This window comes from Penicillium samsonianum, assembly GCF_028829775.1.
Source record: "Penicillium samsonianum strain IBT 33392 chromosome Unknown utg000009l_segment0_segment0, whole genome shotgun sequence".
NCBI classification, from domain to species: domain Eukaryota; kingdom Fungi; phylum Ascomycota; class Eurotiomycetes; order Eurotiales; family Aspergillaceae; genus Penicillium; species Penicillium samsonianum.
Window position 1 is genome coordinate 1,833,280 of NW_026643267.1, and position 140,113 is coordinate 1,973,392.

General features: G+C 47.9%; 32 protein-coding genes across 32 annotated transcripts; 12 read left to right on the forward strand and 20 right to left on the reverse strand.

The window, feature by feature from the left end:
- Positions 1-1,937: 1,937 nt before the first annotated feature.
- On the reverse strand, positions 1,938-2,345 carry N7471_013605 (uncharacterized protein; the record flags this gene model as incomplete). The annotated part of the gene is made up of 1 exon (XM_057286324.1): positions 1,938-2,345. The coding sequence occupies one exon, from the start codon at positions 2,343-2,345 to the stop codon at positions 1,938-1,940; it is 408 nt and encodes a 135-aa protein (XP_057129649.1).
- Positions 2,346-3,709: 1,364 nt separating this feature from the next.
- N7471_013606 (uncharacterized protein) lies at positions 3,710-5,149 on the reverse strand (the record flags this gene model as incomplete). The annotated part of the gene is made up of 1 exon (XM_057286325.1): positions 3,710-5,149. One exon carries the CDS (start codon positions 5,147-5,149, stop codon positions 3,710-3,712), a length of 1,440 nt encoding a protein of 479 aa, XP_057129650.1.
- Positions 5,150-5,477: 328 nt separating this feature from the next.
- On the reverse strand, positions 5,478-6,032 carry N7471_013607 (uncharacterized protein; the record flags this gene model as incomplete). The annotated part of the gene is made up of 1 exon (XM_057286326.1): positions 5,478-6,032. One exon carries the CDS (start codon positions 6,030-6,032, stop codon positions 5,478-5,480), a length of 555 nt encoding a protein of 184 aa, XP_057129651.1.
- Positions 6,033-22,900: 16,868 nt separating this feature from the next.
- On the forward strand, positions 22,901-23,815 carry N7471_013608 (uncharacterized protein; the record flags this gene model as incomplete). Its single annotated transcript, XM_057286327.1, has 1 exon — positions 22,901-23,815. One exon carries the CDS (start codon positions 22,901-22,903, stop codon positions 23,813-23,815), a length of 915 nt encoding a protein of 304 aa, XP_057129652.1.
- A 1,513-nt stretch (positions 23,816-25,328) lies between these two features.
- N7471_013609 (uncharacterized protein) lies at positions 25,329-25,864 on the reverse strand (the record flags this gene model as incomplete). The annotated part of the gene is made up of 3 exons (XM_057286328.1): positions 25,329-25,382; positions 25,440-25,673; positions 25,736-25,864. The coding sequence occupies 3 exons, from the start codon at positions 25,862-25,864 to the stop codon at positions 25,329-25,331; spliced, it is 417 nt and encodes a 138-aa protein (XP_057129653.1).
- Positions 25,865-50,822: 24,958 nt separating this feature from the next.
- Positions 50,823-52,025, forward strand: N7471_013610 (aldose epimerase family protein; the record flags this gene model as incomplete). The annotated part of the gene is made up of 1 exon (XM_057286329.1): positions 50,823-52,025. The coding sequence occupies one exon, from the start codon at positions 50,823-50,825 to the stop codon at positions 52,023-52,025; it is 1,203 nt and encodes a 400-aa protein (XP_057129654.1).
- Positions 52,026-52,906: 881 nt separating this feature from the next.
- Positions 52,907-54,721, reverse strand: N7471_013611 (GMC family oxidoreductase; the record flags this gene model as incomplete). The annotated part of the gene is made up of 2 exons (XM_057286330.1): positions 52,907-53,926; positions 53,972-54,721. 2 exons carry the CDS (start codon positions 54,719-54,721, stop codon positions 52,907-52,909), a joined length of 1,770 nt encoding a protein of 589 aa, XP_057129655.1.
- Positions 54,722-56,039: 1,318 nt separating this feature from the next.
- On the forward strand, positions 56,040-57,366 carry N7471_013612 (uncharacterized protein; the record flags this gene model as incomplete). The annotated part of the gene is made up of 3 exons (XM_057286331.1): positions 56,040-56,416; positions 56,493-56,973; positions 57,046-57,366. 3 exons carry the CDS (start codon positions 56,040-56,042, stop codon positions 57,364-57,366), a joined length of 1,179 nt encoding a protein of 392 aa, XP_057129656.1.
- A 1,674-nt stretch (positions 57,367-59,040) lies between these two features.
- Positions 59,041-59,761, reverse strand: N7471_013613 (uncharacterized protein; the record flags this gene model as incomplete). The annotated part of the gene is made up of 3 exons (XM_057286332.1): positions 59,041-59,066; positions 59,240-59,443; positions 59,536-59,761. 3 exons carry the CDS (start codon positions 59,759-59,761, stop codon positions 59,041-59,043), a joined length of 456 nt encoding a protein of 151 aa, XP_057129657.1.
- Positions 59,762-59,847: 86 nt separating this feature from the next.
- N7471_013614 (uncharacterized protein) lies at positions 59,848-60,974 on the reverse strand (the record flags this gene model as incomplete). The annotated part of the gene is made up of 2 exons (XM_057286333.1): positions 59,848-60,856; positions 60,925-60,974. The coding sequence occupies 2 exons, from the start codon at positions 60,972-60,974 to the stop codon at positions 59,848-59,850; spliced, it is 1,059 nt and encodes a 352-aa protein (XP_057129658.1).
- A 1,058-nt stretch (positions 60,975-62,032) lies between these two features.
- N7471_013615 (uncharacterized protein) lies at positions 62,033-63,217 on the reverse strand (the record flags this gene model as incomplete). The annotated part of the gene is made up of 3 exons (XM_057286334.1): positions 62,033-62,780; positions 62,851-63,116; positions 63,182-63,217. Coding segments are annotated over 3 exons (1,050 nt in total), but the record flags the coding sequence as incomplete, so codon positions are not given.
- A 12,120-nt stretch (positions 63,218-75,337) lies between these two features.
- Positions 75,338-75,520, forward strand: N7471_013616 (uncharacterized protein; the record flags this gene model as incomplete). The annotated part of the gene is made up of 1 exon (XM_057286335.1): positions 75,338-75,520. The coding sequence occupies one exon, from the start codon at positions 75,338-75,340 to the stop codon at positions 75,518-75,520; it is 183 nt and encodes a 60-aa protein (XP_057129660.1).
- Positions 75,521-75,744: 224 nt separating this feature from the next.
- N7471_013617 (Zn(II)2Cys6 transcription factor) lies at positions 75,745-77,936 on the reverse strand (the record flags this gene model as incomplete). The annotated part of the gene is made up of 8 exons (XM_057286336.1): positions 75,745-75,964; positions 76,019-76,561; positions 76,614-77,229; positions 77,256-77,466; positions 77,492-77,594; positions 77,657-77,734; positions 77,799-77,833; positions 77,883-77,936. The coding sequence occupies 8 exons, from the start codon at positions 77,934-77,936 to the stop codon at positions 75,745-75,747; spliced, it is 1,860 nt and encodes a 619-aa protein (XP_057129661.1).
- A 364-nt stretch (positions 77,937-78,300) lies between these two features.
- N7471_013618 (sugar porter family MFS transporter) lies at positions 78,301-79,985 on the reverse strand (the record flags this gene model as incomplete). Its single annotated transcript, XM_057286337.1, has 2 exons — positions 78,301-79,666; positions 79,720-79,985. 2 exons carry the CDS (start codon positions 79,983-79,985, stop codon positions 78,301-78,303), a joined length of 1,632 nt encoding a protein of 543 aa, XP_057129662.1.
- Positions 79,986-81,498: 1,513 nt separating this feature from the next.
- N7471_013619 (uncharacterized protein) lies at positions 81,499-84,727 on the forward strand (the record flags this gene model as incomplete). The annotated part of the gene is made up of 3 exons (XM_057286338.1): positions 81,499-82,084; positions 82,140-83,523; positions 83,572-84,727. 3 exons carry the CDS (start codon positions 81,499-81,501, stop codon positions 84,725-84,727), a joined length of 3,126 nt encoding a protein of 1,041 aa, XP_057129663.1.
- A 1,170-nt stretch (positions 84,728-85,897) lies between these two features.
- On the reverse strand, positions 85,898-86,251 carry N7471_013620 (uncharacterized protein; the record flags this gene model as incomplete). The annotated part of the gene is made up of 1 exon (XM_057286339.1): positions 85,898-86,251. One exon carries the CDS (start codon positions 86,249-86,251, stop codon positions 85,898-85,900), a length of 354 nt encoding a protein of 117 aa, XP_057129664.1.
- Positions 86,252-87,056: 805 nt separating this feature from the next.
- N7471_013621 (uncharacterized protein) lies at positions 87,057-87,416 on the forward strand (the record flags this gene model as incomplete). Its single annotated transcript, XM_057286340.1, has 1 exon — positions 87,057-87,416. One exon carries the CDS (start codon positions 87,057-87,059, stop codon positions 87,414-87,416), a length of 360 nt encoding a protein of 119 aa, XP_057129665.1.
- A 2,106-nt stretch (positions 87,417-89,522) lies between these two features.
- On the forward strand, positions 89,523-91,246 carry N7471_013622 (uncharacterized protein; the record flags this gene model as incomplete). The annotated part of the gene is made up of 5 exons (XM_057286341.1): positions 89,523-89,624; positions 89,683-89,726; positions 89,806-90,205; positions 90,336-90,503; positions 90,584-91,246. The coding sequence occupies 5 exons, from the start codon at positions 89,523-89,525 to the stop codon at positions 91,244-91,246; spliced, it is 1,377 nt and encodes a 458-aa protein (XP_057129666.1).
- Positions 91,247-93,022: 1,776 nt separating this feature from the next.
- Positions 93,023-94,768, reverse strand: N7471_013623 (ferric reductase family protein; the record flags this gene model as incomplete). The annotated part of the gene is made up of 6 exons (XM_057286342.1): positions 93,023-93,129; positions 93,181-93,361; positions 93,432-94,137; positions 94,176-94,234; positions 94,280-94,656; positions 94,696-94,768. 6 exons carry the CDS (start codon positions 94,766-94,768, stop codon positions 93,023-93,025), a joined length of 1,503 nt encoding a protein of 500 aa, XP_057129667.1.
- Positions 94,769-94,867: 99 nt separating this feature from the next.
- Positions 94,868-95,428, forward strand: N7471_013624 (uncharacterized protein; the record flags this gene model as incomplete). Its single annotated transcript, XM_057286343.1, has 2 exons — positions 94,868-95,257; positions 95,303-95,428. Coding segments are annotated over 2 exons (516 nt in total), but the record flags the coding sequence as incomplete, so codon positions are not given.
- A 2,695-nt stretch (positions 95,429-98,123) lies between these two features.
- N7471_013625 (uncharacterized protein) lies at positions 98,124-98,471 on the reverse strand (the record flags this gene model as incomplete). Its single annotated transcript, XM_057286344.1, has 1 exon — positions 98,124-98,471. The coding sequence occupies one exon, from the start codon at positions 98,469-98,471 to the stop codon at positions 98,124-98,126; it is 348 nt and encodes a 115-aa protein (XP_057129669.1).
- A 1,228-nt stretch (positions 98,472-99,699) lies between these two features.
- N7471_013626 (uncharacterized protein) lies at positions 99,700-100,064 on the reverse strand (the record flags this gene model as incomplete). Its single annotated transcript, XM_057286345.1, has 2 exons — positions 99,700-99,956; positions 100,013-100,064. 2 exons carry the CDS (start codon positions 100,062-100,064, stop codon positions 99,700-99,702), a joined length of 309 nt encoding a protein of 102 aa, XP_057129670.1.
- A 3,176-nt stretch (positions 100,065-103,240) lies between these two features.
- On the reverse strand, positions 103,241-106,813 carry N7471_013627 (heavy metal translocating P-type ATPase; the record flags this gene model as incomplete). Its single annotated transcript, XM_057286346.1, has 1 exon — positions 103,241-106,813. The coding sequence occupies one exon, from the start codon at positions 106,811-106,813 to the stop codon at positions 103,241-103,243; it is 3,573 nt and encodes a 1,190-aa protein (XP_057129671.1).
- Positions 106,814-114,528: 7,715 nt separating this feature from the next.
- On the reverse strand, positions 114,529-114,851 carry N7471_013628 (uncharacterized protein; the record flags this gene model as incomplete). Its single annotated transcript, XM_057286347.1, has 2 exons — positions 114,529-114,680; positions 114,749-114,851. The coding sequence occupies 2 exons, from the start codon at positions 114,849-114,851 to the stop codon at positions 114,529-114,531; spliced, it is 255 nt and encodes an 84-aa protein (XP_057129672.1).
- A 549-nt stretch (positions 114,852-115,400) lies between these two features.
- N7471_013629 (DUF4396 domain-containing protein) lies at positions 115,401-115,821 on the forward strand (the record flags this gene model as incomplete). The annotated part of the gene is made up of 2 exons (XM_057286348.1): positions 115,401-115,554; positions 115,619-115,821. The coding sequence occupies 2 exons, from the start codon at positions 115,401-115,403 to the stop codon at positions 115,819-115,821; spliced, it is 357 nt and encodes a 118-aa protein (XP_057129673.1).
- Positions 115,822-116,384: 563 nt separating this feature from the next.
- N7471_013630 (cation diffusion facilitator family transporter) lies at positions 116,385-118,104 on the forward strand (the record flags this gene model as incomplete). The annotated part of the gene is made up of 9 exons (XM_057286349.1): positions 116,385-116,466; positions 116,550-116,599; positions 116,651-116,695; positions 116,751-116,898; positions 116,959-117,039; positions 117,071-117,279; positions 117,336-117,567; positions 117,648-117,727; positions 117,793-118,104. The coding sequence occupies 9 exons, from the start codon at positions 116,385-116,387 to the stop codon at positions 118,102-118,104; spliced, it is 1,239 nt and encodes a 412-aa protein (XP_057129674.1).
- A 5,266-nt stretch (positions 118,105-123,370) lies between these two features.
- Positions 123,371-125,452, reverse strand: N7471_013631 (fungal specific transcription factor domain-containing protein; the record flags this gene model as incomplete). Its single annotated transcript, XM_057286350.1, has 2 exons — positions 123,371-125,095; positions 125,153-125,452. 2 exons carry the CDS (start codon positions 125,450-125,452, stop codon positions 123,371-123,373), a joined length of 2,025 nt encoding a protein of 674 aa, XP_057129675.1.
- A 1,374-nt stretch (positions 125,453-126,826) lies between these two features.
- On the forward strand, positions 126,827-127,128 carry N7471_013632 (heavy-metal-associated domain-containing protein; the record flags this gene model as incomplete). Its single annotated transcript, XM_057286351.1, has 2 exons — positions 126,827-126,914; positions 126,977-127,128. 2 exons carry the CDS (start codon positions 126,827-126,829, stop codon positions 127,126-127,128), a joined length of 240 nt encoding a protein of 79 aa, XP_057129676.1.
- A 598-nt stretch (positions 127,129-127,726) lies between these two features.
- Positions 127,727-128,429, reverse strand: N7471_013633 (DUF4396 domain-containing protein; the record flags this gene model as incomplete). The annotated part of the gene is made up of 2 exons (XM_057286352.1): positions 127,727-128,019; positions 128,084-128,429. 2 exons carry the CDS (start codon positions 128,427-128,429, stop codon positions 127,727-127,729), a joined length of 639 nt encoding a protein of 212 aa, XP_057129677.1.
- A 448-nt stretch (positions 128,430-128,877) lies between these two features.
- On the forward strand, positions 128,878-130,449 carry N7471_013634 (MCT family MFS transporter; the record flags this gene model as incomplete). The annotated part of the gene is made up of 2 exons (XM_057286353.1): positions 128,878-129,093; positions 129,151-130,449. 2 exons carry the CDS (start codon positions 128,878-128,880, stop codon positions 130,447-130,449), a joined length of 1,515 nt encoding a protein of 504 aa, XP_057129678.1.
- A 1,557-nt stretch (positions 130,450-132,006) lies between these two features.
- Positions 132,007-132,249, reverse strand: N7471_013635 (uncharacterized protein; the record flags this gene model as incomplete). Its single annotated transcript, XM_057286354.1, has 1 exon — positions 132,007-132,249. The coding sequence occupies one exon, from the start codon at positions 132,247-132,249 to the stop codon at positions 132,007-132,009; it is 243 nt and encodes an 80-aa protein (XP_057129679.1).
- Positions 132,250-132,324: 75 nt separating this feature from the next.
- Positions 132,325-133,227, reverse strand: N7471_013636 (uncharacterized protein; the record flags this gene model as incomplete). The annotated part of the gene is made up of 1 exon (XM_057286355.1): positions 132,325-133,227. The coding sequence occupies one exon, from the start codon at positions 133,225-133,227 to the stop codon at positions 132,325-132,327; it is 903 nt and encodes a 300-aa protein (XP_057129680.1).
- Positions 133,228-140,113: the final 6,886 nt, after the last annotated feature.

Here is a 140,113-nt window from a genome sequence, read left to right on the forward strand (position 1 = left end):
CTTCATTCAAGGCTATGTTGAGGTCCGCAGGCTTTCAGGACTCTGTGCCAAGTGCGGATACTATGTCGCACCGATTATGTCTTCGGTTTGATGCTCTTGACAGTGAACTTCGAATCTTAATGTCTTCTGCATCCTCAATTGCGCTATCTTGAGATGGTTAGATAAGTCAGAATTCATTGCCAATGCTAGCAATTAATGCTCACTGGATGTCCTCCGCTTTCCAGCAATATCAAGCATGTATTAAGTTCGTTGAAATCGAAGGCAATCACTCTGGAGAGAACCTTGCTAATATCGTTGCGACGGTTCTCGAGAGGTTTCATATATCTGATAAAGTTATGACATTTACAGCTGACAACGCGTCGAATAACGATACCCTACACCGATATCTTTACCAAAAGCTGTCTCAGCGGTACGATGAGTACCTGGCCGAGACTATCATCCGAGAAGGGACGATGAAAGTTACCCATAACTCCCAAATCCGCTGCTTTGCTCACATCTTGAACTTGGTTATGAAAACTATATTGAGGTCTCTACGCGCCAGTTCGCATAAGGAAGCCTGTGATATCCTTGATGATGTTGCTAAGAGCAGCTGGAAGACGGTCAACGCTCCTACATCGCCTATTGCAAAGCTTCGACTACTTGTCCTTTGGATTGCGCGATCTCCTCAGCGGATACAGAAGTGGGATAATCGACCTGGTTGTACAAAAGCTATCAACTACGATGTTGATACTCGGTGGAACTCTACCTTTGTTATGATTGTGAGAGCTGAAGAGTGTTGCCGTCAGCTCGAAAATACAGTCAACGATGATCCAGATATCGAAGCCTTACGTCTCACAGTAAACGACTGGAGACAGCTCTCGGATATCAAGAAGATCCTGGCTCCCTTCAACGAATATACCGAGTACGTCTCTCGGGATAGCCCTTCAATTCATATGGCAGCGCGTATGTTTGGAGAGCTCCGTTCTATTCCCCTCGCTATCAAGGAACGACGAGGCGAGTGGCAGAAGGTCTCACCAGCAATAACTGTTCCTGTTTCCGTGGAATCTCACTCCTAGAGAAGTACCACGACTGCGTCAAAGACAACGACATATACTATATCGCAAGCGTTCTGGACCCTCAAATCAAGACCAAGTGGCTCAAAACGCTACTAGATGGAGAGAAGATTATTGACCGAATCCGGGAGTTCCTGAAGAAAGCATATTCCGCTCCAAAACAGCCTGTGTCGACTACTCCAAGCACCAATTGGAAGAGCTTCGAATATCGATTTCTGGAAGCCTTTCAACCTACAAAGTATAACGTCGCTGAGTCTGATATTGATAAGTATTTCGATACTCCGACAATCAGCACTGGTTTCGATATAAGCCAGAGCCAGTCCGAGTTTATACGAAACTGGTGGAAGGCCAACATGCTTGAATTTAGTTGTATGGCAAAGGTAGCACAAGATCACCTTGCTATACCGGCAGCAGAGGTAGATATCGAGAGATTGTTCAATGGTGGGAGAGATGTGCTGGGGATTCGACGTTTCTCCATGGAAGGCAAGACCCTTGGGACCTTATTAAGACTGAAAGATGCTGCACGTTGGAAGTCTTAATAGTTAGACATTAATAGCTTTTTTGGGCATGCAGGTGTTTGATATTCTAGACCTTATTTGCAGAAGTATTCTTGTAGGGACCGGGCATCACGAAACCTCGTTCCACAAACCATTTTTCCTAAAAAGGCTAGATATTAGTTCGCGAACTTCGAACAGTTCGAAAATTCGTGCGGAGCGGTACGCGTCGCGCATCGACAGAATCTTCGTGGCCATCCTAGTGGGGATGTGGTCAAGGAGGGCAATGTTGCCTTCGACATCTTTTCCGAATGCTCCATTAACATCTTCTCTGGAGACTTTTGTCGCCATGAAGGTGGGCTTCTTTGGATCTTTTGGGCCACCACCGTCGTCATCTTCGTCGTCGGTTGAGGGCCGCCTCTTTCGATAGCTTGCGTGCCCCAGTATATGCTGTACTTGGCTTTGCCTTGTGTCCCTTTCCATTCTTCTTTTGATCCTTCAGCCTGGGATTCTTGCTAAAGCATTCGGAGTCCACATGGTAAAGTTTCCGGCAAAATGAGCAATATGGAACGTTATCAATCTCGATTCGACATGTCGTTCCGTTGGATGACGGTATGAGTTTCTTATCACCTGGCCCTCGGATTAGAGCGAGAGCAGGAAGCGCTTGCGCATCCGTTGGTTGTTTGTTCCATTGCCCCTTCCTAAGTTTTTCCTCAATTGCCTTGTTCTCGATATAGTCGAACGTGGGCGCCGCTTTCGTGATGTTCCCATTTGCGTCCCTCTCATTAACAAGATCCATTTGCCGAAATATATGATCGCGAAAGCTTTCGTACTCAGGACCTAGTGCGTGCATGAAAAAGAATGTTCGCTCAATCTCAGGTCACGCAGTCAGGGTCAAGGAGGAGTTTTCCAGCATGGATTTTCCTAATCTCGGCTCCGAGGGCTTGGGCGCTTCCACATTTTTCTCTTGTGAGGGACATGTACCGTCGCTGGAGATTAACGAAAGTGCCAGTGCCATCTGGTGTGAAGCTGTCTTTTACTGCCATTAAAAGTGGCTGAACTCGAGAAAAACTGAAGGCATTGACCCTCTGCGCCGCATTGTAGGTCAATTTTGCCGTGATCATCGCAGAGTAGAACTTTTGACGATGAGTCCATTGCTGCGCCTCGACTTCTTCAATCGGTGAAGTTGTTCCATCGTCAGCGACAGGGGCTATCCGAATGAACTCATTTACCTTCTAGTTCCACAGAAACCAGTCACTAGAGTTATCAAGGATTGGAATATCATTATAGAATGCATTTAGACCAAACTGCTCAAATTTCGTGATGTCAGTAATGGTGTAGACGGATGCTCCTCTGAGATGAAGAATTCTAAGCTGGAGATGTCGTCGGATAAACTGGAGGTAACCGGGGAATCACGATCTGATGAGCAAGTAGGAAATACAATAAAGCAGTTCTTTCTCACCTCTCAAGTCAGATTGCCATCTAATTTAAGGCCCTTCAAAGCGAACCAACCCACCCAATTTCTGCCCCACACTCCCCATGCCTACGCCCGAAAACTACTACTCCCTCTTGCCCTCAAATCAACGAAGTTGTTCGCATCTCCACCGCTTACTCCACCGCTTACTCCACCGCTTACTCCACCTACCATCCACGTGATGACGCTGTCCTGCTTTTCTTGCGGGACCGAGTGGAGCGACTTGGACCCAGCGCACGCTCATCTTACAAAATAACCCATGGAAACTCACGAGATGCTAGATATGTGCCGTGATGTGCAGCAGCGGCTACCTCCATACACTGACCAAAGCCCACCAGTGCCCACGAATCCGCCGCCCGTCGAAAACGTATATCAACTTGAAGACGACGGGTTCGAGACCCGAAGTCAATGTGCAATGGCGTCATCCTACTAGGAGTGATCTTCCCGTTGGTTTCATGGCTTTGATCGCTGGTAGGTATGGCAGCTATATCAGCAGCCTAAGGCGCGTCAGACATATGGTACACCAGGACTCGCTATCTCACTAGGGTTCGACTACAACTACAGAGATGCCGCAAACGAAGGTAATGCGCAGCATTGGTTGAAATGAAAGATAACAGGGCTGCTTATGACTGCTTTACAAAAAATGAGGAAATCATTAAAGACCCACATATACCTCATTTTCAAAACTTTTACTTTTCCATAGCCTTCTCGAATAAGGAGTGGAATAGCGATTCCGTTTTCTCCATATCGACTTTGGCTGCTTGGTCCATCAGGCGTTGGGATCTGCTTATTATCTGATCATGTAGGGACTGCCAGTCGACACCGACAAGCTGCCCATCACGCTTGACAATGTTTCCGTCGACGATAACGGTGTCAATGTTCTTCGGTGATACATGGAAGACCACAGTTCCGATAGGGTTCACAACGGGCACCGTGTCAATGTCGTCACAGCGGAAGATCACCAGGTCAGCCTTTTTGCCAGGAACGATAGAACCAATCGACGACTCCATATTCATAACCTCTGCCCCTCCCAAGGTTGCCATGCGTAATACGTCTGCTGTCTTCCTGCGGACATCTCTGTGTACTGTATTATCATAGTCGCGGGCTCGTTGCGTCTGAAGTGCCAACCTCATCTGTGCCATGAAATCATTTCCTTGATTCGAAGTAATATCGAGTCCAAGGCACGTTCGACAGCCCAGATCAGCCGCATGCCATACAACGGGATATCCCATCCCCATCTGCAGCTCAGTATCGGGCGTCCCGACAATACCAGCCCCATAATTCCGTACGGCAGCCATCTCGCTATCTGTCATCCAACCTCCGTGACTGAACACAAGGTCAGACCCCATCAGTTTCGCATCGACAAAACTCTGGACGACTTCTGGCTTAGGGGCCCCGTGAGATACCACTGAAGCATGTACGGTCGTGAGCCTGGCTCTCAGATTTCTCGCGAGTTCTAGTTCCGCGATGTTTTCTTCCCGGGACTGCGTCGGTGGGTCGTTCAATGCAATACCGAATGTGAGAAGCGAACTGTGGGGATCATTGCTCGGAAAATGTTCTTGGCGCACACGGAAAGCATCATCAACTCGTGCGGCCTGGTCAAACGTGTCTGTCGCAGTACTCGCGTGATCCCCAGGTTCTTTTGGGTTCTGGTAGAACCCATAGCAGAATGTGCCTCGAATAGCTGCATCCTTCAGGCCCTTCACAGCTGCATCAGCGTGTGCGGGCGAGTTTATAACATGGCAGTGGTCCAGGACGGTTGTGATGCCGCTGTTGAGCAGACTCAATGCAGCAGCATAGTTGGCGTAGTAGACATCATCTGGTGTGTACAAACTCCCATGGACACTCCTCAGGTGACATGCATAACCAAACAGGGACCAATCAACCGTAATGCCGCGCAGGAGGTGCTGCCACATGTGATGGTGGCCGTCGACGAACCCCGGAGTAATAATGCAATTTTTTGCATCAATGGTGAACACATTGCTCTCGGTCGGCAAAGATAGGTCTTGGCCTATAGCATTTATCCGGTCATTTTCTATCAGAATGTCGCAATTGTCGAGGGGCTTCCCCTCCGATGCCTCCATAGAGATCACCGTTCCCCCTTTGATAAGAATGTATGAATTTGGCATAGTGTACCGTCTTCAATCACAGTGATAGATCAGAAAATATCGTGAAAATGCAAAGAGCAATGCAAAGACTTGTCGAGACAGCAACAGCAGTTTTATATTTATGGTTGACGTCACTGAGTCTGCCCGCGTCATTCGAAGTACTCATCGCCAGCACAATATGAAATGAGTGTGTTTTTAAATTATATCCTGGAATAGAGGTATAGGTAAAATAAGTAAATTTCGAATAGTTGTCTACAAACTAATTGTCCAAATTGTCCACCTCGTCGGATCTACCAATCTATACACAGTATACGCACTCTTGTTAATCGCCTGTTTATTCCAATTTAGACTAGGCTGATAACTGAGTAGCTAACCGCTCAAAACTAATATTCAATATCTCCACAACGTTGCACCATGGATCCGTAACGTAAACACACTCAATACCTCCCGTGTTGATCATTTGCCCAATCATTTGACCTCCAGACTCGACCACTTCCCTCGCCAAGCAAGCTGGGTCAGGATCAGTCACACAAATATGGAAAAATCCCTCTAGATTGTACTGAAAGAACTTTGCCTGAGGGACTGGGCGTGGATCAATGAATTCAATCACCTCAAGACTGGCCCCATTTCCAGTGGCCATATACGCAATTTTATACTCATTCAAACTGGCCGGATAGATCCGGAATATCGCCGCGTCTGGTGTTTCCGACCTCTTGATATGCATAATATCGCCCATCTGTTGGAAGCCCAAAATCCGACTATACCAGTCCACAAAAGGTTCAATGTGGGCCACGGACACAGCAACGTGGTTCAGCGGTCGGGGAGGGATTTTCTTGAGATGGGTTAGCTCGGACTGAAAGGACAGATAGGGAAGCTTAGCATTCACATGGGCCTGCACCTGCATGTTAAAGTAATTGGGCGTGTCTGAATAAGATTGAGAGTGAATCAAGGATAGTTACACTGCGACAGAATTACGGTGGGGTCTCCTGGCATTATATATCTGGATGCACCGAATATATAGCATATTTATGACGTCTAAATTGCTTCATTTATGTTTCGCATTTGAAATAACGATGACATATAGACCCCAGAGCAAACGTAGTAAGCCGCCGCACTCCCCGGGGCCAACCGTACGGACATGTCATTTCCGGAAGCCAATCGGCCTCTCGGCTTTTACAGTGACGTTTCATTAATGTTTTCACCCAAATACATCTACCTTTGACCGCTCTTACTATACCGCCTACCCATTCCTATACAGGCTTCTGATCCACTGACTTTTTGGATTAGCGTTGATTAAATCTGTGCCTACAGTCCTAAGAGAGTTGGGTATATATATTGGGGTAACTCACCACAATATCGGTCTACCTAAATAGAATATATTGTAAAAAACCATAACTGTATTAGGATTATTATCAATTGCCAGAGTCATGGTAAAGATGCGCAGTGCTTGAAATAGACTTTGGGGAACCGCAAATGGGTCGGCCCACAACGCTAACTCCTGCCATGTCCGAGAGCCAATCGTTTTCTTAGCTTCTAGTGTAAAAACCGGAGACATTATTTACGTAAGCTCACGTGGTCTGTCCAAAATTGGTGTAAATTTTTACAAGCTGTCTGGGAAGTGTTGGGCTCGAAGAGAGTATAATCAGGGAAAAGCTTGGTGCAGGAGAAGATATATAGCTTCTAGAACGTTCTACAGACCAAATAGAAAAACAGCAGCTTGCAACTTGACAGGAATCTTACTCAGCAACTAGGAGAACAACCACGGATCGTTTTTAGCCTACCATTCTTTCGCCAAAGTCTGCGCGATATTCCAATTACCTGACCTGCCCCAGCAGAACCTCCTAAACAACAAATACCCGCATTCCCAGGCTGACTGCCATCAAATTTGGGCTTGCGGATCGTGTCTGGACCTTTGCAAATCCTTCCAATTTCTTCTCCGGGCCACAAATAGAACCTCCTTGATCTACTATCCCGTGGGTCGTCGCTGAGCTTTCCATCGCAGAACCGTTCCAGCGTCCATCCACATTCACGCGCGTTATTTGATTGGTCCGACTAGTGCTTCTTGTGTCCAGGGTCTCATTATGGTATGATCGTAGCGTTGCAATCTCGCGAGGTGGACTGGTGATCACGATAACATAGCTCGTGAGTCTTGTTGCAACAGTGCACATGGCTGTCCTGGAAACTAGGCTCGGTTTCCCATGGAAGGCTTTCCAATAAGGTCTGGACTTTGATTATGCCCTCCCAAAGAAAGACAATCTTCATCCTGAGTTTAAGAGTATGTCAGTGTATGTGCGGCCAGGGAGTAGAGGTTCTAGTAAAGGCAACATTAGCTGGCTGTGAGTAGACAGGAAAGAAACAACATTCAGCGGCGCGGGGCCAGGGATGAACAGGATTGATTCTAGCGAGACCAAAGGGTCCTCCGGCCAACCGCAGGTACAGCTCAGCGTTTCTGTCGGCCACAAAGTCTCCAACCCATTATTTCAACGTCCGTTAAAGCACTTCAACCCTCATGAAAGAGACGGTGACCGTGGCTAGAACGGGCAGATGTAGACTGCCACCGCGTTGAGCGATTTAATTGCAAATTCAATGGTATGTAGGGATCATATTTTTGCGGCGTTACTGTCTTTTCAACAGTTGATGAAAGTGCTTCACCACACTCAACGCAGGTTTGAAAGCAATGAATTCAGGTCGAAACTTGAGTCTGTAAGCCACAAAGTCTCCAAACACCATTTCAACGTCGTTTAACTCGCTTCAACGACGCCTATCAACGAGATAGTGGTTCTTGCTACCATCTGCGCAACTGGTTCCTTGGTAGAAACGTAGCCTAAAAAATATAAAAGGAGCCGGATTTCCAGCCCAAAGAAATCAGGACTTCGGTCCTCACACTTTGATGCATCATAGTGTCCCTCTTTTGCCTGCGGGCTTGAGAGCTTCCGTAACCACGGCTGTCGCTGCCCACGAGCCCAGCGATGTAAGCAATGAGCCCTGTGTATGTAAAAATGTGCTTCGCAGGATGGGCTCTGCGTCAACAATATTCCTCGCAGGGGGGATGCTGCGAAATCAAGGACTTCAGAGCTTCCGTGACCACGGCTGTCGCTGCTCCGAGCCCAGCGATGTAAGACATGTGCTCCCTCGCTGCCCTGAGCCCCGCGAGCGTAAAAAGGTGGTTCGCAGGACGAGCTCTGCGTCAACAAATGTGCTTCGTAGGGAATTGCTGCGTTAAGAAGGCCTCTAGCAATGTGCAGGCACCTCTTCGCGGTGCTAGGGACCAGTATTCGAGTATTCAAGAGTACTCGAAGAAGCAAAGATCTGCGCAACATCTTGATGATGTATTTCGTATTTCGAAGGATCATCATTGGAGAAATAAAATGAAACCTAGATAGATGCAAACCGATCATCAGAATCGTAAATTCAAGATTCAACCTTCGTTATCGAGCGCCGTGTTCCCAACCCTCCTGTCTTCACGGTTTGCGGTCGGCTAGTCTTCCCGCCGCAATAGAATGCATCTGCCATCAGGGCGTAGAGCGAACAAAATGGTGAGTATTTTGGTGCATCGCGGATGTGTTGATGAGTGTTGATGAGCGTTGATGAGCGTTGATGAATGTTGATGGTCGTTGATGGTCGTTGATGGTCGTTGATGGTCGTTGATGGTCGTTGATGGTCGTTGATGGTCGTTGATGGTCGGTTCGAAAATTGAGTGTTGACAACGTTGGGCCAAGCTTCAACGGGTTGACGGGTCGAGCACATCCTACTGTGACCTCGCGTTCCGCAGTCTAGTCGGACAGACCCACAGCTCAACACAACCAACAGCACACTAAAGCGAGGCTAGGGAGAAAAACCCATGACTTCTCGGGATGAAATTGTAGGCCTTTTTCAGTGATTCAACGTTGAATCGCTCACAGATGAGGTATCAGCACAAGAATCATGAGCCTCTGATTGCGGATGGAATATCTCCCACAAAATCTCAATTTAAGAGGGCCGTGAAGGATTCAGCAGTGAGCCAACGTTTCTTGGCCTACTCAGCATCCCTTTTTCTCAACAACACTCGTCTCTCTCACTGAGCTAAAGGCATAAAAACTGTCGCTGCATGTCGCTGCAAATATCTGCGGTAAAAGAAGAAATGGGTTTCAACAGGCCTCAATTAAGAGAGTTGTCCCTCAACGCGTTCTACCAAAAGAGCACTTGCGCAACAGAAGGAGCCGAGAAGCCTATAAATACGTCCTCTACCCCCGGCAATTTGCTCTACAATTTATTTACCTGACTGCAAAATCGAGCAGGCTTGTGTCTGAGCCACTTGATAAGTTCTTCCCCATTGATCCAGTACTGAAATTCCCACTGTACTGACATTTATAGAATACATCGTGGATTAACAAGCCAGACAGTGCCTGTGAGACATACAGGTATGATTCTTAGCAGGTTAACTGTGCCAACCAGCCAGCCGATCAAAGAGACGAGACTTAGGCTGACTGGTCAAAGTGTCTATGCGACAAGGTCTCCGCCATAGCAGCCGACTGAGCTGATTTACTGTACAGCCTCTGTGTGTATTCCCAAGAGAAAGTGCGAATATCCGCGTCGCAGGTATGTAAACTTAGCCTGACCTGTCTGGAAATTTACTGATCTTGAAGACAATGCGATTCCAATCGAACCGATATTCGACGTAATGCACGAGCGCAAGGACCGTAGCTCTTTACCGTCTCTTCGTCCCTAGTCTTGGCCACCAGAACATGTGAGTCATGAATTATGTCGCGAATGTACAAGCTAATGAATGACAGTGAACATTGACATCGAACCAGAGGGACCCGGGGATACAGCACCCCCGTTAGTGTTCTATATAAGCCATGGCCTACACACCACTCCTGGCCCCGTCGCTCCAAACTACGCAGCATACCGTAGGTGAGGTATATGAATCAAACGAGCGGCCAAATAAAGGTGCGAATATCCGATTGCGTGCTTCGCTGCATAGAAGCTTGAGAGGTCCATTCTTCCTGATAATGTGAGTAATTTATCGCCCCCGCTGCTGCCCTATATCAGTTATTCGTGCAGATTTTTGTGCTCTAAAACACGGACTCCATTACTGATTTCATGCCACTGTAGATAGGAGCAGCTCATCGCCACTGAAATATTCCTGTTGGGAATCCTATCGCCGGATCGGAGATAAGACCGAGGCGTCACTACGACGTGTGCTCTATCGCGTCTTCCGCCCTCGTCCTCACCACCTTCACACCATGAACGGCGAGGTGTATGAACCTCTCGCCGTCCCCATCGCGAGGTCTTATCCCATTACGACTGTACAGTACAGTGTCCTGTCACAGGTGGGTTCGTCACGCGGCTTTGGGGCTCAGAAGTTGCCCGGTGCACCCAACGCGGCTTCGAATCGACAGCCGGAGAGTGCGACGAACTGGATACAACATCATGCCAAATGTCATGATGGTGACTGCATTGATGAAGACAATTGTAAGTGATCTCGTCGGTAAGATAGGACCACGAAGCTAATTGATCGTCTCGCCTCAAGCGAACATTTTGCGAACTTTATGAACAGGTAAGTGATGACAACTCGTCCAAGTGGTAAGCCTTGCTGACTCGGATCATACAACAGGAGGTCCCTCATATTCCCGTCACTCGAGTAGAATGCGAGGCGAGCAAATGTCTTGTCTGCTCGAGCTCCCCTATACCGATGCGATCGCATGCTGTCTATCACTTCCACATGACTGCTGGTGGCATTGACGATGAGTCACCGAAAGGTTCATATCGTCTACCTTGGCCCTTCTCCCAATCGACTCTGTGCATCAGTCATGTGCTGATGTGTCTACCCGATACAAAGCCCAAGCCACTATGGCCTTATACCACCGTGTGTCTCGGCATTCGAAAGAATAGCTTCTTGTGGATTAAATCCTGGCGTCCATTGGGTGATCCTCATTGTCCTCGGTTGGCTTCTCGCATCTTTCCAAGCCTGGAACTCCGAAAGACCCGGGGAATGCTGGTGGACTTTTCTGGCTTGATGGCAGGTGAGTCATACCTTCGCAGACGGCCAGATTGTTAGTCCAAGTCTGTGTGCAAGGAGAAGGTGAGGTAAAGGCCCCGTCATATCGAGCCCACAGATTAACATTACCATATCAGCTAAGAATCGAGAAAAGGAGACCATCTAGCCCCGAGTCACAGCCGAGCCGACTTAAGAGCCACGAGCTACGAATCACCGACCTTTACTGTCCTACCTAATCCTACTCCGCGTTGCTAAGCCATTCGACGTATTCGAGCGGGTGGAGACGAACGAGCGGAAACGAACCAATTGAACATACACGTCGCTGCATCAAGGGCGCTGCCAGAAATGTTGTGGTGTCTTTAGACAGATTTTGGTTTACTTGATGCCCAGACACGCTTTTCTACCCAAGCCGGAGCAACACGTGCAAAGATCATTCACCCTGAAAGTCACTACAGCTGTAGGTTAGTCAAGCTGACCACTTGTGTTTTTTGTCCATTGACGTTGTTTTCTAACGTATCCCGCGTAAGCAGCTCTTACTAGGAATGGCCGGATTCTCTACGTCCCCTACGTCGAATGTCCTATATCATCAACTATTTGTTAGACACACCGCGCTCTGGACGACATGTGGCATATCACTGTTCGGACAGATTCACTGAAGGTGGCATTGATGTCCCTAACAAAACCACCCAGAGCTATCCTGCTATACGACCTCTTTGACTATCTCCGACAACCTATGCTGAAGTTTCTACCCCTAAGCAGCCTTCATATGATTGCGTTCGGGGGGAATGGAATAGGGGCATGTATGCGGCTCCAAGCCAAGTAGATCACACCACAAAAGTCCGTCGTAAATGTTAGTGGAGTCGTCTTTACCAGATCTGGTCAAGATAGCGCTTGCTAGACCCCGATCCGGCTGCAACCATGTTCTCTGGGCAGCAAAGTATGCTTGATCGCATGGACTGGAGTACTGCGCCCAAAAAGCAGTGATCGCCAATTTGAGTGCAGTGTGGTTGCTATATGGGAGATGGGCTCGCAATAAAATCGTAGTTGCTGGCGGGGATTACTAACAAGGGTGCGACGTCTCCCATTTATAGAAGGAGCCGATCGGATATTCTTAAGCCAAAGAAGCCTAAATTGGTTATATTTGTTGCGAATCCACTTTGAGTATCGCGACCGTTCTAGGATGTAGGCATTCTACAGTGGAGTAGATTGAGTGGCTTCAACCGCCGATTAAAACAATGACTTTGATTACGCAAGGAACAGTCTATCACATCACGATGTTTAGTTGAGACAACAAATGGTATTTCGAGCGGCTCCTTCTCAAATGCTTCTACACCTGGTAGGTCTGATCTTGAGCGTATTGCCTGATTGTGACTGAACCGAGGGAAATCCGGTGTTTGCATTCGACCAGCTCAACCAAATTGGAGGCTGTATGCGGACTTAACTGAATGATCAGCTGGGGATAAGAAATGACGCGAATTGAAACAATGAAACTGATATCTCTGTCATGTGGATGAGATGGCAAGAAAGGGCTCGCGCTAAGGCCGTGAGACGTTGACCACCACTCACCTTCACCGCCCGGCCATATACCGCACCACAACACCCTCGTCAACGTTCATCAACGTTCACCAGCGACCATCAACGACCATCAACGACCATCAACGACCATCAACGACCATCAACGACCATCAACGACCATCAACGACCATCAACGCTATCAACACATCCGCGACGCACCAAAATACTCACCATTTTGTTCGCTCTACGCCCTGATGGCAGATGCATTCTATTGCAGCGGGAAGACTATCCGACCGCAAACCATGAAGACAGGAGGTTTGGGAACACGGCACTCGATAACGAAGGTTGAATCTTGAATTTACGATTCTGGTGATTGGTTTGCACCTATCTAGGGCCCGTTTTATCTCTCCAATGATGATCCTTCGAAATACGAAATACATCATCAAGATGTTGCGCAGATCTTTGCTTCTTCGAGTACTCTTTTATACTCGAATACTGGTCCCTAGCACCGCGAAGAGGTGCCTGCACATTGCTAGAGGCCTTCTTAACGCAGCAATTCCCTACGAAGCACATTTGTTGACGCAGAGCTCGTCCTGCGAACCACCTTTTTACGCTCGCGGGGCTCAAGGCAGCGAGGGAGCACATTTTTACACTCGCGGGGCTCAGGGCAACGAGGGAGCACATTTTTACACTCGCGGGGCTCAGGGCAGCGAGGGAGCACATGTCTTACATCGCTGGGCTTGGAGCAGCGACAGCCGTGGCCACGGAAACACTCAATCCCGCAGGCAAGAGAGGGACACCATGACACATCGGAGTGTGAGGACCGAAGTCCTGAATTTTTTGGGCTGGGAATCCGGCTCCTTTTATATCTTTTCGGTCACGTCTCTTCAGAGGAACCAGTTGCGTAGATGGTAGCGAGAACCACTGTCTCGTTATTGGCGTTGAAGACATTTGAACAACGTTGAAATGGTGTTTGGAGACTTTGTGGCCTACAGACTCAAGTTTCGACCTGTATTCATTCCTTTCAAAAACCTGCGTTGAGTATGGTGAACCACTTCATCAACTGTTGAAAAGACAGTGATACCGCAAGAATATGATTCTCACATATCATTGAATTTGCAATTAAATCGCTCAACGCGGTGGCAGACTGCTCTGCCCGTTTTGACCATGGTCACTAGCCACGGTCACCATTTCTTTCATGAGGGTTGAAGTGCTTCAACAGATGCCGTAATAATGGGTTGGAGACTTTGTGGCGGACAGTCACATTCGATTGTGTACCCGTGGTTGGCCATAAGACGTGCCTCCCATTGATCCCTCTACAATCCTCTTTGCCTAGCGTCGCGCTAACGGTACTTTTCTGTGTTGCTCGCAACCAACTGATCTTGCCTCTACTAATACTTCTCCTAGCTGTCGGTACAGACACTATGAACATACTCCCAAATCCAGGGTATTGGTTGTCTTCCTTTGACAGAGAATCAAAAGTCTAGACCTTGTTGGAAAGCCTAGAATAGGAACCCGAGTCCAGTTTCCAGGACAATGAAGCGAGTTATTTCAGCTACCATGGCTCACGAGCTAGGTCCTCGTGATCGCCACCCACCTCGCGAGATTGCAACGCTACTGTCACATTGATGAGACCCTGGGCACAAATAGCAACCGACGGACCAATCAAACACCAGGCGTGATTTTAGACAGACGCAGTTACGGTTCCGCGATGCAGATCCCAGCGACGACCCTCAGGACAGTAGATCAAGGAGGTTCTATTTGTGGCCCGGAGAAGAATTTGGAAGGATTTGCAAAGGTCCGGACACGATCCACAAGCCAGACTTGACGGCCCTCAGCCTGCGAATGGAACATGTCTTTGTTGCTTAGGAGGCACTGCTGGGGCAGGTGAGTATTTGGAATATCACGCACACTTTGGCGACAGAATGGTAGGCTAAAACCCGATTCGTGGCTGTGTTCTCCTGGTTGCTCTCACAGGAGAGTAAGCTCCCCTGTGAAGTGGCAAGCTGCTCTTTGTCTATCCGGTGTGTAGAACGTTCTAGAAGCTATATATTCTGTCCTGCATGAACCTTCCTCGTAGTGAGTATACTCTCTTTGAGCCCGACACTTTCTCTCTCAATCTGCTCAAATTCTACCGTCATTCCAATAATTTTAGCAGACAGCTTGTAAAAATCTGTGCCAAGTCGTATAGCATCATATGGCCCAAAAGGTGATTGGTTGAGCTTAGACGCAGAAATATATCCGTAAAGTTAAATTGAAACATTCAAGGGGATGCGGCATTTTTGAAATTGAAATAAGTGTTCATCTGGCAAGTGAGTTTTAAGTCTAAACCAAATATTTCTTATGTTGATTCGTTACTGGAGATGACGGAGTCAGACGGACTCTTAATGTAAAGTAAACAAAGAAGTTATATAATTGAATTATCCTTTCACGGTGAGGAACGGCCTCATATATTTAAAGGTTCATTCCAGGTAGCAATCGTCTCTTTTTCGAGCTCCTGGAGTCTCTGTATTTCAGTCATCAATTGAGGGTCGGGCCCGGATCGGAGCTGTTGCATATCGAGTGCCTGCAGGAAATCAAGTCCTTCGGAGGATCGAAGCCAGTATAGCTGCACATGCATTGAGCAAACTTCCGTTGGTGATCTCGTTACCGGATAGTGAGGTCGTCTTCAAGCTCGAGGATCGCACCCGCAAATGTAGATTCTTACACTTTGTGGTTGGTGAGGCAGAAGGCCGGATGTTGGCAGCAGTGGTGCTACACGCCTTAAAAGAGATTTCTGTGGCGGCAAAGTAGAAAGGCTACTTCCTCCTAGATCGTTAGCGAGTTGACAAGTTCAGAATATTCTTGGAGAATCCTTCCGGCGACAATTGTCGCAGGTCACAAACTGAGTGGAGAGCCATGGTCTGGCACAGCCAGAGTAAAGGGTACCAAGCGCAGCGGAAGACGACATAAGTAGGGGAGTTGACCCGGTGAACGATATCCATTCCTAAGCTTGCAGAAAGACAAAGGGTAATTGGGCCAGGCGAACCAGGGCAGGTAGAAGAACAAGAGGCGATCACCGTATGAAAGATGTCGGTGAGGAACCTTGCCTTGTGTTGAGGGAAAGGGAGAGCCCTCTGCCCCATGTTATCTGACTATCCGCGTGCTCGCATTGATTTAGCCCTCTCTACTGGTATAAAGAAATGTCAGGATCGGATTCGTGCAAGAGCGCACGTGCACACGGCCACGTATCTGCGGGATACGTGGCAGACAAGGATCAAGGGACAAAACGGACCCAATAAAACCACAGACGGACCAGGATATAGCGAAAAGGTTGAAGACGCAACATGACAAATGAAGCAATGCAGGAGCAAAACACGCTTCCTATGGAGGTGAAGCGGAAGCCAAAGGGCACAGAAAAAGAACCAACTGTTGTGATCTGAGGCTGGTGCAGATCAGGAACCAAGCCGAACCATCGGAATTAATCCCGAGGTGTCTATACGAAGAATCAAGTTGATTGGAAAATCAACTTGATCTTCTCGTTGTATATATAGCCTCATGTTTCCCTCTGAATAAATACAACAATTAATACCTCTGAAATACAACATATCGAAATTTGCCCCGGCTACGCACTAGCGACCGAGTATTTTTCTCAGGGTACAACCAAACGATGGACAAACCCAAAGAATTTGCTTTTACTTCCTGCCAGTACGGCGTATCGGGTAGTGCGGATAGTAGGAGCTTCTCAATGAATTGCCTTTGGCTAGTTTCCACATATCCTGAAATTGTTGTACCGAAAATGTCCCGGCTGCGGCAGGTCCCGACCGTTTCAATCACCGTCAGCGCCTAAAGATTGGACAGGCCGCTCTAATTTTGGCCCCCACGCTGGAGCCATGGATCGTCGATCATACTACGGAGATTGAAAGTAAAGGGCTCCCTGCCCAGTTCCGTTGGCCAGCTCCCTATGCTCGTGGAAAGTCTCTTGAAATGCCTCACGTTCTTGATTTCCCACCTAAATTCTTTCGGGCAGTAGGTATAGGTAGTCACGTGGGCCAAATCGGCCGCACCTTACCAGTGAGTTAAACACGGCGACTCTCTGGATCCCTACCTAGGAACCGAGCACATCCTACTTGACTGCCAAGATTGAGCGATTTACCGAGGGAGCTGCGAGTGGAAGTGGGCGACATGTCCAACAGTAGATCCAAATAGTTAGATAGTATGGGAAAGCAGAACACGGTAGCTTCTACAGCCCTTCCACGACCAAGATTGCAGAAGTGGTCTTGGACTTCGTCGAAGCCTCGTACTGATTTCGGAGCTGCGCGCCATGAGAGCAGCATAGCTGTGACCACGGATATTAGGCGGTCACGACCGGCCTTGGCGAGGCCCTACGCTCGCTTAAGAAGCGGAACGCGATACTTGTCACTACGTGGAGAGTAATATATAGCCTGCATATCACCTTCGGTTGCTACATTACACCAACGTACTCGTCCCCGCTGTGGTCGATCTGACCTCTCAATAATTGAATGGGTTGGTTGAAATATAATGAGTGATTGGCCTACCGCTACTCCTTTCTCCACCTTGGAGTAGCTAAATTATTTTGGTGAAATAAATAAAAACTCTGTATAAATGTCGTAACGCAAGTCTATATCCAATAGCAATTGGTGGGAAAGACGAATTCGACCTTGCGGACGGCTGAGAATATGGTATATGAATTATCGTAGCGCGGAGGTTCGTCAGGTTGGTGGAACTATGGTCTGAATCAAATGGCCTGTGTTTTGTGTTTGAACTAGGTCTAAAAAGTTTGTTTCAAGAGGTATACATCTGTAAGACCGGTACAATGTGACGTATAGCCACTTGTGAGGCTCGTGCTCTTCGGAGATATCTCACGTGAACGTAGTGCTCTCAAGAGGATCCTCACAAGAGGATTTCCCTCTCAAAACAGGGTCTTAATACGTTCTTTTCTAGTCAGCATCATTCCTGAGAGCAGCAACCCATGATTATATTATTGTGATCGCCTGCTTAAGGTAAACCCCTCCATACATTGCATATGTAGATTCAAGAGATGCCTGTCGGGTGGTAAATCGTCCTGAGGTGTTTCTCTTGTAAGTACGTAGCTCATGTTTGTGCAAAATCACAAGTCGGACTTTATATTTCTACACAAGATTCAGGACGAAGTACATATATGTTGTTACGACTCCTACAACAGTGACGTTTGGCTCGCCTTGTTGATCTAAGAATTCAGGGAAGTCTAAATCATTGCCAAATAATATCTCATCCCAGTGTCAGGGATATACATGAAGTATACAGGATGTTTGGAGAAATGATCTGCGGGACCCACATGGTACATATGGGTTCCCCTGAACGCGAGGAAGCCTGTTCCTTTTGCATATGGGTCCCGCAGATCATTTCTCCAAACATCCTGTATACTTCATGTATATCCCTGACACCCAGATTCCATGCTCCCAGGCACGCTATTGATTGCTCCCAGAAGTAGTAACCAACGCTCCCAGGGTAATCGTGCCAAGCCCACCAACACCTACCGGTATTGGTGGGCCTCACCGGATAACAAATTTTCACCGGATAACAAATTTTCACCGGATAACAAATTCTTCCATTAAAAATGCATTAAACCACTATTTACAAATAACCACCATGACTATCTATATACCAACTTCCACCATTACTATCTCTTGCCGCCATTAATGCTTCATGCTCACCCTCAGCTAAATCCCTTGCCTTTTGGGCCTGCTGTTCAACTTCCAATTCCTTGGCTTGCTTAGCTTGCTTCCTCTGGAGCTTCTTAGCATCGCCATCGGCCCTTTTTTTTATCATCCTATTGGCGCATATAGGTGATATTACTGAATTCCGTGCTCCAAGAATCGATTGCCCATTTGTTGGAATATCTGCTACTGATTTGTGGTATTGAGACTTCTTTAAAGATCTCTACTAAATCAAGCTGCTGAGATAGATACGCATTTGCATCCATACTTCGTTGAATATGCCGTTTTGCCTGCGCAGATGTATTTTCAGCTTTCTCCAGATATTTAATAAGCTTAGTATTAAGCTTATTAACCCGGGCGATAGTATCTGGCGGCGAATTGGTGACTGAGCTTGGGATATCTGGGGGGGGAGAAGGCGTGAAAATCCTAAGGGGGGACCCTTCATTCTCGATTTGTATTTGGCGTAAAGGACCAAGTACGACTTCCGGATTCAAGGGGTAAATACCCCTAGATTTAAATGAAGATCGGATGGTTCTGCTAGTAAAAGCTTGCTTCCGGATATTGGCGATCATCCTGAAAAAATCCCGCTTTCTAGCAACACTTCCACCCCATATCATCACTTCGTTATTGGCGGTACGGAAGTAATGTTTTAAGCATTGAAAAGCTTGACCATCTAGCGGTTGACAGAGATGGGTTGTATGGGGTAGGAAGTAAAATGGGATGATGTTTTTCTCCTTACAAAAGGTAGTAGATTCAATGGTAGTATGAGAACGATGGTTATCCATCAATAAAAGCCTTGGCCTACCCTCGTCGACGTGAGAAATTGAAGTATGATGAAATGAACAAAGCCATTGAAATGCAGTCTCGTTATTAATCGAGCCATTTAGGGTAGGTTTAATTCGAAAATCGGGGATAGTGATATTTTCATACCACTCTGCCATTTGGGAACTACCCTTAGGTAGAAACCATGGTAGCATAACCCAACCATCGGCGGCGATACATTCAATGCCAGTAATTGATTCATTTTGACCACCGGTAGGATTGGTTATTGATTGGTTATTGCTCCTACCGGAGCAATAACCTTTGTCGCTTTCCCTGGCCAATTTGGTAGCCGGTTTCATCCCAATTGAAGATCTCATTTTTCTTAAATCCATATTGTTTAATAACCTTTTCGAGGCTATTAAACCATAGGAGCAATTCGCCATAATTCTCGCTATCAGCCCTTGCTTTTTCAGCAGGTTTTGGGCTAATATATCGGATATCTGGGGGTAGGCGATTGATAAATCGGTATACCCAGCTACGGCCAACCTGCCGATCGGAACCAGCATCTTTTAAAAGCTGGTTTGCAGAGCGCTCAATGAGGTCGGCGGTATTTGCAGTATATGAATGGCGTAGTGTTTAGATCCAGGATATCAATGCTTTTTCTTGCTTCAGGTTTAATGCCTTACTTTGACTAGCAATGGTGGAATTGGGCTTCCGTCCACTAACGCGCAAGCGTAGTCGGTTGTGGGGAACAGCGAATTCTCGCGCCAATTTAGCTAAATTGGGCTTATCGCTTTGGAAGTAGGCTTCTACGGCCTGTAGAGTTCTCATCTCAATATTTTCATTTTGTTCCGACATCGTGTTGTGGTATAAAATGGGTAGAAAATTGATAAAAAATGGAAAATTTGTGATCCGGTGAGGCCCACCAATACCGGTAGGTGTTGGTGGGCTTGGCACGATTACCACCTCTCATTCACCGGAGCTATACAGTCCACTTCGGGAGCTGCAGGTCCTCTTGTCAAGGATATACATGAAGTATACAGGATGTTTGGAGAAATGATCTGCGCGAGCCCCACATGGTGTATATGGGTTCCCCTGAACGCGAGGAAGCTACCTTTCTTTTGCTTCCTCGCCCTACGTCTTATATCTAGAGTCGGCTATAGCTTTTCTTAATATCTATTATTCACCTGGAAGACGCTGTCCTCATCTACGTATACGTGAGACCCTCACAAAGAGGTTATTATGTCCTGGGAGCTCTAGTCACATTTGTCAGGGATATACACGAGGCATCTACAATGAGTGGAGATACGATATGCGGGACTCACATGCATATGGGCTCACCTATATATATACGCGAGACTCTGCCCTTACATCTGGGCCGCAAGATCCTGGGAACCACCAAAAGATTCCTAGGAGTGTATCAATAGAGTGTGAGGGTCTCACGTATACATAGAGGTGGATAGTGTTTCAAGATGAATAATGAATATTAAGAACAACTATAGTTCACTCTAGATACAAGACCTAGCGCGAGGAAGCAAAAGGACCAGGCTTCCTCGCGTTCAGGAACCTATATGTACCATGTGGGTCCCGCAGATCATTTCTCCAAATATCCTGTATGCTTCATGTATATCCTGGACATAGAGCCCGAGAGAGCGACTTTATTTTAAGCGCAAACGTATGCCGCATGTCGCATCCAGAACCTTTAGCCATGAAGCAAACCATGACCCAACACGCCCTTTGAAATGCCCCTAGGCAACTCGCAATTGGCCAGCTATGCTACCTACAGCAGCAGCCAGTCATCCCCCTAATGCATGGTCCCAACGCACACCCCACTGAATGCAAAGAGTGATACAGAATGAGATATCCTTCTTACAGCCCACTGGTCAGCTGTATAGCGGTACATACTGCATCACAGTGCATTCTTCGACGTATTGACTGTTTCAAGGGAGAGCTTCCATGTCAGCCGCGACGCACCTATGTAGGTAAAGATCCTATGGCGATGGCATATAGAGCGGGCCAAGGAACGCTGCGAGATTGCTCAACACCAACATCCATCCGAATCATTTTCTGCTTTTGACCACCAGCTCAATGTCCAGCTCAATGTCTACTATGCTGCCTTGGAACCCATTTGTTGTGTGCTAAATCCCATACAGTGGCCTTGGGTCCTGTTGCGGGATGACGAAAAAAGGCGAGCCGTGCAAAAACTCAATCAAAGTTGAACATACCAAGATAGACCATCAGAAGCTGAACACTCTCGCCAGGGAGCCGTTTGACTTATCAACTTTGCAATCTAAGCTCTGTGGTATTACTAACTAATTCCTCTGCGCGAGATGGCACCGGCAACGGCAGGCCAACCAAGTTGGCCAGCAGTGGTATGAAGCAGCCATCCGCAACCAGGCGCGAGTACCATATGACTCTAGGATCGCCTCTCAATCGGCTATTATAAATCCGAGCCAGCGTCAGACATCGTCAGCCTCCAGGCGACTCCCTGCGAAATCAGACCACAATGACCGATCACCACCTCACGGGCTCAGACAAGGCCCGCTGGTGCCCCTGTCAACCGGCCCCGAGCCAGTGCAATTTTCAGTCCTTGAGAACGCCCATCAGTCATTTCTGAGACAGTTTTAAAGCATGTTCAAAGAGATGCAGCCTAGATAGCTGCTCATCGGTACGAAGATGAAGATCGTCTTTCCCGTCGCTCGGATTGATGTTAGCCCCCTGGAAGCTTTATTATTTTGACCTAGTTTCTCCTCATCGAGGGGTTTAGGTACGCACGAGGCCCATATGCGTCGATAGAGCCCCGCAGGTCGAGCCGCCTGAAAAAAGCGAGTTTCGGACCATCGCTTTCGAGATCCGCTAGTTTCTCCAAAATTGTTGAAAACGCTCGTTCGCCAGCATATCTTTCTGGTTTGCACCCTGCTGCAAGAGAGAATGGTGATGGTTAATGTGTCATTGCACTCAGTTTACCAGTGGTGGTTTAAGATCGGATTTGGTCTGTGGATGGGCTTTATCCCTCTGGATTGGGATTTCACTCGGCTGCTGGTCCGTTGGGTTCTTTGGGGCATCCATCTCTCCACGGGCAAATAACCATTGTTGAACAATTTGCTTTCTACCTGGTGCTGGTCCCTCTTATAGACTACCATTTTGTAAACAGATGATCCCATATCCTTCCGGTGGTGGGACGAATCGTTCAACGCAATCGGAAATGTGACTGGTGTTGAGGGCTGTTTCGTTTTTGGCGAGCTGTTGGACATCTTTATCCCCATTTTGATAATGATTGTTAGATTGAACCAACCATCCTTGAGTAGCCACACTTGGTATGCAGGAGTTGAAGGCAGGGTCATTAACGGCTGTTGAAAGTCCGTATAAATGTCGTATCAAGCTCTGGCGCTCATCACGCCATGTTTGAGATTGTGAGTGGCGATAACGCCCCGTCTTGAAGTAAAGCTCGCAGGCGTCTGATCACCGTTTACTCAACGGTTTTCCGTCTATCAACTCCCTATCGTTGTCAAAAAATCTATCAAGGCGTAATCTAACGTAGAAATTAGCAGGTTTCCGTTATTCAACGCTGTCCGTGGGATGGGGAACATTAACTTGGCCACACTTTTCACTCTATAGGATGAAAGCGTGGCCGCAGAATTCGCTACTACTGAGTCGATTCTGTTTACCTCACCTAGCTTGTCAATACTCGGTGAATACTTCTACCCGGCATCCCATGCTTGCACCCAGACTAATTAAGCGTGGCATCCGAACAACATATCTATAGTGCTGTGTAGGACTTTACCGTTTGTTACTTTCTTCTTCTGTCTGCAAAAAATGTCTGCAAATATGCTATTTACGGGTGGAAATCCACAGATAGAACAACAAATCACGCTATCCTCTCAAATAGATGGACAAAATAATCTGGCATTCTCAAATGGCATACAAATGCCTTGCCATGACTGCGCCGAACAAAAGGCAATCGAAGCTCCTGGCCCTGCCGAGTGGCCTGGCACTGAATTTCATCAAAACCACGGGGATCTAGTTATTTCTCAGGCGTCGCCTCACTCGGTACAAAAGCACGAAGGCGGTTGTGATGGTCACTACCAAGGGCAATCAGGCTGCTCGATTTATCCAGGTTCCATCCATTGCGGATCGCGACCTGTGATCCGTTGGCTCGGATGTCTGCATACCTCAGTATCATTCAACCACCTCCTGCTAGGGCCACCTCCTGGCGACTTTGACTACACGCCGAGTTTCTTCAAAACTTGCCTTTTCCCAAACCAAGTGAACATCAACTCTCCCTACCCACAGCCGCTTGAGGAACTGCGGCACGATAGCCAGAATGATGTTGCTGGACCATGCCAAGCCTTCGGACAGCCTGGCAATGTATTATATAGCTCGCAGGATCCGGCCAATTTGAGCCCTGGAGGTTCCCAAACCAACGTCCCTCGACGGCAGTTCAAATGCGACGTTCGGGGATGTGAGAGTCATTTCAAACTTCAAAAGACCCTTAATCGTCACCTGGCAAGCCATTCAGGGGAGAGGCCTCATGTTTGCTGGGTACCTGGCTGCCAACGCGGCTTCTTGCGTCGCGATAACCTCAAAGCCCACTATACAACACACGGGAAACGTAGGGGCCGCAATCGATATGTGGCTACCCTGGATAAGACAGCACCTGTCTATAACCCTGAATTCTGTGGGCAGCTAACGCCCGAAGGATGGCCACTGGACTATGTTGGCCAAGATTGACCCTGGTGCTTGAGATGTACGATGGCGCTAAAGTGTCAACTTTTCTATTATCATGGACGAGAAACAACAGGATAGGCTTGGATACAGTTGAAATTTGTTTCACTCTAGGGCTGTTCTTTTTCGTGCTACGAACCTAAGAATCCCTCAACTACAGCATACTAGTAACCCCTTATCCGATTTTCTACGAACTGATTCGACATGTGTAACATTCAGATGAGCAGAGTCAATACAAATAATGCTTACCGAGTTCAAAGCTATCCACATCGTTTGGTAGTCGCAATATCATATAAATCACCTTGGAGACCGAGGCCAGCGTGGTCCAGGGTCTCGGATAAAGAATATAGAGGTTAAAGAGCAATACCCCAACAGCTGGGCTACGACGAAGCCAACAATGTAATTGTGGCTGCAGATCACTCACTATCGGTTGTTATCGTGTAACATATACTAGCCACGAATAGCTTTCTGCGAATGGCAGAGCTAGTGACCAGTTGGAGAGATTCCTGATGTGGAAGACAGAATTTACGAGTAGGTCGTCTGATTCCCCGGCTGAGTCCCAGTCCGACGGTATAGAGCGGCCTTGTATGGCTAATTTACCGATAGGTCACATCTTCAAGGAATATACCAACTTTCAGGTGGATAGTCCTAGGGTGGTGTAGCAAGCTGGCCCCGTGTGGGCGACCAGGGGACACAGTTCATTGTACAAGCTCGATGCGCTTGGAGGAGCTATGCCAGACACGGCTTAAGCCACTCGGGGATCTAGATGTAGATCTTCTGCGTAGGCAATAATCGTCAATATTTGAGAAGAAATAGGTTATATAGCAGTACAACCAGCTCTAGCACTCATGAGATACTGGAAGAGTACGTTAGGGATCAGCGAGCCCTCTTGAGACCGGTGGCAGGCAAGGCATTCTTTTAGGGGCTTAGCAGTAAATAGACGCTGGGTAAGGCCGCTAAGTCAGCGTGTGTCGGACCGTTCTTTGTACTAAACCTTCCATCGATCGTGACAAAGTTCTGTCCAGTGTACATGTCGGCCCGATGTTTTGGACGGGGATAAGGGGTACAGATGGGCCCCGGTCAGATGGCAAATACATTTGAGGGTTTGCGCTGGAGATGTAGCAGTACGGACCGCTGTGCCCATTGTGTGTGACCCGTGAGGAATATGACTCTCACCATGGTTATCCAGGTCTTGACAGCTTAAAACAGTAAGAGTACCATCTGTTATTTCATACCACATTCGTTTGGCTAACAAAACTACACCCTAATAAAAGCGAAAGAAGCGACAATCTCCCCAGGCTGGGGGCCAGTAGATTCCCTAATGATTTATAGCAATTTCGATTAATCTTCCCCGCATCCTGCAACGAAGGCCATCCACACGTCCGGATTGTCATGAACATCGGGAAGAGGAAGAATTGTCCCTGTTAGAAAGAATCCTGAGCATTTTAGGTACTTTCAACTGCTTTTGTCTTTTTTGAATGAGAGGGCCGTCGTGTCTGAGAATGTGTATCTCAGTGGGTCAGATCACGACTACGGTGCGGTTCAGAGTCTCCAGGTAGGGGAAAGCCCCTGCCTGTAATCAAGGGTTTAGCAAATAAACGCTAAACCATAGGTGTCAGATTATACTCACTCCGACAAGAGCGACATGGGCAATATTGATCTGCGCATCCCCAGTAGGAATCAAGTTGGGAACTGTGATAGTGAAGTTCTGATAGGGAGGCTGGCTAGCCTCGTAGTACTGAGGATCGAAGTCCCCATGGTAAAGAATAGTACCCATAACCTTACCTGCAGGTCGACAAGCAGTAGATACGCAGGACGAAATTCCAATCATAACAGCAATCTCGGTAGAGCCTGTTAAGGAGTTCTAGTCGACATGTTAGAATAGTTAGACATTTGCAGTTTGAGTCTGTATTAGAGGCAACATACAGGACGCTTAACCTGGATGACCACGTTGCTGCCTTTGGTGAGGTTCTGACCAGCGGTAGGAAGGCCGATGATGGAATTCTGTGCTAGAGAGACACCAGCGAACGCGGCTAGGGAAACAATGGACTTCATGGTGGGAATAGAGTGTAAGACAATGTAGACGGAGTAATATATTGATCAGGGCTGGAGATGGGCAAAACTGCGATAAGAAGAGGCGAATCTACAGGGGGCACTTGTAGGATGCTTATCTCAGGAGGGCTTCAAAAAAGGAGCGTGATTTTGCGAGCGTTGAATGTTATACCCGTACTGTGTCCATGATGAGTGTTGTCGTGATTCGCTAAAACTCCGTAAGTCTTTTTGGAAGTGAGGGGCGTAAAACTGACCAGGTCATGTTCCCTAATAGTATTGTTATCTCAACGGCTAGAGCCCACAGCACGGGATTCACTAGGTTCCATTTCCTCGCCAACTTTTCCATAGATTTTCTTTTCGGCCAAGAGTTATTATTTCCCTCAATAGAACATCAACTCAAGTCATCTTAATCGCCGTTGACCCCCGGAGAGATGGTGAGGTGGAGAGGTGGTGAAGAGAGAAAGTACCGCCGCAGAGCTCAAGGAGTGCATTGGTTTGAAAAAGGTTATCTGTAATTTTACCGTTAGATACGTAAACGTTTGCGGGCAAGAAGAATAACATTAGATTTTTCCGATATCTATTTGCGTCGTCTCCTAAAGACCAGCGATGGTCTTAGACGAGGCTCATGCAACCACTAGTGGAATTTCGTTGGGTTTGGTGACGGGGTGCCAACGGTTCACGGCTGTTAACGCATTCGAGAACTTATCATCTGGCTTATAAATCCCTCCTAGTTTGTCCTGACCTTTTGTAATCAGAGAGAAATCTGCTCAGCCCCCAGCTTTCCATCCCTCCCAACCCTCGTTAAATCGCTACTTTATACACCTCTGTTTTTTTTCTACAGCGGCTTCGACAGCGAGTTTTTGACGGATATGAATGACTCGGCTAAAAATGGTCTGTATCCGTTGCCTCAATGGCTATTTTGTCCTAACATTATTACACTACGTTTTGGATCCGCCTTTTACGCTAGTTATCTAGCATGAATGTTCTGGCATACCGATACCGCCTTCCTGTCTCGCAGTGACCCTGATGATCCGCGGCAGGTTCTTAACAAAATTGACCTTGCAGAGTATGAAACTCAAGGGTCTTCCACGACCGAATGCGTTTTTTACCACAATCTCGACAGACTGTCCGGTTCAAGCGGACGGGTCCAAATCCTCTGTCCATCTCTACTCAAGCTAGCGACATTTCCTCTAGATACCAGCGTTAAGTTTTCCCGCAAGAGGCGCACTGGATAGGGTATGTGTTGCAATATGAGGCTGGTGCAGATCAGGAATGAAGCCGCATCATCGGAAACAACATCTTCACAACCTTCACGAAGAACGAAATATATCAAAATTCATTTTGAGCCTCATATCTTATATTTAGTCCCACGTACTCCCTGAGAAATAACAATTATTTAATGTCTAGACTGCAACACGTAGGGCTGCGAAGACATCTGCAGGAGAGTCATGGGGACCTAATTCATTCGAGCCGCGGCATACACATTCGCGAAAGTATGGCTGCATTTCGTTTGGTAGCCAGGTTTAGGAAAAGACCCAAAGTCTCGAATATTCATGTGATATATGAACGGGACGGTATCCTCGCAGTCTGAGTGCGCATATAAATTGTACTTGACTACCAGAGCTTTTCAAATAAAACAAATTGTAGAGCGAACCTTTACCGTTTTCATTACTTTTTCGTCAGAGCGCGACACCATACCAACACTCGCTGTACTAGGGCAGTATAAACGCCGCATCGGGTACATTTTGGATGCATTCATCGTGTAATGTAAACGATGACTGTGTTCAGACAAAAGAACAGGGTCCTGGTAAGGAGCATTACAGGAAGTGGTCTAGTTCGTTGAGACCTAGTCTGGGCTTAAAAGACAAGATGGACCTAGCACCAAACGGCGGGACCAGCGAAAGACCGCCCAGCTGGCACTTCGACGCGTAGGCATGCAGGGGTCTGACCGTACCCGCTGCGTGCAATGTCCAGACGCGTTCCATGTGCCATGACGATATCGAGCCATTCTGGGTGGCGAGCCTTTGTGTGTTCCACCACAATACCAGGGTCTGCTTTATATTGCAGCGGAAACGGAGCGACCAATAGCTCGTGGTATAAGCAGTAACAGCACCGTCTAGGGTAGAGAATCGCACTATCTCTCCGAAGCTACATACTGAGTAAATCAGAGCGAAGTTAAGGCACCAATAAAGAGCTAAGGGAGGTTAAAGGTGGAGTTTCGAGGCCGCACTTTGATAACAAGCTGCAGAGCCCTTTTAGACTCCCCGCCACAGATAAAGAGTCTCGAAGCTTATGCTCAATGATTTTCGGGTCTACTTGGTAGTGGCTAGGTGCGAAGAGGATTGTCAGGCGTGCGGGTGTCCCAAGATGCCTATATCGGGCTAGGAGTCAGATTCACGAAATCGGCGAAATTGAACTATGGGCTCGAAGTTCCTAGGGTCGCAAACATATCGCCATCTAGTATAGGAGTCTTTGATGGCAAGACTGCATACTAACTTAGAGTAATGGAAGGGGGGAAGACCTAATTGCTTCCAAGTATCTAGGCGGGGGAGGGGGAGTCGACCATATACGGTGATAAGTCTGACCTATTCGCTTCTTCGATATACCGGCCGGTTCGTGCTAGTCGTAAGTGCTTTCGGGGAGAAATTAGTGGTGGAGAGGAGCCTATCTTCGAGCTCGCATTCTAGTGACTAGGCAGCGGCAGCTCAGAATTGGTTTCTTCGTCAGACGGTTGATAAAAGACAGACGGTGTTTCTAGAATTAAAACCGCAACCATAAAGGCTGTAAGATGCCCCTACATGCCAGGAGATGATTTTGCCAGCCTATAAGAGCTCTTCCGCGAGACTCGGGGTGCCTTTTTAGGGCGCACTAAGGCTGGATCCGACTAAAGACGCTTACAGCTGGCAAAACTTATCGGCTGTATCACTAGAGAGTTGAGGGAGAATGTATGCTTATTATAGGATGATTGAGGTGGTTCCTAGTAGGTCGAGGCTCGGAGAGGCGGAGAAGTCAATAGGGTTCCGCAACGACTACGTAGAAACTCCGAGATATCGAGGGGCTTGTGGCCGTCTAAGGGCTGGCTTAAGTACAAGCCGTTAAGCGGACCATATTGGTATTTGAGTTTGGCTAGGCCTAGTCGATACCGTAGATTTAAGGATACCTAGCGTAGAACAAATTTAGCTAGGCTTATTCATAAGGAGCCCTTAGGGGGCGAGATATAGGCTACACTAGAGGCTTATAATGTCCAGATTCACTGCTACATTCCAGAAATCCCCGAATGGTATAGATTTTTTTCTTCCGCTCGATTCTTACCTAAGCGATGTGGGTTTCGCGAAAGGTCTTCTCAGTCGAACTCGGCTACAATAGTGTCATGGTGGGCGACGAAGGGAAAGGCTATTCGATAGTACAAAGGGAGAAAGCTAGGGTCTTTGCGGACTACAGATATAAGGACAGCTGCGTAGGAAGGAGTGGCATATAATCACAAATGAGAAAAGGAGCACCCGGACTTAAAGCTGAAGATCGCCTAGGCAAATGAGAGTAGGCCAGATCGAGGACTAATCGAATATTAGAATGCTTAGTTTTATTCCTAGAAGAACAGTAATTATATCGTAAGTAAGGTTTCATATAAGAAACGGCGTGTGTGGGAGTAAGTGACGGCGAACGCACGCTGAGCTCTAATACAATCGTGTCTCGCCCCATTCCAAAATGGGACGATACACGTGACTCTACAATAATGTTGGCGTACGTAATCTGAAGGACCCTTAGCAATTTGTTTGTATAATGAAGAGCCAACGCGGAATAAGTTAGTTAACTAACCGTGAATCCGATTTTAAAGGTAAATGCAATCCGTGAGGATTTATTCGCTAGGTGGTTGTGTTAGTCCGGTCGCATTTACGATTAACCGAGATTGCTCTATTTCTCCCATTTCAATTAAGATACGTGAGTGGCTGACAACTCGTTGGAGGAGCGGAACCACTGACATTATAACATTTTATCAGGCTGAATATTCATCAATGCCTCTTACAGATCCGTCAATTTACTGTCCATTATGCCAATGTGATCTGGATGCGGCTCAAACGTGGCATTACCTGCTCGAGGAAGGGACGGAGGAGGATGGTAGTAGAACGGGATAACCGATACACCGTCATTTCATGAAGATGATTCGCTTAACGGAAGAGGAGCGATCGCAAGAAACAACTATGCACGACTACTATTAGCGGATCGTCAAGCGTATCTTTAGGAAAGTCAATTTCGACTAGGCTTGGATTGATCAATTTAAGAGCTACAGTCATCTCCTCTCTCCTTTTATATAAGAAGCCCCTTTTTACGACGAATCCCATACCCTAGATCTCGATGTGTTCATGACTTTCAAGACAGCCAGCCGTAACGAGAAAACGTAACGTCCGCTCTACATACCTTTGCCCCCCGAGGCCATTTAACGAATTTATTGCTTCCTCGACCGAGAAGAAGATATTGTCAACCTTGATGACGCCTTATCCGTTAGCCCTTATCCCAAACAATAGAGGGAGCTTGGGTTCAAATATATATTGGCAGATAATCTCGACCCAAGAGAAAATATCAAAACTCTTATTCGCAACCTATAAGAGCAGCTAGAAAGTCGCTTCCCAAAGACCACTAATTATCGAATCATTTGGGCCAATATTGAGATTTTGTGGACCGTTATAGATACCCTATTAGTGATAACAAATGTGCTAGTAGATGCCTCAGTGGCGTATAGTATAAAACTCAGAGATTACCACAACTCTGTACGGTACGCGATTGGGCTTCGTGGGGCTCACTACATCGTCTTTATGTTCAGTGAGACTCAGGATATTCAAGTTCTTTGTAGAATCGCTATCAATGGCCGAACAATTGGTTATGAGGGCCCGATATAGCGGTTTATTCAAGTGACATCTTTGACAGGGCTCAGGATTGCAAATGTCGAGAACCATTTTGTTAGCATCCAAATAAAGGATAATCTCACTTGGCAGGATAAATGGCATAGGGAACGTCCGGAAAACAGTGCTTACACCACTTTTGAATGGGATTCTAGAAGCAGTGAAATTGTGGCATCATATAATGTAGGTTCTTCTACTAAATTGTACTATGAGGTAATTTTACTAACGACCACCAGGGTAATAAAATCACAGAACTCGGATATCGGGTTTCTCCTAGGTAGACATACTCAACCTGAATGGCTTGTAAGCGAACCCGGATATTGGTCTCGCTTGCCGGAGAGTACATAAAGCATCGCACATAATTTGTACATTTATTCTCCTATTTTCCACTAACTTATTTGTTAAAAGGAACTTCAAATCTGGTCAAAATAGCACTGCAGATTGCCATCAATGTACACTGAAGATGTACTAACGGTACAGTATGTGTGAGAGTGTGCGTAATTAATGTACCCTAACTACTCGTCGAGTTGAAACCCTAAATTGAGGTACAAGTGGGATAATCCAATCCAATTTATGAGAAATTATCCAGCTACTTGTAGTCGCAGTAGCTCATCTCTCTTCGGCGTAGCGGAATGGCAAGAGGTTGGTTCAAGGGCCCGAGGGCGCTTCGACCATTTCACGTCCTCCGAATCATTAGCGACCAAACGGCCACCTAAGTCATCCCACAACATTTTGCGCCACTCACTGTCGCCGTGGACCATACCATGCGAGCGGAGCACAGCCAGGGCTTTCTCGTGCTCTTTGTGGAAGAAATTCGAGATTTAGTCGTTGATGACGTGCTGAAGCCTACTCTCTGACCAATTCAGGGTCATAGTCTGCTTCATTTGTTAACAATGAGGCTCGTGGTGTAAATACGGCAACGGCAGGCGGAACTAGTTGGCCAGCAACGGTATGAAGCTGCCGTCCGCAACTAGGCGCAAGTGCCACATGACTCTAGAGTTGAGTAATATGACAACAAAGAAAGGAACATGATCGAAGACCGCGTGAAGGCTTTGTCCCAGACATCCATCATTCTTGCGCCTCTTGCTTTATTTTGGTTTAATTGTGGTGGGTGTTGGACCTAGTCGTGTTACAGTGAGCAGCCCATTGAGCGGAACAAAGAGCCATGTCCATGCAAGAAAAACTGCTTGCTTTTCTAATTTGGTACGGGCTCCTCGCTGGTTGTTGTCTTGTAGTATTCAATACTGGCCAATTCTCCACATTGTCATAGGCGTTGAACCACTGCCTGCGCGGTTTCCCGATTCTTACGTAACAAACGCGATCACGGCATTAGAAGAAACATGACTGCTCGAAAACCTGCTACAGTAATGCAAGAAGAACATCTTGGTCTCTAAACACAACGGGACGGTTCAACAAGATCAGACTAGGAGTCAAACTGAGCGGATGGCGGTTAGACCTGGGGGTAGTTCGTTGAACAAAAACACATCACGCAGTAGTGAATCAAGCAGGAAATTTATACCAAAAACCCCTCTTATTGTATAGAGGAGCAACTTCGTCGACAAGCTCTATCAATGAAAACTTTACTTCATATAAGATCTCAGAGCCAACTAAGCCCGTTAGATCGTCCATCAAACCAACTTGCTAAAGGATTACACCTTAAATTATATAGCGCTCTTTTACTCGCGAAGGAAAATAAGTTATTACGCGCCGCCAACCAGAAGCAAAAGCAAAAGCGCATTCGGTCCCGAAGGCAGATACCCGCCGGAGAAGGCCTTTCTGTTCAAGAAGCATCTGCATTAATTATGCAATCGGTGGAAGCAATTAAAACACCCGGAGAAGGCCTTCGCCACCTTTACAGCCGCGAAGGAGAGCATTAGCAACATGGGGGTTACGCAAAATCCAGGGCCATAGGAGAGATGCATGTCCAGATAGATGATGATTTTAGTTTATTTATTATCATGGCGTTTTGGTTGAGAAAATGGGTTTGAATTTAATAAGTTGGATGGGGTGCGTCTCTCAGTAGTGTGCGCCACTCGGTAATGAAATACGTTAACTAGCGGATGTAAGGAACTCACCTTCTCGGACACTTCCACCTCATATCGGCGACAGGGGTCTGCATTGATAAGGTATGCGGAAGCGAGGCCTGCCATTCCGGAGCCTATTATGACCACTGTCTGACGATGGGAACATCGCGACGACAGGCGAAAAACAACTACTCTGCATAACCACTTCAGCCGTAGACAAGTGAGCAGGTCGCCTGAGATGTTTGTTAGTTTTGGATTGTGTCAACAAAAGAGGGTTGCAATTTTACTAGTGCGCCCGGAATATTCAGCACCCCCATCTGCCTGATGATCCTAAGGCTCCCAACGACCTTACTAAGCTCATCCCCTATTTATTCTGCACTTTCTATAGTATATAAAAATCACACTCTCAAGTACTCAATTGGCTATGCCCGTACTAGTCCGTACTGTAACGACCACGTTCCGACAAAATATCCCTGTTGCTGAGATAATGAGGCTGGAATCACGTGCATACATATATACCTGTTCACCAGCCTACTTGTATCTTAGACAACATGCAACAATAACACACAATCAACTCCCCTCAATAACATGAATACCGAAGCATCACTTATCAATCAACAGGTGTTGATGGTCGTTGATGGTCGTTGATGGTCGTTGATGAACGTTGACGAGGGAGTTGATGTGTGTTGATGTTTGTTGTTGTATATGGACGGGCGGTGAAGGTGAGTGGTGGTCAACGTCTCACGGACGTAGCGTGAGGTTTTCTTGCCATCTTACCAACATGACAGATGTATCACTTTGCATTGTTCCAATTCCGCGTCATTTGTCCCCAGCTGATCACTCGGTGAAGTTGGCATACGGCCTCCATTTCGATTGAGCTGGTCGAATGCAAACACCGGATTTCCCTCCATTGGTTCAGCTATAATCAGGCAATACGCTCAAGATCAGACCTACCAAGTGTAGAAGTATCTGATGAGAAGCGCTCGAAATACGGTTTGTTGGCTCAACTAAATATGGTGATGCGATAGACTGTTCCTTGCGTAGTCAAATTTATCGCTCCAGGCGGCGATTGAAGTCACTCGATCCTACTATACTGTAGAATGCCTACATCCTAGAACTATTGCGAGAGTGGAAGTGGATTCGCAACAAAGACAACCAAGTAATTGAGGGCTTTGGCTCAAGAACATCCAATCGGCTCCTTCTATATATGGGAGCCGTCGTACCCTTGTGAGTAATCCCTGCCAACAACTATGATTTATATTGTGAGCCCATCGCCCATGTGGTAACCACACTGCACTCAAATTGGCTATCACTGCCTTTTGGGCGTAGTACCCGAGTCCATGCGATCAAGCATACTCTGCTGCCCAGAGGACATGGTTGCAGCTGGATCGGGGTCGAGCAAGCGCCATCTTGACCAGATCTCGTAAAGATGACTCCACCGACATTTACGACGGGCCTTCATGAGAATATATCCACGCAAGTGGTACTCTAGTTGACTTGAAATTGCAGCACGCACACACCTAATCTATTCCCCCGAAAGCAATCACATGAACGCTGATTAGATTTAGAGATTTCAGTGAAGGTATAGGAGATGGTCAAAGAGGTACCACAGCCGGATGGCTCTGGGTGGTGTTTTTACAGACATCAAACCCACCTTCACAGTTAATCTGTTCGAACAGTGATATACCAAATGTCGTTCAAAGCGCAGTGTCTGACAAATAATTGATGCTCAAGGACAGTCGACGTAGGGGACGTGGAAAATTCGGCCTTTTCCTGGAAAAAGCTGCTTGCGCGCGATATGTTAGAAGACGAATTCAGCGAGAAAATGGTACACGCGTCGGCTTGACTGACCTGCAGCTGCAGTGACTTCCAGGGTAAATGCCCTTGGCCCATGTTGCTCGGGCTTGGATAGGAAAAAGCATACTTAGGCATTAAACCTACCAAACATTGTCCAAAGATACCACAACATTTCTGACAGCGCCCTTGATGCAGCGTCGTTCATGTTCGATTGGTTCGTTTCCGCTCGTTCGTCTCCACCCGCTCGAATACGTCGCATGGCTCAGCAACGCGGGGTAGGATCAGGTAGGACAGTAAAGTTCGGTGATTCGTAGCTCGTGGCTGTTGAGTCAGCTCGGCTGTGACTCGGGACTAGATGGTCTCCTTTTCTCGATTCTTAGCTGATATGGTAATGTTAATCTGTGGGCTCGATATGACGGGGCCTTTGCCTCACCTTCGCCTTGCACACAGACTTGCGCTAACAATTTGCCCGTCTGCGAAGGCATGGCTCACCTGCCATGAAGCAAGACAAATCCACCAGCATTCCCCGGGTCTTTCGGAGTTCCAGGCTTGGAAAGATGCGAGAAGTCAACCGAGGACAATGAGGATCACCCAATGGACGCCAGGATTTTAATCCACAAGACGCTATTCTTTCGAATACCAAGACACACTGTGGTATAACCCCATTGCGGCTTGGGCTTTGTATCGGTAGACACATCAGCATATGACCTTATGCACAGAGTCGACTGAGAGAAGGGCCAGGTAGACGATATGAACCTTTCGGTGATTCATCGTCAACGCCACCAGCAGTCATGTGGAAGTGATAGACAGCATGCGATCGCATCGGTATAGGGGAGCTCGAGCAGACAAGACATTTGCTCGCCTCGCATTCTACTCGAGTGACGGGAATATGAGGGACCTCCTGTTGTATGATCCGAGTCAGCAAGGCTTACCACTTGGACGAGTTGTTATGACTTACCTGTTCATAGAGTTTGCAGCATGTTCGCTTGACACGAGATGATCAATTAGCTTCGTGGCCATATCTTACCGATGATATCACTTACAATTGTCTTCATCAATGCAAGTCACCATTCATGCCATTTGACATGATGTTGTATCCAGTTTGTCGCACTCTCCGGCTGTCGCTTCGGAGCCGCGCTGGGTGCACCGGCCAACTTCTGAGAGCCAAAGGCGCGTGACGAACCACCCGTGACTGGAAATTGTACAGTCGCAATGGAATAAGACCTCGCGATGAGGACGGCGAGAGGTTCACACACCCCGTCGTTCATGGTGTGAGGGCGGTGAGGTTGAGGCGGAAGACGCGATGGAGCACGCGTCGGAGTGACGCCTTGGTCTTATCTCCGATCCGGCGATAGAACTCCCCACAGGTATGTTTCACAGTGGCGATGGCTGCTCCTATGTACAGTGGCATAAAATCAGTAATGGTGTTGGTGGTTTGGAGCACAAAAATTCGCAACAACTGATATAGCGCAGCGGAAGGCGCGATAAATCACTCACATTATCAGGAAGAATAGACGTCTCAAGCTTCCATGCAGCGAAGCTCGCAATCGGATGTCCGCACCCGTTATTAGCCCGTTCCTTCTTCACCTAGTGTATGCGGCGTGGTTTGAAGCGACGGGGCCGGGGTCAGTGTGTAGGTCATGGCTTTGTATTGGGCACTGACGGGATGCTATCCTTCGGGACCTTTGGTGCGATGTCAATGGTTCACTGTCATTCATTAGCTTGTATATGGGCGAGATCCATGACTCACATATTCTGGTGGCAAGACTGGAACGAAGAGACGGCAAAGAGTTGCGGTCCTTGCGCTCGTGCATTGTGGTCGAATGTCGGTTCTATTGGAATCGCATCGTCTTCAGGATCAGTATATTCAGACAAGTCAGGCTAAGATTCACATACCTGCGACGCGGATATTCGCGCTTTCTCTTGGGAATACACACAGAGGCTGTACAGTAGATCAGCTCAGTCGGCTGCTGTGGCGGAGGCATCTTCGCATAGACACCTTGACCAGCTAATCGAAAACTCGTATCTTTAATCGTCTGGTGTGAATGGCAGTGCATCAGGTGGGAATCATATCTGTACCTCTCACAGGCACTTTCTGGCTTGCTAATCCACGATGTATTCTATAAATGTCAGTACAGTGGGAATTTCAGTACTGGATCAATGGGGAAGAACTTATCAAGTGGCTCAGACACAAGCCTGCTCGATTTTGCAGAGTCAAGTGAATAAACTGTAGGGCAAATTGCCGGGGGTAGAGGACGTATCTATAGGCTTCTCGGCTTCTGTCAGTTATAAGCTGGGCAGGCATATTTAAGGACACCTGTCCTAATTGAGGCCTGTTGAAACGCACGTCTTCTTTTACCGCAACTATTTGTAGCGACATTTTTAATGCTTTAGATGCTCAGCGAGAGAGAGAAGTAAGAGTGGTGTTGAGAAAAGGATGCTGGGTCGGTTAAGAAACGTTGGCTGTCTGTTGAATCCTTCACGGCCCTCTTAAATTGAGGTTTTGTGGTTCACCCGCAATGATAGGCTCATATTTCTTGTTCTGATACCTCATCTGTGAGCGATTCAACGTTGACTCACCGAAAAGCGCCTTCAATTTTATCCCTAGAAATCATGGAATTTTTTTCCTAGCCTCGCTTTAGTGTTGTGTTGGTTGTGTTGAGCTGTGGGTCTGTCCGTCTAGACTGCGGAAGGTCACGGTAGGATGTGCGGGTGATCGACCCGTCAACCCGTTGAAGCTTGGCCTAACGTTGTCAACACTCAATTGTCGAACTTGTGACCATGAAGATACATTAAGTTTTTTTTTCGCTTCCTTTTTTGACCTTCTTTTTTAGGTTACTGCAAGTTCTACAATATTCCGTTTGTCGGCTTTCTGAGACTTTCAACGAAAGTGGGAAGAGGTGTCTGATTGAAATATATATCCTCCCGACGAGCGCTTATATCCAACCCTCAACATCGCGAGCCTTGATCAGATTTCCCCGATCGACTCGTTGATCACTATCCTATGATCAAGTTGACTGTCAACAGCCCGCCGAAAGTTAACAAAATTCTAGTCAAAATCTGATTGCAACAGTTAACAGTTGTGGTGATCCTAAAATCCACTACATAGTCGCCTGCGTCTGCGCAGTCTATAAAACACCAAGGCCTGGTAGAAATGGTACTGCCCAGATCTTGACTTTATACTCCGGGCAAAATGGATGCCCCGAACAGCTCGCCATACCAGAAAAATGAAGGAGATCAGCAGCCCATTGAATTGCCAATCCTTAGTGAGAAAGACAAATCACAGGAAACTTCTGACCATGCCCCATTGGTAAGTGAAATGATTCGGCTTCAAACGCTTTTGCTGACCATTGCAGCCCTCTCCTTAGCAACAGGAAGCAGATACAAAAACACCCTGGCGACCGAGCCCTTTCAACCCATCTTGAAGGTGCTAGCAGACCTCGAACGCGACGATCCCAAGTTCACTTTTCCAGCGGCTCCACTTGTCGGACTCTATCGAAGCCTATGAGAGTCGTGCGTGTCCAAGCACATTGATGGCCAGAAGCTAGAACAGAGCAATCGGACCTTGAAGGAGGCTGGTACGCACCTAAGACAAAAGAGGGACGGTCTTCAGCTTCGCCATGACAAGCAGCTGTGCCGGCTGCGCTTTTTCCACCAGGCACTGGAATTATCCCGGGAAAGGCTGATTAGCGTACTCGATGACTGGAATCACCCCTCCAGAATCAATCTGGCAGGGTTGCCGGACAATGCAAGAGGAGAGTAAGGGATCGGCTATTCGGCGTATCTTTCCTATTGTCTAGAAGCAGAAATATTACAATGACGTTGTAATTGAAGGAGAACTACAGCATAGGAAGCAGGTTCTATGTTTATGGCTGAGTATTCATAATAGAAGCGTATAGAACAGCTGCCGATTTATTTCCCACATATTCATTGAAAAGTGTTCACGAACTATTCTGCATGATCTGGTATCACCTGTAATTACCCGATATATCATGCACAAAAATCCTTGGATCCAGGGATAGCGTCGGGGGCAGCGCAGCTAGCTAAGAGAGTGTCGACTAACTCGAATATGGTAGAGATTCCATATAAGGCCAAAGAGATAGTCGGAAGCTAGTGCCTGTTGCACGAACAGTATGCCAGGTGATTGTGTCTAGCAACTGTCTGCGTACCCGACAGAGATTCCCTAGGGCCGTTTCAACCCGCGGCAGGAAGAATAGTTCCTCTCCTATAGTCTCACCAGATGTCCGGTCAAATTGCACAAATCGAAATTCTACCCAGTGCACGTCTTTAGGAAAAAGGAGCGCTAACATATAGAGGAAAATGTCGCTAGTCTGAGTAGAGATAGACAGAGGATCTAGCCTATCCACTTAAAGCCTGACAGACTATCGAGATTGGGGTAGAAAAGGCATTCGATCAAGGAAGACCCTGGAGTTTCGTATCGTGTAGGGTCGACTTTGCCAAAGAGATCCTGCCATAGATCATTAGGATCAGTAGCGAGATAGGGAGGCGGTGTCGGTATACCAGAGGATTCATTCCAGATACCGTGAAGGTCGAGATCCAAATCGTAGTCTACTATTGTTAGCATAAATAATTATAAAAGGAACGGGTACAGACCATTGTTATTCAATTCGTTCATTTCTGTTCTAAGACTGGCCGTCGAAGGCTATAGGGAAATATAGAAGTGGATAAAATAACAATTTAACGAGGGTTGGGAGGAACAGATACCGTAGGGTGAGTAGGGATTATATTTATCGTCGATAACGGAAGGTCGACGTAGAATAGGATGGTTTTATGGCCAGATGCTAAGTTCTTAAAACTAAGCAATGAATATATCAACGGCTGTGGAGCGTTGACGACCCGTGACCAAACCCAACGAAACTTCACCGGCGGTTATATCGGCCTCCTCTAAGATCAGCGATAATATTTAGTAGAGAACGCAAATAGATGGTAGAGTAATCCAAATGTTATTGTCGCCCACGAGCGCTTAACAACTCTAAGACCTCATCAAGGCCCATCAATATGATAGGGTTGGGGATCGCTCGCTTATAAGGCTGAAACCACACCGTTATAAAGGGCCTAAACCGCAAGCTTTCGATCACGTAACACCATTGCCTATTCATCGCAAAGCTATAGAAGGATGTCGCTATCGCTTACTAGCCACTCATTTAATTCAAGAAGCTATCGCTACTCATCCTCAAGTCGCATTTTGTCGGCAGATTTAATGACGTAGCATTCCCATAGGGAAAAGTACAAGTCAAGCAGCTTGAGGGCTGGTGTAGCGAGAGTGCCATTATAGTGTAAAAGTTTCATAAACTCCACCGTAAGCGCACGGGGTGTGACTGGACTCTACGCAGTATTAGTGTTTTTATTCGTTTCCTACCGAAGAGGATATGACCGACCTTGGCTTCGATGGTTATACCGTTTAAAGATTGCTATAGATGGGTTTCTAACTTAGACTAATCTTCTGCATCCTGCGATACCTAACGCTGTCTCTTGGCTGGCCGGTCAATTGAGGAAGGCAATGTGGGATAGTCCATTTTTGGTCATAAGATGTTGGTTGGGATATCGTGCTAGAGATGGATTTATAGACTAACAAACGCCGTACCGAGTCTATTGGTATCCACCATTATCCTCCCGGCCTGGGAATAGACCGCATATTAAAAGCGTCAGTGGAAAGTTCATTCAACTGTTAACACTCGATCTCACCTGCTACCCACCGCAAGCTACTCAATTATATGCGAGAATAAATCACAGATGAAGCATTGAAACAAACCATTGTATAAACCATCTTATAGTGGTAGTCTACAAGTGGGCTTCTGATGCATAGATGGTTATACACTAATTTAAAATCGTTAAAGCTTTACTATGACGTTATTATAACTACAAACTATCCGAATTGTGGAGGTGTAGATAATTTGATTCCGAGTTTTGATATCAAGTGACGCTGAAAACAGTCATTCTCGCATTATATTACGAGAGGCGTAGATGTCGCTAGCTCTTACAGACCACCAAACCTTATCCCCAGAGACCGCTTCAACAATGTTTAAGGGATGTTATCGTCTTCCATTCTGCTTAAATGGCCCTCTTAATGCAATCGTCCCTTACTATATCCAGGGATCTCTTTAAACTAAAGTATTTGAGTCCGGGATTTGCCACAAGTGCATCAACAATCGAGAAATGTCCACCCTTAACCGCCAATATCAATAGATCCTCAAACCATCGATTTCTAATATTGACATCAATTTGGCTATGGCGTAATAGTGCCTAGACCATCTCCAAGTCACCACCACGGGCAGCAATACAGAGAGCAGTGTCGCGGGCCGCGATCGTGCTTTCATTGATATACAGACGTGCGCCTTACTACACTAAAAGTCTTACCATATCGAGATAGCCATATACAACCGCTCGATAAATCGGCGGATCTATTAAATCCTTTCTATTAATCTCCATGCCCTCTATACTTAACAGACAAGCAACCGTGTTCATACGTCCGTGATATACGGTAACGGAAATTAGAGAGTGGCCTACAACGCAGAGATTTGGGTCGATCCCTAACACTATAAGCAGCTGTCGTAGTATCACGGTATCCAGCCTAATCGCGGCGTGGTATAGAGATATAGACGGTGTCTCGAATCTCCCACGGCCTCTAACAAAATTAACGTTAATGTCTTTCTCGGCTAATAGCCTATCAGTTATCTCGTCGCATAACAGGTAAGTAGACAGCCAAAGTGGCGTATTGCCATCTTTATCTTTATAGTTCACGTTAACACGGGGGTGACTTAGGAGCAAATTGACCATTTCCAGGCGTTTGCTTTAAATAGCGAGATAGAGCGGCGTATAGCCTTTCTAGTTCTAGATATCCAAATTCAGACCCTTTTATCCAAGGAGCCGTTTGATAGTATCTACCGACCCATAGGATACTACTTGGTAAAGAGGTAGCTCAGTATCCTACGATGATTAAGTATCAAGAAATACCTCGGACTTCGGATCGTTTGAAAAAACCATTTCCATCACGGGCCTATTGAAGCGACCTACCCAGTCCCATAGCGAGTGGCCTAAATCATCCTATAGATCAGGGTCGCTGCCACTAGAAAGTAGTAGATACACGAACCCTATTCTACCTACGAATACTACTAGGTGGAGTGCCGTTCGGCCGTGTTTATACTTAACGTCTACTCTAACGTTAGGTTACTCTAGAACGCTCTTAACGGTGGAGAAATTTCCATAGTGGATGGCATACGACAGGGCGCTATGGCGTGCTTGATTTTAGATGTTAATATCTAACTCTCGACGATTCAGCAAGAGCTCACGCACAGCAGTGGAAGAGTATTTCAGCGCCCGCATTAAAGGAGTTTTGCCTCGGTAAAATGCATTAATGTTGGCATTATACTAGAGCAAAACCTCCGCAAGACCAACATTATCGTACTTAACGGCCAGGTGCAACAGATTGCTATTCTGAAATTTGATCTTTTATTTCTAGATGCTAGGTTGCAGTCTAAAATGAAGGCTTTTACATGATTTTACAAGGGCAAATAATGCACTACCGTCCAAATGCGACACAATCCACAGCAAAAGCTCGTTAGGCAGGTATATAAGGTTTAGCTATGATTTATTAGCTCGTCGGTATATTCAGTAAGAACGTATTAAAACAGACCATGATTAGACAGCAGGTTGGAGCTAGGAAGCAAACGAAATGTAGATGACGGTGAGGTGAGATATATAAAAGTTGGATATAGGAGGCCTTTATATACTCGCCTCGGCTAAACCCCGTAGTCAGCTAGGAGTGTAGCCTATCACTCTACTAAGATGCGTAGCAATCACACGGCAGCATCAACACCTTAACAACAATTTTTAGGCGGAGTTAGAGAATCTCTAGATTCCAGCTCCTAGGAACGCCAAATTTGTTCCTAGTAGTGTGTCAAGGGCTCCGGGGGACCGAATTTATCTTAGTACCCACTTCTCGCATCTAGCGCATGAGCGTTAGGGCAAATCACTACCTACACGCACTTCGAAATGTATAGAGGCAACTCGAAATTTTGCCGACTATACTACCAAGAACTATAGCCAATCCTTTTACCAATACATGGTCGTCGCAATCTACAGCCACAAGTGTAGCTGATTTGGGCAGCAGTGATCTAGAATTCTATTACTTCTCGCAAGCCACTAATCGGCCTATACCGGCGCATACTACATCCAAATGCATTCTTCGACGTATCTAGTGTTTCAAGGAAGGCTTCGCATGCCAGCAGCCAGTAGCCATAGCCACGCAGCCACGTAGGTAAGGAGATTATAGCGATAGCATATAAAGCTGGCGAGGGAACGCTATAGAGATTGTCTAACACCAATTCCCATCCGAAGCATTTTCTGCCTTTATCCACTACCTCAATGTCCACCATGCTGCCTTGGAATCCGCTTCTTATTTGTGAGATAGAAGTCAGCCCTAATGGCGGTCCTAGCTTCTATTACGGGATGACGAAAAAAGGCGCTCCATATAAAAACTCGATCAAACTTGAAGACACCAAGATAGGCAATCAAAAGCTGAACACTATCGCCAGAGAGCCGTTTAACCTATCAAATTTGCAATCGAAGCTCTATGATATTGCTAGAGACTTCCTCTACGCGAGATAGCATCGATAACGACAGGCCGACCAAGTTAGCCGGCAGTGGTATAAAGCAGCCGTCCACAACCAGGCGCGAGTGCCATATAACTCTAGAGTTGCATCTCCATCCATTATACATCCGAGCTAGCGTCAGACATCGCCAGCCTCTAGGCGACGCCCTACATCAGACAACACTAACCGTTCACCAACTCACGGGCTTAGATAAGACCCGCCGGTGCGCCTCTCAACCAGCTCCGAGCCGGTGCAATCAATCAATCCCTTTGTCACTACCGAAATACTACGGACCAACAGTATTCTATAGAACGTTTCGCCAGCTCGACCAGCTATCCTAACGTCAGTCACTAATATCTAGGCGGGTGTCTAAGACTTAACGCTCCGGAGTCTCAGCTTAAGTGAAGAGCTCGAAAACATCCACTATATATTTTGTTTAGCCGAAGATAAGGAATAAGCCCACGAGTGCGTAATCCTACGCTACGACCAGTGCCGAGCGCTTTCCCATCTATCCTACGCGGAAGAGTGGTTAGAAAACCGACGTACAGGATTTGGCATGTCATACTACGCGTGGTAAGTATAGATGATCTCAATTCTATAATGCCGGGATACTGATAAATACAGCCGAAACGAAGGAACTCTAGACGCCTTGATTCGCACACTTCGAGTCCCCTCATCGGATACCGAGACACGTCATATCCACACGGCAAGCGAATCATCTCCCAACAGAGAACTTACAACTATTAGAAATTCATCATCAAACGAACCTCGTCAGAGTCAACCGCGTCAGGGGTCAGTGGAATCCCTAGGGGTATCAATCGAGCAGAGTGGGCCCCATCGCTCAGCCAGACTAGTAGGGGCTCACCTACCGCGAGATTCTTCTACCTCTACATCGCTTCGCCGGTCGGCACGACTAAATTCCAATCAGCGTAGGTGATTACAATTTACAGCAAACGCGCGACGGAAATGGGAAATTAGCGAAGCGGCTGTCAATCACACGTGACTCCATATCTTGGTGATATGGAGTTTTAGAGCAAGCTTAGCAACCAAATAAATTAAATCCTGATCGTTAGACCCCATAGAGCACTACGCGACCGTTTCATGTTTACAAGTGCTAGATATCAATGCACCTTTAATGCTATTCGAAGTTTGCTTCATTTCAGATACGTTTTAGCTCGAAAACCAGCGCCGGTAGATAAAAGCGCACATACCTAACGGCGGCGGCTAAAGTAAATGCCGATAGCGAGTTCAGCTAAGCCTTGTGGAGCGCGAAGACGGACGTTATTGGTAAGAAACACAGCTCACACGTCGGCGAGCCTCGACAATTCTATCCATACTATCTCGCGACGTATTAGAACCAGCTCATCTATTTAATCGTCAATCATTGTTAATTCGACTCTAGGAATTAAAACACTGATCCTAGAAATGCCAAGGGATATTATAGAAGCTATTTATTCCCTGGGAACTTCTCTTTAGCTCCTAGCACCAGTTCCTATTTCTAGGAATTTGAGGTCTACCCCTAGGAATCCACTCTACGATCCTAACTAGTTACGAACTAGCTCTAGGAATACAATAGCTAGATCTAGGAGCTGCCGTGCTCCTAGGGCCCTAATTTTAGATCCTGGTCTCATTATTCTGCTTTCTGAGATGGCGGAAAGCCCTTATAAGATACCTTTACCAGACCTACGCACAAATATAAATCATTCAACGACTCCTATAAAGGCAAGCTATAGCCCCAGGAACCGCACCTAAGGTTCCAGGAGTTAATAAGACTATCAATAGGAACATGACTTTAGTTCCCAAGGTGGAGGTACAAGACCCTAGAAGCTATTTTAGGCTTCCTGGGGGCTACTTAGCTCCTAGAAGCGGCGTCTTTACCCCCAGAAACCGCACTGAAGCCCCTAGGAGCTACCTTACTCCTAGGGCCAAGCCGTCATTTCTAGGGCTAATAGAGCTTGATCCTGGAAACCTCAAAAGCATTTATAGGAGCTATATATCCTAAGAAACTAATCTACTCCTAGGATCTTCACTCTACATTCCTAAATGAACACGAAATTGGTTTAGGGAACGCATTGCCTAGATCTAAGAGCTTTTGCACTCCTAGGGCCGTATTTCTGAATCCTAGAATCAATCTTCTACCCCCTAGCGTAGGGTACTAGCTCACAAAACACCTTCTCCAGACCTACGCACAAATCTGAGTCACTTTATTATTCCCAGATGCCTAGCCTATGGTTTTAGGAACCGGACTCACGGCTCCAGGAATTAATAAGCTATCAATAGGAATATGACGTTGATTCCCCGAGGTATAGGTAAAAGCCCTAGAAGCTACGTCGGGCTTCCTAGGGCCTACGTGGCTCCTAGAAGCCGCTTATATGCCCCTAGAAACCGCACTAAAGTATCCAGGAGCAAGATAACTCCTAGGGCTAGGATGTGAGTTCCTATCACTAATAGAGCTATTCATAGGAACGTGACTAAATTGCTAAAAGTAAAGATAGATAGTTCTATAAGTCACATACGATTTCCTCCGGCTATATGATTCCTGGACTACTAGCATGTCCCAGGGTCAGTTTTTAAAGTCTTTACGAACACCAAGGTTGATAGATATTTACACAGAAGATCGTCAACCATCACTTGTCTTTTATATCAAGCCACTTAGAACACCGCTCCAATATCGGCCAATATCGACCGGCTAGTCCGATCAAGCGATGAACATACTTTGATTCCAATCAGGAAATTCAATATCTAAATCATCTCCGCAACTCTACAGTAAAGTCCATTCCTTTACATGACCCTATCCGTCGCACCTCTCTAATATTTATAGACTCCACCTCCCTTATTCTTCGAAAATCATCATAAATTCTACAATTATTCTTATTCGTAATACCTACTATCTCGTTCTTCACAGCCCTAGTCTAGTAGGCAGTTAGAACCGCCACTTTAACTATATTATAGGCTCGGTGCGCGTTCTCTACTAGTGACCACGTAAGTCACGTACGATAAAACGCACACAAGACACGATAACCACTAAAGATCCGAAAGAGGCCAGGCTAACGGATCCATAATACATAATATTATAATATAGAATGTGGTCCTCGCTACCAAAAAATTCGAAGGATATCTGAAAGCCGTAGACGCGGCTAGCAATCCAACCCCCTAAGGAGAGCACGATCATACTCACGATGATTTGAATACAACCGTAGTAAAACCAAGCGGCGCAGTTCTCTTATAGCCACTTCGGGTAGATCATAAGGATTAACCCGAAGATAGAAAATAGGGCTAAAACTAGGGCCGCAATCACTATGCCGTCGACGACGTTGTCTATGAGATTTTAGAATGTAATGTCCAATATAGAGTCGGTCGGGGTGACGAGGTCGGATCTTACACGGTCTCGTAGGACGACCGCAAAGTGTATAATAGCCGAACTAAGACTAGTAAGGGCCAGCCAAGTGATAGTAAGGGAAATAATAACAAGACGCATTCGTATTATGGCGGCGGCAGTCCTCGGAGACATTTTATATCCGTAAGAGCATATTTAGTGGGCGTGAAAATGTGAGGCAGGTGTCGCTCAAGGGAATAGTTACACAAAGTAAAGATTGGAACGCAGAAGGATGAAGTAGGTCATTATCCCTGGGTACTGTAAGGTTATATGTGCTAGGTGATCTTCTCGCAAATGCTACCTCTATAAAGGGATGACCCAGCTGATACTAGCGGCGCCATATACCATTTAATTAGATGTCTTAGTGGCATTCCACAGAGGGTTTTACTAGATAAGTATGTTTCAAATTGAAGCACTATTCCTATACTCAAGGCCGATAGCCTCTACAGAAGTGTCTGATCTCTCAGTACGGATCCCCGGAAATCACCCATTTGTTCCCAGGATTTACTTTCCTACTACTATATTATTATCCTCCTTAATATGTGTCATCATTACGCGTAAGACTTCTCAAGATTGGACGAACACCGACGGCAGATTTCTGATACCGACGTAGTTTGCCTTAGTCTGTTTGCGATACCTCACTCCGCTATACTCGAGGAAACTACGGTTTGCTATTGATTGAAAACCTACCCAATAGTCCACAGAAAGATATAGTCACCTCTTTTCTATCTATTTTTAAGCTTATATTTAACAGCCAGTGTAGGATATATCTCTAAGCCATAATAAAACCGTCACTATTTAGTGAACTAACGCAGCCGATTAGGAAACGAGTTTCGAGTGGGAAATTTAACAAAGTCCCACTATTAGCAAGGAAACCAACATGGCTCAGATAGATATCTTGTATAAGCGGAAAACAAACATGCTACTAGTCTTCAATGGTGTTTTATATTCAACGTTAAGGATCAACGTTGATTCAACTTTCTGACACCATTCACCACCCGTACATCACCAAAGGTGCTAGAATAAGAACACTCAAAAGATACTATCATATCGGCACAGTACCAGCGGATTATAATCAAAGAACCTATAGCGTTCAGAGCTCCTAGAAGCACAAAACAGACTTTTAGCCAGTCGGATCCATTATCGTGGCTACACGGCGCGGCTGAATCATAGCCCTCTAACAACCCCCAAGGCGTGAGAAATGGAACTCCCTTCCACACGTTCCTATTCATAAGCAACAATGATTTGGTAGCCATATTGCTCCTAGGAATATGCTTCAAACCAACTAGTGGCTCGAGCACCATATAGATACGGCAACTAGATTAAACATCCTTGATTCGATTGTTAGTGTACTTACCACTATTATGGCCATATATTGATATCCATAGTCCTCCTAGGAGCCGGTGCTAATAATAGTAACCCGCAAAATCTCGATTGTGGATATGGTGGGCATAACCGCTTCAGCCCCAAACATTTAAAAGGTCATGATTGTCCTCACAGTCGATGCTCTCGTGTCCTTCTTTTACTTCAATAACTTGCCAGTACAACACCATCACTAGCGAAGACAACCAATCATGGATCACAACCTATCACAGGTATCAAAGAGGTCCGATATCCCAGAAAAAGAACGTCACAATGGACGTACATATCAAACTAGTATCGTTATCTTAAATACCCTTCTCTAGAAATCCACCGACTAACAAATCTATTTCATGAAGGCATTAAATCAGCTGAAAACTTCCGTCAGGTCGTTAGCCAATTCATCCACGGGAATCGCGGTCACACAAGCAAGGTTTTACAGCCGCCTATTGACCAGTCCACTAGCTCTATAGCTACATAGGTAGTTACTTCCGTCGCTACCTCTCTTACTAGCCCAGGGGCCTCTACGTTATCTCCAAGCGTCATAAAGACTGAAAGCCAAGACCTACCCCCTCTAAACGCGAAAAAGAGAGCAGCCGAATCCTCAACCCTCCCACGAAAGCGACGCCGACATTCATACTCCATCTCTCAAATACCGGGCCGCTCACAACTAGTGCATCGAAAGAGACACCCAAGCAATATAAATATTAGTAGGAAAATGGTCAACGATACAATTCAATACCTACAAACGCTATCTAACCGCATCTTGATCTCCGACACCATCCCCCCCCCAGGGAGTGGGCCACTATGCATCTCGCCACCCAATTGCTACAGAGCAGGTACGAAGAGATCATCGCGAGGAAAGAGATGGAAACAGACGCCGTGTCTGATTTTGATTCCCCACCAACACAGCCAGAAGAGAAGTGCCGGAAGTGTGCTGCTGCGGACGAGGAGCGGCTGTATGACTGAGACGCTCCTCGTTCTTATTACCTTGTCGGCTATATTTTGATAGCATAACTGGTCATTGAAAATTGAGGAGCAAATATAGTGTTATGTAACCAATACTCCATATTTGAGAACCTGTTAAGCTTCAAATCTATCAGTACATGACTAAGGGACTTTCAAGTGCGAAGACGGGTCGAACGATTTTGTGTGTGATGTTAGTCCATTCGACAAGCAAAAAATATATGTAAAAGCCAGCTGAATCTTGGTCTCCAATTAATGCAATAGAGATTAGAGAATCAGACAGCATGTGCCAGGCAAATCGGGGATGATGTTAGGACAGTCCCTTGGGGGCATCCTGGTACGATATGGATACGAGTGAAGAATGTGAGATGTGCCTGATATGGGTATGATGATATTCAGACTAATCGCTGGTCTTCTAAGAGGATCCGGCTCCTCCTTTTTAGGGGGGGGTTCTTCTGTGCGTACGCAAGCAGGTAAGCGAGGTGATGTATCAACAGGCGGCTCTGGTGGTGCATAGACACCTCCTCCACATTCCCTATACCTCCTTGTATGGTTGACGTAACAGCTTCAGTATCTACTAAGGAGAATCTTCGGCGTGCCAAAAGCGCGCTCCTCAGGGGGAGAATGCTTGACCCTCTGAACCTCATCCGCTAGGAATTGGGGGGCCCGCTTGTAACCCACGCTCTCGGGTGTCGCCGAAATCACTCACCCTCATGAAACCCCATAGGATCCTCACCAAAAGTGATGATCAAATCGACCCCTTGGAAAGTAAGTACTACCGATCATTCGCCGGAAGGCTAATGTATGCAAGTACTTTCCCAAGACCTTGTCTATGTCTCTCACCCCTGTCTATCTCTTTCACTAGCAATCCTTGCAAGCTTAACCAAAATCCTGATAAATTCCGCATCTTATGGGCCAAAGGGAAAACAGCATGTCGGACACCTGAGTTCAACAACACCTTTTTGATTGGATGCATGAGAGCACACATTCATTTGGTTTCCCGTATATAAAGTGGGCCAAATTTGCGCCTCTGGCATTGTAAACACTGAGTATCGAGCATTGAATTCAACACATTGACCCGATATCTCAACCTGCCCTCAACATGTCGGCCATGCAAAATGGCCTCACGAGCCACATGGGCAGGCCAGTGGCGCCAGGGCGCCTTATGGGCCTGATAATTGGTTCCGCTTGATCTAATTTACCTTGAATAAATACTAGTCCATACACTTTTAGATTGTTCTGATAGAACTCACCCACCACATTTCCGTGCATGATATATTTCGATTGACGAACGGGGAAACTTCGGAGGCTTCGTTAAGCGATACAAAGTCCTCGTAAAAAGCTAAGTTTAGACGTAAGATGTGCTTCGCACGACATCCCCCCAGTTTGTCTCTAGATTTATCAGACCCGTCGCACGAAATTTGAAACAGCTAGCCTTCGTAACTGGATGGCGATGGAACTCTCTTTACGCACTTCAAAGCCCATCCGGATATTTCTTTTACGTATGGCGTGTTTAAGGAAGGATGCGTCCTAATAAGGCTAGTGCTTTGATCTGACTCAGCTCTATGCATCCATGTCAGAATATATATCTACAGGATTGACGCAGTCAGCGTCTAGACCTGGAAATTATTAATTCAGATTTTAACTGAAACAAAACTTAGTGGCTAACCTATCTTCGCCAAGACCCGTACCATGGGTTTGCCTAGAATAAGCTCGGCATGCCGACAACTTCCCGCCCGAGACACTGATGTTCTCATCCGTCTTGGTCCGGAATCGCGCTAGCGGTGCAACACTGCAACAAGTTGGGACATGTCGATCAACTTGATTTAAAAAGGACTCCCTTTGCCTTCAGTTCATAAATCTCTCGTTCGTTTTTATTTTCATTTACGCGTGCCACTCCTGCTGAACATTCTTTTTTCAAATTACAAAATGTATCTGAAGCACTACATTGCAGCATGCCTTTTTGTCCCGGTCGCCCTCGGTCACGGGAATTCCCCTGCCCGCTCTGTGGATCCCTTCAAGGTCTTCATAATCTCCGCCCACAATATCACGGCCAAGTTCATTCCATACGGAGCGCGCTTGATCTCTCTGCTAGTTCCAGACAAGAATGGCAATGAGCAGGACGTTGTGGTCGGCTATGACAATCCCCGTCAGTATCTGGAAGACACCGAAACCAACCATACCTATTTCGGAGCCGTCATTGGCCGCTTTGCCAACCGTATCAAGAATGGCACTTTCGAGTTAGACGGAACCGCATATCACATTCCCAAGAACCATGACGGCCTGTACACGCTGCACGGCGGAGACATTGGCTATGATCAGCGAAACTGGACTGTGGTTGCATCCACACGTTCCTCTGTGACGTTTGAGCTCTACGACGCTGCATTCCAAGGCTTCCCAGGCGACGTCAAAACACGGGCTACATACAGTGTCGACACCAAGGTCACAGCTGAGAACCCGCAAGGACGTCCCCGGCTGACGACCAAGATGGTCTCCCAGGCTCTCAATCACTCCACTCCAATCATGCTCTCCAACCACATCTACTGGAACCTGAATGGTTTCCAGCAGCCGACTGTTCTCAATAACACATGGCTGCAGATGCCCCTGTCTGAGCGATTCATCGCCACGGACAGCATTCAAGTCCCTAACGGAGACATCTCGACTGTGGATGAGACCGATCACCAGACAATGGACTTTACTGCCGGCAAAATTATCGGTCGCGACATTCAATACACCCAAGGTCTTGTTGGCAGTGACGTGGGATACGACAACTGCTTTATCATTGACCGTGACTCGACCTCTGCCCAAGACGCACTTGTTACCGCTCTCCGATTGAACTCCAGCTCCACAGGAATTAGCATGGATGTTGCAACCAACCAACCTGCTGTGCAGTTCTTCACCTGTCTCAACATGGATGGAACCATTCCTGTGAAGCGTTCTCAGGTTAAGCGAAACTCCAAAATTGAGGGAGCTGCAAGATTTGTTGAGAAATATGGTTGTCTGGCGATTGAACCCGAGGGCTGGATTGATTCTGTCAACAACCCACAATGGGGCCAGGAATCCAATGTCATCTACTCTCCTGAGACCGCCCCTGCCGTGAACCTGGCCACATACACCTTCGGAACTGTTTGAGATATGTTTGTCATCATGCATTCGATCCTAGTCTTACTGGCTTTTTTGTTAATTTTAATGGTTTGCAATTTTGAAATAAATTGAATTGCCTTGCAATCTCCATTAACCTAATGTTTCTAAACGGGTTGACTTCGTATGGCGTAGCGGCTCCCTAGAGTTCAACATTCACATGTTTGCTGCTCGTTGGGGACGTTTGTTTGACAATAATAGGAGTGGTTCCTCTATCTAACTTGCGTTTCAAGGATTTCCCACGTGCTGCGAATAGAGTAAATGAACTGCTGATCGGCCACTGTAGGTACCAATGCACGGGTTAGTCTATATTCTACCCAGTCCACTGGGACAACAAAACTCATTTCCATGCATAATAAATCATAATCTTTACCTCTACTTATATTATTGGTCTTCACCCAATCCAATAGGTTTCATGCACCCAGTTAATCTAGATCATTCACTCCTAACCAGTTCCAAAGGAAGCCCAACCGTTATACCCACAATAAGTGGGTCTGGGCTAACTTGTGAGGATCTACAAAGTACTGGCAGCCATTTAAATTATTGAAATGACACTATCTATTTATGGCGAGTAGCTTTTCGCCCCATCCTATTTAGTAATTTTGTTTTGCCCCTGGAAATTCTTTTTTTAATATTTTCTAACAATCTTAAATCTATAAGCCTAGTACAAACATGTATACACGTGAAAGTAAATAACAACAGGAAATAACAAGGAACGGGGGCAAGGAACAGATGACCTCCAATAAAGTCAGGACATTATTGGGTGCGGAGTCCTCTCGCAAATCCAGAAGGGGGAAAGCAATTTCCAACTATTGGGATGATCGACCAAATCTCTCTCTTGCCAAAATGATCGTCCATACGAAATAGTCTAACTAAGGCTTCTTGGCGTAGTCCTCAAGAACAGCCTCGGCGATCCGCAAGGCCATACCGTAGAAAACGGTCATGACGTGCGAGGAGACCTGAGTAGGAGGGATGGAGCCGTCAATGACACGGAGACCCTGGGTACCGTAGACCTTGGCAGTAGCGTCGACGACACCACCAAGCTCGCGGGCCATCATGGAGCAGGTAGAGACAGCGTGCCAGTTAGGACGGAAGTTCATCAGGACGTAGTCCTCCCACTCCTCAACAGTGGCATCCTGGGACAGGTTGTCGCCGGGGATGGTCTCGCCAGCGTAGTACTTCTTCATCTCACCGGCGCTGGAGAGGTCACGACCCAGCTTGGTGGCAGCGGCCTGCCCGAGAAGATCCAGCTCGTTCATAAAGAACTTGGGGTCATTGGCGTATTGCCAGAGGTAAGGGTCGCTGCTGAGAATGTGGACGGAACCACGAGTGAAGGGGATAAGGTTCCAGATATCGAAGTTGATCTTGCCCTCGGTGTCGAAGAAGAGCTCGGCGAAAGCAACATCCTCATCAAGGAGCCAGTTACGGTAGTTCTCGTACTGGATCTTGAGGGCAGTCACGTTGTGGAAACCACCGCGGGCAACGGTCTCCTCAGCCCACTGGCCAAGCTTGGTGTTCAGCAGCTCAATACCCTGGGCAGCGTGGTCACCGAGAACCTCGGTGAAGTTGGCGAAGTAAGCGGCCTGACCTTGTCCAGGTGCGTTGTTGGCGCGGGAGCGAACAGTGGTAGTGGTCTGGTCTTGCATGTTGAGACCAACAGGGAGTTCGAGGATCCGCTTAACGCCGGCCTTGTCAAGGACAGACTTGGTACCAATACCGGAGTACTCGAGGATCAAAGGAGAAATGGCAGATCCGGCGGCCAACAGAACTTCCTGCTTGGCGTAGACATTGAAGTTAACAGCCTTGTTGGTACCGAAGTTCACACCAACAGCCTTAGGGCCAGAGGCGGTCTGGTTGAACAGAACCTTTCCAACCTTCTGGCCAGTCAGGATCTGCAGGTTAGGGCGCTCGTAGTTGGGAAGAAGTCATTCGCGAGCGGCATCAGCCCGGATCTGGTTCTCGTGGAGGTTGTTCGGGATCATGGAGACACCACGGGGGTGACCGCAGTGGAAATCCTTCTGGATGGGGACACCGAAAGCAGAGACGGTGTTCATGAGGGCTCGCATCAGTGGGGACCAAGGCTTGCCGTTGTCGCGAGGGCCGGCATGGACGGTACCGTTTGTTCCATGGCAGGCAGGCTCGTAGAAGTGACCAGCCTCGATCTGGGCGGCAGTGGGGGGGCGCGAGCGCTCAGCCTTCTTCATGTACTCGAACACGTTGTCCCAGTTCCAGCCTTCCATACCGAAGACCTTTTCCCATGAGTCGATCTGGACCTTGTCAGGACGGGTCCAGGAATCACCGTTGATCAAGGTTGAGCCACCAAGACCGAGACCAGACTTGATTTCTCCAGTTCGGTTGTTGATGAGGGGAACTGTGAGATAATTCTGATCCACAGTAGCTCCAAAGATCTCACCATAGGCGTTGGGGTCCTGGATGATCGGTCCATCGTTGGATTCGTAAAATCCCTTCTCAATCACGAGGACTTTGATCTTCGGGTTCTCGGTCAGCTTGGCAGCCACGGTCAGACCAGTCAAACCACCACCAGCAATGACATAGTCGTAAGTCTTTCCCTCAACCTTTTTGGGGTCGGAAAATAGGTGAGACTGGACATCGAGCTGCTCGGTCGGGGTATAAGCCTGGACGGCAGCCACAGACAAAAGAATGGAAGTGATAATAGTAGACTTCATGATGAGGCACAATGGCCCCGGGGGTCAATGTACATAGGAATGAAAGGAAAGGAATGAGTTGGTGTTCATAAAACGACGATCGGAAGCATCAAAGATATATTTTTGAAAGATTCGCGACTTCTGTTTCAGAACTATACCAATACCGAACTTCGAATGGTTGAATAAAACCCATAGAGGGCTCCACGAGCCCGTATATAACACGTGGGATGGTGCAATAGGGGTGAGCTATCAATCTTCAGTTCCAAAGAATGAAATATACCTGCTGATCTGCAGGATAATGTTCTGCACATCTTGGCAGCATGGTGCCTTGGACCGGTCAAACTATATTCATCCTAACTTTCATGCACCGGTGTCCTATCTGGGAGAAATAACAAATAACCGACCTCGTGGGTGTACCTGTGCTAAAAGCAGACATTACCTTCCCTGAGTGGCGGGGCCTTCAACAGCCCAGTGAGAAATCGAATCCTTCTGCTCTCCTTCTGTGCATATCGTTAAGTTGGATACGAGGAAGTGGGTCTTCCTGACGTTTAATGTCAGCAGTAGATTACCATGCCAATTCATACTATGCCCAGGTACAGAGTTCCAGGGGTTGAACTACATTAGTCGTGTTGTATGTAAATCTCGAATCCGAGGTCTGAATTGGAACTGGGCGTGATAGTATATGGACTGTATAATTATTGATTTCAGTATATGAAGAGTAGACTTTTGAAACGCCATAGAACTGCAATTTCCTTCTGAGAACCTTGTTAACTAAAACAGCGAAGGCAACTTCTAACCTTGGAAGTCATGTAATATAATTCATGAAGCATAATTGATAAGGAACGTCCGAAAATAGACCGAAGATGAAAGTCTCGCCCATGAATGCTTCGTAATTCGAAGGTATTCTCCGGTCTAGGCCTCGCTCTGGGCCTCTATTTGTTACCAATCGGCATCGTATTTGATTGAGTTCATTTTCGGCATGCCGAGAAGGACGAATGTCGTCAGAAACTCAAAACTGCATTGGCGCCAAGAGTGGAAACTCGCTTCCGGGAACCTTGTGCGCCATGTGCGCGATAAGAGACATACCCTATCAAGTTTACACTGCCTCAAACAATAGGAATAATCGTGCCAAGCCCACCAACACCTACTACCTGGTGTTGGTGGGCTTGGCACGATTACAAGGGGGAATTATACGTCTTAAGATGAGTGAGTGGAACGGTGGCGAATTCGTTGATTTCCATATTGTTAGGGATAGAAAAACTGTCAACCTCCTCCATCTCTTCATTCTCAAGCCTTGCCATCCAACTACCAGAGCAGAAGAGCAGAAGAAACAGATCCAATGAAGACGATTTTTCTATTTTTTGCAGCCTCCCTATTGGGGCACACTGCCCTTGCTACAAGGCTTTATGCGGCATCGTACGCTGGTCTTGTCACCTCATTGGACCTTTCCAAGTCCAATGAGCTATCTACACTCTCCCAGACAACTGAGTGCGGTAGCAACCCCTCTTGGTTGATGCTGGATAGTCCCAATGGTGTCTTGTACTGCCTCGACGAAGCAATCAATGCCCCCAATGGCACTATCACAACCCTGAAAACTCATCAGGATGGGACACTCACCAAGCTTGCGCAACTGAAAACTCCCGCTGGCCCTGTCATGTCTGCCATGTACTCGGCACCTGGGGTCTTGGGACGCAAGTTCCTTGCTGTGGCACACTAGTAAGTTTCGATCGAATCCCTAGAGATAGTCGCATGCCATGTGGTTCGAGCTGCTGACTTTGTTCTGGTATTATAGCTCAGGATCCTCTGTCACGACGTATTCCGCGGACCCTGTCCTCGGACTTTTCAAGCATGAACAAACCTTCACATACCAGATGGCCGCTCCTGGTCCGGTTGCCGCTCGCCAAGATGCCCCCCATCCCCATGGAGTAGTTGTCGACCCTACCGGACAGTTTATCCTTGTACCCGACCTTGGAGCTGATGTCGTCCGCGTCTTCTATGTCAACCCATCCACAGGTCTTCTTGAGCAGATCGAGCCACTGGCCATGAACCCAGGATCTGGACCCAGACATGGCGCATTTTGGACTCCCCGCGGATCGAGCAGCACATCTTCAGACGTCTACTTTTACCTTGTGCAGGAGCTGAGCAACGAGTTGAGTGGTTTCCGGGTCAAATATTCAGGCAACGGAATTTCGTTCCGCAAAATCTTCGAGGGAAGCACGTATGGCAAGGAATCTTCTCCCGCTGGCACCAAGGCCGCAGAAATTGCAATCTCGGTAAGTCTCGGGTGTTGCACCCTGAGATATTGTCCAAAGTGGTTCTTCGGCTAACATGGTCTTGCCCCAAAGCCTGAAAACAACCGTATCATCGTCTCCAACCGTCTTGATAACACATTCGGCCCGAAGGAAGACTCCTTCGCCGTGTTCCTCTGCGCTGACCCTAGTGGAAAAGAGGCCGAGAAGGTTTCCTTCCTTGGGTTGTACCCAGCCTATGGCTCCTCCCCTCGCCACTTCAGCATCGCACCTACCCAGACTATGGTTGCGGTGGCATTGGAAAGCAGCCAAAGTGTTGCCGTGGCTCAGTGGAACAAGCGCTCCGGGGCTCCTGGAACCCTTCTCGCAGGAAAGAAGCTGGATGGAGAAATTCCGTCTGTTGTCTGGGATCTGTAAATTGCCTGTCGGGGGACTTTTCATGGGACCCCGTTCCGTCCTGAGTTGAGTTACTGAAATTTTGAAAGAAATGCTACTTTAATGTATTTTATATTTATGGCTGGCAGCATACGTATTAGGATCTGTGTCTTGTGACAGAAATAAGTGACCAGTATTGCATTGCCGATTGGGTTGGCCGCTGCGAAGAGTTTGCTCGATCACGTTCACAAACCGCTCTCCCAACCCGCGACTGATCACAATATCTACACGCTTGGGAGCCTGAGTGGGCTTAATGTAGCAGTCGTCTGCCTACCTTTTGGTGTTTATGTGACAACTTCTGCCACGTCAGCGGTGACTCAAATGAGGCAAACCTTCCCCTCTATAAAGTTCGGGCTGATGGTCGGAGTGGGAGGAGGGGTGTCTAACAAGAATGTTGATATCTGTCTAGGTGATGTTGTCGTCAGCACGCTCACGGGGACATATGGTGGTGTGGTCCAGTACGACTATGGGAAAACGTGTCAACAGGGCTACTTCCAGCGCACGGGCTTACTCAATAAGCCACACGAGTCTACTGGCGGCTGTCTCGCAGATACGCTGCAACCATATGCTGCAGGATTTGCTGCCTGGCAATATAATGTCCGATGTTTTGCGGCATCGCAGCCAATTTTCCTCACCAGGCAAAGACTGGTTATTCCTCTCGACATATGAGCACCAGGGGGGTGGTGCAGACTGCTCGTCATGCGACAAAACTCAGCTTATCTCGCGTGGAGCACGCATGAGTGCCGAGCCACAAATCCATTATGGCCTGATTGCGTTTGGTAATCGGGTTATGAAAGACGCTCGAACACGAGACTCTATTGCCGAAGATATTCCCGTACTCTATTTTGATATGGAAGCAGCTGAACTTATGGATCAGCTCCAATGTTTGGTAATACGGGGGATCTGTGACTACTGCGATTCCCACAAGCACAAAGAGTGGCAGGGCTATGCAGCTCTTGCTGCACTGTTATCAGTTCTTCCGCAAATGAAAGTCATAGAGATGCCAGATCAAGGTATGCGGCTATCACATCGCAGAATTCCCATCAACTGGCCGTCTTGTAGCCGCTGATTTTACGGAGATGGCAAGAAGGTGTTTGGCAAATCTGTTCATCACTGATCCCAATGAAGACATGAACTCATTGAAACGGAGAAAAGGAAATCGCACCCCAGGGACAGAGTAGCGAATGCGACCTGGTCTAGTGGTGATGATCCGAAAGCATTCGAGCCAAGCCATGAAGTCTTACAACTCTGGAAACAGGTTGCTTCCGCGCGTACTGGAGGAGGTGATCTTGAAGTTGAATTTGACCTTCTCTGAGGTAGAAGTTTCATTCAATCCTGCAAAGCGTTTACACCGACATCAATATCTGCAAGTCGCTTTAGGAACAAAGTGGCTCTACAATGAGGATGAATGGTGGCAATCTGTGCTTAATCCCTTGACTTCTTCCCGATGATCATGCTGCAATTGACAACCCACAAAGAGCCTGCGCTGTAACCCGGTACAATTCACAAATCAATGAGAATATGGAGTGAACGCTATGTATACTTCCAATCTGGCTTCTATTGTATATAGTATTATTATCTTACAAGAAAGAATTCATATTCGAGTATTGCCAGTATCCCAAACTTGAGCTATTGCGCCAGTACAACAAGGTAAATCTAAGACGAGACACCGATGCAGTAAGCTTTGTTCAACCAGAAACTGTTTTCAAAGAACATTATTAGTATTCCACCCAAGTGAACCAGAAGGGTTCAACAACTTACTTTTAGCAAGCATTGTTCAAAGCCGGATTCCAGGTATCTATGCGAATGGTCAACGTCGAGCTTCAACATTATTCCGTAAATGGAGTCTACTCACAAAGCTGATCAACTGTGATCTTGTTACGAGAAGCGAACACTTCGCATCCATCACCGTCCTGAGCCACATCGTATGCGTTGCATTCAGAGGGAATTCCTGCCTGGGTTGGTGCTGGTGGCGTCATAGTTGCTCGGGTAGAGGTAGTCACCGCAGTAGAGTGGGTCGTTATAGCAGTGGTGGGGGCTTTCACACAGTATGCTTCATCTACAAAGGCCGGCGCAGTTTTCTGTGATTTTGTGTGAGTACAAGGTACTTATGTAGTCGGCAGGGATAGAGGGTGATTCGAGAATATTTACCTCCGACAGCCGGCTTCCATGTGTTGAACTGGGCAAGTGTGATGCTATATGCTGATGCAATCGCCGTGCAAGAGTCGTTTGTCTGAGCCATGTACCACTCCAGGCAATGGGCAACAATGCCAGACTGCGTCGGGGCAGGGGGGGCCCCGGCGGAAGAAGTTGCGGAAGTGCTTCTCTGATCTTCCAAACCATTAAAACCCGTAATACAAATACAAAATAAGGACATAGATAGAAAACTTCGATAACTCCTTACATACAATCCAGCCAGTTCGAAGACAGTAGCTGGAAAAATACCGTGTTCGAGCATCCCGTCTATACCAAGTTATTCCTCTCCTCGTCCTCGTCATCTAGCTCCAAGATATCGGGTTGGACTTTGTCCCATTTAACATCTAACATCGAGTAGTTTATCACCCCTATACTTGCCACAAAGAAACCAATTGTTTGCAACACTGAGACTGTCTCCCGCCAGAACCATATCGATGCCACAATAGCCATCATGGCCTTCGGTACACCACAAATAGCGAGAGTAAGGGAAGACGTCTCGCTGATCAGGAACACGGAGGAAATATTGAACAGAAAGGCCAACACACCATTGCAGAGCAGTATCCACAGCCCAGTATTGTAAACTTGGTCCAGCGAAAAAGATGATCCTTCAAAAATAAGTGCAAACAGGAGGCAAAATGCGGCACATATTGGGGCAAAATAGTATAAGGAGAGAAGGGGGTTCATTCTGATCTGGTTGCGCGAGAGCAATTTCTCCATAAGTGTCAGTCGAACGGCCTCGAGGACAATAGCGGCATATTGTATGAAGACGCCATTGGTATCAAGGCGAATCTCCCCGTAGCAGGAGATCATCACTCCGAAGCATATAACAGATACGACCATAAATGTGTTAAATGTGATCATGTATAAACCAGCCAGCCATCCAGCGAATAGTACCATAACCGGACCGACAGACTTGTCTCCTATTAGCGGCATTCCCATGATCCATATGAGGGGGACTACCTTGAACATCTGTATGAATGCCACGTTGAGATACATGAGCGCGATATTATTGAAAATGAGATTCAGGCTGAAAAGGAAGCCGATAGGAATGATATAGCATAGGTAAATTCGACTCGATATCGGCACTGATTGTGATTGGTCGGTGATAGCAATATTTCGTACAAAGACCTGCGTTCCAAGTGCAGACAAGGCGAGATGCCAAGTAGTAAGGATCATGGGGAACGGGAATGTGTTGAGGATATGCTTGTTGACAAGAATGACAGACGCACTGAGGGTTGTCCACAACCTAATTTTTTTATATTTTTTTTTCAGCGATCTATCATAATCAAATGGCTTCAGTCGAAATACAAGACTGAAAGGGTCTTGTATATTGGGTTTACTTACAGCGCGTGAAATAGAGGAATAGCAGGTTTAAACAAAGTGAATAAACCCATGTTGTAACCCCTTTTGAACGGTGGTGTGTCAAGCAGATACTGTTATTATACTGCCGATATATTTGGGGATCAGGTAAATGATGTTGAGTCGAGAGATAGGGAGAAATCTGATCAGTCTTCCTAAGTAATCCGGACGTACGAATTTTATTTATGTCCTTCGTGCGCGACCCTATGGTTTACCATGTGGACCAGGAGTCTATTTCATTATTACGCGATAAATTTTCTGAACTCGCATCCACTTTTCTTCGAGTGGACTTTCTATCAATAGCTATCCCAGTGGGGTTGAAAAACGGTTGCTTAATCCAGTTTTTTGGGGATAATTTTCCCGGGATTCCACAACCCCTTTGTTCCGTCGCACAACTCGTGGATCCTCCAAAAAATGATATTCCTGATGCGACCGCCGATTTTCCTTAGGATAAATCTCGGTCTGGTTCCAAACATTACCAGCAGGATAACTACGGGGCATTATTGCATGCTAATTTAATGGTGATTCTTGCTGAAAATTCCACCTCGTGCCATACTATTGGCAATTGGTACAGCACGTGTATCGTGACGAGAACAATGTCGTCTGTGTTAGGACAGTCCCCTGGGGGCGTCCTGGTACGATATGGATACGAGTGAAGAATGTGAGATATGCCTGATATGGGTATGATGATATTCAGACTAATCGCTGGTCCTCCTAAGAGGTTCCCGCTCCTCCTTTTTAGAGGGGTCCCCTGGTGCGTATGCAAGCAGGTAAGCGAGGTGATGTATCAACAGGCGGCTCTGGTGTTGCATAGGCACCTCTTCCGCATTCCCTATACTGGCGTAACAGTCTGCTTCGCTCGCCAGTGGAAACATTCGCCATGGCAGATTATTTTTCATCTTCACGATCCAAATAACTTTTCATTCTTTGAAGATCTTTTTGGATAAATATCCTTTCGAAGTTCTAATACGTATCGCTGTACGGTCCAAAAGTTGCTTCGTGTAATTGGCAGAACCTGCATTTCGCAATGGATAGTCAATGCAACTGTTATTTTAATAATAATTTCTGTTCCATGGCTAACTGCAGATCGCTGTTACGCCATTTGAAAGGCATTTGAGACAATTAAGTGCCGGGTAACATTCTGACCTCCACTAGGAGTCATCTCACGTGGAGATATATCATCCCATTGGGCCACCGCACTCTCCTCGCCTGAAATCAGGTGACGGATGTTTAGCATGGTGCTGTAAACAATGCCGCTTGACCAAGCTTTATGCCAGCTGTTGTCAATAGATCCTATATCGGAATCCTTGCTGCTGGGGCCAGCCGGACGCCAAGTACTGACGATCTGAGGATATGGTGCAATGAAATGAAAGTCAAACCCACTTTTATTTTTGCACATGGTCCCATATGCCAAATCAACTGGTTCGTTGAGGGGGGACATGGAGAGTGCGGCCAAAACTTTCTGGGCTGCATTGTAGGTTATTGCATAACCGGCCGTGCAGACACCATAATCTGCTTCAAACACAAGACGTGTAGAGGGTGGTATATCCGGCCAAAATTCTGACTTTGGGCCGTAAAAGTCACCTCTGTGACTTTCTGGCCTGACAGTTGGGTCGTTCCGAATCATGTAAACCCGCCGTTCGTCATGACGAGTACTAACCGCACAATGTCCGATCCAGAGCATGTCCCAGTCGTCGCCATAGGGAGATATGGAGACATCGCTTGTGTTTTGTAGAGCACGAGCACCACGGGCAAATTCAATAAGCTGACTTTTGAGTGACACATCCCAATCAACGTCATCTTCGAAGATGAGTGCGGTCGCAATTTTGTGGGACACAATGCTGTTTTATGATCATAATCAGCGAATTTCACACGGCAGGTATTGAAAACAACTTCTAAAGGGTCACTGACAAGTCTATAACATTCATGTGAGCGCGCCAGCAGCCAACTTCTAAAGGCTTGGTTCGGTTTCTCTCCCAAGACTCCGCAATCATCAGCATATCATCAAAACAAAGATATCTCTGGAGACAAACCGAGGGATAGGATTTATCAAGCATCTGATCCGGATTAACTGCTTCCATCCAATGTATAGAAAAACCAGAAACAGATGATCCCATTGTCATAGCATCATGTTTATCAGTCCTCCCTGGAAAACCAATCGCGAATACTTTTCCAAACTTGTGCTTCAATTAGCCATAGATATCGAAACATGTAGGATTTGTTTAGATAGAGAAGTACAAACCCCTAAGCTCTGATACTTGATATCAGTCAGCTGGTCGTCTATGAAATTGGTTTTGTAACCATCAGTGCTGGCAGAAAACCCATAATACACAAAGCTCCAACAGAATATTGCAATTAGATAAAATGCTCCCAAGATTGCAGTAACAGTGCGAGAGGAAATGGATGAGTCTAAAATTCTCATTGTAAGAAAGGCTTGATCGAGTCACATGACAGGAAAGTAGACAATGAAAATTTTACCATTTTAGGCCTGCATCAAATCGTACAACAGTAAAACGGATAACCACCTTTTTTAGGCTGTCTCGTCCCACCACTATGCTCCGTCACTTTGAGTCACTAAGCCACCACAGTAAGATAATAAAAATCCATGTTCTATTTCATGTTGAATAGACAGGGACTTCCAGTCGGGTCTTCTGTATTGGTGCTGCCTATAAGTGCTCCATTGTTCTAGCTTTTATGATCGAAACACGAAGTGTTCAAGTTTTCAACTTTGCCATCTACAATTGTTGCCAGTGTCATGATATGCTTTAGATATTCAATCAACTAGTAGATTGTGTACTCTGCGATGTATAGCCGTCAACTTGGTGTACTCTGACACTGAGATGTTTGGACGTTGCAGCCTAAATATAGAAATAAAAATGTTAACGGTACCATCGCTGGCTTTCCATGGCCCTCAAAAACTAGGAGATCAAAGCGGGTCCGCAAATCAATAGTAACGGTGACCCAAAAGGGATATTTGGAGGAGCCTGGGAAGACTGTTCGACGAGTCCGCCTACAGAGTTCCTTTCTGGCATTGGGATAGTACATCGGCTATCTCTATCAGCTGTATGCCATGAACAGCACCGTCACTTTATTCAGGGGGAACACCACTTTTAGAGTGGCAAGTCTATGCTTGTGGAAGAATTCCTGTACCAAACATGTTTGACCGAGGTTCTGAGGACGGCAGGTCCCACTTGAAATTGAGACTGCTCCACAAACAGATCGTTTGAATTACGTAGATCCTAGATGAAAAACGGTCCATCATTGGCTAAAAGGCTGCCTAATTGGGAGAGGCGGCGAGGAGAGCTCTGATTGGCTGTGTCATTTCCATCTTTCGGGTGGTGTAATCAAAGGTCTGGTCTGGATGTGGGTTTGCATTGTGCTTATCGAGGAGCCGCTAGTGGTGGTGCTCGCCATAATTGGGGCTGGTAAAGATTCTGAGAAGGGAGAGAAAGTAAATAGAGAACATGAGGTTCATAGGTGTCAGATGTAGTGCTATGGTCAAGAGATAAGCCAGATTGTAGTGCTTGTGGATTGGAGAGCTGCATGGGTTGGAAACGAAGGGGGGAAACGACCACAGAAATACAGCTGGACCAAAAATGGGCAAGACAATATATAGTCAACATTGTCGACGAGTACATTTTTTAAGATTAGCTAGAGAAAAAGTTCAAAATATTTTATTTGGAGTGCAACTTAGGTATCCCGGATCTCCCTTAATTGACGCCATTGTGTTTCTGTTGAGAGCAAAGCTACAAACTGTAGATTTCAATGAATAAAGAGGGGCCATACAATACAAAGTTCACTGTTTCGTTCCTTTCTCCCCAGAGCATCTGCAGGCTCGATTGTCTTCTATATTTCGTCTAGTTTTGACTTCTTGTCATGCCTCCACGATCCTCGGAATTTGTGCTGTACGAATGCATCCTCCGGAATCGATCCGTCATTTGTACTGTTGGAGTGCGACTGGCCCATCCCAAACCCATCGATTGGCAGTATCAGGATATCCCCCACAAGCCTAGGTTCGGTCAACCCGCTCAGGTCGCTCAATGACCTAAGATCCGGCTCAAAATGCTGCAACTGTCGGAAGACCCCAAGCAGATGGCCCAGTCAATTTCATGACTTCCGATGAACTGACATGGAGCTCCGAGAATGTTGTTTCTCTTGCGTTCGTAAAGACTTCTAAGGCCGCCACAACCCAATCGGCCATGTAGCTGAAAAGAGGATGTCCAGGGGTTGCAGCAATAGTCCACTGGCAAAATTGCATGTCAGGATGAACCTCGCCCCAGTTAGACCCACCAAGACGATCAAATTCAACCCCTATAACAACTCGAGCATCTTTTTGATATTTTTCAGGCATCCACAACTCAATGGGCTTCAAGTTGACGGTATCGATATCTGAATAGACACCGCCTTTGACCGATAAAATCAGGTACCTCAGCAGGTCTGACTTCATTCCGGTGTTCTTGAGCTCTTTGAAGATTCTCAGCAAAGTTGTATTTCTTTGAAAGTGCTGGCGCACAAGTGTTTCTGCTCCTTCGTCTCCAACCAAGGTGTATTCGTAGTCCCGGTTATGAGCCAGCCAAGAGACGGCGTCGGATAGCTGCTTAGGATTGACATCCAAACTGCTTTTGTTGACATTCGGTGGGCTGAGATATATCTGCCATATATATCGTGGAAATAAAGAAGACCAGTCCTGAGTAGGAAGCACTTGATATGTTTCGCTGATTGTGCTTGGCTCTGTGGGACGTTCGAGGAGGGAATAACGAAGTAGGCTGGCCACCACAAACAATCACAAAAAGATCAATACCCCAACTTTTAACACATGGTTCTGAAGGCTCGAAACATGAAAAAAGCTTGCAAAGCCCACCACAAAGGACCAGTAAATTGAGAACAAAGGTTCTAACCGCTCTTTGAACATCTTGCCGAATCGGTGCAGAATGAGGCCGTGGAGAGCAAGGTCGAAAGATGTGTCAAAGATCACATACAGATTCTTCTCGATATTTTCAGACTCATGGGGCAATTACATGCTTCCAGTAGGCCCACACTCCAAGAATATCACGGAAGACCTGTACGTGGGTTAAGACAAAACTGTGCGGCCCACATAGCCATCACGGCCAGCCGGCGAGAAACAGGTGAAGAAAGTCGGGCCATTCGCCTGCGCTAGCCACCCAAGAGCCGGACTAGAATTGGCTCAATAGTGGGTAAGTCTAATTTAAGAGAATGGATTTTATAATGTCATCAAAAGGAAGGAAAGAAAATGCCGGGTCGGATTCTAGGATCCTTGAGATGCCTCGGTCCCTTCGGGTCCTCGGCACGGGCAGATTAAGGATTCTTTGAATCACCAAACCGTGCCTACGATTTGTTCACTAGGAGTCATGGACTAGTCTTCCCAGCCTCGCTTTAGTATTGGTTGTGTTGAGTTTAAAATATATCTCAACACGTGTTCATCACTAATGAACTGCTGGATACGAAATGTATTATTAGCTCCAATGACATCGCATTTTACCTACTCAAGGCATCTCAAGTCAGCAAATAACATATCTTGAATGACACAGTATGTACGCATTGTTTCTTTTTCAATTGATTATCTGGTCAGTGAACAGAGGCTTGACAAATGACGCCTATAGAAACCGAAATCAGTCATTATGCTATGATGAATGTAGTGACCCTTTTACCACGATCACAGAGGCATACAACGGCCGTTGATGGGTGACCAGATTGACCAACGTGCACAAAGGTCATATACTTGAATAGTTGGGATCTGATCAACGCTGTGAGGCTTGATCATACTCCCCCGACCAACTCGTTGATTACTATCACTACTATCAAATGAACTGTCAACAGCCTGCTGAAAGTTGAACAAATCAAATCTGACTCGTTGGGGGACTTATTGTGGTGATCGTGACATTCCGTGTATAGTCTCCTGTGTCTGCATTGTCTATACGAGACACCAAGGATTGTTGGAAACGGTATTTGTTGGGGCTGCTAACTATGGGGAGAGAGAGAGAGAAGAGGAATCATGATCTATTCAATCTATCTAGAGCAGGGGATTTATACCCTGCCAAACAAAGAAAGGCTCAGTCTGCAAACAAATGGAGGCATCAATGAGATGACTAGACAAAGGCATCAATGGGATGACCGACATAGTCCAACACAGCCCCCCAGACTGAGCATCAAGTCAAAAAACATTCTGGTTTGCATAGTAAAATCGTCAAATAAAATGCAGTTTTCAAAGTATCGTATTCCGTCAATTTCGTCAATTTGTAACCTTCAATTTGTAGGTTTCTTCAAACCTTCTTCACCAAGTAATCTCTCATCCTTTCGAAATCAACCTTTGACAGTGCTTTTGTCAATGTATCTGCAGGGTTTTCCTTGGTGTCGATGAGTCGTATCTCGATCAATCCTTGCTTCATCGCATGCTTGACGAATTGGTATTTGACATCCAGCCATTTGGTGCCCTTGTTGAATGCGTCCTTCTTCAGGATTGAAACGGCGTTGTCGCTGTCAGTGCAAATCGGCACCTGGATTGTCGTATTTTCTAGATTCAGCTGCTGTAGAATCTTGACGAGATAGAGTGCTTCCCGTACTGCACCATCGAGAGCGACGTATTCGGCGATGGTGCTTCCTGTGGCGACGACGTCTTGTTTCCGTGAGCACCATGAAATTGGTGCGCCTGCGTAGTAGAAGATATAGGCTTCGGTTGACTTTCCATCTTCGCAGTCGTTGTACGAAGAGTCGACGAAGCCAACTAGGCTTTGGCTAGGATCCTTTGCGAGCTGAATTCCATAGTTGGGTGCTCCTTTCAAGTAGCGTAGAAGCTGGGAGAGAGCATTAAGATCTTCCTTTCTTGGATTGGCAGTCCTTCTCTGTAGTCGATTGACAGAGAAAGCAATGTCTGGTCTAGTCCTCATTGTCAACCAGCCCACCTTGCCAACGTCTTCTCCGAATGCTGCTTTCTCGCTCTGTGAAATGGCATCGTCTTCATTTTCTTGGTGGCCTTCTTGTTGATCATCCGATGTTGCTTCCTGGGCTGAAAAAGGCGTTTTGTAGGAAGCTTTCATAGGGAGATAGGTGGCAGAGACTCTTCCTAAGCTTGCTGTCTGTAGGAGATCTTCCACATAGGCAGCTTGATCAATGAAAATGGTGTCTTCTTTTCCATCTTCTTTTGATCTGGTGATGCTGGTTCCAAGAAATCTGCTAGGTTCTCCAATGACTTTGATCTTGAAACTGACTGTCTGTTTGAACCATTCGATGCTTTCTTTTGACGTAGAAGCACACAGAGTATCATCCACATATAGCAAAAGCCATATGTCTTTCTCTCTATGGACGAAGATGCATCTTTCATCTGGCAGTTGTTCAAAACCAAGCTTTTGCAATTCCTTCTTGATCGTTTCATACCATAAGCAGGCAGATTGACGAAGGCCGTATAGCGCTTGTAGGATCATGCATACCATACCTAGCTTCTCATAGCCGGTTGGTGGTCTCATGAAAATGCATCTGTCGTCGATCAAGGCATTGAGATAGGCGGTTGTGTAGTCAATTTGTTCCCAGTATAGCTGTCGAATAGCTACCATTGAGAGAAACAACCGAGTACTCTCAGGCCTTGCAACAGGAGCGTAGGTATCGTCAAAGTCAAATCCTGGACGTTGTCTGTTGCCACAGATAACCCATCTTGCTCTCAGCTCTGTCACAAAGTCTTGCTTGTCACTCTTCTTGTCGAATACCCACTTGCCGGGTAAGATAGTGCTTCCTACTGGTGGTGTTTCGACGTACTGGTAAGCTTTGGCGGCATCAAGCTTTATGATCTGGTTGTCCATCGCTTGTTTCCAGAGCTCCCATTCAGGTGATTTCTTTGCTTCGGTGAGGTTCCTTGGGATCTTGACCTGCCAAGATTTTAAACCCTGTGGAATGCTAATGGCAGCTTGGACGATTCCAATAGCGGACATAGCACTTCCTGGTGAATCTCTTGATGTGTTTCCAGATCTTGGTGGTCTCAAGTTGCCTCGCTTGTCCCATTCCAGATCATCGTATCTTTGTGGTGCAACGCCGGCAGTTTGACGTCCTGATGTCCTGGTTCTCGCACGTGGTGGCGGGGTTGGTGACATTGCTAAGGGATCAGGAGAAGACGATGTTCCATATCCTTCTGCTGGTGTTGTAGTGCTTGGTGATGGCGTCGGCATGAAACTGCCTGGGGCTTTTTCAACGGGTCTTGGAGTGGTATATGGCGTATGCAGTTCTTGTTCGTCATCGTCAAGTTCAACCACTCTCGGTTCTGGAATTTCAGTATGCTGCGTAGTCGATCTTGTCGTTTTCTGGGCAGTGATAACTGGTGAACCAGCTCTTGTTTCAAAGGCTTGGATGTTAGGGCCGTCAATGATTTCTCCACCAATGACGATCTCTCTGTCATCATAGTGAGGAATGCCATGCTTTTGCTCCCAGAAAACAACGTCTCTATGTCTAGAAACTTTCCTGGTTTTAGGATCATAGATCCTATAGATATGGCCGTTGTCACCTTCGTAACCAACAAGGTGGCCAATCCATGCTCTGGCTTCCATCTTCTGGCTTTGGATTCGCTTTTCCTTTGGAATGTGGACATATGCTTTCGCATACCATGCTCGTAGGAAGGAGAGAGAAGCATTGTCTGGCGTTCTCATGTTCAATCCTTTCCTCCAAGCAATGATTGGTGCATCTTGTTGCTTTCCGTCTGGGGCTTTCTTTCGTAGACGGTTGGTGATGTATGCAGCTGTGTTCAAAGCTTCTGACCATAGTTCTCGGGGAGCGCCGGCGTCAATCTTCATTGTCCTTGCTATTTGTAGCAAGTAATGGCCGGTGAATTCGGAAACGCCATTTTGTTCATGGGCATAGGGAACAGAGATAGTAACGATCATGTTTCTCTCACTATCTCTCGCCCAGGTGGCGAATACTAGGAATTCTCTTCCTCCGTCGATTCTCCATTCAACTGTCCATTCACCAGTTCTCTGGTAAATCTCATTGGCGAATTTCTGGAGAACGGGGGAAGCTTCTCCCTTAGTGGCAAGGCATAAAGCAAGTCGAAAGCGAGTGGCATCACAAGTGATAACCATGGCATGGTTCCGGTCATTTTTGCCATTTTCCGCATTAAAGCCGGGTGGACTAACTGGTTGTAGATCCACATGAAACATGTATGCCGCTCTGGTTGCTCTCGCTTGGTTTGTTCTTGACACAATGCGCTTTGACTTTCCAAGGCCGCATGCCTCGCAGTCAAAATCGTCATGTTGAATCTCACAGCCGAGGTCGTTTTGGTTGACTTTTGTTTTGTAACTTCCGGCATGTCCAAGTCGACGGTGGGCTAGCTCGGCGGAGATAATTGCTCCGGCAGCTAGTGTTGGTGATGCCAGTTGAATGAATGGCACTCGGTTGAAATCCTTAGTGAAGCCAATAACAATGTCATCCTTGTCGTGTAAGGATTTTGTTTTGCTGTGCCACCAAATGCCGAGTTCTTTTTCGGCCGTTCCAAGTGAGAAAAGGTTGTATTGACCGCCGCTTTTGTAGACACAATGGATGCTTAATGTGAAGCATGCTTGTACAGTTTGGGCGTCGTCATTTCCAAGGTGCAAGTTCAATTTGACAATTCCATGGGATTCACCCTTGACTTTCTCATTTCCAGAGGTCATCCATTCGTATTCCTGACCTTCGGGATAGTCTTCCAGGGTGCTAAATGCAGATTGATCGCTGCAAATGTGTTCAGATGCGCCAGTATCCAGAATCCATGGATATCCTGGGGCGGTGGCAGATAGTTGGATAGCTACCATTGAAGTATTTGACGCTTCAATCTGGGTGTTTTCATCTGTTTCCCGCTCTTTAGACATTGCATTTGACGTTTCAAGCTGGGTGTTAACGGTTGTTTCTTGGTTTTCTCCGTCGATTGGGGCTTCTTCCTGGCTCTTTTCATCTGCCATAATGTAGGAAGGGTTGAAATCCTGCAACAAGTCGATTTCCAGACTTGTCATGATGAAACCGGTGCTGCTTTCTGGCGCAGAGAGGTTGGCTTGTCGTGTCCTATCTGTCACTGGGCCCTGGATTGGTTGAGATTTGTCTTGCTTGAATTCCGTTTTGCCGTTAGAGGATGGCGAAGTGGAGGAGGGAGACATATTGTTGTCTCTCCATTTGTAGGTCCAGATTCCAGCTCTCGGCGTCCAGTTCTCCCTTCGTATCTCTGGGACTAGATAGAAGCATCTGGTTGTTCCATGGCCTTTCCCGCCACAGTAAGTGCAATTGCCGTTGTCACTCCTTTCTGGTTTATGGCCTTTCCATTTGTTGACATGATCAAGTGCTGAAACGCCTTTCGGTGGCGTATTGGTTGGGCGGGAGTATGAAAAATTGGAATTGGCATTTATGTATGAATTCGAACCGTTGGAATTGTCTTGTCGACGTTGTTGAGTGCCGTTTGAGACTGCCGATGATATCAATCCCGGTGAGTTGTCGTTTTCCGATTTGATGTGGTCCAAGATAGCAATGCTATATTGGTAGAAGTCGATGGTGGTGATGTTCTTGACCGGTTCGTTGATGGCATTTAGCTCATTGTCCTTGACGACAATGTAGCTTTTCAATTCCGGTACATTCATCAATTCCTGAAGCATGATTTGTAGAGCGAAGTATGGTGGAATGTGTGCATGAAGATCGGTGAGGTTTTTATATGCTGTTTTCAATCCATTGATGAATTCCTCGCTGCTGTTAAATTGGTGGCGGGTAATGAATCTGAATTTCAGCGTTGCCTTCTTCAAAGCACTATGTCCTTCTCCTTTCATATGCTTCTTCAGTTCGTCAAACAGCTCGTCGGCGAATTCGATGGTATTGCCGCGGCGGTTGATTTCCTGCATCAAGTCGTTATCTATACTACTAGACAACCAGCTTCTTACTTGCTTTGATAGAGTCTTCCATTTCCGGCCGTCGGGGTTACTTTTCATCGGCCAGGGGATCGAACTATTGATCAAGTTGTGTAGATTGTGTCCTTCCAAGATCTTCTCGATCTTGTCAATCCACATATCAAGATCCTCTCTTTCTTTGAGAGGCGGGGTGATTTTGTAGAGGTTGAAGCTTCCGATGTCAGGCAGGCCAACAGATTGGTTGGTTACCTCGGGTGCTTCGCTGTCATTGTGCCAGTCGTTGTTATCGTCATCGACCGGTGGTGGTTGTTGTTGTTGTTGAGCGTCAGCCATATTGAAGATGGATGATAATCTCAATCAACGTGATAGATCTTTGAAAAAATGATCTGAAAATGGAGCAATCAGTGCTCAGTTGTCGGGATAGTGCATGAAAGGCACTTCCAACATGAAGGTTCCACAAAGAAAATAGCACTTCCGGTGCTATTCCTAGTGGCCTGTGAAGCTTCCAGAACAAGATATACCACTTGCAGTGCTATTCTTGGTGGAAGAGATGAAGGTACGGCACTTTGTAGTGCTCACCTTGATGAAAAACGTCAAGATAACTGATGATCTTGATGGAAAGTGATGCTTCCAACCAAGATATAGCCTTTGGAGATGCTATTCTTGATGGAAGTGATGAATGAAGTGATGATTCAGGGTTCAGAGGAAGAAAGAGGGCGTCATAACCTGTTGGGGCTGCTAACTATGGGGAGAGAGAGAGAGAAGAGGAATCATGATCTATTCAATCTATCTAGAGCAGGGGATTTATACCCTGCCAAACAAAGAAAGGCTCAGTCTGCAAACAAATGGAGGCATCAATGAGATGACTAGACAAAGGCATCAATGGGATGACCGACATAGTCCAACAGTATTTCTCAGACCCTTGACTTTCGCCTGTGAATAGAATGGATGCCACAAACACCTCGCCAGGCCGGGAAATGGAAGGAGCCTAGCAGCCCAGTGAGTTGCCAATCCTTAGTGATAAAGACAATTCACAGGAAACTTCCTATAATGCCCCTCCATTGGTAAGTGACACGATTCGGCTTCAAATGCTTTTGCTGACTACCGCAGCTCTCGTCTTCGCAGCAGGAAGTAGGAACAAGACATACCTTGGCGACCGAGCCTTTTCAACCCATCTTGAAGGTGCTAGCAGACCTCGAACGAGACGATCCGGCGTTCGAATATCCAGCAGCTCGACTTGTTGGACTCTACCGACGCCTATGGGAGTCGTGCGTGTCCAAGGATATTGATGGAGAGAAGCTCGATCAAAATTTGAAGGAGGCTAGCATGAACCTGCAACGAGAGAGACGGCCTTCGACTTCGCCACGCTAAGCAGCTATCTCGGCTGCGCAATTTCGACCAGGCATTGGAATCATCTCGGAAACGACTGACTGGCGTACTTGATGACTGGAATAACAATTTCAGACTCAATCTGGCAGGGATCCCGGACATTGCAAGAGGAGGGTGAGGGATTGTTTATTCAGTGCTGTCCCGTCCCATTTTTAAACAAAGAGATATTGCAATGGACGTTACAGATTAAGTGGAATTACCGCATATGAAGCAGGTTCTATCTTTATGACTGAGTATTCATAGTAAGAAGGGCATAGAATAGCCTCAGGTTCGAATATTGTATGTTCACTCGAAAGTGTTGGCGAACAATTCTGCATATACCGGACCAATCTCATTTGTAATTACACGATATATTATGCACAACAAATCTCGGATCCAGGGATAGCGTCGGGGGCAGCGCAGCTAGCGGAGAAAGTGTCGACTGACTCGAATATGGTAGAGATTCCATACGAGGCCAAAGGGACAATCGAAAGCTAATGCCTGTTGCACCAGCAGCATGCCAGGTGATTGTGTCTAGTAACTGTCTGCGTACCCGACAGAGATTCCCCAGGGCCATTCAACCCGCGGCAGGAAGAATAGATCCTCTGCTACAGTCTAACCAGATCTCCGATCAAATCGCGCAAATCGAAATTCTATCCAGTGCACCTCTTTAGGGAAAAGGAGCGCTGACATGTAGAGGAAAATGTCGCTAGCCTGAGTAGAGATGGACAGAGGATCTGGACCTGTCCACTTGAAACCGGACAGACTGTCGAGATCGGGGTAGAAAAGGCATTCGATCAAGGAAGACCCTTTTCATATCCTGCAGGATCGACTTTGTTAAATAGGACCTGCGGCGGATCATCGGGGTCAGTGGCGAGACAGGGAGGCGGTGTCGGTATGCCAGAGGATTCATGCCAGATAGCGCGAAGGTCGAGATCCAAATCGTAGTCTAGTAATGTTAGCACAAAATAACCATTGGGACAACGGGTACAGACCATTTTTGCCCGAGACATTCATCTTCGTCGAAAGCTCGTTGTCTAAAGGCTTCAGAAAAAATACAGAAGTGTATAAAGCAGCGATTTAACGTGGGTTGGGAGGGATGGAAAGCTGGAGGCTGAGCAGTGATTTTATTCCCCTCTTATTACGCAAAATCAGCACAAACTAGGGGGGATTCATAGCCAGATGCTAAGTTATCGAATGCGTTGGATGTATCAACAGCCGTGCACCGTTGGCACCCGTCACCAAACCCAACGAAAGTTCACCAACAGTATAGGCCTTATCTAAAATTAGCGCTAATCCTTAGGGGATAGCGCAAATAGATGGCGGAAAATCCAAATGTCATTCTTCCTGCCCATAAACGCTCTACCACAATGAGACTTTATCAAGGCTCAGGCTCATCGACAGAGTAGGCTTGAAGATCGCTCGCTTCCAAGGCTGAAACAACACCATTACAAAGAGCCTGAACCGCTCGTTTGCGGTCCCACAATACTGATGCTTGTTCATTGCACAGCCGTAGAAGGATATCGCTATCGCTTGCTAGCCACTCATTTGACGCTTGAATCTATCGCTACTCCTCTTCGAGTCGTATTTTCTGCGCCGATTTGACGACGTAGCATTCCCATAGGCAAAAGTACAAGTCGAGCAATTTGAGGACTGGTGTAGCGAGGGAGTCATTGAGGTTTACTACTTTCATGAACTCCGCCGTAAGGGTACGGCGTGTTCTCACTGGAATCTATTCAGTATTAGTGGGTTTGTGTTTTTTCCTGCCGAGGGGGGTATGACCGACCTTGGGTTCGATGGTTGTGCCGTTTGAGGCTTGCTGTGGATGGTTTTCCAAGTTAGGTTCATCCTCTGGAGCTTGGGATACTCGGCACTGTCTCTTGGCCGGCCGATCAATTGGGGAAGGCGAAGTGGGATGGTCCATTTTGGTCATCAAGATGGATTGGATCAGAAATTGTGCTCGAGGGTCAGCCCGCTTTCTAAGGCCCGGATTAACTTTCAATACACCGTTGCTATTTGATAAATTGAAATTTAAGAAACCTATTTTCCCGTCAATTTAGTCTTCATCTTGGTCCTCCATCGATTTCAAAGCTAAGCGACAGTATGTTGATCATCCAAGAGTCGGGAATACCTGTATTTGATCGATGCTAAAAGGTCTAGACATTCCCAAAATGCGATCCACTCTTATCGCTCTTCTGACCACGATGTTCGTGGCCATGGCAGTCGCAGCGCCCATGCCAAACGATGACCTAGATCTCGATACCTCCGAAGTCGAATTTCAGAAACGAGTCTCAACTCCTGCCGAGCCCATCGGTATCAGCTCTGGAGGCGTGGCCGTTGGCGGCGTTCTCTAATATGGAAAACCCCAAGTCTAATGTGGAATTATTGTATTCGGGTTTCATTTTCAAAGCGAGTCTAGGGAATCAACCTAATATGATACCCCAAGGGCTGCTTGTGAAATTCATGCGAGGGCTTCCTGCACGGACTGCGAAGCTTGAAATGCCTCACTTGGCACTTGCGTGCTAGTTCTTTTGTCATGTGCCTCAATCTTTAGAGCCAAGTATTTGAACTTAGTTGATCAATCTTGATTCCGGCTGAGTTTCAGTAAAGCCGACACGTTCGCAATGAGCTTTGTGCTTTCCAGGACACTTGGCGAGACCTCATCTCCTGGGATGTACATCCATCGCGTAATCAGGTCATTGATATGCGGACCAATTTCAATAACTTGGTGTGAAATTAGTTGCCTGAGGGAGTGGACGCGAGATGCCGCGAGTGTTATCAGAACAACGGACGCCATGCTGGAAAATGTCAATAATGTGAAAAAAGATAAAAGAAGAGGTTGCAGTCCTTACGAGAGCGAACAAATCCAAGTATCCACCATGATTGTATGATGAATGTTGCGAAGGTTTTGGGCATGCATCCAGCACGCCTCTAAACAAAGACGCGATCCCTCGAATACAATCGGGGGGCATTCGGCTACCTCTTCCCCATTTGAGAGCGCCCATGTAAGATAAGGCCGATAAATGACACTCTTGCAAGTCAAATACCGCTGACGAAGGAAGGCACCTTCCGGAGATTTTGTAGGGTCGAGATCAACTGAAAACTGAAAGTGAAATGGTAGAAGATCCTTCCACTCTTCTAATTGATGACCGAGCTCCGAAACCACGGAGGGGAATTGATTATTGTCAAAGCCCACTCCGTCATTACGGGCATATAGAAGATCATGTACACGATTGAGCAATCGACGCATTGAGATGCAAGCGAGAAAGTACAGAGACGATTTTTCCTGGTCGCTCTGTGACTCCTGGGTGGAGTATTCGCCTGGTAGAGGAATAAGGGATTCGATCTCCGCAATTCCTGTTTGTGGAAGAGCGGATAGCTCAGCCAGAAAGTCACTGGGAAACGAAATTAGCTCAGTTATTTTATAAGAGAAGCGATAGTGCCTACCTCTCGAGTATATAACAAGACCAGAATATCCTGTGAAGGGACTCTAATCGCTCTGGGGGTTGGTCGGAGGGGGTATAGGATAAAAGCAGCCTACACTTGATTGCCGCTGCGCTTATGAACGACCAAGCCTGGAGCGGCCTTTGTAGAAAGGAGAAATATAAGCTGAATATTGTTGTTAGACCCTGGTGTAGTGAAGATTTTTCTCGAAAAATGACGTACCCAGTGAAAAACAGGCACTGGACTGCATCCGCCGTGAATTCCGCTTGTGCCAAGTGAATTTTGTCAAATGCGCATTCGAAGTACATAGAACCCAGGAGTCGCTTTTCAGCTTCCACCTCAGCTAAATGTGGCTCTGGAGTTTCCCTGGTCGTGAATAATCTCACAAGCTCGGAGGAACATCCTAATGCCATGACTAGTAAAGCTAGGCATGAACGCGTATTGTATTCTACCGCGCCTGACAATAAATGTTCCTTCAGGCTTTTCGTGGTAGATCTCGCCATAGTGGGATACCAACAGTTGATTCCTCGCTCGAAGTCTCGAAACGTTTTCCCTATGTCGCGCTTCGCCATGTATGGTTGAGGGGGGACGGCCTGTGAGACAGTGTTCTGCGTGCATTCTCAAGTTGGAAAACTGAAAATTTACTCTCCTTGATCAGACTTCGGAATTCACCAAAATGCGGCCACGATAAGATAGATTCCGTCGTTGAGGCGTGGAATGGGGACAAAATGGCGTTTGAAATATGATCAGAGGGCCCCTCTCCGCGACCCAGATTACTAAGGGTGCTGGGTGAGATTGCGTTTCCAGGAGATGCCACAGAAGAGATATTAGCTGGACTTCGGTGGGATGCTTGGGCCTAGAAAAAATGTTGGTCAAGTCACGTAGGCCTCCGGTAGGGTACGACGAACGAGCTGTGCGGATAACTGCAGCAGGAGACCTTCCGACCGAATAGCGACGTCCAGAATCATGTCACTTTTGCTCTTGCTATTTTGCATATCAGAATTCGTTCCAAAGATACGGGCTTGTGGTGAAATAATTCAACGTACTTGATAGCCTCGGCTCCATACACACAGTCCGTTCCCCCCTGGGTGCAGGTTGTACAAGAAGGCCGACGTCCATCACATCTAGAAATCATATGTTAGCGCCCATTTGATCTCAAAAGAGTGGGACCATGCATATTGACCTCACTTTCCGATAGCGACAGGGGTCGCACTGAGACCTAGCTGTTAACGCCATGCCCATGTAAAATGAGGGAGGAGGCACACGACATACCGCCAGACACGTTCGTTTTCGCTTATGACTCTCCGTTTCTCTATCTGGGGACATTATATCGTCGATCATGGAGTTTGTCAGGGAGAAAGACAGAGCAGCAAATTCGAGAGATCGGAAGTTGGCCTGGGCCCCCGCATTCGTGGCTTAGTTTAGCCGACGAAAAGGCGTTGGGGATACGCAGCATCGGGTGATTTTCTTAATTTTGAGTTCCAGGCCCAGGAACAAGAATTAAACCTCAAATATGTAAGAAAAAGCGGTTTGCGGTATTTATATTACTATAGTTCCAATAAATTCATGATGCATCATTCCGATTGCTAAAAGACGGTGAATGTGCTGCTAGCTAACCCCCTGTCCATTCGAGTTCACCGGTCGCTTCACTTCCAGTCCGCTTGATCGAAAATAACATGCGCGAATACTTTCAGACGCCATTCCGTGTATGATTGTCATCGGCGACTTCCAAAGTTCGCAAAACGGTGGTGATATCACGTTTTTCTAGACTCTTCTTCACTGGATTTGGCGCGGAGAAAACTTCTTCGAGCTCCTCCAGGGTGCGCTCTTTGGTCTCCGGGAACCAGAAGTAGATTACAACCATTTCGATAAGATCCCACGCGATGAATACAGCATAGAAATAATACTTGAGCTTCGCGAAGGCTGGTCCCGAGCTGTAGGAGATAATGGCGCTGCTGATATTGGATAGCAAATTTCCAACTGCCGTGCCCTTTGCTCGTGTGTTGGTCGACAGCGTCTCGGCAATGTACATGGCCTGCAGCGGTGTCCAACCAAAGGAAAAAACGATTCCGAAGAGGTAAATGAATGCAACAGAAGTATTCGCTGCACTAGAGTTGTCCGGGTTGTCAACGGACATCTTCGAAGTTCCGAGAATCACGGCAAAGGCGGCGGAACAGAAAAGAAGCGAGTAGAGCATCAGCGGTCGTCGGCCGATACGATCTGTGAGACCAGCACCAGAGATAGCGGCGAAGAAGCAAATGACAGGATAAATTCCATTGAGCATCAACTGCGTTTTGACGGAACCGATACCCGCATTCTCAACCATTACCGGAAGATAGTACCCAGTGAGACTGTTTCCCGACAATTGGCCAAAGCAAGCCATGCCGGCCACACAGATGAAGCGACGGCGAGCCGAGTGAGTGTTGAAGAGCTCACGGTACTCCCACCACTTCTTACTGGAATCATCCACCGTGACAGCAATCTGATGTTGCATCTCCTTGACTTGGAGAGTCACAATGGGATGGCTAGCACTACCTTCGCCGTGGTAGGTCGCAAGAACCTGAATTGCCTCGTCAACGCGGTCTTGTGCCATAAGCCAACGCGGAGACTCTGGTAGGAACCACGTGGTGCAGGCCACGATGACGGACGAAACCAACTGGCACCAAATTGGGATGCGAAAGCCATTTGCGGAGGCGATACTCTGGCATCCGTATACGACCCAACTAGCGACGATCGATCCGATATACCAGGTGCAGTTATAGAGACCCGTCAGCGTACCACGCCAGACTGGGTGAGCCATCTCAGAGACATAGCATGGCGCGCTCACGCAGCAAAAGCTGACTCCAAACCCAAGAATGAATCGACCAGCAAGGAACATCCCGTGATTGACAGCTGGTGCCTGGACGCAAGTTCCAACAATGATAATCGCAGCTCCAATAAACATGCCCATCCGACGTCCCAGGATATCATTTGCGGGACCGGAGAGAAGGACAGCAGGTATGGATCCGATGTTGTAGATTGCAAAGACCAGGCCAGTTCCCGAAGACGCGGTTTTCCTGTCAAAGTAGAGTCAGAATGAAAGTTTCGACATCGCAAGAGAGGCACTCACATATGGAAATACTGTTGATATGAAGTCATGGCATTCACTCCTCCCATCAGCGACCCATCATATCCATTGAGACAACCGCAAAGATATGCGACCGTTAAGCAGCCGTACAGGCGAAACATATTGGGAGTCCATGGGCTACACTTCATAGACTCCACGGCTTCAGCCAGTTGAATCGCCTCGCTGGTTTCTTGCAGGGCCATTTCTTTGGAATCCACACCATCCTTGCCAATCTCGACATGCTCGAGGGATGGCTTAGAGGGGTCCATGGCCGTCATCGCAGGGTTTTATGCCGGAGGACACAAGTCTTGTTGCGAACTTGAATCAAAAAATGTAATCGTAACTGGCGCGATGAATTGGATAGCTTCATGGAGCTCAAGGATCAGCGGTATATGTGGGTATTTAAACGATTTGGGTCGCATGATGGCCGGCATGTTGATAGATTGAAAATCCGGGGTTAACCAAAGTTTAACTCTAGGAACGACGCCAAATGAAGGGCTTTCGCGGTGGCACGCGCTTTCGGGTCGCGTTTCCCCGACTGGCTTGTGACTGGCTCGCAAATGCGGATACTGCAGTTTTGGGGCGTGAACCGAAGCGCTTACCCCTTCTTGGATTCAAAGATATGCAGTAGCTATCCCAGATCGGTCTGTGTGGATGGTCTGAGGCGGTTCAGCAGAATTCTTTCAACTGATCACCCCGCATCATCGGCTCCGGTACCCCCGAGCAAGGAATGTAGGGGCTAACTTGGGTGGCCGAGACGCCCCCTGGCCTTGTTCAGGCTTAGCCTGTTTTCATTTAACCGGTCATCTCGACTCCAGCCGACAATTTACCGGAGATTTTGTAGTTGGTGGAAAGGACGAGTGCGCGACCTCAAGTCTTTATCAGATCCTACCTCAATACTTGATAGCAACCCTCAATTTTGGGAATATCGTATTTGAATTACTTCAAGGGACTACTAAATATCTAGTAGGTACTGGCACTTGGAGTTTTCGGGGTTGTGATACAAAGATATATTTGGGAGGGTCTACAGAGCAATGAGCTCCAGGGCTTTTTGCGCAGAAAGGGCGCTACTGATACCTTGCTAAGCTGCTAATATCAGTTTACTTGCATCTCTGATCGAGCTGCAGACAAAGAATCATCTTGGAGATTGAGGGATGGGTCTATACAATCAAGACTTTTCCTGCTTTTTAGAGAAGCGCTCATCTGGACAGGCGAATACAACCGAATTGGCGGAGCAGAAGTGGGTCCAGTAACAGGTCCGTCGGGGATGTCGGGACCGAAAAGCGCAGATCAGGTCAAGGGATGGATTAGGATTCCCCCGTACATACAGAGTAGACCCAGCAATACTCGTGCACTTGGAATCGCTTTAGATACTACCGTCTGGGGGCTGGCACCATCACAGGCCCTCGGTAGACCAGCTATCTCAACATGTGCAGCAGACGATTATCCGCGAAGCACAGATCGCATGAGCACCAAATGCAAGTACCGCGTCCCGATGAGCCCAATATGCCGTGACAGTCCACGATGCATCGGACCAGTAGTAGAGAGGGGTAAATACAACGTGTTCCACGATCCCCGCACGAGTGACGAGTGATGATCTGTGGTTTTTTCTTTTTTTTACCCTTCTCTCTGCGGGCCCTTGTCTTGGTAGTTCGACGGATACCATTTAAGAGCCCGAGTGCCGCCGAAATAAAAAGAAGAGGGAAATAATTTGCGGGAATTCATCTTACAAACGAAGTTGTGATTCCAGCTTTTTTTTTTGCTCGCTGAGTCGATCGCACCATGTCCGAGGCCGATAGCAGCACCTGCGACTGGGAGAACCCGCGCATCTTCCAGCGAAACAAACTCCCCCCTCGCGCATACTTTCTTCCAGAATCATCACTGTCGCTGAACGGCCAATGGGACTTTAATTACGCGTTGTCACCCTTGCTGGCCCCGGAAGTCTCCAATGACAAGAAGACCGACGCATCGTCTGAATCGGTGCAATGGACAACCATTTCGGTTCCTGGTCACTGGCAGCTACAAGGCCACGGAAAACCCAACTATACAAACACCATCTTTCCATTTCCTTGTGACCCACCTAATGTCCCCAGCCAAAACCCGACAGGTACATATCGGAGGTCGTTCGACGTGCCACCTGATTGGGACTCAACCGCGCAGCTGCGGCTCCGATTCGACGGAGTAGACTGCGCCTACCATCTCTGGGTGAATGAACATGAAGTTGGATATGCACAGGGGAGCCGCAATCCATCTGAATTTGACATATCGCAGTTCGTTGATCGGAAGGCGAAAAATGATCTTGTTGTGCGTGTCTATCAGTGGTCAGATGGATCGTACATCGAGGATCAAGACCAGTGGTGGCTTTCGGGTATCTTTTCTTCACAAATTCCCATGGAAACTGGTGCAAGCTAACTATATTTCAGGAATTTTCCGCGATGTTAACCTACTCGCCTTCCCCTCCGCAGCTCGAATTGAAGACTTCTTCGCGAAAACCGAATTCGATGAATCCTACGAGGACGGTGTCCTGAAAATCACGGTCCGCCTTACAACTAGCGAGTCAGTGGTTTTGGAAGCTACGCTGACCGACCGAAATGGACCAGAGGGAGTTATCGGCTCTGCGAGTGTGTCGCAAGTCGAGAGTGGGGATGCGATCTTGGATATTCCTGTGAAGCGCCCTGAACACTGGACGGCAGAGACACCATATCTATACGATCTCACTCTAAGTCTACAGACTTCATCGGATAAGAAAGATCTTCAAAAGATACACCATCGTGTTGGATTCCGCCAGGTTGAAATAAAGAAAGGAAATATTACCGTCAATGGCAAGGCCATCCTCTTCCGTGGTGCCAACCGCCATGACCACCACCCCCAATTCGGTCGTGCTGTTCCCCTGTCGTTCCTTCGCGAGGATCTCCTTATTATGAAGCGTCATAACCTCAATTCACTGCGATGTTGTCATTACCCATCGCACCCCCGACTATACGAGCTTTGTGACGAGCTTGGTTTATGGGTGATGGACGAAGCGGATTTGGAATGTCACGGATTTTACGATGCGGTCGCACGACCTCTCGATATTCCAGAATCAATGGACTACGAAGAGCGCAAGAAGCTGACCTTCGACCAAGCCGCTCAATACACTAGCAACAATCCTGAATGGAAGGACGCATATCTGGATCGTGCAATTCAGATGGTCCAGCGTGACAAAAATCATCCTTGTATCGTGATTTGGTCTCTCGGAAACGAGGCATTCTACGGCCAGAACCACCAGGCTATGCATGATTATATCAAGTCTGTCGACCCGAGCAGGCCCATCCACTACGAAGGGGACCCCGAGGCAAAGTCCGCCGACATGTTCTCTTACATGTACCCATCTGTCAACCGAATTGAAAAACTGGCGGTGGCAGAGGGTGATGACTTTGAGAAGCCCATTGTACTCTGCGAGTATGGCCATGCGATGGGAAATGCCCCAGGCGCCCTGGAAGAGTATATGGAAGCTTTCCGAACCCATCGACGACTGCAAGGCGGATGGATCTGGGAATGGGCAAACCACGGCCTCTGGGATGAAGAACGGGGATTCTACGGATATGGTGGAGACTTTGACGATTTTCCCAACGACGGTATTTTTGTTATGGATGGGCTCTGCTTTAGCAACCATACTCCGACTCCAGGCCTCGTTGAGCTACAAAAGGCCTACTCTCCAGTTCACGCGTTTTACGCCAACGGTTCGATCTCCATTGAGAATAGATACGACTTCACGGAACTGGCGCATCTTCAGGCCTTATACCGCATTGAATCATTCGGTGAAGAGTAAGGATCCTCATTTTTACTTTTAAGATCAAGCTAATGAAAATACAGGACAACCATCATGTCCACAGGTAGTCTCAAAGTTCCTTCAGTGAAGGCGGGGCAGAGTGCAAGCATCGAGTTTGCTCAAAATCTACCCAGCCTTCCTGGAGGTGAAATTTGGCTCACTGTCAGCTTCCAGAACATCCAATCTACCCCCTGGACCCCGAGTGGTCATGAAGTTGCTTGGTTTCAACACCCTCTGAAAACTTCTTCGATCGGTCCTTCTCTTTCTCCTCGGTTCCCTATGCAGACCAGTTCCAACTGTTCCAGCCACACCGTGACAGGCTCGGACTTTGAAATTTCTTTTTCACGTTCCACCGGTGGCTTGACAAGCTGGACCTCTAGGGGGCATCAGCTTCTGGATCCTGATCTGAAAACAGCCACTGCCTTAGCACCAGGCTTTTGGCGACCTCCAACCGACAATGACACTATGTCATCAGATCTAGAAGAAAGGAAGAGATACGGACTGGATGATATGAGAGTCCAGCTTCGAAGCATCAAGAATTCTAAAGTCGAGGGTGACTCCGCGCAAATAGTGACCGAAACTTGGGTGGGGCCACCCGTTCTTGCATGGGGCTTCCAAGTGACAACAAACTATACTGTTACCGGAGATGGAAAGCTTTCTGTGACCTCATTGGTGAAGCCTCGAGGGTCTCTTCCCAAAGATCTTCCACGACTAGGCCTGGACTTGCGTCTCGCCGACCAGTTGGACAACGCCAAATGGTTTGGTCTAGGACCAGGGGAGTCATACCCAGACAAGAAACGATCTCAAAAGCTCGGAATCTATAAAGCTACCACTGAACAGCTTCACACACCATATGAAGTCCCTCAGGAGGGCGGAAACCGATCCGAGACCCGTTGGTTGCAGCTGAGCGATAATCGTGGCTGGGGCATCAAGGTTTTCAGAGACTCCGTGCATACAGACAAGGACCCTACAGTCCAATTCCACTGGGCCGCATCTCGCTACAGCGCGAAACAGATTGAATCAGCAAGACACCCATGTGATCTTGTTCCTGAAAAGACAGTTCATGTGAGACTCGATGCTGAATGCAGCGGAGTGGGAACTGGTGCTTGTGGGCCGACTACCCTGGACAAGTATCTCGTCGCTTGTGAAGAGAGAGAGTTCAAATTTACTCTGGTTCCATTTTTCAGCGACGGATTCTGAGCAAGAAACCCCTCGAGAATCATTTTAGAATCTTCTAAAACCCCAATTTAACACCTGGTTCAGTAACTGCTTTGTAATATCTTTGGTCCGAATTTTGACATCTCTTTTGAGATTATTTCCCATTTGGAAAAACTACCAAACAATTAACCGGGAAAAACCAGCGGAATCTGACAGGGTCTTGATACGATGAAGCCTTACTTATCTTCCGTAGCTGAAAGCGGCTTAGAGTCCATTAAACAGTCAAGCTCATATTATGCGGGGAATTCCGGCGACTGGGCTAACATAATTCATCAGAATGCCTATTGAAAAATAACAAGATCCACTCATATGCATTCCCTTGAGTTGGTCAAACAAAGAATTTAAGTTTCCTTTTTGTCTTTTTCTTTCTTTTTCGTTCCTTTTTGGCTTGAGCCTTGGGGATATAATATCTGTACAATCAAGGCCTACCCTGCATCGGACTAGTTCATTAACATCCATTCATAATTTTGCCTTTCCATACCAGTGCAGTCGGCGTCAAAATTCCGGAATTGCTGGAAGTCCTGTGTTGGCGGCCCCGGTGGAGGAAAATTGACATAGGGATTAGGCAATATAAGACTCTCAGCTGAATAAGGATCAGATCGGAATTCAATGGTGATTGTCAGGGACGGGGAGACTCACGATTGAACAACCCTTGGTTGACTGGTAACATCATTTCCTGATTCAGTCGAGTAGTTTTTACATGCTCAAGCTACGCGGCGAGTAATAGCAGGGGGTTTCGTGTTTGCGGCTCGGGCGGGTAAGTAAGTAAGTAAGTAATTTTCATTCGCGGATCTGTCAGGCGGTGAGGCCCGATTTGCCGGCAGGGCACTACAAGATAGCCGGGGCAACTATATCACATGACGATGACTATTTTCTCCACTGTTCCGAAGCTCTCCCCACACTCCTTTTACCTACCAGGGCTGATTGCCCCATAAAAAGCCGGGAAGAGGTTGGCATTTCTAGCCAAGGAAACAGGGCGAAAACCGCCATCCCCGTCTTTAGTCGATCGCTTTCATACCTACGGAACCGAGGCTCAAACTGTCCAGCAACTCACGCGGCAAGCCGCGAAGGTGATCAGTGACGCAGGGGAGTACTCACTGTAGTACTGGTGGCCCGAAAATGGGGCAAGCGAGAGGATCTAAGTTCCCAGGGTCACGAGTCTACTTTGTCGGTGACTCGGTAGGTGGTCGGTAGGCTCCTGAATTGGCCGAGGAGCTTAGTTTGCATCATAAAGTTGACTGCTTTGACTGCTAACGATGGCTTTGAGAGCCATTCTTTCCACGGGTCGTGGCCGCCTCCGCTCCCACCTCCTCGGTCAAGACCAAGAATTCGGTGACGGAGTTCAGTGAAACGGGGGCAGGAGAAGAGGATATGGTGCGTGTTCATGGTGCCTTGGTCACATGTGCAACGGGATGGATTGTGTAGTGGGTTATCTTCTAGGGCCTGTTCCCTCCACTGCGGGAGGGTAGCGAGGTAAGCGGGGAGACCAATCTTACCGGTCTGCATCTGTACCAGCACTGAGCTGGCCGCGCGTCTCAGGGAATCATGTATCGCAAATATCTCTTTCGTCGGTTCAGGGAAAAGTTCGCGGAGATGAGCGCCGCTGTTGCTTGACGCCCACACCTCCTTACTCGCTTCATAATCATACCTGACGCTAGGAACCAATGGTCTAATCGTGCAGATCGCTCAGATTAGCTATTGGAATGCCACTTGCCCCAGGCCAAGATCGATAGCCTGCAAAGGCCAAGCCTAGGGATCCGAAATGTTGAATATCACGGCGGCTAAGCTTATGGAGTGGATTAGGGTCGGACATATAAAGACGGGCCACCCCTCTTCTGTAAATAAGTTAATAAAAAAAGCAATCAGACAATCACTTACCTCAACAATTCGCGCGAATAAAAAATTCATTTATTCATATTCGCATTCCTTTATTCCTTTCGGAACCCTAGCCAAGCCACATGTGATACACTAATCACCGTTCAGAATAGACAGCAATCAGAATTCTAGGTAACATGCAGGTTTATACCTGAACGAGACTTGTCGGGGCTGCGGGTGCGGGGATAACCGAAAGGTTCAGAAGTACTGCATGATGTGGCACTGCCAACCTTCAAGGCAATGGAAATTGCGTTGATAATTTGTTTATTCAGTCGGCCAACCAATATATCGGCGATGAATTGAATGTTCTCCGTCTTTCGCGATCTATGAAGTCAAGCGTAGCGAAATTTACTACAAGTTATGCGCGGCTAGTTTGACCTGCACTCCTCCCACTCAAGTTCCTGGCACGGGGTTCTTCGAGTATTTCCTACCGGTCATGGGTATCTTTGCCAAGATCATGGCTTTTCGAAATCGCAAACATAAGCTTCTTCCAGGTGCTATCTCGCACGACGGTTCGGAAATTAAAGACATCCATGCCGCGATCAAGGATTGCGACCGTGCATTGAAGGCTTTACAAAGTCGCAGCACGGTTGCTGCTAGTAGAGGCGGCCTTCTTGCTGGACCACCATTCGCCACACCTCCAGAGACCCTTTGTGACCCCTTGCAAACCCCTATTACAGTAGGAGGCGGCCTCGACTTTACCATCGAATATACTCTGCATATTCTTTGTTTCTGTGATTTTCTTGTGAAGAAACAGTTGCTGGAGGCGAAAGTTCACGGCAAAGACAGAGGTTAGATCGCATTGCCCAATTTCTTCTCAATATCCCAGCAGCTATAGCAAGCAGCATGGAAGCGCACCTGTATTCTTGCAGGACATACAGTCATAAATGTACTTTAAGCCGATAAAACCAGACCGCACTGTCGGTGGTGTCTTAGAATGATTGAGAGCCACAGATACCGATCCACAAGGAAGCTGCAGGGTCGAATTCCACGCACGCATCCGCAGCGTGCCAATTGGGGCCAACATAGCCACAGGAATGCGAAGAGGCACGGTCATGTCTGACCGATATCACGGCACTATTATTACATAGGGCCCACTGCGGACTCAGCACAGTGCCAGTCTGAGCAAGACAGCGATCATAGTCCGTGTGCCTTATGTTATGATGGCGTTAGGGTCTTTGCTTTTTGTTTAATATGGTGGTTGGGGGTGCAGAGAAAATAAATGTGCATCATGGCCCTGTATAACAATAATAAGTCATAAGTACTTTTTTTGATTGGGCATATGTACCCACAGCCAAGTCACCAATACCCCGATACCATTTTGACTCATACCCCCCGCGGTCATAACGTGAAAATCGGCTTCATTAATCACTACTTATTCATGTGAGTCCCAGAGTACCTTACTACCTAGACAAAGCCGAGGCGGAGTCTGGGCAATAGCTAGGTAGATTAACTCCCTCAAACGGCATCATACCACAAGTCCCGGGGCCCGAAAGACTTTGGCCTAAAAAAAGGGTCATCAGCGCTAATCATTATTTCCTTCAGGACAATTGCTCTCTCCATTTTCCCAATCCCCGCTACTTGGCAGACTGACACTTGCATCCGGCAGGTCCGGTATCCCCGAAGCATGGTACTATCCGCTTGTTTGCGGGGTAGTTCCTGCAGATTTGTCAACGCGGGCTTCGATTCCTTGCAGCAAGGATTGCAACAGGGACGAAGCCAGGATAAACCTCGTTCGTGGCTCCACAGCACCAAGGAAATGCTCCGTGTTTCCTCCGCTCAATCATGGCTGAATGGGTGCTGTTTCCTTTTTGTTCGAGCGCACTAGCACAGGCTGGCCGTGAATTCTCGTGTGAACGGGCTCTGAAACACCAATGTTATACAACCCTGATTGAGGGTGGGCAGGGATAAAAAGATTGCCCTGGCCCTGGCTCCATCATTCATGAATTGCGAGCAAGAGACCCAAGATCTTCGCGCAAAACCCTGGCATTCCCATAGAGCCATGTATCAGCTGAAACATAATCTTAGCTAGAAATCCATTAAAGCTGCATAAAAATTTCTAAAGAGGATGACTAGCTTTCCCTAAGGCTGAAAGCCGATACAAACAGTCACGAATTGAATACAGTGTCTACTGGCGTACCTAAATTATCAAGGGAGCACTTACCCCACGGTGAAGCAAGCCGCCCACATAATACTGACGAACTTGGCCGACGTCCTGAACAGGGACTCATATCCCCACGGTTATCACGTATAAACAGACTCCAATAGTCAGGAGATATTTTAGACCCCAAGCGCCCTTGTATCGTATCCACAATCTAGCAATCCCTGTCGAATACTAAGATTGAATACATGGTGGAAACAGGGTATTTTACCCTGAATATCATGTGACACCTGGTACCACCCATACCATACAAAAGTGCATATTACAGTTAGTCATCTATGTCCGCCCAGATTGTTGAAAGCGCGGGTTTTGTCATTTTTAGTTAGTTAGAGATTCCAATATATCTGTTTTTGACCATACGTTGTCGTACCGACAGATTTCTGTCAATCCCACCCGAAGCGCCACTGTCCGCTTTTTGTCAATGCGGTCTTTGAGGCCTTGGCACACTGAAGAAGATCCAATAGCTCGACCACTCTAGGATAAATTCTCCGGTTTGTCTCGGTTTAATCATGCTGAAAACAACGCCACATTTTTTTGTTCGAGCGCACGGGCACACACAGACTCTGTCAGCTTTCATTAACGGGGACAGGCCATATCGTCCATGCATGTCACGTGTATGCCTGACCGAGTTCAGAGAACTATAAAAGGATTGCAATGACCCTGCCTGCTTAATTCATAAACTGCGACCAAAGAGAATCGGGATCCATTCCCACTTTTACACAGATACCAACAATGCACGCAATGAGCATGATGTACTCGTCTCGCTGGCTTCTTGGGGGGCTGCTCCTCGCTAGTTTCACACAAGCCGCTCTCGAACTTGTCCCTGGAGCGACATGGACCGCTGTACGATATACAACTGCCCTAGTTTTGATCGAGGACCTACATACTCATCGTTCTTTAGGCCAACACAGGCAAACATATCCAGGCCCACGGCGCCGGCATCATGTGAGTTCGTTTCGTATTTCGGGCCGGTGATGAACCCGACCTATAACCCAATGACTCTCTATTAACACAACCGCACCAGAGAAGAAAACGGCATCTACTACATGATCGGCGAAGAAAAGACTGAAGGCCACCTCTTCCAAGCCGTGAACTGCTACTCGTCGAAAGACCTGATCGACTGGGAATTTGAAGGCCGCCTCCTTAGCCGCGACGACAGCGCAGCAGGCGCGGGAACCGACATCGGACCAAACCGGCTGATCGAGCGGCCCAAAGTGCTTAGAAATGACAAGACGGGCAAGTACGTCATGTGGATGCACGTCGACTCGCCTGACTACACGGACGCGCGGACCGGCGTCGCGACGAGCGATACTGTCTGCGGTGAGTACACGTACCAGGGCAGTTTCCGGCCGCTGGATAAGCAGAGTCGCGACATTGGGCTTTTTAAGGATGACGATGGGTCGGGGTATTTACTTACTGAGGATGTGAGTTGTTTCTTCCTTTCCTACAAATTCCCTCTCAGGATGGAGCGAAAGAGAAAGATATATATATAAAAAAAAAAGAGATGGTGGAGGAAACTACAAATCTGTTCCAAACTAACAATACAACACCCAGCGCGAATACGGCACGCGCATCATGAAGCTCACGGACGACTACCTGGGCATCAAAGAGATCACATTTGGCTTCGAAGGCGTCTGGGCTGAGTCGCCGGCGTTCGTGAAGCGCAGTGATACTTATTATATTTTTGGATCGTGGATGACGGGGTGGGCGCCGAATGATAATGTATGCTATGCTACCCAATATTCCAACCCCTTCCCTATTTCTAACCTCTCGAGACTCTAATACGTCAAATCCTTGAATAGATCTACAGCACTGCAACTTCACTCTCAGGCCCGTGGTCATCCTGGGCCAGTTTCGCCCCCGCCGGCTCAAAGACACACCTAAGCCAGACAAGCTATATCCTACCGCTAGGCACCAACGGGGCAATCTACATGGGTGATAGATGGGTAGAGCATAACCTGGCCGCGAGCACGTACGTCTGGCTTCCGCTGATCATCGACGGCACAACCGTGACTCTGAACTGGCACGATTCGTGGAGCGTGGATGTCGCCGCGGGAACGTGGAAGCCCGGTGCTGCTATCACGGCATTCGAGGGCGAGAATGATGGAGTCCTCAGTGGCGGTGCGGGGGTTGTCGGTTGCTGGGAGTGCAGTGAGGGTCAGGCGGCCGGGTGGATTGGGGGTGATAGCAATGGTGTCGATGGGGCTGTTACCTTTGAGGTCAACGCGGAGAAAGCAGGGCCTGTTACGCTTGTTGTGAGGTATGTGAGCGGGGATCGGTACGCAGCCGTGGAGGTGAATGGGCAGGCGCAGACGATTGCTTTCCTGCCTACCACCCTCATTTGGAATCAGGCTGATCGTAGCGTGGTGCACGTTGAGCTGCAGGCTGGAAAGAATGTTGTCAAGATCTCCGGGGTCAGTGGCTGGGGACCGGATGTTGATCGTTTGGAGGTTCCACAAGCCTAAGAGTATCCAGATGGTTCACATTAATACGACCCCTCCTAAGCCGGTTACGATGGCTGAGCGCGGCGAGCATTTGCTTTCTGTCCGTCGAAGACATGGGCCTGTGGGAAATTTCGGAACGAGTAGCTTCTATCTCCATATAGCTTTATTTACACAGTCGTTACCGTAGGAACATTGATCTAACCAGCCGATCATCCTTACAAGCGTTGCGATATCCGTCCAAACAGTCCTATGGAGGGGGTCCATATACCATCTCTCTCTTCCGCTCTGTGCGCTCTTCCCTTAACAACTGCCCTTTCTGCAGCCGACAACTCCATAGTTGCATGCTCCCTCACAGGTAACTCGCTCTTCTTCACATCTAGTTTACTAATATCATCAACCATAAATCCACCTTCCAAATCCGCTATATCCCCTGTCGGCTCACCCCGACTCTGCGCCTTCTTCGCTTTCCGCCTCCTCATCCAGAACCAGACCGCTCCAATGATCAGCAATAGTCCAACAAGCCCCCCACCAAGCGCAATCCAGACCTTCGAAGAAGACCCCCTACCCAGTTCGTCAGTTGGAAGAGCAGGCCTCGTGTACGATGTAACCCACCCCTAATCAGTCATGATATATGTCTTTGTACGCAAGAGGTCGACTCCCGCGGTGATCGTGGTCGTCTCGTACGAGATCCCGCCCCATTATCTCTACGCCCGCGGAGACCAAAACCTACATTTCCTGCATGAGGCATGCTTTACTCATCTCCTGCTCCAGGAGGTTACTTCACAGTATATTATCAAAGAGCGTCTCACGCCGGCCCTTGGATATCTAATGGCCATTCTTATAGTACTTCAATATAATCTGAGTAATCTTCGCGCGGCAGTGGTGCTAGAAGCCAAAAAACAGCTCCATGCCCGGATTTAGCCATGCCATCAGGCTCTTACCATCGCGACAAGCAGCAGGAGCAGGAACGCCACGGGTCGGAAGCCTGTCGCGGTGGCCTGAGGCACCCGCTGTGACAGCTTACTTCTTTCATGACAAAGCATCTGCACCAACCTCATAGATGAATGTACCGCTAGAAGCGACATCTCAGCTCAACATACGCAAGTATCTCTGTTGAGACTAGTGGCGCGATCCTTAATGTCTTAACAGTCTATTTAAGTCTGCGCGCTTACCGACTTTCAACCTTCTGCCAAGGTACGGCACCTGTAAAAGGTACCGCTAGTGGCGTTTGTTTTAGATATAAAATATACCTCAATTCAAAGCCCTTCTAGTAGAAGTACGCCCCCGATCAGTATAAACAATGTATAACTCTAGAAAAAAGAATAGTCCCACCATTCAAACTAGAGTGAGAAGGATGACATGTTATGCCAAAACAAGAACAAGCTACCTAGATAAATAGTTCTTGTAGGACCTAGAAATATAAATTTTAATAAAAGCGGAACAGATCTAACCAGCGTGGGTTTGCTTATATCAAACATAGACTTAGGAACCAAACTCGCGCCGCACATATGACCTCATGTAAAGACATAACAGTTTATATCACGCCAACATAACAGACAGCCAACAGGCAAGGAAACTGGAAACAAGTAATAATGTAACGTTAAATAAACTAGTGACTAGTAAGCTACTCAGCCGAATGACTGCGCTCATTCCAATGGCATCCCATTCAGCGATTCCCCCCTACACCACCCACGGTCACCCACAGCTCCCAACACATATCATTCCAGGATCGGAAGACTTACCTTCGTGAATGATTCCAGTCCCAACCCAGCAGCCCTCCCATGTCCGACAATTCTCTCAGACAGCGCACGGCTGGTACTCGAGTTCAAAGAGTTTCACGCCCTGATGAAGATGTCCTCGTACTGTCTTCCGTATGTGATCTCGCACTCCGTCGGCTGCGGAGACTAGACAGATATTTTCAGTGCGTAGCTCATGAGGGCATTTAGATGACTTACCCATCACCAACGTCCTGCCTTGCTTGTCCCGGACATTAGGCAACCTTTCAATCTGGTCGCCAGACGCCTCAAGGGATACAATATTTTGATAATCGGGCAGTCCCTGGTAAAGACAGACCCGATCATGCTCACCGAAAGGAAGTCGGTTTGGTCCAAGGCCGTCCCTGACGTAGATCGGGATCTGGAGAATTTAGAACCATGATTGTGGTCAGCATCAGGTGGAGTGCCCGGACATGAAACTTGGTACGAACATAGCCATTATCCATGATGTCGTCTTCCAGGAGGTTATTCAGCAGGGTCTGGGCCACGGCCATCTCGACAACGGACTTTACCTCCCACATCAAATGGAGTCGGCGAACCTGGGAGGTGCAGGTATCATAACCATAGATCATTTTCTTAAGGTATGGAATTGCTGCTGCGATCCCAAATCCACTAGTGACGACCAAGACGCTTCCATAATGACTGACATCTTCGACCATTCCATGAGGGCCGGTGAACAAGGCTAGGAAAGAAATCGAGCTTTCTTTCGCAGCGGGCGCGTAGCCAACAAGGTCGGCAGACAAGCCATCGCGTGGTTGGAGGAGGAGCTCTATGGTATCCTGCCTATCTCTTGACCATGATACCACTGTAAAGGGATGTGTCTGCATCCATGATGATAGACTGATTGATGGCATTAAGAGGTTAATGTACTGGCCAGCTTCCACTTTCAAAGGCCGAGGCAGAAGAATACGGATATGGGCAGCTGTTATAACAGGATGCTCTTCCTTAGTTTTCTTAGCACTAAAGGAAACAACAGCCCTAGGAACCCATGGCCGGCGAACAGCCCGTTTCGATAGAAGAGGGTCATTGTCTGTACAAATAAGGTCAGTCCGAAGATCCCCAGCGCTACCAGGAGGCATATTTTTGAGGGCTGGTTCCGGGCTGGAAGATGTCGCCAGATTCCATAAACAAAGAGCGCTGTGAGGATTTGATGTCCTCGAAGAAAGATCTCGTACGAGAAATGCCGAAACCATGGAATAGAGAGCAGGGAAAGGACACCCAGTGAACAGGCACCCTGTATCCTGTTAGTTGAGCACTTGGTGTCGTGAATATTACATACAATGAGGGTAAAGAGGTTTTGCATCGAGTGGAGTGGGAAGCTAAACTGCCTGTTCTGCACCTCCACAACAATGTGAAATGATACTAGGGCAACAGTCATCCAGCCAACGGCACGATGAATCCGGCGACAAGTGCGACATGTAATGCTTACAAGGTCAGCCAGATAGCTCAGATGGGTGGCTGATAAAAGGAAAATCAGGTTGACTAGGGTCAGCTCTCCTGCCTGGCGGCCAGCACCAGACCAGGATTTCATCCTGAAAAGGATCAGAAAAAGGTTGATAGTAGCATAAGATACGTGAAGAAGGGCACTAATTAGGGTCCATGGACCCCAGAGCTGGTGTCTATCAACCATAAAAGGGAGTGTTAGATGTCGAGAAACTAGAATAGAGAAAAACTTTGACCACTTGGCGAGTTAACAAAGAGTCCGCGTTAAGAAAAGTGTAGCAAAAATCCCGCCAGCGGTGATCGCATAAATCGCTATCGCATCCATACTTTGTTCGACTTAAGGACAGGCGGCCAAGTAAAGCAAGGGAAGAATAGACGGCAGACACCAGCGTGAAGAGCCGTGGGGTTTTTATAGTACGAGTAGCTACAAGATGGCCCTGCTGTGGTGCGACTGCGGTGCGGCTGCGGGCCGAAAACACCAGAAACCTCAGTGCTTCCGCAGTGGTCCTTAAAGCCCGAGGACAAAGATTTAAAAGACGCCAATGTCACCCATGTTAAGACTTTGGGTATTCATCTAACAAGGGAAGCGATGTCTAAGAAATCTTCTTGGGTAAAAAAGCGTCAGTCCGAGAGCGCTCGAGCAAAAGCCCAACAGAGACTTAGACGGAGGAAATGTTTATTTAAGAAAGCGGTAGAGTTTAGTTTGGAATGCGAATCTGATGTCATTGTGGCTATTCGAGTCCAGCAATCTGGTCAGCTATATATTTTTGAGTCATCCTCGGATGCACGAATGCTAAGTACATTGTCAAACTTGGTATGGTCCATTGGGTATTTCATTTTATCAAGCTGACTTCATTAGGCAGCATGCTACCCCTCTCCCATCCAGGAGGTACTGGAGGATATCATCCCCCAGCTTGGAAAGTGTTCATCCTTAGACCCCGCAGGCGAACCCGCGTCTACTGGGGATGGAGGATGCAAGACATAGTCAGGGAGTGCCTGAGCTCAAATCATGAAGGCCTTTGCCGTTTCTACATAGGCTTGGACAGCTACATGAAGGTGACGCGGAATCTGTTTCGGCTTTGCTCAGTCCCGACTTCGGTCCGCTGATGCCCTGAAGTGGGGAATCAGTTTAAACCAATCAGAATCACTTTAAACTTTTAGCAAAACAGCGCTCGTGTTTCAGATATCACAAGCTTCAGCAAACTGTAGACTCCTCCCGATAAATTTTGCTAGCACAAAGAATTATTCCGACCAATCTATCTCAGCGCTCCTGAACCGACTCTGAGGCAGGCAGATGTGGCTTAGCGCATCACTGTTCGACTTTCTCACCTCCCTCCATTGCTGCCAGAACGCTCTCAAAACTTCCAAACCGACTCGCCTAGCAACACGCTGGGTACTGTAGAGTGGATAGTGAAGGCTAATGTTAGGCAGCAATATTCTGATGAGAGGTAATTGATGGTGGGGCAATAATGGCCGATGTTTACCCGTTCAAAGACGATATTTCAACTCCAAGGGCTTTTTAGAGGGGTGAGTGAATCACCCTGGCGATCAGCCGTTGATCGCCCACAGATCAACGCGCTCACCCTGCTCAACCAAATATATTACCCGACAAAAAGCTTGGCAGGTGCACTTACTCAAAACAAGTTTACCTTACTCTCGGGAGCTCTAAAATACTGTTCCGCTTCTGGCTTTCTAATTTCAATCGCGCGATACTCACCCTCAGAAGGTGAACCATTCACCCCCTCAGGGTGAGCGCAGAGAATACATAAAGCCAAGAAGGTTCCTAGACTTTGGACTAGACATAGCCTCTTTTCTAATTACAAAAGTGTACAAAACACCCGTTATGGCAAAACCAAAGATAATCCGCCGCCGCAAATCTAATAAATCGAAGGCCAAAAGTCAACAACGTCGACGACGAGGGAATACTTTGTTCCGGAAAGCCTTCGAATTTAGCCAAGAATGCGACGCAGATGTTATGTTGGTATTTCGGCTGAGAAAAAATGGACAAACCTACATATTTAACTCAAATGACCGATGGTTTCCTTCCCGAGATGACTTGGTGGGTGGGGTATTAATTATCCCTGGAACCTCCTGGATATGCTGATGGTTTTAGGCCCTTACCTATCCAACTCCATTACGGATAACTTCAAGAGAATTAGGGGCGAAGTATGAGGAGAATATGGAAGCGGATGGAAGCGGATGGAAGCGAAGTCGAGCAAACAGAGCAAACTAGGCGAGACGTGGAGGGCAACAAGGCAAACGGAAGCAAAGTCGAGCCAACAGCCTTCGTATGTACCATCCGAGAACGTACTTCGCGACGCGGGAGCAAGGGAGTGGAAGGGAGGGCCGCCTCACCCAATGGTGTATCACCGCTCAGATTCTTCTGGAGTGGATTGGCACCACAGTTAAGAAGCAGTCGATGCAGAGCTCATCTTTCCGAGAGGTTATTTTTCTGAAGAATACGATTTTCCCGTGAAAATCGACCTCGCATAGTGCTCTTGGGTTTCCTTTCAACAGAAAGTTGATAATTTGATCCGGGCCTGGGCAATGTTTCACACTTTTGGCTGCCAGCAAGAGTAGCTTATGCTTTGACACATAAAATCTCGATAATGATCTCGGTGGGAGGATCAAGGAGTGGCGATGAATAGGTTCCCTGGATGAAACTTAACTAATAATGCCTTAGAGAGTTTTGATCCAAGCTCCTGAAATTCCCTGTGGGGACGAACAGTAAGATTTGATTCTCTGCTTGACTTTTCCAGGAGCTTCGCTCAGACCACACGCACTCTTTTTGACTTCCGTTCTTTAGGAGCACATCGTATTCGTTTGAGAGAGCCTGCCATCGGTCGGTGAACCAAGCTGCATCGATGGAAGTCAATGATTAGGGCCCGATTTAGTTCAGCATTCCATAGAATATTCTCTTGTCGAAGATCCTGGTGGAGGACACCTAAAGAATTTATCTCCTTCAACGACCGTTCAATCGCAGGACGGAGCGACTTCTCGGGCTTGAGATGGCTCAAATCTTCACCACCCCAACCCATAAGGAGCATGTGGCGTATATCTCCAGCGCCATGTAGGAAGTAGACGCCGGCCAGGTCAATCACTCCCAGGAAAACTGGAATCGCCGATCCTTGTGCGCGGTGAAGGATACGGTAAACATCCGCTTCTCGCGACACCTCCTTCCAGCGTTGTGAGGTAGTGGCTTTACCGACAATAGTATACCCGTCGTGACACTAGTGACTTTGAACGGCGCACTGAAAGACCCACGAAATCCCATCAGAGTGAAATTATGGTCTAGATCCTTGTCAAGCTGCTCTTTAAGCATCTGCACGAACATCCCCGCATCGACCGGATGTCGATTGCTATGTCTGCCAGAGATATGCAGTTCGGTATTAGGGCAGAGAGGATCTATTACACCACCTTGCTGCAGACCCAAAAGGCGCCGTTGTGTGCAAAATTGAGCGACATGTTGACGAGGTTCTGTTTACAGCATTGAAAACGGACTGGGCCGAAGGCCGTGTTACATCGTAGCTACCGCAGCCTAATGATGCCTTTTGATTTGCATGACGGGTCCAGGGCTTGGTGTCAGGACCCCACATTCCAAAGTGCATATTGAATAGCATGAAAAGGCCCTTAGTTTCCTCCTTCGAAGTATCATATGTGGTGTGGCCGTGGCTTTGTGATCAGCAACTCTGATTGGAAGAGTCGCGGTCGTCCTGTGTGGGAATGGAATCTAGGCTTTGACCATGCCGATGATCGTATGACTGCACTGCAGATTTTTGCACCTGGCCGATCATAGATGCGGCAGCCACCGACCAGGCTAGGGAAGAAGCAAGCGTGACAGTAACGTTGCTAGCTGACTGAATGTAGAATGCAGACCAGCTCAGTGAGCGGCTCGTCAACGAGAGGCAGGAAATAATCAGGGCAATCAGCCCCAACCCCGCAATGCGCAATGTCGCACACAATGCTGTTCGCTGAGGCTGCAGATCGGGGAAATTCTGGACGAGTCTTGCGCTGATGAGCAGTTTCATCGTCGGGGTAGAGATGACCGCATTTACATGCCGCCGCCTCGAGGAAGTTGCTATTTTCAGTAAAAGCACAGTCGGAGGAAAGTACGGACTGATTTACACCACCTGGGAATTGCAGGTTGTATGGTGCTTCGTTTAAACCTCTGTAGCATATGAGTGTGTTATCGGAAAGGCAACCACATCTAGCTCATAAAAAATAGTCTTTCGTGAAACGCAGGTATACGAAGTCTTACGGAAAACTTGAGTATTTGCTGTCCCTGATTTTTCTCTTGCATTTCATTCCCCAAAGGCCACGATGGACCATCCCACTTCGCCTTGCCTATGTGACCGGCCAGCTAAGAGACAGTGCCGGGTTTCCCACGACCCAGAAGATGAGCCCAAGTTGCAAAGCCACCCACAGCAATCTTCAAACGGCGCAGTCATCGAACCCGAGGTCGGTCATACCCTCTTCGATAGCAAACGAACAAGATTACTAAGGCTGCATATGTTCCAGTGAGCAAACCCGGTTCCCTTACGGCGGAGTTCATGAAGCTACTATACCACAACGACGCCCTGCCTACACCAGCCCTCAAACTGCTCGACTTGTACTTTTGCCTGTGGAAATGCTACGTCCTCAAGTCTGCCGAGAAGATACGACTTGAGGATGAGCAGCGACAGCTTCAAGAGTTAAATGAGTGGCTAGCAAGCGACAGCGACATCCTTCTGCAGATTTGCGATGAGCAAGCATTGATGTTGTGGGATCGAAAGCGAGCAGTTCAAGCACTTTGTAATGGTGTAGTCTCAGCCTTGCAAGCGAGCGATTCTCAAGCCTACCATGTTGATGGGCCTTGATGAGGGATCAGCGTTGTTGAGTGTTCGTGAGCAAGAACCATTTGGGTAGTTGTGCTATCTATTTGTGTGCGATCACAAAGATCAGCGCTGATTTTAGATGAGGCACATGCGGCCGCTGGTGAAGTTTCGTTGGGTTTGGTGACGGGGTGTCAACGTTTCACGGCTGTTGATACATCCTGTGGGCGGATTGAACTCCAAGAAAATAAAAATAAATGAAGGAAGCACACTGCATAATGGTAAGAACTCCACAATAAAACGATATAGTTGGACACGAGACCTTGAAGGGCAAAACTCAATAACAATGACCCATATAGTCATTGACCATGATATCTATTACAAAGGACTAGTCATCTACGAAATGACCTTAAAGCCTAACTTCCAAGCGCTGCCGTCATAAACTCTAGTTCAAATAATTGTCGGGTGCTCGAGGGGGTTTCTGGAAGAGGTGGACCTTCCCACCGAAACCGATAGCGCCCAACTTGGTGCCGGGGACATAAGCCACAACCTCAGATGATTTGCTGTTGTTGTAAGTCATCACCTTGAAAAGAGCACTTTTAGTCGCATAAAAGACATAGGGCTTTTTCGCGATGCGAGAATTGGCGGCGGTGAGAGGAGTATTAATTTCAACCTTCTCCTTGACAAGGATTACCTTCTTCGCTGTGTATGATGTTAGAAATAGTCCAAGGTCCAGCGAAATGGTTTAACAGCCACACGTACTATTCCAGGTATCATAACCGCCAAGGTATTCAGTGATATTACCATCATGATCTTGGAAGAACAAGTGGGTGGTGGAATCGGTAAGATTTACAGTCAATTGAGTTCCAGGAAGCGCAGCGGCGGCTTCCTCCGGGAGAGCCTTTTGATACCGCCACTTGAATTGGCTCCGAGCTATTTCAGAACTCCCCGAGGTCTCATGGGGGTTATATGGCTCCTGAAAGCGGCTTCTGTACTCCCAGAAACCATATCAAACCTTCCGGGAATAAATGAGCTCTTAGGGCTAAGGTGTACATTCCTTGCACTGATAGAGCCGTCTACAGGAACGTGACTGGTCTCCTGATAGTGAATATGGGTAGTAGTCTTACAAGCTACGTATGATTTCCAAAGGCTATGTGGCTCCTTGGCGACTCGCATGTTTCCAGTGTCAGCTTTTGAAGTCTTTCCAAAAGCCAAGGTTGATGGCTATTTACACAGAGCAGACCGTCAATCATTACCGATAATTGTATTGAGCCACACAAGGATAAACATCAACGTGGGAATACTGCTCTAGATGGACCATGATAAATTGGATAGTCAAATCGAGAGATGCCTAGCGAGTCTACAGTGTAATAAGTGCATTACGTTGCATGAACCTATCATTCGCATCTCTCTAATGGCTCTGAATTCCCCTTCCATCCCTCACTCTTCCAAAAATCATGACGAAATTCTGCGATTCTTTTTATTCGAAATCCTCCCTGTCTTGTTACTTCACAGCCCCACTCTGGAACCACGTTGAACCACTACTTTGACTGTTTTGTAGCTCGGTGCGCGTACTCTGCTAGTGACCACGTAAGTCACGCACGACTAAACGGACGGAAGGCATGATGACAACTAAAGACCCGAAAGCGGCCTGGCCAACGGCTCCATAATACATAATCTTGTAAAATGGAATGTGGCCCTTGCTGTCAAACAGCTCGAATAATGTCTGAAAGCCGTGGGCGCGGCTGGCAATCCAACCCCCTAAGGAGAGCACGATCATGCTCACGACGATTTGAATGCAACCGTAGCAAACCGAGCGGTGCAGGTCTCTTGTAGCCACTTCGGGTAGACCACGAGGATTAACCCGAAGATGGAAAACAGGGCTGAAACCAGGGCCGCAATCACCATGCCGTCGACGACGTTGTCCATGAGGTTTTGAAACGTGAGGTCCAAAATAGAGTCGCTCGGCGTCACGAGGTCGGATTTTGCACGGTCTCGTAGGGCGACCGTAAAGTGTACAGTGGCAGAACTGAGACTGGCAAGGGCTAGCCAGGTGCTGGTAAGGGAACTAATGACAAGACGCATCCGAATCATGGCCGCGACAGTAACCAATGCATTTTGTATCCGCAAAAAGTGAATTACCGAATGTAAGATGGTGAGGCAGGTCTCGGCCAAGGGAACACAGTAGAATAAAGTAAAGAATAGCAGCAGAATGGTGAAGCAGGTCAATCTCCGAGCACGGTAAATTTATATGTGCTATGCGCTCTTCACACAAATGCTGCCTTAACAAAGAATGGCCAAGCTGATAGTGAGCCGTTCCAGGTGCCTTTTTCATGTTTTGTTGCCTCAGCGGCAATCCTTATAGGCGCTTTCTCGGTAAGAATGTTTCAAGTAGAAGCACTATTTCTATCCTTGAGATCGACGGCCACGGAAACCGTCTCCGATACTTGGTAGTAAAGCAGCTCTAGGAATCATTTGTGTATTCCTAGGATTTACTGTCCTGTGAAACGGGGCCAGTATATTATCATCATCTCCAGGACGGGCGATAGATTGTGCATAACATATTTCAAGCCAGATAGTGATCCTATGAAAGTATCCGATACTCGAGGAACACATTCTTTGCTGTTGATTGACAAGCTACCGAACACTCCCACTGGAAGACAAATCCCCTATTTTCTGTCGTTTCTGTTGAGCTTACTGTGTTTTTTTGCCAGCTAGCTTAAGATCTGCTTCCAACCATAAGGCAACCCTTACTGTCCGTTGAACCAACGCAGCCGATGAAGAATCGATTTTGAACTGTGAAATTTAGCCAAATCACGCTAGTGAGAAGGTAACTAACATAGCTCAAGTAGATATTTTCTACGGGCGCAAAACACACATGCTGTTGGTGTTCAGTGATTTTTATGTTCAACGTTGATGTAAACGTTGACATCAACTTTCTGACACCGACCACCACCCGTACATCGCCAAAGGTGGTTATCTGAGAATAATCAGCGAACGTATCAGCACAATACTACCAAGCTATCTTGGACGAGGCCGAAGGCCCCAGTGCTCCTGGAAGCACAAACAAGACTCCGCCAGTCGTCTATTTTACTGTGGATTTTCGCGCGGCTGAATCATGACGCAATGACAGCCCCCGAGATATCGGAAATGCATTTCGGTTCCGCATGTTTCTATTCATGACCGACTTCTGGAGGCAGTGATGGGTCGCGCCTGTCTGTATGGGTACCAATTAGAGGGCGAGCGGGGCGAACCACCAAGGTAAAACCCTGCAGGTCCTATACGTAGCGAACTACGGAGCACGGCGAAGCACAAAATACTAACACTAGATACATTCAAGCTAAGAGGGAATCTTCATACTTGTTCACATTATTAGGATAGTGATTTGATATAGCACCTGCGACCCTAGGAGCTTCGAAGCGGAGACCACCAAGCAGGCCCTAGAGCGCCTCGTAGGCGCAGCTGGGCTAGACGCAATCCGACCATTCCGAACTCCCTGTTTATTTACTATACCGCAGACTGGCCGCCTTCAGCGCCACCTTTTCATTTCTTACTCAGAGGTGGATTATGTACATGGTTTAGCCAAGTGGCAGATCCAGGAAATAAAACGCTTGCCCAGCAATAGATGCGGCCCCGGCCCTTAGCGCATTTTGTTTCACTTGCGAGAGTATCATTTGCTCTGCATCTTGGTTAGTGTTTAAAACTTCACAAATTCTAGGAGCCAGCCACAAAGTACAAACAATGGTTTCAAAAACGAAGGCATGAGTTTTAACAGGCCTCAATTAGAATAGGCAACCGCATCCTTCATTTCCTGCTACCAACTAGATCTCGTAAGTGACTGGACAGCAGGGGCTCTATCACTGGAGTAGCTTCCTTAAGTAGCCTGGCAATGCAATACATTAAACGCTCCGACTATTAATATGTTTTATATAACAACATAGGACGACTTGGTCACCGAAACTTTACAAAAACCCCGTTCCCACCATTTACTGCTTGTTCGATTTCTTGCTCCGGAAGCCGACCAAAGGCAACCGAGTCCTCATAAGCAGACTACTGCAGATGACACTGACACTGCTCAAAGCCATGGCAAGACTCGCCCACACCGGGTCCAAACGAACATGCTTTCCGTTACTCACGATGGGATAGAAGACACCGGCAGCCACAGGCACGGCAATGCAGTTGTAAATTAAAGCCCAGAAAAAATTGAACTTGATCCGGCGGAACACCATGCGACTCAGGTCGATGAGGGTCAGAAGCGATGTCAGACCGGAAGAGACAAGCACGAATTCAGCCGCGGAGATAGCAATGTCTGAGCCGGATCCAATGGCAATGCCAACGTCGGCAGCTGTCAGTGCGGGAGAATCATTGATACCATCGCCAACCATGGCCACGATCGCCCGCTTCCTGTTGGGGACTGACTGGCTGCCGAACCAACCAGAACGGCCCGGCTTTTGCAGGACGCGTTGCAGGTAGCGCACTTTCTCTGCCTTTTGCTCTGGCAGGACGCCTGCGATGATGTTATCAGGCGGGATTCCGACGATCTTGCCAACGGCGTTGGCAGTCGTTGGATTGTCTCCGGAGATCATCCAGACATCGATTCCACGGTCACGAAGGGCGTGGAGAACACCCTTGGCCTCTGGTCGGACCGGATCGGCGACAGCCAGCATGATAGACAATTTCCAGGGGACGGAAGCATCGGCAGCCTGAGCACGGGTGCCAACTAAAACGACGGATTTAGCCTCCTGCTTCCATGTCATGAGTGTGTCCAGGTTGACTGAGGAGAGGACGATGTTGTAATCCTGCACCAGCGCCTCATTACCAATGATCACATCGAGACCTGTCTTGGTGTCTTGGTCGCGAAGTGTGAAAACACCCTTAAGACCCTTGCCTGAGATTTCGTTTGCCGAGACGGTCTTCAGAGCTGAAGGCTTCTGGGTAGCGGCGAAAGCGACCATAGCCTTGGCGATAGGATGACTGCTGCTCTGTTCAAGCTCCAAAACCGCGCCCCAGATGTCAGCGATGTTGTTGCCCTCGTGAGCAACCTCATGGTTAGTAATCGATGGTTCTCCGCCCTCAGTGATCGTGCCAGTCTTGTCAAAGGCAATGCAATCGAGCTGACTGGCCTCCTGGAATGCTTCACCACCTCCCTTGACAAGTATACCATGCTGAGCGGCCAATCCACCACCCACGAACAGAGCTGTCGGGGCAGCGAGTCCAATTCCACAGGGGCAGGCAACGACAAAGATAGAGATGGCGAACTGCAACGACCAGAACTCCCATCCTCCAGGGCCATCTTGCCACGCTTCTGGCAGTCGGCCTGAAAGGCCAAGGGCCAACCAGATCAACCAATCGGCGACAGCTATCAAAGTCACGACGGGAACGAAATAGCTTGTGAGAAGGTCCGCTGTCCGCTCGATGGGGGCTCTTCGAATCTGGCCCTCTCGCACGGCACCGATAACTTGGTCGAGTATCGAGTCACCGGAGAGACGAGTGATCTTGATCGTGACAGGATTGGCTTGATTAATAGTTCCAGAGAACACTTCATCGCCAACCGACTTCTCCACCGGAAGGGATTCGCCGGTCAAACTTGATTCATCAAAACGGGAGGTTCCAGTAATGATAGTTCCATCGTAGGGCGGGGAGGCGCCATTGGTCACTCGAACCAGGTCCCCAAACTCCAGCTGGTCAATTGAAACGGTAGATGTGGTCTCTGATTGGTCTGCATGGGCCGGCATAATCAGAACCGCTTCAGTTGGCCGCAATTTGCCGAGTAATCCCACTGCGTCACCAGCCTTCGCCTTGCTGTATGCTTCAAGCAAGCGACCAATCATCAAGAACATAGTTAGAAAGACAACGGAGTCAAAGAATGTTTCGGTATGGTGCATTTTCATCATGTCCGCTGGTTGGGTGGCATTGATGGCGAGAACAGCAATCGAAGCGAAGTAGGCGATTGAAGTACCTAAGGACATGAGCATATCCATACTTCCGAAGCGGAGGAAACGGCGAAGAATCGGAGTCTTGCTTCCTGGTCGCCAGAGGGCCACGAGCTCATGCATCGTCCTGCGGTGGAACAGCCCGGCAGAGTAGAAATAGACAGGGGTGGCCATGATGAAAAGAGCCCATTCCATTCGTGTTGCCTGCCCAGCCCACATCGGTTCATTCAGGAATTTCTTTCCGGGGTTATTAGCAGACACCAACGACATATAGACGATACCGATGACGAAGGTGGGAATCGCGACCAGAACAGCGAGGATTAAGCGTCTGGCAATAGACCACTGGTGTCGACGATGCATGGCCTGTGAACGTTCCTCCAAAGTAGGCGGATGATACACTGACACTGTAAAGGCCTTATCAACGTCAGCGATAGCGCGCAGGATGTCGCGGATAGTCCGTTTCGGTATCTCGGGAAGATAGCGAATCTTGAGCCGGGGCTGTCGGGAGGTGGGCAGCTCTAACAGCTCGACCTCGTCGCCGTACGCGCTGGTCAAGGCATCGACAATCCTCTGGGGACACTGTTCACAATGTATGCCGTCGACCTGAATCTGGATCTCGCGCTCCGAAATTGACGAGTTGGATGAGACCTGACTCTCGACATCACTCAGGGTGGCCTTGTAGCCCAGCTCGCCGATTATTTTGGCAATGTCTTCCAGATGATCTTTGCCAAGGTACTCGACTGTGGCACTGCCGGACACAAGATTGACATCGACCTTAGTGATCCATTCATGCTGGTTCAGCGTGTCGGTGACCTTGCCAACGCAAGAGCTGCAACTCATCCCCTCGATGATATAAGACGCGCGCCATGCGTCGTCCACCAGCGCAGATAGTGGATTGGGTATTTGGGGTCGAATCTCCTCGGTGTCAACCACCTCTACCTCGTACCCAGATTCCCGGACAGTTTGGAGTATCTCGTCCGTATGTGCGCTGTCAGCGAGGACCACGACTGCACTACTGGTCAAAAGGTTCACATCCATTGACAGGATCCATGGCCGGCCTTGCAAGGCGCCGGTGATTTTCCCCACACAGGAACTGCACGACATGCCACTGATCGCCAGGGAGATGCGATACTTCACTCCAGTAAGACGATCGTCCATGACAGAGATCAACGATTCGTCGCTAGACAGCGTGGCCGTCGATTTGCCCATGGGCGACAACTCCTGTTCCGCCGTCTTTGGGGCGGCCAGATGGGCTTTGCATGCCTCACATTGACGGATATGCTTTTCTGATTGGAAATGGACATCGTAATGGTCGCGGTTGCTCTTGGAGGTCGACTTAGAGGTGTAGTCGTGTGCTTCGATGTTGCCATCATGGAAGACTGACGGCAAAACGCTGTCTAGTTCGAAGCCGGCATCTGTGAGGGTACGTGCGATGCGAGATGCACTCAGAGTGATGGGATGGACGACCTTGATTTCGTGGAGGACGATGGACGTTGCGACAGAGAACGGAGCAGGTCTGAGTGCGGACAGAGTTTCTTGCACGGTTGCAACACAGGATGGACAGTGTAGATTGTCCACGAGAATAGTGGTAAGCCTCGATTGAGGCGGAGATAGTAGTTCGCTCATGCTCAGGAAGTAGAGCAGAAATAGGTGAATTTGAAGTCCCAAAAGATTAAAAATATGTATGTGGATATGAATGAGAAGAGGGTGGGCAATACGGTGGAAGAGGGAAATATATAGAGTTATGAGCATTCCTAATTGCGTTCGTACAGAGGCAAAATGATGACTCTTCGCTTCTTCAAAATGGAATGAAGAAGAACATTTACTCCGTGACGCTAACGCGATATTCACGCAAATTCAAAGAAATTCCCATTGACTGGATTGAGTAGTCACAAAGTCCGAGCCATGTGGGTCCGAAAACCCTAATTTGGCTGCGGGAATTGTGCGTTGCATGTCGGGATGACACATCGTGTTCAAGATTCTCTAGCAAATTTCACGGCCTCGTGGTAGATCTTCAATTACGCTTTGTTCCGAGATGCCATTCGGGTGGCGATAGCAGACCCCGATATACTTAACGTTCCAATGAAGTTTTAGGCTGTCCCCCATTGCAAGCTAACCGGTCAGCACTCTCAGCATTCATCTTATTGTAGCTGGTAGTATCCACTTTTCCTGACTCTCTAGATATACATGAATTATTACAATGTGACAGAAATATGATGATGATGATGATGATGATGATGATATTCTATTAACCTGATGCTGCCTAGCTAGAGTCGCAGTGGCAATGCAGGCGCTTCGTCCGTCCGAAGCAAGAATATGCCCAAACGCCGTAACCCACGCAGTAAAGAATGACTGTGTACAAAGGAGATAGGTATCGCGCTACCTAAACAGGTAAAAATGAAGCCCAAATGCCAAACAAAGTAATGTAAAATCCCGCTCAAAAGAATGACGCATCGCTATGCAGTACGCGATATGCAATATGCAGTTTATTCCTTGATATCCCCGATATCCTCCTGTAGATCTCCTTCTGCAGTAATCAACTTCTTTCTACCCCGCTGGCAGTAGCACACCCCGCTTCGATCGATTGTGGTTCCGTATGTTCTTGCTGTTGTCATGTGCAACATCTCAGTTGTCGCTCACTTCGTCGTTGGATACGCATCGTCTTCACCCCCTGCCCGTTCCGGTCAATCCCGGTGTGTTGGTTCAGTGTCTTTGTCTGGCTCTGGTTCGACATTGCAATGCCGAAACTGTCCGAGAAGACCAGTTGATAACATGAATTCGGCGACGTAGCGAGTCGCCTGCGGGTGAGACAAGATCGCCTCATAATCCATCGGGTTCTTTAGGTCCGTCCTCTTGACCTTCTCCATGAATATCTTTCTTAGATCAGTATACAACGGACACTGGAGGAGGACATGCCTCGGTGTCTGAGAACCCTCCTCACAGCTGCACCGGTCCGATTCCGCTTCGTTGATTTTGTACAAAAAGTGACGCAGGCCAATCCGCATTGACCGCATCTGCACCAGAATCGAAGTGTACGGCTTCGATAGGCCCTCGAATAGCTTTAGAACCCTCTTGTTCGGCACTCCGACCAGCCTCTGATTTGGCTTGCCCGTCTTCTCCCTCGCCCACTGTTTTGCCCATTCCGCACGGATCCGGGCTCGAACTTGCCGTTTGGCAGTAGTTGCGAGCCGCAACTTAGGGTATGTTCCGGACCCGGAAGAACCTACTTCCGACCCCACACCCGCACTTGTGTCCGCTCCCCCTTCTTTTGCTGCCTCCTTCGCCGCAGCATCCGCCAGCTCGTTGCCGCTCACGCCCATATGTGCGGGGATCCATCGAATCGTGACCGAGAGGCCAGGCGTGAGGGCACGGATGTGGGTATAAATTGCATGGAGGATATATTGGCCGGATGGGCGCTTGGGGTTCTGCACTGCTTGGATCGTGGCCTACGAGTCTGCGAAGATCACCAGTTCGCGAGGGGTTTGCGGGTGTAACTCGCTGAAGTGATAGATGGCCATCTCTATCCCAGAGAGCTCGGCAATATATACTGTGGACTATTCTGAACTGCCAAGGTGCTGGCGTTTGAATACTAGGGGCTTCGCATGAGGGGCCACTGCGGCAGCCCCAATCTGCTCCTCGTACCCACTTCCATCTGTAAAGAATACTAGGGGACTCGGCGCTAGGGCTAGAAATAGATAGGGTTCTGTCTCTGCGATTGCAGCCTCAACCTCCGCGTAGGTGGCTTTGGTTTGGATAGCATCGTGTGACTTAATCGCTGTTTCTGCGTCCTCAATCACACAGCGTATCCTTGGTTCCCACGGTGCGAGGACAAAGGCCGTTCTTGACTCCTAGGTAACACCTGGTTGGCGCTCGAGAACTTGGCCTTTCTTTTAGAGAGCTTCTAGGGGTGAAAGGCCGCCACGTTTGGCATCTTAGGACCGGCGTGCCTGTCGTGCGGTAAGGCACTCTGGCTGTGCCCATTTGGCACCTATTTGGATTCGTATGGCTGTTTCTTCGATGATTTGCTGCATTTGTAGCCGGATTGGCAGTAGATAGAGCTCTATATTCAATGCAGCAGCAGACATGCTTTTAAAAGCACCTGCAATGAGGATTGCCGCCCGTCGTTGGATGCCTGTGAATATGTTGATGATTCGGTTTTCGTCGGGTTTTGTTGTTATCCGAGCAGCTAGGGAATACCATGCCGCCACGCCATAGAGCATTTGTGGCACAACCACCGTTTGATAGACCATCCGCATGGCTATAAGCGGGGCACCCTATATGGAACCTAATATGCCACGGAGGGCTTCTAGGCTACTATTTCCCTTTGCGGAGAGCTTTACATAGTGTGTGTGGAATTGTAGTGTCTTATCGAGCCAGATACCAAGGTATTTAGCGGAATTTGATGGCTGTATTGTTTGATCGGCTGCTTGCACTAGCATCTGGTCATCTCCAGGGTTCTCCACGATGATATCGTAAATGTCTGGTATATTTTGACGGTTCTGTGGTATCAGTGCTAGCGGTACTGGGGGCTCCCGTGGGTTGGTGAAGTGGATAAGTTCGAATTTGTCTGGAGCAAACTTGGCTGCATGTCGTCGTGCCCATATGTCTGCTTTGCTAAGGGCAATTTGAAGAACCTCCACATTTCTTACATACGATTATGACTCCATAATCATCGCCATATCATCCACCCATCCGTATCCATGGCATTCCGCTCCATCTGGTTCTCGGATATGGCATCCTTATACCAATGGGGTATTGAATAGCAAAAAGAGGATTAGAGATATTGGCGAGCCCTACGGGATGCCTGTTTCTGTATTGAAAAGCTCGCTGATGAAGCCTAGGAGCTTGATGCGTGTGGATCTGTCTGTGAGAAATGACTGCACCCATGGCACGAAGTGTCCCAGTCCCAGCATCCGCATGTTATGTAGTAGTCGTTGGTGAGAGACATTGTCATACGCTCCAGAGACGTCTAGCAGTAGCATACTTACCTTCCTACCGTGACCCCAGGCCTAGTGCACCCGGTCTAGGATCAGCTGGATTGCATGGTCCATAGAGATGCCTTTTCTCCCCCGAGGTGTGTGTCTGGTAGTAAGTGGTATTCCTCGACAGCCCATGAGATCCGGCTAGCGATCACTGCTTCTAGGAGTTTTCCGAGAGTGTTCATAAGGGCGATTAGCCGGTAGGACTTTGGTTTACGGAAGTCCCGCTATCCACCTTTCCGTAGTGTGACTGTGATCGATTCCTGGAAGTGTCGAGGGTTGTACCCTATACGAACATAGCTATCGAATATTGAGGTAAGGATCCGGGTGAAATCTTTGTATACGAGAAGCAGCTTCCACACTCTGTTTGGCAGTTCGTCTGGCCCAGGTGCCTTATCAGGTGGTGCTCGGCGGATGACGTCAGTTACCTCTTGTTCTGATATTGGTGGGAATTGAAGTTGTTGCTTCACTCTGGTTCCGGCGATATCGTCCAGGTCAGCATCCGGGGGCCGCGGGAAGAAGACCTCCCTCAGCACCTAGGCTTTCTCCTCGTTCGACTCTGCCAGCTGGCTATTCATCTTCTTCAGTGCTGGTATGGCGCCGCCGGAGTCACCTCCCCAGTTCCTGGCCCATTTTGATACTCTCCAAAGGCCCCGCGGGCCGTCTTCGACGGTGTCCCTGATCCAGGTGCGGAAACCTTGCTTGAGTGCTTTGCCAATCACTTTGCCCTTCATATTACGTGCTGTTTTGTATTCTTAGTGATCACTCTCGTCCTTACTATCACGCCATCGCCGGAAGAGCCTTCGGGTAGTGTTGATTGCTTCTATACATTCAGGTGTCCACCCTGGGTGAGCCCATGTCGAGGGGCGGGCCCACAGAGTGGAGATCTGTACACCTTATTATATGACGTTGAGCAGATGTTCAACAGCTTCGTCGATTTGCTTTAGCCCTATATTGCTGTCTGATAACCCCCTATTGCCCAGCAGATTTGCTGACACAAATTCCAGGAACTTCTCTATGTTCATTGTCTTCCAGCAGCGCCGGCGAGCTTCCTCCACGCTCTGCGTTCCCAGATCAACCCAGGTAACAATTGGAAGATGATCTGAGTCCGCATGTGTGTCTTCGCTCACTTCGCATGCTATTAGACGCTCACACAGCTTTCGGGACGCCAGGACCAGGTCGATCGTGGTCTGGCTCACCGCGTTTATCCTTGTTGGCACACCTAGCTCCGTCCAGAATTCTAGGTTTGCTGTATCCATTAGTATTAACACATCCTCTGCTTTAGCATCCTCCACTGCGTCGTCGCCTCCCCAAACCGGGTGGTGTAGGTTGAAATCGCCCACAATCATGTACGAGAAGCCTGACTGCTCTCTCGCCGGTTCCACCAAACTCTTGAGGAGATTTAAACCGTCCCCTGTCACCTGATCGTTATATATATTCAAGATCCGCACTTCCCCTACCCCGCTGCGGATCCTCACTTCCTGTAAGTCTCCGGAGTGCGCGTAGTGAGTCCACCCTGCTAATTTCTTCGATATATATATACAAACTCTGGCCCGTTGGCCTATTTCTGTCTCTGCTGGCCATAGCAGCTCGTGTGTCCCCTTGGCGGGGTGGTGCGTGCTATCCTGGAAGGGATTCTTCCATGGTTCCTGGATGGCGATGATATCCGCGGCTAACACTTTTGGATCACGTAGGAACTGCGCCATGACCCCGTCCTTAGATCGATTCACATTGTACTAGAATATGGTGAACTCTTTCATTGAGAGGTGATAGATTTGGTGGGCTTGGCGCTGTGTCGGGTGTTCCGTCGAAGACGTGGTTCAAAGCGGACATCGGTTGTCTCGGTCTCCGTGTGTCGTCGTTTCCGTGGATTATATGAGTTAAAGATCTTATCGCTGATCTCGGTGAGTGCTGAGCTGCCGACTATTGATGGTTTGTAGCTAGCGTCGTGTGCTAGCTCTGAGGTGGGAACGTCCGGCAGGCTAACTGTAGCGTCTGCAGCCCTTTCCGTGAGTTCCACTAACCTCCTTGACTTGCGGGAGCTTACGCTCGCCGTGCTGACTGATTTGGTCTTTGGTTTTAGTTTCTTTGTTGCTTTGGCGGCATGTGTGGATATGGCCGGTTCAAAACTGATCCCTCCTACGTGCAGATATGACTGGCTGACTCCATCCAGTTGGCTTGCCTATATGGCATCCTCTGTTGGATAGATCGAGTCTTCTGCAGTATTCATGGACACTACAGGCTCGCTTATAGCCTACTGCCGCCGCTGGAGGCCGCTCCTAGACACCATGGCCCCTGATTAAGTGCTGGCCCCCTCTTTCCCTGTTTTCGCCCACTAACTAGATTGCAGACTAGTCGAATACCCAATTTGTGCAGCCCTCTCAGTAGTGGTCGAGTCGCTACTCTCGGTGCCGCTGCCCTCGCTTGAAGATGAGTGCCCGGCCGGAGTGCCCCACGAACTGGCTGGTGACGGCTGCATCACCGGAGATGGTGCCTTGGCAGAGAAGTGTGCTAGAACTGGGTGATATCGTGGTCGATATCTCGCCATCTCCTTCATCTTTTCGACCTCTCGCACCCGGTCCGGACAGTCATTAGCCCACGCGGCATATGTGCTCCCGCAATTGGCACACTTGTTTTCCTTCAGCGTACCGTCGGCCTTAGTGCTGCACTTCTGAGACAAGTGCTCGCCGGCACAGTGGACGCAAGTTAGAGACTGATTCGGGCAGGTGGCTCCTATATGACCATATTTTTGACAGTTATGACACTGACGTACCCGGATTGCTCGATCGTACATCATAGCAGTTAAGCAGCTCCCGTCCCAGAAGACCCCTTTGTCGATGGCGGCGTTGGCCGGCAGTGGAGATGTGAATTCAGCCACCAACGACCCCGTCTTGCCCGTGGGCGCCCGAAGCCACGACAGCCGAGTGATTTCCGCCCCCTCTCCCCAGTCCGGGCCGTTGTTCGCGATTAGCTAGCTGATTATCTTGTCCTACACGCCCCGCAATTCCTCCATGCGCGGCGTGTTCACCCCTAGCGAGCGAACATTGATATCGTGTATCACGATACCCTAGGTTGGGAGCAGTACCTCTGCCTTCCTCCCTAGAGAGTGCACCCAGCCCTCTCGGTGCACCCGTAGGATCTCAGCCTCCTTAGCGGTGCGCGCTGTGAAGCGGAGATCACCCGACCTCAACTAGCGAGCCGCCAGGAACCGGACTGAAGCCAGTGGCGCAGAGCCAATGGCCTTAGCTGCACGCTCGCGCAGACGGTTAGCTTTGGCGGTCATCTCGACGGGTGTTTCTCGTCGATAACGGTTTGCCGCCTCGGGGTCGTTGAGCCGTACGGTGATGGCGCGGTCCGCGGCAATATCACTCACCGCCGCCGCCACCGAGGACGTTGAACCATGAGAGGACAGATGGTGCGCTGGCGCTGGTGCCCCTCGTGCGACGTCTGCCCAGCTGCCAGTACTCATCCGGACTGGCAGGTGTCTCTCAGCTGCAGCTCGCACCGCAGTGAGGTCTTTCCGCATCTCCAGCGTCTCCTGACGCAGCTGTGAAAACTCTGCACGCCAATCGGCGCCCAGGGGGTTCTTCAGGAGGTCCCCAGTGAGCTCCTCGAGCAATTTGAGGTGTTGTAGCACCTGGGTGGGTACACGATGCCCAGCTTGCTTGTCAATGTATGATAACAACTGCTTGGTGTCGTGATTGGCGTTCAGAAGTCTGGCAGTGGTGTCGGCGGGTGCCGTGCGGCCCGTCCCTGAGACCAGGGTTGGCCACGCGGACGCCGGCACTGGCATACTGACACCCTCAAGTTTGGGGTCAAATTGTAGCGCCGGAAGTAATTGAAAACTTCCCGTTTACGATACGTTGCCAAATGGCGTGGTTGTGGAGATATTCCAAGAATTCGTTATGCCAAGAGATATATGTTTTTTTTGACAGAAATATGGCTGTACGATAATGTATGGTATGGCACGAAGATATTCAATTCTCTGGATGACCAAAACTGACAAAATCCACTATTTAAACAATCTGTGTGGACATGATGGCTAACTAGTAATAAGCACTTTTGTATGCCATTTACCATGGCATCGGTCCGGGGAAAGTCCGGGTATTGTGCTCTGTTTCAACTAGGTATTGCAACCTTGGCTTTTGACACAATGCTTACAATAAATTGGCTAATTTTGCGTGGATATGAATGATAGATGCAGATCCTATAAGACATTGCGGTTGAGTGAATTTGAACTACTGGTAGCAAGTGGAAGGCATAAATGTATCGTAGGTGACAGAAGTACTACCAGAACTAGAGCTCTATAAAGATTAGGTGATACATGAACCCCGCAAGGCAATCAAGGCGGAATTTCCCGTTCTAAACAGTCTGAGCAGCTCCGTCAGCTTCACCGCTGCGGACATTCTTTTCCTTCGCCTTGATGGCACCCAACACGGTTTCAAAAGAAAGGCAATGCTCAGCCACAACGAAGACGGTCTGTTCTTCAAGGTTGATCTCAAGCTTCTTCACTCCTGCGCCACGCAATATCCAGAAAATATTAAAAAATTGAGCAGTATAATGAAAAGGCTGGGTTACGAACCGCTGAGTGCGTTGAGGGCTTCCTGGACGGCAGAAACACAGCCACCGCACGCCATCTGGACGTTGAACTTGTACTCGTGATCCGGAGAAGTGCTGCAGCACATTTTGAAGTTGATAAATTGAATGAGGACAAGGGAGCGAAGATGGAGAGAAGAAAAAAGTAGAACAACGATAGCGAGTGAGTCTGGGAGAAGAGTTGAAATCAAGGAAATTACGAGGACATTGACCTCCCTTTTATGTTTCTCGAGATATCTAGCCCCCCTGAGTTTTCCTATGTCATGGCATTCTATTCAGTCTGACTGGATCGTGGAGCCGACCCGTTGCGCGAATTGTGCGTTTCTCGTACCAACCACAACCACCAACTCGGACGCTACTTAACTAGACTCGGGTTGGGCTTTTATCATTTCATGCACTTCCATCACATACCATCTCGCTACAATTTCTCCCACATGGTGTATAGAACAGGGCTTCTACTTCATTCTAGGCTGATGGCGCGAGCGACCTCTTCTGGCTTTCGTCGCGCCTTCTCGAGCTCGTCAGCCGTCCAGTCCTGTTGTTCGGGCAAGAAGTCAGCGTTAAAAAATCCTGATTCTATAGCTGACAGCAATGGGCCGGCAATCAGAGCTTCTCAGCCAATCCATTCAGCTTGGAAAATGGGGGTTTGGACTAATAGGCCGGCGTGGAAGCGTGCCGGTCTCAATACTCTGCGCTGTCTCATGGGCTGCACCGTCGGCGATTTCTCTGCCCTATGGATGCTTCAGTCCTACTGCCCAGAGCTCGGCATGGGAAATATCATGATGGCCTCCAGTGAGTTCATTCCATGGCCCATTAAGCGGTGAAAGACACGTGTAGCTAATGATTGGAAATGCAGTGGCAAGCGGCATCACGACTTCAATCATACTCGAAACAATTCTTCTTCGGCGCGGTGCCGACCAGCTTTCGTGGCCCATGGCGGCACGCACTGCGATGGGCATGAGTATGACTTCCATGGTGGCTATGGAGTTGGCCGAGAACATGGTGGACTATCATTTGACGGGGGTCAGGTCAACTTCGAGGATCCGCAGTTTTGGATAGCGGCGGGTTTATCGATCGGAGCCGGGTTTCTAGCCCCATTACCGTACAGCTATTTACGTCTGCGAAAGTACGGACGGGCGTGTCATTGAGCCTTCAGAATGAATGAATACAATTTTATTTTCTTTCTCGCCGATTGTTTGCCACGAGAAAAAAAGTACAATGGCAATCGAAATTCCGTAGCTGAACGCCTAAACTACTTCGGAGATCAGTCCTTCCTATCCAAGTAAATCAATTGTCCGTACCCAGCTATTCATGTGATTTGTCGAGTCCCCTAGCTACTCCAGGAATTTCAACAAGTATCGTATGATCAGAAATTAAGACCCACTTTCTATCACGGTGGGTCTCTGAACTGTATCTGTAATTTCTTGGCGATGACACCATGCCTCGGACATTCTGTCAGGATCTCGGACCTTTCGCCTTCCCGATATAGTAATGCTTTTCCCGTGCTCCGGGGCAATGGAGGATTTGGTCATATATGGCCATATGTGAAAATTCCGCACAACTGGTCTACTCGTGCACTGTTTTCGATTTCCCGTCATTCTTTCAAACATCATTCGCCAAAGATGGCTTTCAAGATCACCCGAATCCAACGCCTGAGCGCGGTTATACTCATTTCTATGTCATTCTTTATCGCGGAAATAGCAGGTAATCAAGAGTTAAGATTAAACTCGCTCCAATTCTGGAATTTTATTGTGTAGAAAACAGAGGTCTAACATAACCTGGTCTAGTTGGCTTCTACACGGGCTCGCTGGCCCTTATGGCTGATGCATTTCATTATGTATGTGCGCCTTGACTTGGACGATGAAAACAAACTAATTACTATTTCTAGTTGAGTGATATTTTTGGCTTTGTTATTGCTCTCATTGCTGCTATCGTAGGTTTTGTTCGATGGCATATGATCCGCCCTCAGTTGTGCTGACAATCAAAAGGTCTCAGAGAAAGCTACAGCACCTCCTTCTTTAACATTTGGCTGGCAACGAGCGCAATTACTAGGTGCTTTCTTCAACGGCGTTTTACTGCTTGGTCTGGGAATCAGCATTTTCCTGCAGTCTATCGAGCGGTTTATCAGTTTGGAGCGTGTGTATCCGCGAGCAGACTTGGGCCGATATATGTGGCTAACTCCTCTGTGCTGTCTAGGAGTTGATGATCCAAAACTGGTTGTGATTATTGGCTGTGTAGGATTCGGCCTCAACTTGATTAGTTTAACTTTCTTGCACGGTAAAGCGTCTTCCCACATATCATCCCCAAGGGCATGAATTTGACGAAGGCTTCACAGAACATGACCACGACCGCGACCATGGAGGTGACGAACATGATCATGGACACACCCACGGGCAAGATCATGGTCATGATCATCATGAACATGAACATGAGCGTGGGGATCATGACAGTGATGGTCACAATGATCACAATGACTCTCAAGTGGCCCGAGAGCACGCTGCCCTTATCAACGAGAAGGTCAGTCTCTCCGATATATTATTCTTTAATCTGTTTTCTCATCGCGATATTTCTAGCACATCACCCACAAACACCACATGAATGCCGCATCCTGGAAGCCACGAAAGAACTTTGATCTTGCTCTTATGGGTGTCTTTATTCATATCATGGGCGACTGTGCCAACAACGTCGGTGTAATCATTTCAGGACTAGTCATTTGGCTGGCCAACTACAGTGGTCGGTATTATGCGGACCCTGCCGTCGGTATGGCTATCGCGATCATGATCTTTGCCTCCTCTTTGCCATTAGGTGAGCCACCCAGAAACCCCCTTCGATTTCATCAAGATCCCTGCGTGTTGCGATTACTCAGTTGTTGGCGTTTCGATTAGTGAAACGGAGCGGGTTGATTCTACTCCAAAGTGCCCCTCAAGGCGTCGAGCATGACGATGTCAAACATGATCTAGAGCAGGTAAGTAATCCGGTCTTCGTGACCAACCCGTAAACTACTTGTTGCTGGTACTATCGAGGTTGCAGATCCCTGGAATTGCCGCTGTCCATGAACTTCACATATGGCGCCTGAACCAGAAGAAGTCTCTCGCCTCCACACACCTTGTCCTCGATGAGACCAGTGATGAAACTGATTTCAATAAGCTGGCTAAGACGGTGAATGAGTGTTTTCACGCTTATGGTATCCACTCGGTGACCCTTCAGCCAGAGACCATTCCAGGCCGCAAGGGAAATGAAGTGGTTGGGGTGGCGAATCATCGAGATGGAAGGGTAAGCCTAGCGACAAATTGCCAGCTAATCTGTGGGAAACTTTGTGAGGATCTATCATGCTGCCAATGAGTTGTCTCTACGGGGAAGACTCATGTGAAATCACGGGCTGTACAAAAGAAGGATGGAAATAATTGAGTAAATTTCCGGCGAGGCATCTATTCGCTCAGTCTATGTGCCAGCTTAATATCGAGGTAAAGCCTCCGTTGGGGCTAGAATACAATGGCTTTTTATTCAAGAAATGACATAGCATTGGTCTATGCCATCATTAAGACTGGACGTTGAGGAGTATGCCGTCCACTGAAGACGCAACCGATAGTTGGTCACTATTTCGCTTCATATCTATATTACTATTGCTTTAAAACCATAAGCAAATGACAGAGCATTCGAGACATAATCTCAACACAAATAGCGCTATTTCAGGTACAAAATATAACAAGACCAGGGTTGTAACAAGAGCGAAACTCTCAGCTGTTGAAGGTTCAGTCATTGCTGACTTACATTTCAGTCCCCATTTCGATCCAATGGATAAAGTTTCCAAGTAACAACTGGTAGGTCTGAAAACCGACATGACGAAGCTAAACTGGTAACCACGATAAATCGTGAATAGCTTCTTACTCATGAAATGGAAAGGTTTTGTTGTCAAACATCAACAAAACGTTGGCCTCTCCACGCCACAGGGATTATATCTATGTTAGGACTTTCGTCATCAGCATCCTTTTCAAGAATCATCTGAAAACTTGCCCTTCTTCACAAAGGCCAGTATTTACACTGCCCCGCCCCACTCAAGTCTAGGGCTAGGTGTACGTAAGGGAGAAACGGATTGTCAGAGAATCCTGTTACCCTGCTTCTCACAACGTGCTGTGCACCAGAGTTGAGTCCACATTCCTCGGAAACATACCTTCCATGTAAGGCAGTCTGTACTCTCCGGGTTTTCGATATTATATGCTCGGCAGATCAGAGTTTCAGATAGGCATCCTTTTGACAATGCACCGAGACCAGGATGCACACACTGTCGGGAATACCATTCAGTGGTTCACATGACGATCCATTTTATTTTATTTTTCCAGTGTTTCTATTATATCACTACATTTGAGGTTAGTGCAAGGCTAATTCTTCATCCGATTATAGGTCTGACACCCTAGTCTTGCATTCTTGGATTGATACTATGGCAGTCACACAGATAAGCACTCCGTAGACTCGATAAGGACATGTCACCGCTGAGACCGGACTGCCGGATGAATGAGCTTCAGGTCAATCTCCAAAGTGTCCGGGGTATCTAGAACTTATGTAAAATTATCTTCTTGCCCCTTGTCTAACAAAATTGTGATAAATGTAAGTTACTGTCACCTCACGATTGTTTTCGTTGCACATCCACTAGGCTTCTGTTCAATCATTCCATTTCAAACTCCTTTTTAAATTCTTATTATATCCGTAAATCGGCATCAAACAATCCATGCTTCCGTTATGACCAGCTACCAGTTCAATCTCGGATCTTACCGTCGCGCGAGATCCACCGCTCTCAGATATTGATAAGTACTTCGACACCCCTCCGATCAGCGTCGCAGGTACAACCGGCCAGAGCTGGCTCTGTAATTGGTGGAAGATGCACAAAGGCGAGTATCCGCTGATGGCAGCAGCAGCCAGGGACTATCTAGCGATTCCTGCTTCTGAAGTTGCTGTTGAGAGAGTCTTTAGTACAGCGAGGGATGTGCTAGGCATCCGGAGATATTCTTTGAAAGGGGATACCTTAAGAATGCTGATGTTGATTCGCGATGGGTATAAGTGGCATCGACAAATTCAAAAGCAGCTGATATCGTATCGTCAATATCGGTATATCGGCAATATCGTCAACAGCCCTAGCTATGTGGAGCACCGTTCGACCATGTTTGTGTTTAGTGTCCACTCTGGCGGTGAGGTGATCTAGCATGCTCTTGACGATGGAGGAATTTCCATAGTGGATGGTATACCTAGACGTCGGCAAAACCCAACCCGGAACACCTCTATTGAGCCCAAAGCCCAGCCCAGCTGTTACCCGGAACACCCCTACTAAGCCCAAGCCCAGCCCAGAACCCAGTTGGGTAACCCAGGTTGTTTCGTAGCACAATCTTCCCAACTAGGATACGCCAAGGTTCTAGATGTCATATTCGGAGACACGGGGTGAATAAAGGAAGGGATTATCAAAGAAAGTGTTGTGATATGAGGCTGGTGTAGATCAGGAACATAGCCGCACCATCGGAATTAATTCCCGAGGCGTCTATACGAGGAAGCAAGTCGATTGGAAATCAACTTGGAGCTCATGCTGTATATATAGCCTCACGTATTCCCTCTGGAAGAATAATCAATATTATACCTCTGAATTACAACAGAAAGTAGAGTGAACTGCAATATGGATGTTGAGGCTTGGTTGGCTCGCCCCTTATATATCTATAGGGGTCGGCACGAATACGAATAAACAAAGCTTCATGTTGAATATCACGGTGGCCGAAGCTTATGGCAGGAATTAGGAACGGATATATAAAAGACGGACTGCTCCTCTTCTGTAAATAGCAATCCTTTAAGCAATTGATTGACTTGTTGTATTCTATTTTACAGGGGCGGGGTGCCTCATATATATCTGTTCCCAATCCCTGCCATAAGGTTCAGCCACCATGATACCCAACACAGCCACCGTGATACTCAACAACTTCACTGCTTATTAATATTCGTGGATCTTTGGTCGCGGTTGGGAACGCCCTGAGCCGCTAGTTTTCGTCAAAAATATATGCCTTGCAGCGGGATTAACGTTCAACCAATCTCCACCATTGATTGACAACATAAAAAATAGGATAGACCCAAAAGATTTATGACCTCTCACGACTAGTTACGAATACGAATATGGAAAATCCTTATTCGTGCCAACCCCTATATATCTAGACTTGGGTAAGAGTGTTGAAAGAGTATCTAGGTATCCTTTCCCATGCGCGGCAGTCCCCCTTGGCTCTAAAATGATGCTCACTTCCGGCGAACACGCCGATCTGGTTGGCAAATCGCCTATTAAATGGAAGTATCGGCTCTCATTGGCTACATGACATCCGAGAGCCCCGCATCATACTGGGGCTGGGTCTACATAACGTGACACGAATTTTTAAAGAACTTGGCTGGTGTAACCCGTTTGACCTACCTCTATTCTGAAGTAGAAAGTTTGGTCTTTAAACATTCAGAAACACAAAACACAGCGCGACTACCATCCATTGAATACCTCAAAATCAATAAAAATATTTTTCTTAATCCAGCATCCTCAGAAGGCCCGGCGAGCCCTTAGGGATGCTCCATTATTTCTTTAGAATCCACCATTTCTAGATTAAAAGCGACTTTCCCCCCCTTCCCTCTCTCCCTTTGGTCCCCTCAAACGACATCGCTGCCATAAACCCAGTTATCCGCATAGCAACGCCAGCAATCCCTTTGATACATTAGCGATTCACTAGTTCCAACTGTGTCTTCGTGATGTCAAACCGGAAAAACTACACTGTCGGTTGGATTTGCGCCATCACCACTGAATATGTGTTACGGACATGCTAGTCACCAATCAGTTGCGGGGACCGCAACTACCGATGGGCCACCGAGAGCCAACCGATCTATCTGTCATCAGGTCACGTGCAACATCCTATACTCTGGGATGCCCGGGCATTCAGGAAAAGAGAAACCGTGATCATGCTCAGTGAGCAAGAGCATGATCAGCCCTGAGCAGGACCCACTTCCAGAGGATATCCGGTACATATGTACCTATATGGAACAGCAAACCTCTGCCGCCAAAGGGAGCCAGAACCGGCCTCCCACTAGCCGTCCCGAAGTATACTCCATTTGACGATACTACGGTTAGCCGTCACGTGATCATGCAAGCAGTAGAACGGTCGACGGTAAAAGTAGTAGAGGGATTCTACCATTCTGCTATCTACCATTCTACACAGGAAGAACTCAGGGATATATAAGGACACTCATTCATGTATCTAGTTTAGTTCTTCGTCTTCAATCATACATTGTTACTTGTGTATACCTTTGGAACTTCAGAGACTCTTTACCTTGATTATAACTTGACAACCACTACGACTAGACCAATACTTCGGTATAGATCTATTCGGCGCTCTACCTGGCATCGTTCCTCGATACCCTCAAAAGGACTTAGCCCGTATAAGGCCTGTTAGGCAGCGGTACAGTTGAGAGACAGATCGTTGACAGTTGGCAGTCTGCAGGACATCAGAGAAGTATCTGCCGATTCTAACCAACCTAACTGTGACCAGTTAGCTGTGCGTAACAATATGTTGCCGGTCAAGCGTTCCTCGACGAAAAGCATGACTGCCCAGTGTATCTGCTATCTGCCGTCCTATAACAAAACCGACTACACATTAGGAAGAGTTGGCAAGCACAATGGGGTTATTTCTGTTTTGCCCGTGGGAGAATACGGCACGAGCTCGGCAGGTCGGGTGGTAGAAGATATGATGTATAGCTTTCCGAATATCCGCATCGGGCTCATGGTCGGCATCGATGGCAGCGCGCCAAGCCGGAAGCATGACATCCGCCTTGGAGATATCGTGATTAGCATTCCCCCCGATACGTGCATACTGAAATAATGCACACTGAAATAGAAGGTTCTTGCAATATTATTACGGTCTTGGTCTAGGTTATCACTTTACTAGCCAAGACCAAGACCATGCCGCAGTCTATGCAGAATATTCATTCGATAAATCTAGTCATCTGAAGCTACCCAGCATCAGAGCGACTGGAGAAAGATACACGAACAATGTAAGTTTATTGCAACAAGCCCATGCTTCTCCATATTAAACTATATTACAGATGGATATTGCCCCCAAAACGTCGATCAACATACTTCACACTCTGTTGACAATGAAAACCTAGGTCTTGTCGTCGTTGACCTGATCAAAGTGAAGGGCATTGGCCATGCCTCATCCAACGGGTGAAGAAATGAAGGTTCGGGTGTTTCATTGATCACCTTGTTATTTTCTGCTTCATTTACAATAATGGATCCATGACAGGCCAGAACAAAGAAGCGCCTAAGGCGAACGGATCACGTTCAAGGATTGCACCAGAGTTGAATGTCCAGGCCTTTTCGCATACATCGGTTAGGATGCACGAAACCAGAAAGAAGAATGATGGATCCTAGCTTACCAAAAGATCATCGTTAGAAGATACCAATGGTCTCGGAGATTGCCCCTGTGCTACATTTCCCATTTCTAATGGTGACGGGGTTTGCATCGCGTGTACGGGCGGTGATTGTCGCAAGGAAGAGAGGTCCTTGAACCACATGATACCGTCAGCTCACTGTTTGCCTCGTTGAAGATCAAGAGTTGCATGATTCAAAGCGTACAGTTAAAGTAGATGAGCCATGAAAAGAGAGATCACTACCATCAGCCATCAATAGCTCTCGACAGAGACGAGAGGCTGTCGGACAAGCATCTTCCAGGGATATGATTTCGAGATGTTCATCGCCGGGTAACAAATGGCGGTTGGTCAACAACAACTGGTTCTTGGCAGAGGTAAAAACCATGTGAAGGAACATAAACGCCTTGCAAGCCTGCTTTTCCGTCCGGACCTTTAGCTCAAAGTACTTGATGGCCTTTTCCACCGTTTTGATGAGAGCGACGCGTTGGTGAAGTGTGATCTGTTCCAGTAGCCCCGGGGCACTGCCTGCCAAGGAACGTAATGATTTATCTTGGGCCTGTAGGCGAAGCTCGAAGCAAATTGTTACAGCGGCGTGGAATATGTCGTCTCGAAACATCCCACCTTTAAGGAAAGGTAGAGAAGGTTTAAAAGAATGACTCCAATGAGCAGGGCCAGCATCGAGATCCTCGAGAAATGACTTCAGTGGATCCAACAAAGCCATACTGGCTTCAACGCATATCTTTCGTGAATACAAGTACATGTCATTTCGCTTCTCTTCGAGATCAAGAAAGAATGGTCTGTGAAGAGCGAGGAGTGAGCGGTAGACGAGGAAACTTGAAAGCGATTGTTGGAAGGACCACTTAAATTCTTGCGTTGGGTTTTGCTCAAGGCCGCTGTTCTGGGACGTCGGCATATTGTTGGAAAGTGCCATAGTGAGTGATTCACTGAGATCAAGCATCTCCTTATAATCCAAAGTAAATCGCACACGATTGACGACCTTTGCAATTTGAAACCGGGTGGATAGACTTTGGGCAAGAATTATCTGGAAAGAGGTCCTCGTAAAAACAGTGAGTGGCTGTGATTGAGGGCTGGAAGACAAACTCGTCGTCACACACTCATCATCGACATTGGATGGCAAGCAACAATCAAACTCATCTTCCGAAATTGCCAAAGGCGTTCCATTGGAAAGCGCTGCTTGGAGTTCAAGTTCAACAACAGTCAACCAAAGTCTTTTGCGTATTTCTGCCCAGTAATGAGAAACCCCCGGAAAGTTCGAAGGGTCCCGATGAAGCCCCATCGTAACAGCATCACGTAGCAAAGATCCTGTTGACAACCAAGCAAGGTCTCCTTCATAGCCAATAGAATGTCGAGCAAGCAGCAACAGGCACTTTGTTTGGATGATGTCTAGGCGGAGTCGATTGTAGCTGGTCATAGATTTGATCCACAGCACGACAGCCTGGATCCAACTCTTGGCCTTTTGATTCAAAGAACGGTGGCTCATCTCCGAGACAGCAGCTAACTCCCCATAGAAGCAGCTTGCGGATGACATCAATGCCAGAAGCTTCGCCGAAAACACTTCACTAGAAAAAGCATCACCAGGATGCTTCCCACCACATCTCCAATACTCGTCAAGCTCTGCCAGAAAATGAGGAACATGCAGTACACGAAATGTGCCTTCGAAGGAAGAAAAGTACAAGTTGACCAAATGATCAGTAATGCCCCGCGCAGGTATCATATCCTCTAACTTGGTTGGTTGTAAGGATTGGTCGATCTGGGTGTGAAATATTTCGTCTCGCCTCATGGCTTGCTTCATTCGTCTTGTTGATAAATATTCCCGAAACTCTGATGAAATGTCCTCCTTTTTGACTTGATATTGCTGCAAGTGAGCTGTCAGGTCCGGGAACTGTTCACATTCTAGTTAGCAGTTAGCACATCCATCCACACAAGAAGTTAATCTCACCATATCAAGAGTCAAAGCCCAGTGGCTTCGGCCAAAGAACCTAGTCCTGTCATTCGTGCCACCAAAGGAAGATTGCGAGAGTCTCTGAACAGGGGTACCCAAACTTGATTCCCTCTTTTCAAAAAATTGATTACACGGGTTGGTGATGTTATCATCATCTGGTAGAGTTCGTAATGAAGGAACCGAGGACTCATCCACCGTGGCATTTTGAACCGGAGACAAAGTACTGTCATTTCTGGGTGGAAGAACCGGATTGACTGATGGGGATGGTGAGGTCGTGTAATGGCAAGTGTCGGCCATGTCAGCCTTCATACACTGCGCGCAGGGCACCAGGCGGTCGCATTTAATTTTGCGCCTCCTGCATGTCGTACAAGAGAGCGGAGCCCTGTGCTTTCGGGGGTGAGCGGCTTTCTGTCGGTTGACTCGCATTATACTCCTCCTAGAGTTCTGCAATTCATGCACGGAGTCCATAACGGAGATTCACGGGTTATGGGAGTTGACAAAATCTCTGGGGGTTTCTTTCGAAGGAGTGGAAACCGGGCGCATTCCTGACGTAGGGTACACCGCCACGCATACCGCCCACGATTTAGGTCACCGCCCCTAGTGCTGATGCTCCGTTTTCCTCGCCGTACATCTAATATATCTCTCAAATACCAAATACCTTCCAGAAAAGGGGGGGGGGGGGGGTATAGTTCAAAATAACGGTTGATCGATAGTTCTAAAAAACTGCGGTCATACATCCAATATCCAATATGTGCACTGTACTACTTGGCCAATACTGTTTCTACCTTGCCAAGTAGGAACTTTTAGTTATTTAGTTATTTCAGTTCGCTTTGGGAATTAAACCGTTTTCACAATCGCTGCTTTGGGTATAAGCAAGGGATACAGGAGCTGAAGGAGGAATGGTATGGGTAATTCCTGGAACATAAACGAATGAGGAAAGTGATTATTCCGAGGCTCATCTCCGTAATCGCCGAAGATGGGGGAACATGGGGGACCGACGAGTGGAGAATGTACCCACCTGGCAGCTTAGCGCCAAGGCCCTGCATCTGCAAAGGCTCTCTTATAGCATGTGTATGATGGTTGTATTGTTATGGAGTTCTATGGGTCATGACCCAGTATTACAGATACAGGTCTAATAACCCTAATGCATGAGTAGTGCGTATCAGGGTGACATGACAATACCATCAGTACAGTGGATCCAACAGGCTCCTACAATATTTAAGCATCCATGAAATGTATTCATGGCGCCAAACGCCCAATGAGCTGCTTACTGAAACCTATGTGAAGCCCACATTGTCAGGAAAGCAAATGGGATGTTTGGCTGTTCTTTTACGAATATGACTCTATTCGCGCGTTCTGCGGGCCTTAGCAATGAGAATCATCAATAATAATAAAATAAAATAAAAACGCAGTAAAGGCGCATTGCCGTCGAGATTCGGAGTTGCCGGAAACAATACCGGAGCGGTGCTATCACCCCTACAGCAGAAACACCTCACTGCAATGATGCATGGATGAAGAGCCTTATAAGAATTCATACGCCCCCCCTAATTACATAAATAGAGGGCAGGATCTTTAGAAGCTACCCGTGTACAAATCCCGAAAAAGTCTTCTCACATTCTCATTCCGCCCACCCTCTCTCTCCTGCCAGCGACGTTGAAATACCTCCTTGCAATGTCTCCCAACGAATACAAGTTCAATATCCAGATGGGCTGCGGCGGCTGCTCGAGCGCCCTTGAGGATGCTCTGAAGGATGTTAAGGGTGGGCTTGGCGGTTTATGTCTGGTTCTTGTGGATCTTAGGGCTGATCAGGTTGACGAACAGGAATCGAGTATTTTGACGTCAGTCTCGAGCAGAAGACTGTTTTGGTCAATGCGCAATCTTCGCTCTCATATGAAGCCGTGCTCGCCATTCTCAAGGAGACAGGCAAGACCATTCAGAGCGGTGAAGCAAACGGCCAAGCTCGCGAGGTCTAGCAAGTGGTTTTTTCTTTCATGTTAGTCTGCTTTGATGGAGATAAGTGAAGGGTAATGCATGGATTCCAGAATAGTAATATCAAACTATCTAAATAATTGACCACTGTGCAATTATGTAAGACATGCCGACGAAGAGTAACTAGGTAACTAAGTAATAACTAACTATTTTACATTCACGTGAGATGTCTAATAAAGTCTAGCGGGCTTGCTGGCATCCTTCTCAGTTGGCATGATCTTGAGAACTGGTGAAATAGGGGAATAAGGAACGAGGTTATTCTTCAGATGTTCATCTCTGTCGCTCAACATGTGGGGACTTCGACGGACAGATAATGTAATATCCCCGCACCTGTTCTCCGCGCTGTTTGTGAAAAATGTGCGAACACGGAATTGTGACAGCTTCTCAACAGATCAACAGATGAGTTGCAAAGGTGGGACTAGATATAATCAAGAAAATTGAATTAAGGTTATGAGATTCCTGATTCCAAACCAACACCTACTATAGTAACAAACTAAGAACATAGTGAAGTAGCTGGCCCACATGGTCGGAATTTTCCGTGGTTCACTCTCTACCCCTTGGGAGGACAACTGACTTGCAGATTCAGTGGCAAGACTTCCCATACTTTCGTAATCGGAGATAGTTATAGGGCAGCGGGGCGAAATATCCGGCTGTGACCGACAGCACTGCTGCTAGCCAAAATTGTGGGTCCTCAAGAGCCACTACTCCTCCGGTAAGATGATAGTCAACTGTATTTTCGGCAGCCTCCATCGCTACCATCGAAACCATACTCATACCGGTCGCAGTCCGGGCTGCCATCGGCCACGAAAGCTTGTCGACTCCACGGCGGAGAAGAATCGTTTCGAGAATGATGGACGTCGTAATTCCGCATGCCACTGCATATGAATGTTACTCACAGAACATTCTGTGACGAGATAGAGGAAGGAAGAAAAGACTTACTCGATGCACCCATAATAGTGCCCATTCCAAGCTCTGGGTAGTAAGTTTGGAGGGTCCATAGTGCCGTAAAGTCCCCCAGTGTGCAGCCAACAAGGCAGCGTAATGTATTGATCCCCGCCCTCCTCCAAGTAGATCGACAGGCCCAGAAAGTGTGTTGCCAGACTGACGGAATTCTGGATTTGGCAGGGGCAGTGAGTGTGTTATTGGACTTGTGGTGGTTGGAATTTGGGCTGCGGAGAGCCTCTTCGTTCTGGTTGGAACGGCAGGCAAGCATAGGGGAGACGCCTGAAAAAGACCGCAGAGGCACTCCGACTAAAGCGAAGACTGGTCTTGAGGACCAAAACATCCGGTTGGTACTGTTCAAGGTGTATGTGTTTCAGTAACCCTTGGGGACCGCGACAAGCAGAACCACCGGAGTTTTTAATCCCTTGTACATGGACCCAGACACAAACGCACAATACGCGCAAACATGTTCATGTCTCCATTCCGGTCGGTCGAACCGGCCTTATTTCTATCCGGTTTTGGACAGACTAGTCGGAGTGTGATGTGACCACTGGCGTAAATCCCTCATCGATATTATTGCTCGGATTACAAATGGGGACTCAAATTATTATTACCAACGATAAACTGATAGAAATGTAGTCCTTTTTCTGTTAGCGTGCTAACTTAAGTCTCTTGCCTCTTCTCACTACATACCTCCATATCGTGACGAAAACGGCAACGAGTCTCGGTATACTTTCCAAGAAGCTCGTCATCAAAGAATAACAACAAGCTGGGCGTGTATCTGAGCTATTATGACGGATAATGTGCCAATTGATATCACCCATTCCCACCAGGATGATCTGGACCGAGAGAGTGCAAAACAGGAACAGAAGTTGCATCCGCAGTCGGCACTGGACGTCGATGAAGATGAGAAATATAAGCGCGATGTGGCCCCGGATGGTGGCTATGGCTGGGTCTGTGTCGCCTGTGTTTTCTGGATTAATGCGCATACCTGGGGCATTAATAGCGTGAGTCATAAATCTTCGCCTTTTCACCGTCATCTTACTAACAGGTCTAATATCCAGAGTTACGGAGTCTTTCTGAGCTATTACCTCTCAAAAGATGTATTCCCCAACACATCTGCCCTATCGTACGCCTTCACAGGTGGCTTGAGTATCTCATGTGCCCTTCTGGTGGCCCCGTTAGCCACTTGGATGATCCAAAAATGGGGTACACGACTTGTACTCAACCTGGGCATCTTCCTCGAAACCCTCTCTCTAATAGGGTCTTCATTCGCAACCCAGAAATGGCACATCTTCCTCAGCCAAGGCGTCTGTTTCGGCTGGGGCATGGGCTTCCTCTTCGTGGGCAGCGTCGGTATCACCCCGCAATGGTTTGACAAGCACCGTGGTGTAGCGATGGGCATCAACGCCGCCGGGTCTGGTCTCGGCGGCCTGATTTACTCCCTCGCAGTGGGCGCCATTATCCCGCGCTACGGGTTGGGCTGGGCGTTCCGCATTTTGGGTATCATTTCCTGTGTCGTGAACCTGTTCTGCTGTAACTTGCTCCGGGACCGCAACAAGGCCGTCGGCAGTAGATTCACGGCTTTCCATCTGCCCCTTCTGCGTCGCCCGGAGTTTTTGCTCTTCCTCGGGTGGGGTATGTTCAGTATGCTCGGCTATGTGGCGCTGCTGTTTAGCGTTGCCAACTTCGCTCTTTCCGTCGGCCTCTCGTCGAACCAGGGGAGTATTGTCTCTGCGCTGCTCAATCTCGGTCAGGGTCTCGGCCGTCCGTGTGTTGGCATGTTCAGTGACCGGCTTGGTCGCATCAATATTGCCACTTTCCTCACCTTCCTCTGCGGTCTATTCTGTCTCGCCATCTGGACTTCTGCTGAGAGTATGGGTTTGGTATGCTTCTTCGCCGTTTTGGTTGGCACTGTTGCAGGCACGTATTGGGCTACTGTTTCTCCCATTCTGGCGGAGATTATTGGTATCAGAGACCTCCCTTCCGGCTTAAGCATTACCTGGCTCACGCTTGTTGCCCCTTGCACTGTCTCCGAGGCTATCGCCCTTCACCTCCGCAGCCACAATATTGGTGGCGGGACTTCATATCTGCGCGTTCAGATATTTACTGGATTCATGTATTTTGGTGCTTTCTTGTGTTTGTGGTTCGTCCGTGGTTGGAAGGTCGGCGAGTTGGAGCGTGCTCAAGGACGCCGGGATTCTGTTGTCCAACCTGGCCCGTTGACTGGAACTCACGGCGGAAATGAGAAGCAAGACAGCCCTGCGACTATTTCCCCGGCCTTCGAGGCCACTGGAACAGATGCTTCGTTATGGGCCCCGGTCAGCTTGCTTCGCAGAATGATCACTTTGAAAAAGGTTTAAACATAACTGCATAGTGCAGAGTACAGACATGCCAGACAAAATGAACAAACAAAAATTGACAACCGCTTGTCATACATTTGATTTGAACGCCGTTTTGACACTAGATCTAATCCACATGGATGTAGCTTTTGGTTCATGCATCGGTAACCAGAATCCGGGCCCTTCTCTTGCCGGCGCCACGACCCTCTTCCTTGACGGAGCTGACATTGACACATACCTTCTGGAAGAGTTCAACAGTCACACTGTGTTCCTTCTCCGGGAGGCCCTTCTCTTCCACTTCTTTGCGTTTCACCCCGACAGAACTAAGTCTCTTCTGTTGCCTGGTATCCCATGGTCATCCTGTGTTTCTTAATATATTACCGGATTCGAAATAGCGTCACTCTGACGTACAGGAATAGGGACGCTAAGAGAATTGAGCGTACAAATTGGAAAAGACGGGCAATAGAAAGAAAAGCGAAGAATAACTAGGCAAAGATAGCGTCCAAAGAAACTGTTCATGAATGTTATTGAACTATAAAACATGAAATGATAGAATATGAACTGCAACGGTTATTTGGGGGTCGATCAAATGTGTGTTTTCAACGGAGAACAAACAAGAATAGACACAAAGCGAGTGGCAAGGCTGATAATGGTGAAAGCTTGAAGGTCAGCGGGCAAGAAAATATTTGCAACCGGTGATTGATTTACTGGGTTGTCCCAGAAATCCGAGTACAGCAATGGTCGAAAAGAATAATAGATGGATTAATTCATTATTAGGAATAGCTTCTTGTTAAACACGAAGAAGTAGGGTGTTCATTGGATATCATTAGCCAAACAGCAATCTCCACCCCAAATCACGCGCATTTCCTAATACCCAGGCAGGCACCCCCAAGTCTGCTGCAAGAACTGGTGACGCGCGCTCTCGCACGCCGATGCCCTGGAACGGGGAGAAACGGCGGAAAACAAGGAGAAGGTATTTGACACGTGACCTGCCAAATACCACCCATCCCAAACTTGGAAGATAATGTCGGAACGTGGTCGTTACAGTACGGACTAGTACGGGCATGGCCAATTGAGTACTTGAGAGTGTGTTTTTTATATATTATAGAAAGTGCAGAATAAATAGGGGATGAGCTTAGTAAGGTCGTTGAGAGCCTTAGGATCATCAGGCAGATGGGGGTGCTGAATATTCCGGGCGCACCAGTAAAATTGCGACCCTCTTTTGTTGACACCCTGTCTTATTTAATATCAATTACTCAGATATTTATATGCTAAATGACCCTTTTCTAAAAACAATTGTTCAAGCCTGCGCAGGCTTATCCGCATCGTTGCATTTTATCTGTAATGATCCTTGGCCACGAAACAGAAAGAAAACCTGACGTAAATACAATTTCTGATGCGGTTTCATAGAATATCCTATAGTAAACTCAAGGTCTTTCATGCGGACTAGCAGGAACAAAGCTGATTCCGGGAGCCTGGCTTTGGTGTTCCCTAAACTACTTGAGGGTAGTGACGGTATCTGAATCCTAATCTATGGCCAATAACAACTACCAGACGAGTAGTAAGGGTTGCAGCCTGCTATTGACCCGTACCATAGTTCTCAAGCACAAAGTCAACATCTTTGTCACCACGCCCCGAAAGATTGACCAGTATCCGTTCTGATGAAGGGCGCTGCGATGCCAATCGGATCGCGAACGCCACCGTATGCGCGCTTTCCAAAGCCGGGATTATTCCCTCGACTTTTGCCATTCGGAAAAAGGCACCGATTACCTCCTCATCAGAAATCGCTGCGACGGAAAGCTGACCAGTTTCATGAAGCATCGCAATCTCCGGCCCGATGCCCGGGTAGACGAGCCCCGATGCCACGGACGAGACGTTTGCAGTCGTACCGTCAGCTTACTGCAGCACAATCGATCGAGCACCATGCAACGTCCCCGGTCTGCCGTAGGACAACGTCGCCGCGTGTTGGCCCAGTTCATCGGATTTGCCCAGCGGCTCTACTGCGTGCAAAATAACATCTGGGTCGTCAAGAAAGCCTGAATACATACCCATTGCATTGGAGCCACTAGCAACGCAGGCAACAACATGCTCGGGCAAGCTACCATTCGTGATGGAAAGAAATTGTTCGCGGGCCTCTTGGCCAATGACACTCTGGAAGTCCCGAACAATCAGGGGGAAGGGGTGTGGGCCAATAGCAGATCCGATAGCATAGAGAGCATACGCATGCTGCTCTACGTACGCGTTGAAAGCCGAGTCGCTAGCCTCCTTTAGGGCAGACTGGCCAGTGGTCGCTGGCACTACGCGTGCGCCGAGCAACTGCATGCGCCCAACGTTCGATCTCTGTTTACTGATATCGATCTCGCCCATGTGGATCTCGCATTTAAGACCAAAATAAGCAGCTGCAGTTGCGAGTGCGACGCCATATTGGCTAGCGCCGGTCTCGGCAATCAGCTTCGTCTTGCCCAATTTCTTGGCGAGAAGTGCGAAGCCAACACAATGGTTGATTTTGTGCGCACCTGTGTGATTTAGGTCTTCTCGTTTGATGAAGATCTGAGCGCCTCCGACCTCCTTCGAGAGATTTTCGAGATAATGGATCGGTGTTGGCCGCCCTTGAAGCCCGGTGCGCACCTTCTTGAGATCGCGCTGGAATTCTGGGGATTGACACAGTTCCTGGTAAGTGGTGGCCAATTCTTCTAGGGCTGGCCGAACCCCAGGTGGATAGTGATTGCCACCAAACTGGCCGAAATAACCTTCGGCATCAGGGTAGCTTTGGGAATGGGAATCCTTGACGCTCGACATTGTGACTAGTCCTCTGGGAAGAAGAGCAGCGATGATGATTATTACGGTTGGTCGCTATCGAGACAGATCACTAACTCAGCATCTAACTGAGCCTGATGACCATCGCGACAAACTGGACCTAGGGGAACGACACGTGTTCTGGCCAAGACGATGTAAACCCCGGGGGCCGGGGCTGCAACCGCATATGAGTCACGATTGTGCATCTTTCTACTCCGTAAGCAGTTGTGCAAAGCTACTTACGCCCATGTATGTCTGCTATTCCGTACGAATTGATGGCCCAATCAGCATGCGAGCCCTGAGAGGGGGTGTGTCGGTCGCGACTCGCGCGACGCTAGAGCGGCGCTTATGATACCACCCCGTTTCTTTCATTTTCTCTGCTCCTGTACTGGGCTCTTGGGAAATGAGCACTGAACAAAAAGCCCAGTCTCAGAGCTCGCGAAACGAAACTAACAAAGGAGCTGCAGAGTGAACATGTGGTCGACAAGCCCGCTTAAATTGTCCGATCGCGGTGGGGCTGGGAAGCCGAGCCTCAATCAGTTTAGGGCTTATGCTTTACAATATGGATGGATGGATGGATGGATGGATGGATGATTTCATTCATCCCGACCCCTCGCAAAGTTGGATTCTAAACCATAAACCACTAGGCCGAGTACGGATTCGTATTTTAGTCTAGTTGGGAAATCAACTCGCAAAGCGATATGCAGGCTACACACACACACACAATTTATTAACGCCCGGCGGCTAAGCCGAAAGGGCAACTATCTCTGATCTACTATACATGTCATAATATATATAGTGCTGTGTCTCCTTAGAGCCCATACATAAAGCCTTGCAATATATGTCATCTCAGATGTCCGTATCGCAGCGGATCCTCGTGGGTTAGTAATTTTGTTAGTAGGCTGGCTTGAAGGCGCTTCTCCAAGTGTTCAACATCCTATTTTCGGCAGTTGAAGCGCGTCTACCGTCTGTAACACGAGGTGGTTGGTGGGTTAGATCGGCGAAAGGGGGGTGATTTATGTCCGTCGGCGTGGTTAGGTGGCCTCGAGTCGGCCCGTGGCGATGGCGAATCGTATTGAGGCCCGTACCGCCTCTAAGTTTGGCGTCCACTTCTGATCATCGGAAGGCGACTTTCCTCCTAGGAAGAAGGATATATTTCCTCGGTGGGTGTTGGTACATTGTAGTAGTTCCGTCCGGTGCGCCGTCCATTTTTGACATCGAAATAGGAAGTGCTCCACGGTCTCTCTCGCTTGTCCACACGCACACTGGTCCGTGTCTGCTACGTTGATTCGATAGAGATATCCATTGAGTCTTGCCATGCCGGTTCGGAGTTGAGCCAGCACGCTCGCTTCTTTCCACGATAATCGGTCATACAGCTGCCGGGTGTGTTTGCCTGGGAGTGCTGCATCAACGCCTATAGTTACAGTGCGTCCCGAAAGTGGTGCAACCGCCAACACTCTTCCAGCGATTCTCTAGCCCCACTGCCAAGATACACTAGACCACATTAAGTATAATCCAGGAATATCAATATTCCCGTAACATTCTCGATACCGTGATTTACGTTGATTGAAATACGGTGTCTTGTCTCGTACAGGAGAGTGAAATCATTTACCCTGACCCCTCGCGAGTTGGATCCCAGGTCACGTGATGTATATAGATCTATAGGAGTAGCTGCCTATTAGGCAGACACTCCGCTAGGCAGCAGGGAGATGAGCTGCTGCAACTAAAAATAGCTGGATCTCTTCATATAGATGAATAATCACACTTGTACCTTAATCCAGGGTTCAACTTCGCGAACGATATGCAGGATACGACTACTATATATATCCGTGTACGTACATGTAGAGTGTTCCACTTCCTGAAAACGAACTTAGAGCCTCGTCAAGGCCTGTCGTGGCCTAACTGCCATTCCCATTGTTAGGCTGCCCGGGTGGCGCGCGACTCCGAAACCGCTGTGACGCCTCGGCGAAGTCCAGCACGGCATTGACCGTCCTGGCTCGCGAGACGGTGTCTGGTTTACCTTTCTCACCTTGTTTTGTGCCTCCCAGCAGGCTCGACACGCTATTAAACGCGTCTCCAACTTCTCTCCTTAACTCTCTCCGAGGTTCCCTCAAGTTCGGGCAATCCACCAGCACATGGGTGACTGTTTCTTGTGCGCCGCATGCGCACTGGTCGTCGTCACTATAACCAACATTCTTGCGGTAGCTGGATAACCAGTTGTGGCCCGTGCGCAACTGCGTCAAGAGGTACGCGCGGTTTCTTGGCAGGTTCCCGTATAGCCTCCTAGTGTAGCTTGCTGGCAGGGTGTTATCGATCTTTCGTAAGTGACCACCCTTGGTGGATGATTTCCATTCCTGTTCCCACCGAGAGTAGATGTTCCGACGGATCAACGCCCTCTCTCTGGTGAGGAGCGGGCGGAAAGGATGGGTTTTGCCTGGGCTGGCGGCGTCCTTTGCTAATCGATCTGCAGCGTCGTTTCCAGGATTGTCACAATGCCCTGCCAACCATTGAAGGCGGAGTGTGATTCCCACCGCTAGAACCTCGGCACCAGCCTGGAGGATTGCGTGAACGATGCGTTGTCCTGATATGTTTCTCGCGCTTTGAACCGCCTGCAAGGCGGACCTGCTGTCGCACAGGATCGTCGCTGTCAGTTGCCTGTCTGCTGTTCTCAAGTGTTGGTGGGCGATCTTGAACACTACACTGATCGCGTAGAAGATGCCTATGAGCTCCGCTACGTGGACAGACCAGCGGCTCATCGGTCCTACTTGGACCTGCTGCGCCTCGAGTATCTCTTGGTTGTTGTCGAGAGCTACAGCGGCAGCGCCTAGGTGGTCCTGTCGACCAGAGGCGTCGGAATAGACCACAACGTCGGATGTTGAGCGAGTGGTCTCGGCCTTCTGTGCCGCTGTCTCGCGATCAGACCCGATCTCAATCTCAGCAAAGGGATCGAGACGCCATGGTGGTAGTGGTCGGGGATCGATGGTTTCCAATTCGTTTAGCCTTTTGATATTCATGGTCTTCATCGCTTCCGCGAGCGGGAAGCGGGCGTACGAGTCGATATTATTCCTGCGTTTCTGGGCTCGTGAGAGCGCACTCCAGATGGGGTGATCCCGTGGTAGAGTGTGGAGGCTAGCGATAGTTCTCTGGGCTCGGTGGCGGAGACGCAGGTAGGTGGGGAGAACGTGTGCTTCCACTTCCAAGGTCGTGGTGGCCACTGTTCTGAATGCTGACAGGATCCGGATCAGCGAGGTCCTTTGTATCGTGTTCAGCTGTCGGAGGTGTGTCTTGTCTCGCAGTGGGTCATGCCAGACCGTTGACGCATAGTCTACTACTGGTGTTACACATGCCTGGTAGAGTTGTCGCATCTGCTCTGGGCGAAGGTGTCGCAGTCCGTTCAAGGCAATAGTGACTTTGGTTGCGCGTTTGATAGCTTGTTGCACATGCTACTTCCATCTCAGCTCCTGGTCGAAGATCACGCCTAGCAGCTTAGCCATGGGCGATGGCTTGACGATCGTGCCATCCACGATAATATGGCCCTGCAAGTGTTCTCCTCTTTTTCGGGTCAGGTGAATGAGTTCGGTCTTCTCGGCTGCGAAGCAGGACCCAGTTCGCCGCGCCCACGCTTCGATGCGGGGGATGTCTTCGGACTGTATCTTGGCTAGGTTCTCCTCTGCCGAGCGTCCTACTCGCCAGCGGAAGTAGTCGTCGATAAAGGCTGATGCACCACCGTGAAAGGTGACAGGTTGATCGACTAGATCGGAGTTGAAGAATGTGAACAGAATTGGGGAGAGAGGTGAACCCTGTGCGAGTCCAGCGTTCGCTAGTGCTGCTAACTCTGTGCGGAAGTCGTCGAATCCTATGCTAGCATAGCGGTCGCTCATAAAACTTGCGATCCATTTTCTTGCGACTGCGGGGATCCTCCTAGCCCGTAGGCAAGCATCTAAACTCGTTTGGTTGACCCCGTTAAAAGCTCCTTTTAGGTCGAATGAAACGAGAGTAACCACTTTGTTTTTGTACCACGCCCGGTCGATCGCGTTCAAGAGTATCAGCAAAGCTTGTTCAGTGGTTCTTCCCGGGCGCCCACCAAATTGGGTGTCCGGTAGCAGGGCCGAACCAAGCAAAGTACCTGGAGAGTACCTAACCGGCCCTTACATTTTTTACCAAAATTACAGACCCTCGCATAGCGAGGGTCTGTAATTTTGGTAAAAAATGTAAGGGCCGGTTAGATGTCAAAGTTTTCGATCTTTTTAGCACGACCACACATCGGTATCTACACACAACACATCTAATTGGGCTTGAATTTGCGGGAATGGAATTTGGCATCGAGTGGAACATCAAGGATCCAACGTCGAAGGATCACTGTTGGAAGGCAAGTCACGGAATTCCTTACATTGAGGCTGCTAGCCCTCGCGACACCAAGGTAGCCGTGAAAGACCGTTGGCGTCATCAAAAACCCCAAAGCCTGGTATTTTACCCCGTGTACCCGGATTGGGATCCACAGTCAACGGTTTCTATCCCTATCAGCTCGTCCTGAACTCTTGCGTTTTGTCGCAACAGGCGTGTTGTTGGTTGGTCAGTTGTTAATGGTAATGAACGAGTACTGTAATATAACTATAATCTTACGTTGATATAGAGATACGGAGCCAGAGGCAAGTAGATTCCAAGGCCGCGGTCTCAAGGCCTTGCAGGCCATCAGATTGCCAGCTGGTGTCCCCGACAATTCCACGGCCCGCTTAGCCACGGGCCTCAGAGCTACAGATCCCTGATGGCTCAAGCCCTGATACAAGCCTTTAGAACCAATTAAAGCGCTGTGAGTGTCTCATGTATACATAGAGGTAGATACCGCTTGGAGATAAGCAATCAAAATTAAGAACTACTATAGTTGACTCCAGATTCAAGACGTAGCACGAAGAAGCAAAAGAAAGGCACAATAGCTTCCTCGCATTCAGGGAAACCCAGATACATTATGTGGGTCCACCATTGCATTCATCCTCCAATAATCGTATATGCAGTGGTGGGCCGGCGTCTGTCTGGCACCGATTAGAGGGCGACTGGAGCGAACCACCGAGATAAAACCCCTGCAGGTCCTATACATAGCGAACTACAGAGTACGGCGAATCAAAAAACACTAACACTAAATACGTTCAAGCTAAAAGAGAACCTTCCTGCTCGTTCACACTAGTAGGATAGTGATTTGATACGGTACCTGCGACCCTGGAGGTTTCAAAGCGGGGACCACGAAGCAGGCCATAGAAGGACTCGTAGGCGCAGCTGGGCTTGACGCAGTTCGACTCATTCGAAACCCCGGTTTATCTAATATAGCGAAGACTGGTTGCTTTTAGCGCCACCTTTTCATTTCTTAATGAGAGATGTACTATGTACATTATTTGGCCGAGTGGCAGATATAGGAGATAAAAAGTTGCCCAGCAATAGATGCGGCCCTGGCTCTTAGCGCATTCTGTCAGACTTGCTAGAGTATTATTTGCTCTGCATCTTGATTAGGGTCTAAAGCTTCACAAATCCTAGGAGCCAGCAATAAAACACAAAAAATGATGGCAAAAACGAAGGCTTGGTTTTCAACATGCCTCAATTAGGATAGGCAACCGTGCCCTTCATTTTCTGCTACTAACCAGATCTCCTATGTGACCGGACAAGCTTGGAAAACTGATCATAAATATCTCCAGCCCCTACGCCTTTGCTTGCGTGATAGCTTTGTAACCACTCAATAGTCGAGCAGGCCTTGCGTTCGAGGCGACCCGATATTTTCTTCCTCTTTATTCAAGTCTACTTTTCTAAAGTTTTGCGAGCTTTCCATTGGTCCTTGACAAAGTCCGTTTGAGGCCCCATTTACGTCCTTTCGAGCTCTATCCCTCCACGCCCGATTGCCTCGATGAAAATGAAACCCACTCCTGGCTGTTCAGACATTGGCCCCGAGTTTTACCATTTGAAAACCATCGAGAGGAGTTCCCTCAATGCAGAACTTGTAGCGTTTGTCGAAAAAGCCCATTCATCGCTTCAGTCACGAGGACGCTTTAAGCAACGGGATTGCCACAAGAGATCTCTCCTTCATTACGCTGCCATGGGGAACTGTACAAACCTCCTCCTATGTCTCCTGCAAAGCAAGGCAAATGTTGATTCTCGTGACCAGTGGGGGCGGACACCCCTCTCCTGGGCTGCTGAGTACGGCTCATTAGCTGTTGCGAAAATTCTACTGGAGCAAGGGGCAAACGTCAATGCATTGGATTATGAGGGCGGTTCACCGTTGACATGGCTGATGCACGCCGGCAACCCTGAAATAACAAGCCTAGCGGCTACTGAGACTTACCTAAGAGAGAGGGGCGCGAAAGAAGTCAAATTGAGAGGCATCAAGTGGGCCTGGGTTTGGGTTTTGAGTTATTCTCGTTTACTCCGATACATTCGCCCGCGTATCTATGGCCCCCGATGACATGGAGAAAGCTGATTCTATACTATACCAATATGTATATTAGATGAACGTCATAATTGGCGCAGCTGGAAAGCTCTGCGGCGAGAGGCTGGGCCATCCGATTTCACAGACACTCTTGTTTTCTTTCTTTCGAGGAAATTTGGTCTTGTTGAAGTAGAGATAAAAAGAAAGCAAGTTGATTTGAGCACAATGAATATGCGGATATATTTTATTAGTAAAAACCCGAGTCTTGCCTGGCGATCCAAGACTGTAATATAGGGGATACGCGTACTCGTTTCCACTTTAGCCTGTAAAGAGGCAGATACATTCGACCCCGAACTGTCTACTAGAAGGCTTTGAGTTCATGATTCTTTGCATTGACCATATTCTTGAGCGTACCGAGTAGCACTAAGTCTTGCAAACTTTGTTTAGTATGGCAAAGGCCCTGGGCGATGCTTGCAAGCA